Genomic DNA, 144,179 nt, shown 5'->3' on the forward strand with positions numbered 1-144,179 from the left:
CAGGTCTGAAATTCGTTAACTCGTCAGTAAAAGGAGGTTATAATGCCTAGCTCACCTTTTACCAATCAGACAATATGAGACAAGTTGCCTAATTTTTCAAAGCCTCTGTTTTGTCATCAGTAAAATGGGCTGACATCTGTGTTTTCTTACAAGACTTTTCCAATAAGTAAATGTAGTAATTTAAGGGAAGGTGCTTGGCAGAATAAAAATTAGTGAACATATTCCAAAGTCAAGGGGATCTTGAATCAGCAATGAAACACAGAAGTTCTCATTTTTAACTCTACTGTGTCCTAAATTTGGGATCTATCAAATTGCTTCATTTTTCTGGACCTTAACACAAAGAGTTGGGGATAGATGGTCCTTACATTTCCTGTAGCTCAAATATTTTATGATTTAGGGATACTTGTCAGTCCACTTGGGGGGTTATCTGAGAAGTTCCTGACAGCCTGGAAAGAATGCAAGATTCAACTGTAAAATCTAAATTCAATTTCCTTTCCAGCTTCTTCGTAACTATATGACCATGGGAAATTTACACAATCTCTCAGAGCCTGAGCTTTCTCTTCTGTAAAATGGATCTTAAGTATCATATGTTTCATTAGACATAAAGAGCTAAATAAATATAAACTACTTATTGCCATCTTGGCTGAATGGCAATCTGAATCAACCCCCACAGCTTATCAACCTTCCTCATGATCTTCAAAATAAAAATAAATAAAAACAAATAAAAACAAATAAAAAAAGCAAACCAGCCTCTGACAAAGGGTAAGTGGAATATACTTGCCTGGTGCTCCAACAAACCTAAAAGATGGAGCCACTGTTATAGACTGGATGTTTCTGATCCCCCAAATCCCTATATTGAAATTCTAACCCCCAATGTGATGGTATCAAGAGCTGGGGCTTCTGAGAAGTAAGCAGTGTAGATAAGGTCATGGTGAGATTCATGCCCTTGTAAGAAGAGGAAGACTCACGAGCTCCCTCTCTCTGCTAGGGGAGGACACAGGGAGAGGGTAGCCATCTACAAGCCAGGGAGGAGGGCCCTCACCAAAAAGTGAACCTACTTGCACCCTAACTTGGAATTCCCAGCCTCTAGAACAGTGTTTCCCAAACTTCTCTCATGATGAGAATCACCTGGTGGAGTTGTTAAAACACAGATTCCTGAATCCCAACTAAGAAGTGCTAAACTAGAATTTTTGGGAACATATAGGTAAAATTGCATACCTAACTTAGTGCTCTGTATATAACATCTGTCTTAGAGCACTAGTTAAGTATATAACTCTGTATATAACATCTGTCTTAGAGCACTAGTTAAGTATACAATTTTACCTATATGTTCCCAAAAATTCTAGTTTAGCACTTCTTAGTTGGGATTCAGGAATCTGTGTTTTAACAACTCCACCAGGTGATTCTCATCATGAGAGAAGTTTGGGAAACACTGCTCTAGAACTATGAGAATCACGTGTGTTATTTAAGGCACCTGGTCTATGGTGTTTTGTTACAGCTGCCTGAGCTGACTGACAGCCACTGTGGGCCATGGCAGACACCCTTCTCAACCACAGCCTGTCAGCTACAGAAATGCTTTGCTTACAAGGAGTTTCACCTGATCTCTTATATTTAAGTATCCACACCCATCTTCTCTCACCTTTCATTTGATAAGGTACGAACCTCCCTCTAATAAATGGGCCCTTTCAAATACTTCATAAACTCCATCTTTCCCCAAAGCCTAATGCTGCCCAGAAAGGTGACTCTCTCTCTCCATCCTCTGGAGTTCCCTGTTGCCTGGTGGATGGACCTAAGAAATCATTCAGCACCTGGCTCCCTCACACACCCAGCATGGGAGTAGGCTGAAGCACAGGCTGCCAGATCAGAAGAACCAAGCACAGAGCCTCCTTACACAGCCAGTGAGCCACCAACACTCATTGAATTAATGAATTAAAGACTGGCTATCCCTCACTTCCTATTCGACCTTGAACTGTTCATTGATTTTTCATAATTAGAGTTTGCTCATTTGTAAAAAATAAAATAAAATAAGGTGTTAATATCTACTATATAATTTTTCTGATTGAATGGACTAGAACAGCAATTATCAACTGGTGAATCCAAGACTTTAAAATATGCAAATACTGACTCCTTAGTCAAGAGCACTTACCTCTCTTCCATTAGATTGTCAAATTAAAAAAAAAAAAAAAAAAACTTGCAATAGCCAACACAATAATAGCTGCCTGGTGTGAGTGAATCAAAATTATGCCTAATTTTTGTGAGGCTAGCAAAAAATACATATTTTTGGTGTGCCACAATTTTCGTAATGAGTGTGTGTGTGCGCCATGAGATGAAAAAAGGTTGAAAACAGCTGGGCTAGAGTATATCAACTATAGCACGTTGTCTGGGACATATTAAATGTTTAGTAACTGATAATTAGGAATATCAGTGAAGCACATTATACCCCAGCCACGTTGAAAAGTTTGACATTTCTCAAGCCGGCCTCATCCTCTCAGTCTGTTATTATCCATTCCTCCCTTGGCAGTGCTGGGAGAGCGTTATGCCTTCTCCACCTGTCACACCTTACTTTGTCTGAAAGCTAATTGGGCACATAGTTTCACTTCTCAGTTAAACTAGCAGGCCCCTTGAACAAGGCCTGTGTCCACTTCCTCTCTGTATCTCACTTGGTCTAGCATAGTGCCTGGCCCAAAGCCAAACTTGGTGTACATGTTTGAATAAATGGAGGAATGGATGAGCATAGATGACATCTGCTGAGGGCTGGTGTCCATTTCAGCAAATGTCCTTAATGAACTGTCCTGTGGGCCTGACTTGGAAGGAGATAGAAACTCTGGGACCCCTCCTCCCCCCACACTAAGGGCATGTATACGGCACCGTGTCTGCGGCAAATTGCAAAGCAAAAGAAATGCCATGGAGGAAATCAAAGTATCCTTTCTACAAAGGAAGATGGGGGGGGGGGGGGAGAGAAAAGCCTGGGCAGCTGAAAAACAGGGTCACATGGTACAAATTCCATTTCATTAATATCTCTTTGGTTGTTGTGCTCTTGGTAAGGTGTAAACTGTGATCTAGTTAATGCAAACTGTGGGCCACAGTTGCAAAATTCTGAGAGGGCTCATTCATATCATCCCCCCCCCCCCCCAACAAACCCCTCCACCAAGGAGGTTAAACTCATCACACCTAGCAGCTTCTGCAGGCTACCCATATACCTGCTTTTCTTCTTCATAATACTTGTTAAGAATTCATAAGCACACAAAGGCTTCCCTTGCAGCTCTGAAAAAGGGTTTCTTACCCAAGCCATGTTTGGAGGCGCCCTGGGAAATGCAGCACTGTCCTTCACTGCTCTCAGAGGTGACTGCCCTCAAAAGGTAGGCATGAAAAAGAAGCTGATTGGCTGGGGCTGCAGCAGCAGCTCCGACCCAACCTGTGACTGGGAGGAGCATCACGGCTCCTCCTCCTGGAATGACCCGCCTCCTCCAATCAACTTCCGGTAAGCACCCAAGAACAACTCATGTTAGCAACGTTCCCAGCCAGCTTATTTGTTACTTGACTGGAAAGCGAAATCCTTCCTCTCTCCTCCTATGGTCCAAATAACCCTTCAACCACGAAGTTTTTTCTGCTTCCTTATTGGCTTCTTACTTTGAGGCAGTCCCTTGCAAAGCATACCTCATCTCCAAAGAACACCTGAGCTCTGCTCCACAGCCGTGCAAGCCTAAGCAGGCCCTTGAATTCCCAGGAGCCTAGGCTGGTTCTCACAGTGACCACAGAAAGGCATGAGAGGGAAAAACCGTCAAAGGCCACCTGAGACAGAGACATAGAGTGGCCACAGGGTTCTTCTACCATATTCTTGCGGAAATAAATGAAGACCACCCAAGTGAGAGCAAGCAAAGGCTAAATGATATAGTAAGGGAGACACTGGTTAGATCTAAGGCAGATAGACGGGGAGGAAAGCACTGTAGTGGGGAAAGGGAGGGTTTCAGGTCTGTCCTGATTGGAGGCTGTTGGCATGGGGAAGCTGTGGTAGGCTCACTAGAAGAGGGGAACCCCATGTGAGTGGTTAGGGGTGCAGATATAACTTTCCCTGGTTGGTCCTACTTTGGAAGTGGGAGTGAACATTAGGAAAACTGTCAGTTATTCATCAAGTCCTGGCCTTTTGGGGCCACTTGTTAGCGAGGTTATGGCTTGGCTTCCCAGACCGTGGTCTGACTTCCAGATTACCACAAAGAGTAGGCTTCCTGTGTTGATTGCTGCAGGTTGCAGGTCAGTCTGTTTTTATGTAGAGTCTGGCCATGGTCCAATTGCATTCACTCTCTCATTTTGTTGACAAAACAAGTCACAATATTGGTTCATATTCAAGGCTTAGAAAATCGACTATACATTGTTATGGGAGAAGCTACAAAGCCATATTGAAAAGGATGTGGATACAAGAGCATCATAAACTGAGCTCATTAAGGCAGTCAGCTTACAACAAGAGTCTAGGATGTGCTGAAGCTGGTTTGGCTCAGCGGTAGAGCGTCGGTCTGCGGACTGAAAGGTCCCAGGTTTGATTCCGGGCAAGGGCATGTACATTGGTTGCGGGCACATCCCCAGTAGGGGATGTGCAAGAGGCAGCTGGTCGATGTTTCTCTCTCATCAACGTTTCTAGCTCTCTATCTCTCTCCCTTCCTCTCTGTAAAAAATCAATAATATATATATATTAAAAAAAAAGAGTCTAGGATGTGCGGAGGGATGGACATGAATTATGAAAAAAGGGAGGTGTCATGGATAACTCCAAGTACTTTTGCTCTAAGTACCTAGAAAAATAGAGTCCTAAAATACAAAGGCAGGCGATAGACAACATTTCCATTTTGTATTTACTAGTAATACCTGCAAGACTATTAGACACCTAAGTGGTGATATCAACTGAATATCCAAGTCCGGAGCGAGTCTTAGTCAGTTTGGGGTGCTATACTATAGTGCCTTAGACTGGATGGCTTATCCTATATTAAATTGTCCCCTCAGGAGTTCGACCACCCAGGAATTCAACTGCCCACTATGATGTGCACTGACCATCAGGGGCAGCACAGAATAAAGGAAGGCCCCAGCTGATAGCCAACAGCCAGGAGAAGAAAGGCCCCAATTGGCCCTGAACACCAACCAGGCCTGGGAACCCTTCCTGTGAATGATTTCATGCACTGGGTCTCTAATAAATAACAAGAATTTATGCATTGAAATACTGGAAACTGAAAATTTGAGATCAAGGTGCTAGCAAGATCAGGTTCTGGTGAGAGCCCTCTTCCCTGTTTGCAGACTTCTCATTATATCCTCATGTGGCAGAAAGAGAGCAAGAGAATTTCCTGGGGTCCCATTTATAAGAGCATTAATACCATTAATAAGGGATCCACCTTCATTGACTTAATCACTTCCCAAGGCCCCATCTCCTAATACCATCACATTCCAAGTTGGGGTTTCACATGAATTGGGGGGGGGGGGGGGGGAAGGAGGGCAGGACAAAAGTATTTAGTCTGATGCAGGAAGTAAAATAATTTATAGGCCTTGAAAATTAGGGAGATGCAGTGAAGCAGGCTAAGATGTGACCAGTACATCAGTGGGGATCCAAAAGAGGGTGGCATCCCATAAACAAAGGGACCATGATCATGTAAGAAGGGCATGATTGATAGGACCAATTTGTGTCAAATGCAGAACAAGAGGAGGGCAGTGAGTGACCATTGGCTATGACAACATGGGGATCAATAATGACTTTGACATTGGTGACCTCCTAAGACTGTTTCTAGACTGTCTTTTTCTTCCTCTTTACTCCCATTAGCTAGGAGGCCAATAGCCCCTTTCTCCTGGAAGATGGCAATTGACTTAGAACTGGCCTTGCAGATCCATCTTTGCCTTCCTCCCAACCACTGCCCACACCAAAGCACAGCTAATCCTAGCTGCTGCCGCCACCCCACTTAGATCCCTGTGATAGCTTCACATTTCTCATGGAACAAAGCCTAAGCCCTTAGTATCTGCTGTCTGTCTCTTCAACCCTCTCACTCCACCATAATGGCCTTCTCTTACTTCCTGGGGTGCTCTTCTCCCTGCCACTAAAATGTCTTTTCATATGTCATTCCTTCTCCCTGTACCATTCTGCCTCCTCAACCCCAACACATGAGCTGTGTGTGTGCATGTATGTCACAGCATCCTTCCTCACGTTTAAAAGGGAAGCAGCACATGAAGATCTGGATTCAGTTATGTCCCCTACATGTCCATTTCCTCATTCCTCACATATCCTAAATTAAAGATAATAGTTCTTGCAGAACTTTTCAGCATTATTGTTGCATCATTGTTCAGTTTAATATCCACCTCCCTGTACATCTATTGGCTCCTTGAAGGCTGCCTTATCCCCTGACTCAAAACAGAGGCTAATTAATATTTTTAAATAAATAAATGAACGTTGGATGAGCTCTATGTGATACATTATTGTTCCCTTTTACAGATGAGGAAATTAATACTTAGCAAGGTCAAGATTTTGTTCGGGATTGTAACCCAGTTCTGCCAGACTGCCAAATCCTAGCTTCTTCCACCCTAACTTTTCATTTGTGTGTGTGTGTGTGTGTGTGTGTGTGTGGTGTTCACCCCTACCTGGAGTTTCTTAAGGGAAGGGTTTACATTTTATTCCCCTCTTAGTTAAAAACTATCCCTGCATTGTTAGTACTATAGTGTCCAGAAATATTGATTAAACTTAGTTGTAGAGAAGTGAATTTCAGAGATTTGAGGTGAACTGAGCAAACATACAAGCCTTGTAAAAATATGTTTAGGTTTATCTTAGGAACTTCATATTTGGTTTATAATGGCAACTTCTGCCTCCTCCTTCTCCTTCTCTTCTTCCTCCTCCTCCTCCTCCTTCTCCCTTTATCACTACGGTTTCTTCAGGGAAATATTAATTTGCATCCACACTTATAGCCAGTTGCTTCTGGCAGATGTTACCTCCTGCCTTTTCTTGCTCACCTTAAGCACTCTTTGTGTGTGTCTCGTAGAGAGGAGTCAGTCCATTACAAAGCAATAGAAATTGTGTGAATACTTTCAGCTCAAGAGTTGGTGTACTTCGGGGAAGCAGGGCTCTCAAGCTCCTGCAGACGGCAGACCACTTTGGCAAAACAGAGGATGCCCACGAACCACCCTCATTCCCATGGGGGGCAGCCCCAAATGAAACCACACCCCAGGAAATGAAAGGCTAACCCTGCCTCTGATGGGCTGCAGATGAGACAATGTCTGCTTTTATTAAATAACATAAACAAATGACTTAATACCAGAAACCAAACCATAGACTTCATAATGAAATAATCAAGCACTAATGCCACAGCCCACAGAGCACCTGGTTCTCCAACTGTGGATTACCAGGTGGTCCCCAAAAAGACTTCAAGAATAATTAAGGTGCTCCTGATAATGATAGAAACAATAAAGAATAATGTAACAATTCTTTGAATATGGCTGTAAAATGTATAAAGAAGCTCACATTTGCTCTCTTAGATCTCACTGAGGAAGGGCAAACAGGAAATGATAACCATTCTAGTACAGGGGAGGGCTCAGAAGAGTTGGGTTGTAGGCCCAATGCTTCATGGTCAAGAAGTGACAAAGCCAGGACCACAAACTCTAAATGCCACTAAATCATTGACATACACCTAAAGTCATCTTGCTGCTTTGGGACTGTGGTAGACTGATTTATTGTTCCCAGTGTTCTACCTGCTGTCTGTTATAGAATTATGCATCTGAATCCTTTACCATATCACTTTTTTCCCTTTCACTATATGTGGGCTATAATTGCCAGTTTTCTTGGTGTCTGGCTGGCCACATACTATAACTTGCTTTGGCCAATGAAATGTTAATGAACATGGAAGCAGAGGGCTCTCTTGAACTCCTATCATTCCCAAGAATCTGGTGGAAAGTATTTGAAAAGACATTTGGAATAGACTGAATTCAACCTGTATGGATAGCCAAACCCAGACCAATTCGTCCAGGTCTACCTAAGATCAGACAACTTGCAGACCCATAAAGGGGAAAAAAATAAATGCTTATTGTTTTAAGCCAATAAATTTGGGAGTTGTTTGTTATGAAGCATTATCCAAGCAAAAACTAAATAATACAGGGACTATGTGTCATTTTCTGAGAGGAAATTGGCTGAAAAGTGAAGGAACAGTCACAAAGAGCAGAGTAATGACCACAGACTTTGCCATCAAAACTCCAAGAATGAGGATTCAAATCCCAATTCAGGAATTTCTTAGCTGTGTGACTTGAGAAAATTATCTGACAGTCTGAGCCTTTTTTTCTTAATCTGCTAATTGATATATGAATATCTAGTTTACAGAGTAGCCTAATAGATAAAATGAGACATATTATGTAAAAAACAAAAAACAGAACAATTATGGTAACCATAATTGCCCACAATTGTTACTTTCCTTCTCAGATCTGAGTAAAACTTCTGCTTTTTTTCTGTTTTTCTTTTTTCACAACATATGCTAGATTGTGGGCAATTTGAGGTTAGCAAAGATGTCTTTAGTTCAACATGCTACTTTTTGACACTAGGATTTAATCAGCATTTGGCTAGGGGGTAAGAGGGAGAGAAAGATAATGGAAAGAAAGGAAGAAATAAAGAAAGAAAAAAGGGATTCACTTGCACCTAATGTTCAGCATTCATAAGTTGGTATTAATACTTAACAGCCCAATTATAAATTATGTCTCCCACAGATCAAAGGCCTTTTGTACTTCTGTGACTGTAAAACAGATATTCAAGAAGATACTGCAATTTGCAAGTTTAAGTTCAAAAAGTAAAATTACCAGCCTCATCCACCAAACCAGTTCTCTGTCCCCTAAACTCAGCATGCTTTTCTGCCCAAGGTCTCTGATGCCATCTCCCAGGTCAGTTGTCAGAAAACTGTGGCTCACGAGCCACATGAGGCTCTTTGGCCCCTTGAGTGTGGTTCTTCCACAAAATACCAAGGCCTGGGCGAGTCTATTTTGAAGAAGTGGCATTAGAAGAAGTTTAAGTTTAAAAAATTTAGCTCTCAAAAGAAATTTCAATTGATGTACTGTTGATATTTGGCTCTGTTGACTAATGAGTTTGCTAACCACTGTCCTAGGTCAACAGAAAAGCAAAGCTCTAGGCTCTGTATAGAGAAAACTATTCCAGGAGTCCAGGTCAGAATCCGCCTACTGTCTGTTATGTCCAAAGTAAAAGAAGGTGACTGAAGAAGCAATGTCCAGCTGGAGTAAAAACAAACCAAAGTTAGGAGGATGCCCAATTCAACCAATTCATAGGAGGGGTGATAATAATGACAATGACTGCCTTTTTAAAAATCTGTTCTTTGCATTGGCAATATGCTAAGTGCTTCAGTAGGGTGCCTATGAGTTTGTTCACTACACGGTACTTAGCACATGTAAATGGCATGCAGAGCTCAGTGTACAGACTCATTCATAGCCTCTATACATTAATGTATGTTCTCTACATGCTTTACCTCATTTCATTCCTGAAACAAGCCTCTAAGGGTAGATTTTGTTGCCCTCTTTTACCCAGGTCTGGATACTATCAATGAAGTTAAATATCATACCCATGTCTACATTATTACTAAGGAAAGGAGCCAGGATTCAAATGTGGGTCTGCCTTGCTTCCTGCTTTTCCTACCATTCCACTGTGTTTCTCCTTAATTTATTGATTGTTAGTGATGTGTTTTAGAGCAAAGAGGAAGCTTTTACAGTTTGCAGTATTCCACCAGGACTTGAGCAATTTTCCCGGAATGAAATGGGAGCTTCTAGAAGATAGAGCTCTTTGAGGCCAAGGCGACACCATTTAATAAACTGCTGGATTAGCCCCTGAAATGGAACAGACAATAAGAATGCTGTGAAAAAATCAGTGTGAACAGGCTTCATATCCTCCTGAAGGGTCAGCCTCCTCATGAAGAGTAGTCAGACAGGGACACCCTGGTCAATTGTTAACTCAGTTTCTGATAAGAATTGATTTCCCACCATGACAGTGTCAGAAATCATCACTTCAGCTTTAATGATCAACCCATATTCATTCGGCCCCTTCATCTTATCATGAAGCTTTACTTGGATTTGAACACAAATATAATAATTAACAAGGAAGCCAAGTAAAAAGCCAGCCAGTTATTTATTGACCATGGGAAGCAAGTTTTTTTCATAAAGTGATCTCAAAGGAAGTTATAAAGGTAAGGCTACAATCTGGAAAGAGAGTGAACAGAGTCAAAACCTACCCAATTTAGCAATCTCCAGCCTCCATCACCACCTTATTCTTAGAGGCAATTTGTCCTAGGAAGAAAAACAGACTTTGGAATCTGGGATGCCTGACCTTTAATCTCACTTCTCTTTAAATTAGAATGATGATGTCTATCTCTGTTAGTTTAAGGATTTATGCAAAATTACTCATAAAGGGCCCACCACATTGTATATGGTTCATAATGGACATTCCATAAAAGTCATTTTGCTTTCCTCTGACCTCAGGTGTTTGTGAGTAGTTGGCCCTGGAAACCTGCTCTTAGAATCTCAATTTACATAAATCCGTCAACACTTGATTGTAAGTGATTTGAAGGTAGTTCCTTTGGGTTATATCCAACACAAAATGTACCCCCTCTGTAATAGACACTCAGTATTTGTTTAACTAAGTCATTATTTAATTAGTTGACAAGAATATATGGAGTGATTAGGGGAGAACATGTTAAATTTAATTGAGTTAGTTGTTTTTTAATATATATTTTATTGATTTTGTACAGAGAGGAAGGGAGAGCGATAGAGAGAAACATAGATGAGAGAGAGTCATCGATCAGCCGCCTCCTGCACACCCCCCACTGGGGATATGCCCACAACCAAGGCACATGCCCTTGACTGGAATCGAACCCAGGTCCCTTCAGTCCCCAAGCCGACGCTCTATCCATTGAGCCAAACTGGTCTCGGCAATTGAGTTAGTTTTAAATCTTAATATTAAAGAGATAAAATTATAAGGTAGGATTCAGAGGTCATCTGAAAAAGAGAAGACGAAAGAACATTGGGCTTTCCCAATGTTCCACTATTTGGGAAGATGATGTCTAATTCCTCTTCTCAGGAACCATATTATTGGTCATTTAAGCCAGTGCTAGGAAAGGCTAATATGATGAAGATGCTTATCAATTCCTTCTCTGCTTTCCCTAGAGGCAGGACTACTTACTACTGTCTGACATCATCTTCACCTGGCAACAGTCATTAATTGGACTATGGAAGGATACCAACCCAAGGATCAGAGAAAGTCTGGGTTAACCAGCTACAGAATCCATATTATAACATCAAATAGACTCAAAAGTTAAGCCTCCCATTTTGGGATTGTCAATATTAGGGCCACATGTGCTAAGAAACAAACAGAAAAGGCTAGCTTTTGACAGTGGTGGTGGGGTAGGAGAAGAGAATAAGTCAAATGTGCAAGGAAACAGAGATGGGTGTCCATTAATTTCTAAAGACAAGGAGAGCAAAGGAATTGTTGGCTAGTTTTTGGAAGCCTTATAGTTCTTTACAATAGTTATAGATATTTGGAGGCCAGGTTAATGTTGATTTAAATGGCATGTTATAAGCCTTCCCAAAAACTAGGTAAAAAATTTCAGATTCCTAACTTGGAAGGATAGACTTCTGCAGAGCAAAAATAAGAGTTTTATTCATCAGTATTGCATTCAAACACCCATCTGCACAGTAATCAGGATTTATGCCTAGGTACAGAAGGTAATTTCATTTTCAGATCCCCTCTGTCACCCAATATGCATATTTCTTGCTTGAAAATCCACAATTATCAAACAAAAGGCATTATGGCTTACAACATTTCATAAAAAATGAAATAATTCCAGGAAAAGGGTTACAGAGAAATAATACCAGTTAAAACCAATAATGCCAGATTTTAGTGTAAATGCACCCACTTTGTTACCCCTAAAGTTACTGAAGGAAAAAGAGGCTTTTGAGGAAGATAAATGGGAATTCAAATAAAAAAAAACTCTGTTACTTCACAAATGTGTCCTACTTGGTGATGCAAGAGTTTGAATATATTGTTTCTTCTCTGGAGCTTACAATTGCACAGGGAGTGGGAGCCAACTGAGACACTAGAGAGAAAGCAATGCTCAGTGTCAACCACACCCAAGGGAGGCATCTGATTCCCATGGTTGTCAGGACTTGGAAGAGAGCTAACATGCAAGTCAGAGACAGAAAGAGGAAGAGAAACCAACAGGCAACTGTAGGTAGAAAAAGGATTGCTTGTTTGACAGGTCTCTGATAAATTGCATCAGTAGCCCCAATTCTCAGCCCCACCCTACCTCCATATACTTTGGTGGTGTCCACTGTAGGTGAGGGCACTTCCCATCTCTTGACTTTGGGCTCAGTCTTGTGATTTGCTTTAATCAAGGGATTGAGAAGGAAAGATGTTGTGCTGATATTGAATTTAGGCTTTACGTGGTCTTGTGTGCTTCCACTTGCTCTCCTGCTTCTCTGTCATTGCCATGCTAAAAACATACCTGGGCTAGCTGGAGCAGGAGGAGAGAGATGCATGGAGAAGATCCACCAGCAGCCAAGTCCAGCCCAGACCAACCAACTCACAGACTGTGAGAAACAATGAATTGTTATTGTTTAGGATTCACTTGTTTCATACAATGTCTAACTGATATAGTCTTAACTTCAAAGTGTTTTTTGTATAATACAATCAGAGGTACAGCCCTGGCTGATTTGGCTCAGTGGTTAAAGCATTGGCTCAGTGGACTAAAGAGTCCTGGATTCAGTTCTCATCAAGGGCATGCACCTTTGTTGCAGGCTCAATTTCTGAGTCTCGTCAGGGTACTCGCGGGAGGCAACCAATAATGTATCAAGCTCACATCAATGTTTTTCTCTGTGTGTCTCTACCCTCCTTTCCACTCTCTCTAAAAATCAATTGAAAAAGTATTTTTGGGTGAAAATTAACAACACAAAAATCAGAAATACAATAAGACCCTCCAACAATACAAAAATAAAACAGAAGCAGAAAATTAAAGAGAGATGAAAAGAGAAAGACATGGGTGATTAGCAGACCTCTGAATTTTTTCTTCAGGGTCAAATATTCTAGCCATTGCAATACAGAAGGAAAAAGGAGTTTGGAACCCCAGGTATTTCCAATGTTCCAGAGAATATTCAACTGAAGTGTGGGTGCAATGGAACGACAACAGTCCTTGGAATAAAAACATGGGTTCTCAAGTGCTATGTAAATGTTCTGAGCTCTTTTTTTTTCTCACCAGTTAAAAGAAGAAAATGATACTCTCCTTTTTGTAGTGTAGATATGGGGATTAGAAACAATAGTGTAATAGATGAAAATAGCACTTGGAAGCTAAGCAATAAATGATAGGTACTAGTATTAGTAATATACTAGTTAAGTATTAGCATACTCTATCTTTTCCCCAAAATCTGGTTGATTTCTCTCCCTACACACCACTATTCCCAGATCCTTTGATTTATTCCTGATCTGGTGAACACCCCAATCTGATTCTTCTCATCCTGCCTCTGACAATGACTAGAATGATGATAATATGAACGTACCTGAAATTGTAAAAATAATGACAGTTAACATTTATGGAGATACCAGGAAGGAAGCAAAGCTTTTTATTTACATTACATCTTTTTCTCCACATATTGGCCCCACAGCTTTATCAGCATCTCCATTTACAGATAAGAACACTGAGAATCAGAGACACTAATTACCTTTTCCAAGATTACTGCCATGAAAGGATTAAAGCCCAGGGTTTGATGATACCACTCCACAGCTACCCCCTGCACCTCCCAGACCCTCAGAATGTTTTCATGCCTTGTTGGGTTCATGACTGAGTACCCTCTGTTTCTATCTGAGTTACCAATTTCTCAATGACACATGGATTGGGGTAGATGCTCTTGACCCCTAAGCTGAGAGCCCAGTGACAGTTTCAACACTGCTAAAGGGGACTGACAGGAAGATCCTACACTCTTTTCTTAGGGAAGTCAATGAAGAACAATACCCACCTTCCATTGGTTATTCCTTCCGACAGAACCAGCCTACAGAGGGGTACTCTGGAGCTGTGCACAGACCTAGACTCTCTGCTCTCAGGCACATCTCTCCTTTCTTCAATTAGTCAGATGGCAGTTCAGCAACTCCATCAGTGCTTTCCAGGAGGTCACACTTTGGGAAGACTAACAATAAATTAAAATTTCATTTTAGACCCTTAATGGCCCAATCAATAATTTAGGGAGCAAAGAAAACATTTTTCTGGGAAAGCATTAGCTTAATACTGAAAAGTAGATGCTCATCTTTTGGAAATGACACAATTTTAACAAGGGTTGGGTAGAGAGAGCAGAGGCGGACAAGTGCCTTTCATAAGTTCCTACTCTTTCTTCTCTCTCGCTCTTGCTCTCAATGCTCCCCTTTTTCTCTCCTTATTCCTTTTTTCTCCTCTTTCCTCTATCCTGTCTAGTCTTCCCTTTTCTTCTCTCCTGCTACTGCTATTACTATTTCATATTTCTTCATTCTTCTCAATATTGTGCTTGTTGGTATAATAATTCATTAATATTCTAAGAAATCTGTAGCTATGAAATTTTTTTTCTTGGAAACAGTTCAATACCATTACCCACTAATGTTGCTAAATTCCATTTTGAAGTATTAGTCACATTTAAAATCCAAGATCCGTCTTAAGGAAATTGCTATGACTCAAATCAAAATTTTATTTTTTCCAATGTGCTTAGCTGAGTAAAAATATTTAATTTTTAAAAATGTGAAAACAGACCAAAATTCTGAGAGTTTCAAAGCTGTATTTGAGAATTCACATGATGGTTCATAACACATCCAACTTGTTAAACCTTTGAACTGATTTCCAAGAAAGTACTTCAAAATGCATCTCTCTCTCTCTCTCTCTCTCTCTCTCTCTCTCTCTCTCTCTCTCTCTCTCTCTCTCTCTCTCTCTCATCCTTGATCGCAGGCTCACTAAAACATGCTCAAAAAATTCATTTGGTTCTGGAATAACCAGCACTTCAAACAAAGTAACCTGACAAAGAGTGTTTCCTCAGAAGTTGTTCAACTGGGCTGATTTTTAGTGCAAAGCACACAGCCCAGGGATTCAAATGCCCTGCACTTTTCCAGCTATTCAATGATGAGTCACCCAAGCAATGGGAAATAAAGACAGAAATTAAGCTGGTGAAAGAAAGTGCACACTGTGGTGGTCCCTGATAAGAACATAGGGGGGCAGGGCAGAGGATGCACTACTATTAAAGGAGAGGTCATTTCCCCTCTCTCCCTAGAGAAATAAGGCATTTGGGCAGATCGGTGATGTGAGCTACAGGAGTCCCCACATCCCATCAGCACCATGGCCAACCCCTGCAAATCCCTCTAAAGCCTGTGGAGCAGATTAGAGTTGTCACAGGAGAAAATCCCTAACTGGAACCCTAGGACTAGGTGATCTTTAAAACCTTTTTCAGATTTGCAAAAGTCTTTAAAACTAGAATATTTGCTCAGGTTTACCTGGCAAAAATAAAGGTGGGAACCCAGGAACCTGATTTCTAGATCAGTTTGTGTTTATTGACATGCCTCTCCAGGTCCTACCCCCAATCCTTCTGCTCCATGTGGCATCACCATGAGGAGGAACCAGGCACACGCTCCTCTGTCCCCTGCAGGCACTGCCTTAGGAGACAGTCCCATTGATGTGCCATCCACTTCTACCCAAATTCCTTAGAGTTCAGTCAGTTCCCTAGACCAGTGTTTCCCAACCTTCTCTCATGATGAGAATCACCTGGTGGAGTTGTTAAAACACAGATTCCTGAATCCCAACTAAGAAGTGCTAAACTAGAATTTTTGGGAACATATAGGTAAAATTGTATACTTAACTAGTGCTCTAAGACAGATGTTATATACAGAGCACTAAGTTAGGTATGCAATTTTGTATACTTAACTAGTGCTCTAAGACAGATGTTATATACAGAGCACTAAGTTAGGTATGCAATTTTACCTATATGTTCCCAAAAATTCTAGTTTAGCACTTCTTAGTTGGGATTCAGGAATCTGTGGTTTAACAACTCCACCAGGTGATTCTCATCAAGAGAGAAGGTTGGGAAACACTGCCCTAGACAGTGGCTCTCCAACTTTAGCTGCATCAGAATCACCTGGATGCCCAGGAAAACACAAATTGTTCTGCTCCTACCCCCAGAGTTTCAGATTCAGTAGGTCTAGGTGGGCCTAAGAACATGCATTTCTGACAAGTGCTGTGAGATAATTCTCCAAGAGTCTCTTGCACTTCTTCACACCTTGCAAACATAGGCACTGGCATCCTTTATTCTGAACTACTTTTCAAGGATGTTTGTACAGTGAAGAACTTTAAAAAATAGAGAGATAGTATGAGGCAGGCTTGTTTTACTATCCTGCATAACAAAGATGCTGCTCTCTCCAGGCAAAGTTCAGACAGACTTACTGCCCATTATAAAACATGAGGATCCCTCAACCTCATAATTGCTTTTTCCTAGAATGCAAAGACTGATGGAAGCACCTTATATATTACATATTTTAATTTATTTGTAAGGTTTTATCTATACCTTCTTTCTACTACATTCATTGAGTTCTAGGACTCATAGTGTCTTTACTCTTCTTTTGATCCCAGGACTTAATAAATATTTAGGGTGCTCAATAAACATTTGTTGAACGAATGAATAGATGCAGAAGAAACAAGTGAACATTTACCCAATTAGGTTAGCACAACTTTAATTCCATTTTATAAATATTAAAACAGAGATTGAGAAAGTTGGAGTGATTTGGCCAAAATCACAGAGCTAAGAAATTGCAAAGTTGGGATTTGAACTTAAGCCTTTTGACTCTGCCACCTAAACTTGTCACACTTTATTTAGACCTCAAATGGCCCTGCCCCCAACTTATCCCCTCATTTAATTCTCCAGAACTGCTCTGATTCCAACATTATTACTTTTTTCCCAAAATCAAATTGTCTCCTATGGACAAAGAATGCAACTGCTGAGGAGGTTAAAGGAAGTTGATATAAATGCTATTCATGACCCCCATTGTAGGTTCCAAAAATAATCTTAAGCACTTTAAGAATTGGTGGCTTAATCTCTAGAAACTATTCACTTAAACAGAAACTGTAGAGGGCCATCTGAGAAGGCACATGGACAACTTTTAAACTGTCAGCTGAGCCTGAGGCGCTGGGCTTACATCCTCCCAAGAGGGCTGGGGGTATTATTCAGTTTCTGACTTACCTTTGTCCAGGTGTCAGCAGGGGCGGGTCTAGATATTTAAGTCCAATAATGCTAGGGCCTAGTTAAGAATGCAAATAAGCTCCTTTGACCCTATAAAATAAACCTGCTGCGTGGCTTGGGTGCTCGCTGCCTCTCCATCAGAGAAGATGGCACCCACCTGGCACCCAATCTAGTTCTGCCTCTTGGTCTCTTTCTTTCTTTTATTTCTTAATCCCCAGTTCCTCCACTCAGGAACCTGTCCTTCTGCCTTTCCATGTGGGATGCAGAAAAAGGAGAAGCTACACTTATTTCCAACATATAAGTATCAAAAGCCAGTATCCTTCACTTAGGATCATACCTAGTTTCTCCTTAAGGATAATGCTTTGAAAAGTGACTATCCTCTTGTCTGACAACTCTATCAGGATGCCAGCTAGCAAGAAACCTCCTGCACCCACATCCCTTGCCAAGACAGCTCAGAGCTTAGTGGAAAAACAAAGAAAGAGCTATACCTCCCACAGCAGCATTGGGACCCACGTAATTCAGATTCACAACCAGTGCAGAATCATTAAGAGAACACTGTACTGTTTACAGTTCTCAGCATATGGGACATTCTTCTTTGTTCATTATATTCAATTAGAAGCTTGAATGAAGGTTTCCATTAAGCAAACACTGATCTCTTTTCCCATGTTTATTGTGGAACAGAAGCCAGCAGGACTCTTTAATTTCCTTCCAAGTTTTGTATATGAGTTGCATTGTTGAGAATGGAGTTTGGTAATATAACTGTTCTCGCTCTGTGAGTTTGGGCCCCGTGGTCAAAGAGAATATATAACTCAACCAAAACTATAATTTTCAATGTAATTTCTCTTAGAGTTTGGAGATACATTTGTAGAGTTTTGTGAAAATCAAAATACACTTTCTGTACGTTGGCTTTATAAATGATCGAAATGTGTGGTGTGTAGAACCTCGCTTTGGAAAATCAAGAAATCTGGATTCCTGTCTCAGTTCCACTTACAAACTGGAGGACATAGGGGAAGGAAGCTATTTAGCTTTTCTGAGATGAAGTTTTTCTCATGAGTGAGAAATGGATTTATAATAGCGGTGCTAACTCCCTCCTAAAATATCATCAATATCAAATAAGAGGACATAAATAAAAATGCTGGTAATGTTTAGTATGTAGCAACAACAGTCACATAAGCAAGTCTCACCGAAGGTAATCTTCAAAGACACACCTAATTTATAATTTGACGCTCCAGAAACGCTTCATTACAATAGTCTGAGGTCTCGTTGGAACATTTAATCCATCAACAAAGAGCATAACAGGGACAGTTTCTATTTAATCATGCGAGAAATAATTGTCATAGGAAGGTTACACTGGAAACATCCGCTCTTGGGGTGGGGGGAGGGGCGTACTGTGCTTCAGTTTTTAAATTCACAGCAATGGATTCTTCCCTCTTGTGTGGCATTTCACAATGTTTCTGCCCTGGGAAAGGGGCGGGGCAGGGGCTGCCGAGAGAGGGACAAATTGGAAAGGTCTCATTTCTTTTCAATTACAATAGCCAGACTCCAAGGACATTATTCACAATGGGCAGTACACGGAGACACTCCCCCCAGAAACACTTTAATTATGGACTGCTGGCGTGTGTCCAAGAGGGAGCTGGCCATGGGAGGCTGGGAGGTTGGAGCAAGGCTTTCAACCAGCCAGAGTCAAAAAAAGGGAATACCCGAGTTGCGGGGGGGAAGGAGGGAGAGACACAAAGTAATTACCATCATCAAGAGCAATTGCCACCAGGCTGGAGTTGGGCTCCGTGGTTCACAAACAGGCAATTCCTTTGTGCTGACCCCCTGGCACAGAAGCTCCGGAGGAAGAAAGCAGGGGATAACCTTTTCCTTCTTAATCATCAACATTTAGCAGGGTAAATGTCACCTGCCGTCTGACTTTTCATTAACAGCATCAAATCCTGGGATGCAGTCCTGCACTTAGAGATGAACTTTAAAAAAAATGATTCCCTCTCCTCCTTTCCTTTTTTTGTTTTAATCATTTCATTTACACACGCACATACACACACACACACACACACACGTGTGCACACACATCCACCCTCCCCAGGGGGATTGCTGGAGGTGGCAAGCCAGCGACCTCCTCATCAGCCCTTCCTTAAGGTAGGGCTTATTGGGAGAAAATCAGGTAACTATACTAACGAGGAGACTCAACTGAACTATCATTGGGAGATTTTAAAATAGCTTATCAGAGATTGAACGTGAAGGAAAGACCCTGAGGATTGTCATTTAAGAAGCCGCAGGTTAAGCTGAGGGGGAAAGATTTTCTCGGGCTCATTAGGACTTGAAATCACAAGCGTTTAAGGATCTAAGACGCGCACCGAGGGAACAAGCCTGCCTTTGGTTCTGCCCGAGAGGGATTAGCTGGAATTAACAAGAGCGCCACTAGGGATTTCTCTCCAGCTCAACTCAAATGACAGTCACCCTGACACCCAAATCTTAGTGAACAGCTAACCTGGTTTTGCCACCCTGCGCATCTGCCACAGAGGTGTCTGTATGCCTGGCATTTTCTCTTCGCAGAGCAGAATGTCACCAGGAGATTATTGAGATGAAAACACATCCCCCCTGCACCTGTCACAAAATCCTGTCGTGGTGAGAAAAAATTACCTGGTGGTGCCTGGTTCTGCAGATGTCTCCGTTTTATTCCCCAGCCTGCCAGTCACTTCTTTGTAGCTCCAGGAGCAAGTTCCCCTAGGCAGGGCTAATGGGTGGGGGTAGAAAGCCATCAGTCAACTATTAGCTTCAGCACGCGTGTCAGCAAGCTGATTCCGTCTGAGTTGACAGTCACACAGTTGAAAACAAGGCCCAGGTCCAATCTTAGGTGGTCCTTATGTGAACCCAGGGGAAAGCTTTACTATTACTAGGCACACTCCTCAGTAGATGATGGTATGAAAGAGAAAAGGGGTTCTCCGCCAACTAGTATGCTGAGGGGAATGAATGGCCCTGATTAAACAAAATGTCAAGCCTTGCTTTCAGTTTTGCAGAGTTGTAGATTTGGCATTGGGGTTTGCCCTTAGGAAACCTGGATTCGAATCCCAGCTCCACCACCAACTGCATGACTCTGGCCCAGTCTCCCAAGCTCTGGAACTCCGTCTCTCAATAATGGAGGTAATTGAGGACCCACCTCTTAGGATGAGGGTAGGCACCAGCCTACGTGTATTTCAAACACACCGGAGGATACTCAGACAAAGGTATTTCAGCAAATGGACACTCAAAGCAAGATTACCCTGATGGCAGTTTATTAAATAACAATAATGCTTAAGTAAAATCGGGGAATGGAATCTTCTTTTTATCATCAGTCAATCCTCTATGCAAAATGAACCAAACTACATAGTGGAGAAAATGCATTTTTTGATTCATTAAATATCCCCAATAGTTGGGCTGCAGTTTACTCTAAGTCAGTGGTTGGCAAACCGAGGCTCGCAAGCTCCACGGGTCTCTTTTGGCTCCTTGAGTATGGCTCTTCCACAGAATACCACGTGCGGGCACGCACCTACAGTGCGATGGAAACTTCATGGCCCATGCGCAGAAGCCGGTTTTCGGCTCTCAAAAGAAATTTCAATATATTTTTGATTTTTTTTACACAGAGGAAGGGAGAGGGATAAAGAGTCAGAAACATTGATGGGAGAAATTTCAATTATTGAATTGTTGATATTTGACTCTGTTGACTAATGAGTTTGTGGACCACTGCTCTAGGTATCCCTATTAGAGAGTAGAGTATATCTAATCTGTATTCTCAGCAGAAAGCAACTGGCTATCGTCATAAATCAATCAATCAATCAATCAATACATAAATAAATAAATAAATAAATAAATAAATAAATAAATAAATATTAAAACTTTATCGAGGGAGCACAGAATTGAAGAGGCTTAAGAAGCCAAACTTCAGATGTGGTAGGTGAGTGACAAAGATTCTCTCCTTGATCACACTTTTATAAGCTTCCTCTGAGCTCATCACCAACAAGGCCTGGACCTTGGTTCCTGGCTTAGTCCAGTTTTGGCAAAAATCCTACATGGTCAGTTTGTGAGAATCCCCCACCTTGACATCCGGTCACCCTTGACTTCAAGTTCCTCACCCTTCATCTTGGATGTAGGGGTCTTTGGCCTGCCGCTAGCCAGAATCCTGTCAGGTCAGTTTTATCTCCTCCACTTGATCCCCATAAACTCCTGGGAGCAGGAAGTGTTTCTATGCCCATGCTACAGATGAGGAAACTGGGGCTCAGGAAAGCACAGGGCCTTTCTCAAGCATTAGGCACCTTCTCAGTGGTGAGACTCATGCCTGGCTTGATCTTTTCATGCCATTCAGCTGGCTCTCTTGTAAATTGGGAATCCTGCTAGGCCAGTTTAGCAAAAAAAAAAAAAAAAAAAAAAAAAATCCCTATCCTTAATGTCCCCTCCTATTAATATTCCCCAGCTGTCCTTCAGAGTTGAGTCCTATGTCTCTCCCCTACTGCAGTAGTCATGACCCCTAAACAATAATCTTGAATAAAGTCTTCCTCATCCTTTTAACAAGTATCTGGACAGTTTTTCTTTAACACGTGAAGGAAGAAAGCTTCACAGGATCAAGAACACAAACACCTTTTCTTCAAAATCATCGATACTGCCACCTGAGTACCACCATGACATCCTGGATGTCTCCCAGGTTCTCCTGGTCTTTACGACACTCGCTCCCAATTCCATGTACTGGATGGAAGCATCAGCTTGTCTTGGACTAGGTTACCTGCCCAAGCACCATGTCCCAGGTGATGAAAGAAGGGCCAATATTCCTTCTAGGTTCCATGGGCAGAGATAAATGGGTGGGGTACTTCCAAAAATAGAAAGGAGGATTAGATTCTGAGCAGCAGAAATATCAATTCTCGCCGAAACCGGTTTGGCTCAGTGGTAGAGCGTCGGTCTGTGGACTGAAAGTCCCAGGTTCGATTCCGGTCAGGGGCATGTACGTTGGTTGCGGGCACATCACCGGTAGCGGGTGTGCAAGAGGCAGCTGGTCGATGTTTCTCTCTCATCGACGTTTCTAGCTCTCTATCTCTCTCCCTTCCTCTCTGTAAAAAATCAATAAAATATATTATATATATATTCTCTACTGTGACTAGCTAATGGGTGCAGGCCATGTGTGGGATACATTTTATATCTCCTTTCATTTGATCCTCATAACCACCTGGGAAGATGAGGTGTTATCACGCCCATACTAAAACTCTCCAGGGAGGGCACAGAACTCTTTTAGGCTGGCATCACCCTCGGGTCAAACCAATCTCCGCTGGTGCTTGGCAAATAGGAATCATACATATTCATGAAGGACACTGGGTCTCAGGTAAATGCGGGGCCTTTCTCAAGGATTATGCATCTTCTAAGCGGTGAGATCCTGTCTGGCTTGATCTTTACATCCCCTTGTAAATTGGGTTAACCATAGGGCCCAGATCTGAACGGAATAGCTGATCAGAAAAGAGACATGTGAACCTATGCCAGAGGAAAAAAGAGTGATGAGAAATAAAACCGGGTCTCCTTTTTCCTCTGTGAATACAAGGCAGGGTGCCTCCTCTGCTTCTGTGTGCCCCACACAGAGCAAAAGCATTGTGGGCATGCATGCTCTGGTGGCTCATTGCCCACAGCTACAGAAGCTGCACCCTGCCCTTGAGTGAGGAGGCTGTGCCTTATGAGCTCTGTGCTGTTGAACCTCAGGGCCCTGGAAATGCTCGAGCTCCCTGCACCATGAATATTCATGATTCCTATTTGCCAAGCACCAATGGAGATCGGTTTGACCTGAGGGAGATGCCAATCTAAAAGGGCTCTGCCCCCTCCCTGGAGAGTTTTCTTCCCTGCCAGCTGATGACATTAAAAAACAATCATGGAAATCACTGATTGTGAACTTTATTTCTTAACATTTTAACCATTTTTACTCACGTGGGGCTAGACAATTAAAGCTTGAATTTCACATCTAAAAATCTTTCATACCCCATTGTAAAAAAAAAAAAAAAAAAAAAAAAAAAAAAAAAATGTTTCCTCAACCTTCTGGGCTGGGTAAAATAGTAAAGTATAAAGATTAAAAATAAAAGCCGGGCTAGAATCTTTGTGTGGCTGCCTATTAACTGAGCATCTCAGAGAAAATTACTTAACCTCGGTGGGCCTCATTTTCTCCATCTGTAAAATGGGAATAGTGAAGGTATTGGCTTCATTGGGGCTATTGTGAGAATTTTGCACACTACCTGCCCTCAAATAAGCAGTAAATAAAGGAGAGTTATTCTCATTTTTATTTTACAAATGAGAACTTGGGGAAATTAAGTAGCTTGCCAAGATCATAAATAGAAACAAAGGATGAAACCTGGTCTTTTGATTCCTAACACAGGACATTTTCCATCATATCTTATATTACCTACCTAACTTCCTTTAGATTTTACACACACACACACACACACACACAACCTTGCTGATTCATGTTTATTTTTGCATCTATTATGATTATTACTATTTTTATGTTTTTATCGATTTGAGAGAGAAAAGGGGGGGAATAGAGAGAAACATTGATTGGCTATCTCCATGTGCCCTGACTGAGAATTGAACCAGAAGACCTCTTGGTTCATGGATCCACACTCAACCATTGTGCCACCCTGGCTGGGTTCCATTATGATTATTAAAGACTAGAGGCCCAGTGCACCAAATTCATGCACTTGGGGTGAGGAGGGGTCCCTCAGCCTGGCCTGCACCCTCTGGAAGTGCAGGAACCCTCGGGGGATGTCCATCTTAGGCCTGTTCCACACAGTTTGCTCTCACAGGGAGTGGGCCTAAGATGTCAGCCAAAATTTTTAGCACTGCCACAGAGGCTTTCGGCTGGGCAGCACTCCCACTGTGGGAGTGCACTGACCACCACAGGGGCAGCACCTGTGTTGAGCGTCTGCCCCCTGATGGTCAGTGCACGTCATAGTGACCGGTTGTTCTGCCGTTCCATCTATTGGGTCGGCAACTAAGTAATTGCGGGTTTCACACATATATGGCTTCAGTTGAATTTTTAGGTTTGCAGACGTAGTACAAATGTAAAACACATTTTGTTATTTGATAGTTGGCTATTCAGCTGTTAATCAGTAAAAAAAGTTTTTTGATCTGTTTTGTAGTTTTCGTTTGGCGTTCGTTAAAAAATGGAAAATCAAAAGGAACATTTTCGTCATATTTTGCTTTTTTATTTCCTCAAAGGGAAAAACGCATCACAAGCTCATAAAAAGTTATGTGCTGTTTATGGTGACGAAGCCTTAAAAGAACGGCAGTGTCAAAATTGGTTTGCCAAATTTCGTTCTGGTGATTTTTCACTCAAAGATGAAAAACGCTCTGGTCGTCCAGTTGAAGTTGATGACGCCCTAATCAAAGCAATAATCAATTCAGACTGTCACAGTACAACACGTGAGATTGCAGAGAAGCTTCATGTATCACATACATGCATTGAAAATCACTTAAAACAACTTGGCTATGTTTTAAAACTCGATACATGGGTTCCTCACGAAATTAAAGAATCACAGTTAACGCAACGCATTAGCAGCTGCTATTTGCTAAAGAAACGTAATGAAAATGATCCATTTTTAAAACGACTGATAACTGGCGATGAAAAATGGGTTGTTTACAACAATATCAAGCGGAAAAGATCGTGGAGCAGGCCAGGTGAACCAACTCAAACAACATCAAAAGCTGATATTCATCAAAAGAAGGTTTTGTTATCAGTTTGGTGGGATTACAAAGGAATTGTCTACTTTGAACTCTTACCACCCAACCGAACGATCAATTCTGATGTCTACATTGAACAACTAATGAAATTAAACAATGCAGTTGAAGAAAAGCGGCCCGAATTGACAAATCGAAAAGGTGTTGTATTCCATCATGACAATGCAAGGCCACACACATCTTTGGTCACTCGGCAAAAATTAATGGAGCTTGGTTGGGATGTTTTGCCACATCCACCATATAGTCCTGACCTTGCACCATCTGATTACTTTTTGTTTCGATCTTTACAAAACTCCTTGAATGGTAAAAATTTCAATAATGATGATGATGCCAAATCGTACCTGATTCAGTTTTTTGCTAATAAAAACCAGAAGTTTTTGAACGTGGGATTATGATGCTGCCTGAAAGATGGCAAAAGGTCATTGATCAAAATGGGCAATACATTACAGAATAAAGTTATTTAGTTCCATGAAAAAATTGTCTTTGATTTTCTTTAAAAAATCCGCAATTACTTAGCTGCCGACCCAATATTTGCCTATTAGCCTTTTATTATATATGATAATAAGAAATTCTTCTTTGGGCCCAACGGAATTACAACCACTGGACAGACGTAGGTGTGTCTTCCATTGAGAGCCACCTTAGCTGGGCACATCTCCAGCATCTCTCCGTTTCCATAGTGCTCTATTAATAACATGTTTCCCCAGGTCTGCATTCAAGAATTTCTATTTTTGAGTGGCCTTATTAATGCAGTCTTAACATTTACCCCCTGGGCAAAGTAGTACTTCCTTGCCTGAGGGGTGCTGTCACTCAATATAGGATTCTTTATCCAAGTACAAAATATCACTGTGATCCAGAGATTCATGAAAACAACTTAGGGGAGGAAGCTCAGAGAAAAGATACAAATGCAACACCTGAAAAATGGAAGGTGCTTACATTGTCCTGTAGGAAAAAAGTCCAATTACCAACAAAGGCCAAAAGATGGGCAATTTCCAAGGTGCATCAGAAAGAGTTTAGAAATAAAGGAATGAGCTATTATTCTCCCTTTGTATGCCACACCAGAATCCAGCCACATCTGGTGTGAGCTGTGAGAAAACTAGGTAACTTTATTAAATTGTCAAAATTATTAGATCATCGATTTTAATTTCTTATTTTTAATATATATGAGGAAAATAAATTCATAATGTGACTTTACTTTCCCTCTAGAAGGCAGCAGTGATGCCCACCCATGCAGGACCAGAGCTCAGATACAGAGGGCTCAGCTCCACCTCCTGATGTTTCCTTTTGAGGCTGAATAACATCGTGGAAAGAGCATGAGCCTTGAGGTCAGGCGGACCTAGACTTCATTCCTGACTCAGCCATTTAGTAGCTGCCATGGGTTGTTTTTTCTGTCAGAGCCTCTGTTTTACCATTTGGGAACTGGAGGTAATTATGCCTCTCTCATAGGATTGCATAGATTAAATGAGCAGTGACCAACTTTGAATCCATAAATGTTAATTTTATTCCAAATATTAGAACTTATAGCAGATGTATTCTGTATCTATAAAGTACATTATCTTTTTCCAAAACCCTTTAATTATTTTACTTTATGATCACAACCCCAGGGGTAAAGTAAATATGAGTGAGCCTACTTCATATGGGTTCACTATGACAGAGAGGTTATAGAGAAAAGCCCATGGTCACAATGCAGCTGGTGACAAAGCTGAACTAGATTCACATCCTTCAAAGCCCTGTCCATTATCCTGTCTGCACCCTATATGCCTTCCTGGTGTTGAACTTGAATACAATTCCACCCAGATAAATTTCCTGGGTACTCAGATCCCACTTGTTTTCTCTTCCATTTTCTTTCTCTCATTCACAACAACTTGATTCTTCCTTGTTTATCTATTACCTCCTCTTCATTATTTATTTAGAGGGAAATGATTAATATGTGTTAATTTGAATCTCTATTTCCACTCAAAATATCTCCCATCTCATGATTCCTTCCAAGAAATGCTTCAAGTATTATAAATATGTGAAACTAGACCACCATATGTTAAAAGGTGTTCATCACTATCTTGGCATAGGTCTGCTCTTGAAGATTTATTTCAAGCTGGAAAATTTTAGGTGTTAAAATAACTTTGATAAAGCTAATTAGTAAACACATATATCTAGTATTTTAATTGCTTTTGATTTCACCAGAATAGTAATTAAATTAAATAATTTTGCTCAAAACTAAAGTAAAATTTTTTATGGTAAAGAAATATTTTAAAGGTAATTTTAGAATCATATGGGCTATTGGCAAAATTATACATTATATGTGAACTATGGCACCTTACAAAGCTGAACAAGACGTCCCACTGGTCACAACTAAAAGTAATAACGAGATGACATAATGATAACACTATTTAACTTATAGATTACTGAAGGTTTCTTCTTTGTGAAGTGCAGTACTAAGCAATTTACAATACACTATTCTTTCAAAAGGGCACCATAGAAAATAAATATTTAAAATTCACAATAGCAGTATTCTTGTGCCCATTTTAAATAGAAAAAACTGAGTCACAGGGATCTTAAGTTATTGGTTAGGGTGAGGGTCTCACATCAAATAATTGGTAAAACAGGGAACTGACACCTATGTCTATCTATTTTAAAAAGCACATACTCTTAACTAAATTTATTCAATAATTCCATCCACATATACTTATTGAGACTTCCGAAGGGCTGGTGACTTTGAAGATTCTGGAGATACAGGAGTAAACAAGAAAGGTAAAACCTCTGCCCTCCTTCAACTTCCTTGCTAGAGCAAATGGAAAATCAATACATGAACGAATGAACCGGATCATTGCAGGTGATGACAAGTGCTATAAAGAACAGACTGGTGGGCCAAAGGGAGAAGGGCAGCTGACAAACCCATGCAGAGCTCTTGAGGGAGGTGACATTGGAACCAGGTCCTGAACCACAAGAAGCCTTCTGACAGGAGGGGCCTGCAGGAGGGGCCCAACCCAGGAGACCTGCTGGGAGGGCAGAGGAACAGAATGACAGCCAGGGCAGCTGCAGGGCAGCGTGAGGAGAGAGTGGGAAGGGCTGAGGTTGGAGACGGGCAGCACTGATATGTTGTCATCATATCATCAGGTAAACAGTAAAACGGGTATGTAACATCCCTGTATCTTAATGCTCACACTGCCAAGAGGTGTTTACATCAATCACCTCCTAAAAGAAAGAATTAGCCTGAGTATCCATATAATGATTACTTTATATATATATGAAAAATTCCACTTCAACATTATACATTAGTTTTGGGTTATTAGATATAGGGGGATTAAAAATTTAAAGTATCTCTTTGCTTCCCCCCACACACACAACTCTAATGAGATATAGTTGACATATAATATTGTATAACTTTAAAGTATACAAGGTGTTGATTTGGTGCACTTATATATTACAACATAATTGCCATGGTAGTGGTAACACAATACTGATGCCTCATTATTTATTTTTCAAGTTCTTTTAGTGAAAGTCCACAAACCGAGGGCACAAATTTGCACTGTTTGTTTTTGTCTTTGTCATTTCCAAGCACACGATAAAAGCATTCGCTGGGCCTTAAAAATCATTCACTCTTTAAAGTATATTAATAGGTGGATTTGAGTGTTGTCACTAAATTGTGCAACTGTCACCACTGCCAAGCATGGTAGGCAGAGTAAGAAGTTTGGATTTTGCTCTCAGGGTAATGAGAGGCCCCTGGAGGATATGAAACTGAATGTTTTACAGTCTCCTCCTGACCACATGTTCTTTCCTTCCCCTCCAAGCTCCACCCCTCACAGGCTGAGGGAGCCAACCAGTGACCAAATGATTCATTTCCCACTGGCCTGGCTGGCACTTCTCTCTCATAGTCTGCCTGTCGATTATATAAGACTGTATTCAGTTCTCATTTACATGGTGGTCCTTCCCACCTATGGGCCTTCACACATGCTGGTCACTCTGTATGGAGCACCATTCTACCTCCTACCTCTTTAGTTCCAGTAGGCAAGTTGTACCCTCTACAATTCTGGCCGAATGCCATCTCTGTCCTGATACTCTGAGGTCCAATTATTCCATTCTGCACTTTGAGATTTTTTTAAATTCTCACCAGAGGATAGTTTTTTTTTTCCCCGTTGATTTTTTTTAAGAGAGAAGGGAAGAGAAAGAGAAGAAACATCTACATGAGAGAGTTACATTGATTGATTGCCTCCCCTACATGTCCCAAATGGGAATCAAGCCTGCAATTAAGGTACATGCCCTTAACAGGGGAGTCAAACCCGAGACCCTTTGGTCCACAGGCAGATGCTCTAACCACTGAGAAAAACTGGCCAGGGCAGCACGCTGAGGTTTTCCATTTTAATTGTGTTCATTTTTATTATAAAAGTTTTCTAACCTCGTGAAAAATTAATGGAAAATGAAATAACAGAAACCTCCTCCTACTCTAATGCAAACACTGCTTTCTTTAAATTAAAGTGAAGTTAATATTTTTGCAGAGGACTATTTCCCAATGCATTGTTAGAGGAGAGAGCCCCAGGAGAGGAAATATTGTGCCAACACATAAATACAAATAGTTTCCCAAAGTGCAAGATATTTACTGGTACACTACAGCCTTCAGGGGATAAGCAACTCTGCTCCTGCCTCTTCTCAGTCTTTTAAAATGCTTTATTTATTTGTGAGATGTCATGCACATATCATTAAAACGTGCTTTTTTACAGTGTACAGTCAGTGGTTTTTAGTATTTTCACAAAGTATGCAACTGTTGTTTCATAAGCTGGCCCCCATGTATAGGTACTTGGAAAACAAGGACAGACCAAAGGAAGAGGCAGGCCACTAGGTTTAGTGGATGGCAGGTTACTAAACAAGGGAACCTACCACTGGGCTAGTAAATCTCTGTGCCCGCCCACAGAATCTCAACATTTATCTCTGGGGCTGAGGCTGGGTACAGTCACATATACTATCCAGGAGATTTCAGCGACACATGGTTCTCTCAAGACTGTGTCTTTGAAATCGCTCTCAGCATGGGAACAGTGGCAGGATGTATACTCCAAGGACGGGGAAGGTGGTGAGGAGACTCCAATTGCCCGGGTCCAGCTCACAGGTCAACAACTCTCAGGTCACACACTCTCCCTGACCTCCTCCCACAGCAGCCATCATGCTATGTAATCCCAGGACACTTTCATCATGTCAAAAGGAAACCTAGTGCCCATCAGCAATCTCTCCCTATTCCCATCTCACCCCAGCTCCTGGCAACCACTAATCTCTTTTATGTTTCTAGGGATTTGCATTTTCTGGACACTTCATATCAGTGGGATCATATACCACATGGCCTGTGTGTCTGACTTTTTCCACAGGGAAGAGAGTTTTCAAGGTTTGCCCATGCTCTGGCACAAACCAGCACGTCATCTTTTCATGGTGAATAACATCCTATTGCATGGAAAGGCCACAATGTACTTTTCTTTCCACCAGTTGATAGGAGTTTGGCTTGTTTCCACTTTTTGGCTACTATGAAAAATGCAGCTAGGTACAAATCCTTGTGTGAATATATTGTTTTATGTCTCTTAGATATATATCTAAGAATGGAATTGCTGGATCATAGGGTAACTCTATGTTTAACTTTTTAAGAAACTGACAAACTTTTCTAAAATGGCTGGACCATTTTATATCTTCACAAGCGATACGAAAAGATTCAAATTTCTCCACATTCTCACTGACCCTTGCCATTGTCCATTATTGTTATTGTAGCCATTGTAGTAGGTGTGAAGTGGTATCTTATTATTTCGGTTGGCTTCTTCTTAATGATTAATGATACAGAGCATCATTTTATGTACTTATGCTTAGTGCTTATATTACCAAGTTTTAATAATTTGTGTTTATGTCTGTCTCTCCCCCAGACTGTGAATCCCATAGAGTAGATACATCTCCAGAACCAAAAATAAATGAATGAATGAATGAATGAATGAATGAGTGATTTAGTGAATAAGTGAACAGACTAAAAAAAGGACATAAGACTTGAGGAATTATAAAAGGCTATATTGCATATAATAATAATAATAATAATAATTTATAAAGGAAAAATAAAGAAAACAAAAATAGGTAATATAATGGTAGACAAAGGAGGGAAAGCTGTTAGCATTGGATCATCTAAACATGTAACATTTTGACTGAGATTTCAATGAGCAGTAGGAGATAGCTAAGAAGAGAACTGAGGGGAAGAGCATTCCAAGTAGAGGGAACAGCTGATGAAAATGCTTAACACATAACAAGCAACATGAATGATGAACAGAGATGAAATCCAAAAAGTAAAAAACATCTAATCAAACACACCTTGGTCAATGTTCATAGAGGTTCACATCTGCGGTGATCATCTGGAATGCTCACAATGTTTTGGTTCTCTCTTTTAGTGAAATGTGACATGATACTGTTTTCTACCCAGCTGAACGCTAGTAAGGCTATATTGCTTGCTCAGAACAATAAAAGCTGCGAAGCCAAAGAAATAAGTTACTTCCCAGAAAAATGGGTCACAGAAGCTTGAAGCGCCAGCAGCCTTGGATTCATTGTCTATTTGCCTTGCCTCTACGATTATGGAAGCCTAGGATAAAATAGAGCCTCCATCAGCCTAGATCCTTAGTGCCTATGACAACAGGGGCTCCTGTACAGACTATATTAACGTGCTCAGGCTGCCATAACATAAAATACCACAGACTGAGAAACTGAAACAATAAATATGTATTTTTCATCATTCCAGAGGCTGCAAAGTCTAAGATCAAAGTGATTCAGTTCCTGGTGAGGACTCTTCCTTCCTTTATAGGTGACTGCTTTCACACCATGTCCTCACAAGGTCAGGGGAAAGAAAGTAAGCTATCTGATATCTCTTCCTGTAAGACCACTACTCTCATCCTGGGACCCCATACTCAGGACGTTTTCTACACCTCATTACCTGTCTAAGCTCCCATCTCCAAACTCCATCACTTTGGGGTTAGGGCTTCAATATATGAACTTCAAGGGAACACAATTCAGTCTACAATACAGACTCCCAATGGATATGCAACATGCAAAAAAATAAATAAACATTTTTTGTCATCCCACAAGATTAAACCATCTTGACTAATGTGCTATTTTATTCTTTGAAAAAACTTCAGTAACATTTAATCGGGGCATGACCTGATATAATTTATGCTTTTGAGTATGTGTGCACTGTTTGAAAGGGCAAGGAATGGCAGCAGAGGGAAAGAGAACTGTTCAAAGCGTAGTTGCAGGCATTCAGAGCTAACAGTGGCTTAAACTATAACAGCACAAGGAGAAATAAATATGCATACATCATTATAACTTCCAATAGATGAATGTGGGAAGTAAGAAAAGTCAGTTACTATCTGTGTCCATACACTTCTACCAGTTCAGAGCTGAAGAGAGGATCAATAAAGCTTATTAACACATCACACTCTCAGGGTTCAGTCAAGCTCCCATCCTCCTCATCCTCCTCTCCCCTCTCCCTCCACCATCATCACTGCCACTTGAGGGCTAACATCAATAATTACATTTACTTCTTCAAATCGTACTATTGTCTCATTCTTGGGGCGGGGAGGGGGAAAAAGGGGCGCCAGGGTAGGACAGCCTGAGTCACCCACCACAAAACTTGGCTCATTGCATCTTTTTCCCTGGGCTGGCTCACAAATTCAATTTCTGTTCACCTCTCCTCAACCATGTGCCGTGCCTATGGCTAAGAATAAATGATGCACTAGGCACAATGAAACAGCTCGACAGGGAAGAAAAATCAAATGGGAGTTGCTCACAGTGCTCTTGAGGCAGCCCTCTCACTTGTAATTACCCTTGACAGCCAGGAATTTGTGGGAAGAGGAGACGTTTGGATTATGTTGTTTCAGTAGGCCTGTGATGGCTTCCCTTCAGCGGAGAGAATTGGATGTCCCTTCTTTTGATAACAACCACAAACAGTTCCTTGGGAGAACAATCCATTTTTCCTGTAAACACTGTTCAGTTTAGAATTGTGTTTGCCTAATTGTGTGCTGTAGCGGCAAGGTGGAAAATGATATCCTTGCTTTTGCCATAAAAGATCCAGTGATTTAGAGCAAATTTAGGGCAACAGGACTGTAATTGTGGACTGCAGGCAGCGACCTCCTACTGGATGGGAGTAGGCAAGAGAAATATTTCCTCCACAAAATATTTCGGAGTTCAGTGCCTTGCTGATAAGAGCATATTATTTCTGGAAGCATTTTTAGGAGCTGATGCCCAGGAATCTAACGTAGCTTTTACACTGCATATGCATTAGAAGAAAGCGTGCTTGTCACTTGTAATCAGTTTAGGCGGCCTCAGCAGAGTAAAGACAGGAGTTGGGTATTTGAACGGAGAAAGTGGGAGAGAGACAGTCCCCTTCAGCAATGTCTCTCTCCTGCCCATGCCATCATCACACAGTTACATGAGCTTTTAAGTGCCCAGATATCAACTTGGGAGGGAGAAGAGAAAGAAGTGAATCTATGACGGGAAATGAGAAGTCCTGGATGAGAATTAAACTGAGTAGTTTATAAAAAAAAAAAAAGGGGGGGGTGGAAAATGGGAGATATCTGTAATACTATCAACAATAAAATATATATATATTTCAAAATGAAGGGGGTAAAAAAGGCTGAGAAAAGACTAGAACCGATAGTTAAAATTGCCTCCTTTTTCTAACAGTGGAAAGGGAACTCATGAACAAGATGTAGACATTTATGGGCAATAAAGAAAGCAAATTTCTTTCGCATTACAGAATAATGCTCCCCTCCCAAATACACATCTTTGGATCCCAGAACCTGTGAATCTTACATGGCAAAGAGAAATTAAGGCTGCAGATAGAATTAAGGTTGACAATCAACTGGCCTGAAAATACAGAAATTACCCTGAATGATCCAGGTGGGCCAGTGTGATCACAAGTGGAAGAGCCATGGAATGAGGAAACCAAGGTTTACAGTGTTTCATTTGGCCAAGGACACACAGGGAATGGCAAATCCAGGATTTTTTTTTTTTTTTTTACCCACCTGGAATCTCTCTGCTGTCAGCTCTCAAATAAAACCTGGATTTTCTTGTATTCTCTCTCTTTCAGTGACACCTTGTTTTAAGTCCTTATACCCAAAGCGGAGTGCAATTTTCCTAGCAGATGACTCCGTGGTCTTTGACCAAATATGCAGTGGAGATTCTTATTTCCAAATAAATACCAAAAGAGGAGTAGTCTATCTACATTAAGAGAAGCAGAGGGGAAAAGGAAAAGGGGTAACCGCCTAGGGTACCGCCTCTACCTGGAGCAGAATGGAGGGCAGCAGGCCATTCTGTTTCCTCCAGAGCATGTGCATCCTTCTCTGCTAAAGCAACGGGAGCTATTCCCGTGCTAACAGATCCACTGATTGTGAATACAATGCATGGCAACGTCTGTGGTTTGCACATTGTTGAACTAAACAGGCTCTAAGGCATTGGAGCAGAGGCCAACCAACCAGTATCCATGGCAACGTCGTGTTTAGTTTCAACCGACAGTTGTGGAGAGTATTCAGTCAGATTCTTAGATTTGTCTAAATGGCACGTGATAAATACTTCCCATACCCAACATGTTTGTCTTTGCTCAGAAACAAATGAAAGGGAGACCTGTGCATGTGTTTGGGGGGAAGGATGGGGGAAGAAATCACTACAAAAGGACTAACTTCAGGAAAGTTAAAACTGAAAAAGAATGGAGGAAATTGTAATAGGTAGGCATATAGAAGTGAATGTATGTCCTCGGGGAGTGCGGGGAGCAAAATAAATATACCTGGCCCTAATTTTATCATCAAAAACTGACTTTTAAAAAGTCACAGAATCTAGTTGTGTTTATAAATTAAAAGTCCGCCATTGCGTGTCTAAACAGGCATTATGGTAGGCCCTTTGCAAACAACATCTCTAATCCTCACACACATCCTACAAGAAAGCTCTTATTATCTGGGTTTACACTGAAGGAAATTTAAACTTACTGTTATAGATTGCATCTGTGAGAGGTATAAATTTAGGGCTACCTAATTTGATTTAAAAGTCCCTGCCTTTTCCAATGCTTCACATTCTGAAGGGGCCAATGAATATTAATTTTTAAGAATAATCTCATTCCTGCTCTAGCTGGTTTGATCAATGTTTAGAGCGTCTGCCTCAAACTGAAGGGTCTCGAGTTCAGTTCTGGTCAAGGGTACATACCTTGGTTGCATGCAACCAATCCATGTGTCTCACATTGATGTTTCTCTCTTTCTATCTCTCCTCCTCCTCCCCCCCCCCCCCACCTCCTGCTCAAATAAAAGCAAAAACAAAAAGCAATGGGGGGAAAATATCCTCAACCGAGGATTAAAAATGTAATTTTTAAAAAATCTCATTTTTGTTTGTATAAAAGCTTCAGTAATAAGAGATTATTCTGGAAAGTAACAAATTTCAAATTCAAATCTGAGAATTTTATCACTGCAATAAACATAGTCTTTTCAAACACTAAACAATCCAATATTTCACTGGAAAATAATTAAATGTGTGAACATTCTTTATTTGCATGTGATTTACATATGTTTATTCTAGGTCAACAAGGGGTAGAAACTGGGAGGTGAGATGCAGTCAGCAAGATGCTGGAAACATGAGAATGTGGGTACCCACACTGTCCGGAGCCAAAAATTGGAGAGAAGCTACCTCTCTTCACAAACATATCTAAAACTGACCTTCCCCTCACCTTTTGGAGCTTGCTAGCATCTCCAAAAAGAATTCCTGAGTTGCCTTTGTGTCAATCAAAACATCTCAAATGCCTGCAAGTTTAAATATGATACCAACTCTAACTCCAGAAGAGAAGACTTTGTATTAAGATGAAATGAAAGCATAAGCAGCCAGCTCTATAATATGAATGGGTTAAGCAAGTAGGATAAGAAAGCAAACAGATTCCTTGAGGTATAATTCTCATATACTGCACATTTAAAGTATACAACTTGCTAAGTTTTGACCCATGTATTTATCTGTAAAACCGTCACCACAATCAAAATAATGAACATACTTAACTTATCTGCCCCCTAATATTCTCATGCCTCTTTGAAATCCTTCCCTCCACTCTTTCCCTGCCTACCTACCACCACCCCAGATAGCCACTGATCCTCTCTCTATTCCCACGAGATAGTTTGCATCTCCCAGAATTGAAGGTGTACTTCTAAATTCCCCTGGGGCCAAGTTAAACCACAGGAACAATACAAAGAGTCACCAGAGCTCCTCCACATAGGAGTCCCTCTGAGCCCCATGTTGAAAGTCTCTTTTGAATTTGTACCCTCAGCCTGTCTTCCTTGGTTATGGATGATGTTTGACAACTTCATTCCACACAGCTACCCCTGTCTGGTCTGTAGCAGCATCTGGTCTTTACCACATCTCATTGTTCCCTCTAACCTGCCTGTCTGCCAAAAGAGGATGCCAAAGAGGGTGCCATCATGCCTCCTGGCCACCCCTCGCCCAGAAAGTGGGGCTGACTCTACTAAATGCCCTAGAATAACAAGCTATGGCTTGTGGAAAAACAAACATTCTCAGTCCTGTGTGAGCTCAGAAATCCCTCAGTCTATTGCTTCCCAGTGGTTCTTTCCCTAGCCTGCCATACATGTATCTAGTCGTACTTAGTCAAAGATGAGAGAGATACCAGCAGTCTGTTTCAAACAGCAAAGAAACGACCCTAGGCTTGTGTGCCCTAGAATGTGAGAGATCAGTGTCAACAAATGAAACCAAATTTACATTTCCTCAGCTCAGACCCAGGTATGATTTCCTCTCAGTCATTTAAAACCCATAAGGAGGCATAAGTTAAACAACTGAAAATAAAACAAACTTAAAAATCTAAAACACGAGACTTGAGGATCACTCCATCTTTGTTTTGTAGCAACAAATCTCTTTTCATCTAAAACAGTTTTCTGCAAATCGTCACCTGTGGAAGCCAGGCAGAGTTCTTTGGAACCCCAGAGCTTTGAAGAGCCCAGTTTGAAAACACTGCCTTGCCCTATTGCCTTGTTTTAGAATGAGGAACTCGGGACCAAGGAGAGAAAAAACAATGCCGTCATGGGATCACACAGCCAGGTGGTAAGAAAGCCAAGGATTAGAATCAACTTCCTCCTAACCTCCAGCTCAGCACACCTGCCTCACCCTGCTGAATGAGGCCCTAATCTGAACTCAAACATTTGTGATAACCAGGTTCCTGTCCAATCCAGAGCAGGTGTCCATAGACTGTGGGAGGCTTATATCCTTCTGACAACCCTCAATTGGTTATTTTATCTCCAAGTTGCTTGACGCACATAGAGCAATATATTCTCCAGCTGAGAAAATGAACCCACTCCACCCGGGAGAGAGGAAAAATCTCAAAAGCTACAACGCCCAGATGCTAGTTCAAAGCCAAACATGTTTATTGAATGTGAATGTGGACAATGGAATAGAGAATGTGGACAAAATTTATGACCTTCTCAAGTCTATTGAAAAATAAGCAACGTGTGAATACGCCCTGGCGGCGTAGGAGTTGACTTCCAAGAAATGGAAGAAAATTGAACTCTTGAATCTGACCCAAATGTTGTTTTTTTTTCAAAGTGTTAGAAAAATGCAAGTTCAACTTAGTCCAAGCAATTGACTTCAGGTCTGATTTCTAAAGACCTAGAAATCTCGCACATCAAATGGCTCTTTTAAAATTTCACAAAGACACGAAGCTGAATTCAATTTTCCCCTGAAGAACATATGGCCTTTCAAAAAGGCAAGGGAGGAGGTGGTGGGCAAAATATGTTTTCAGTTTTAACAAAAATGTTTTATGACAGAACAAAATAAAACAAAAAATTATGGCTGGATTTGCCCCGGTCCGTAATAATAACCGCTTTTCCTGTCACTGACCTAATGCTATTAAGTTTTTCTGATTATTTTATATGAAATAATCATTTCTTGTACTAATAGTACTTGAGAGGCTGCAGGAAATGGGCTGGTGTTACAAGGCAGGCCTCAAAAAAAAGCAGCAAATCATCTGAAATAAAACCTATTTCCAGATAAAAGACAGAGACTATTATAGATTAAACACTAAGATATCAATTCTAAACCTTAACTGAGAATTTTGGTTTAACTAAGAAGGGAGAGGAGGAAAAGAGAAGGGAGAGGTAGAAGAAGATAAGCGGGGGGAAGGGGAAGAAATTCTAAAAATAATAAACCAAATCAATGCATTATTGAGTGAGAATAATGGCCCTGTAGACTGGTATCAGAAAGATTCAGTTTGGTTATAGAATTCATAGTTTCTCCCAAAGTATGATGGCATTTTTTTTTTTTTTACTAGAGAGAATTTACCAGAATACAAAGTGATCTGCAGTTAACCATAATTTTTCAAGCATATATTTATAATAGAGGCCAGGTGCACAAAATTTGGCACAGTGGTGTGTGTCCCTCAGCCCAGCCTGCACCCTCTCCAGATTCCTTGAGGGATGTCCAACTGCCCATTTAGGCCCCATCCACGTAGGATCGGGCCTAAATGGGCAATAGGATATCCCTCTAACAACCCAGCACTGCTGGCTCCCAACTGCTCGCCTGCCTGCCTCCCTGATTGTCCCTAACCATTTCTGCCTGCCAGCCTCATCACCCCCTAACTAATCCCTGCCAGCCTGTTTGCCCCTAACTTCCCTCCCTTACAGGCCTGGTCCCCTCCCAACTGCTCTCCCCTACAGGCCTGGGTCCCCCCCACCTCAACTGCCCTTCCCTGCAGGCCTGGTCGCCCCCAACTTCCCTCCTCTGCTGTCCTGGTCACCTCTAACTGCCCTCCCTTGCAGGCTTGATCACCCCCAACTGCCCTCCCTTGCAGGCCTGGTCCCTCCCAACTGCTCTCCCCTGCTGGCCATCTTGTGCCTGTCATCTTGTGCCCACATGGGGGCAGCCACCTTTGACCACATGGGGACAGCCATCTTGTATGTTGGAGTGACAATTTGCATATTACTCTTTTATTAGATAGGATACCAAAGAGTTGTAAAAAATAAGTCTTCCTATCTCTGCCATAGCCTCAGCAAACATTTAGCCCAATATCCCCTCCATGTTTTGGAGAGATGGATTCCATGGACTTAGATTAGGATCTTGCCCCCAGGTGGCAACAAGGGGGATATGCACATGGATGAAACTTGGAGGTGATCAAGTGAGTGAATATTGGGGAAGAAGGAAGGAGGAAGTCCTTCCAACTGGACTGGGATAAAGGGGCTGAGACCAGGGCTGCCCATTATGAAAAGGGCCTGTAATGTTTGCCATGATCCAGTCCCTATCTAACTCTCCAGGCCACTCATCCCAGCAGTACACTCCTACAGTCCCCGCCCTCCCCTGAGGAATTTTCTCTGGCAGACCCCTCTGGCTCCCTGAATGTACAGTGCTCTTCTGGGCATCCAACTTGGGATATGTTCCCTCTCCTTGTTCTTTTCTCCCAGACCTTCAGTTCTTTGTTTGAAGACATCAACTCTAGTGCTATCCTTGCCAAAATGAATTAGTCCACCCTAATACTAACAAAAATGCTAGCCAATGTTTACTATTAAAATTGCATGGCACAACATACTATTCTAATAAGTTTATTTAACTTACAATAACAAACCTGTTAATTACAGTCATGATAATTACAGTGATGATTCTCATTTCATAGTCAAGGAAAGAATGATAAGGCAACTTGATTAATGAAGAGAAAGGCTGAGTGAGTCTTAGCATGATATGAATTCGATCCTCCAAGTGAGTTCAGTAGTAGTCATTCCAACATTATGACACCCTTCCTTTGTTACTTCTCCACTTGCTAAAGTCTGAACATCTGTGTTTCCCCTAAAGCTCATATGTTGAATCTTAATCACGAAGGAGATGATACTAAGAGGTCAGGTTTTGGGGAGGTGATTAGGTTGTGACAAATCCATCATGATTGGGATTAGTGTCCTTATTAAAGAAAGGACCTAAAAAAAACTCCCTTGCCACTACCACCCAGTGAGCACATAGCAAGAAGACAGTCATCTGGGAAGAAAGATATTGCCAGACACGGAATCTTTTGATGCCATGAACTTGGACTTTCCAGCCTCCAGAAACCATAAGTATGCACTTGTTGTTTACTAACCACCCAGTTAGTGGTATCTTGTATTAGCAGCCTAAACAGACTAAGACACCATCATCAAATATCTCAATAAACTGTAAAGGTATCAGATGTGTTGATCAGAGCTTTTAGTCAAAGATAACTGAATACACTTCAGTTAGTTTAAGTATAAAGTAACTTAATCAAAGATATGATGTGTTCATACAATCTCTGTGAGACCCAAATTACCAGATTGATTCCACATAATCCAGGGTAGATGCAGCTAGGTAACATGCATCTAGACAAAGCCTTCAAGCCCACCATGGGACCGCGCTGGAGAAACCACCACTGCTCTCCTATGTCTATCACATCCTGGACTGGATGCTGGAAATACACCCCAGCTGCCTCGACACCTCCCACCACACTTGTCAGAAATGTTGGTCTCTCTGGGGCATTCTGCCCTTCCCTATGCTTATTTTTCCCCTCCATATATGGGAGCCTTTTCACTGTCAAATCTGATTGGTCATGTGTCTACATGCAAACTACAAAGTAGCTGAAGCAAAGTCATTTTGGCTCCCTAGGCTCTGCAATACAGGAGAGCAGTTTCCAAGTGGACTAGAATGAGATTTTTTAAATTAAATTTATCAGGGTGACATTGGTTAATAAAATTATATAGGTTTCAAGTGTACAATTCTATGATATATCATCTGTATGTTGTGTTGTGTGTTTTGAGGTGACAAACATACAACTTTTGTTCTTTAGTAGTTAGAAGGAAATATGGATAAAAATTGAGAAGGCCTGAAACAGAGGCTTAACTGACTTCTAAGGCAGCAAAGGGGGTAATAGAGAAGAATTTCCACCAAATAGGAGAGGGGGCTTAAAGATGGTGCCATTCAAAAGATACCCCCCTAACCACTCCCTGCCAGCCAGATTGATGCCTAACTGCTTCCCTGCCCTCCTCTGACAGCCTGGTCACCCCTAACTGCCCTGCCCTGCCAGACTGGTCACCGCCAACTGCCCTCCCCTATAAGCCTGGTCCCCCTAACAAGGCCATTCTCCTGGCTGACGGTGGTGTCCTAGGAGACAAGAGGATGGATCAACTTGAAGACAGGTTAGAATGACAGTAGCCAGTTCTAGACAGTATACCTACTCTGTTTAATGTATGTCCACTTTTACACTGGACAGCCCTGCTTATCTCTCCACAAACTATTTCCAGCCATTCATACACAAGCTGAGGCAAACTTAGAAATGGAAAATCCAATCAGAGATTTAAGGTAAGCGAAGAAATAATCAGCTGTAGGCTGGAAAGGAAATGCTTTGGGAAACAGAAACCCACACTACCGTTTATAATATTCTTGACGTCAATGGCATGAAGAACAGCTAAAATTCACAATACTCAGGAAACTGTCCTAAAAATATGCTGTCTATTTGGTGACCTTGGAGAAACATGAAACACTTTGACATTGATAGGTACATGATTAAAACAAGTTTTTGACAAGTTGGTATTTTAACACACTGGTCATTTGGAGAATTGATGTTTGCCCAATTGTTCTTAGGAAATGGTTATTAGCCCATTTGACCTAGAACCTTTAGCCCCAATGTTTCCTCCTCAGAGAGGACTCTCCAGGTTGATGGAGCTCTAATGACCCCCTCCAGCCGCCAGCAACCACATCACTGATACATTTATTTCACAGTACTTATCTGAAATTACTTTGTCCATCTACTGGTTTGGGGGTATATTGGCACCAGAAAGTAAATTCCATAAAAATCATGACAATGTCTTACTCCATCACTGTACCCCAACTATCTAGAACAGTTCCCAATACATAGTTGGTGCTTAATAAAGGTTGTGCCCTAACAATAAGTAGTAATGCCTACATTAAAGAGTTGTTAGGAAGGTTAAATTGATCAGTCTCTGTCAAACACTTTGATGATTACTGCATATAATAAAACCTCAATAAATACTATTATCACGTTGAAACAATGTTCATATTCTTCATATATCACATTAGTAATGAATATTCTTTCTAAAGAGTTTTGCTTAGTTTACCTGGATCCTAAATCTGGATGTCAGTCGAAGGACCAATGGTGTTTCCTCCGCAGCTCCATGTGGTCCACAGCCTGGTCTTTGCAACATTAATGTTTAATGTAGTGTAATAATATACGTTTGCATCTGCCACAGATTAATAATTAACATGTGATATTTAATACAAACCAGAACTCAAATCCTTAGTGCATCTTCAAAAATGTTGCCATCTGGCTCCCAAGTCCTGGGGAATATTGTGCAGCAAGAAACCAGAAGTGGGAGGCTTGCGATCCAAGGGATTTCTCTGCTTCTCTGCCCCCTCCCAACAGCGAGTAATTAATAAAGGTTTAAGACGTCAGGAGCAGATGGAGCTGGCCCCCTAGATGCCTTTGCAAACTTATAATTAAAGACTTATCTGTGTGTTTGTCCACCGAACGTGGCGATCCTGGCGTATTGCACTGGAAGGAAATACAGAGATCGCCTGGACACAGCCTCATTGCGCAGATGAAGGAAGAGAGCAATAAAGTGACTCAATCAAAGACACACAGACTATTTTTTTAAGAGTTGGCTCTAGAACTCAGGTTATTTCTATCATAATATAATTTCTAGTTTGCCCGAGTTTCTGCTTGGATATGTATGCCTGGGTTTTCAGAAACAGAATTTATGAGGTTTTTAGTTTTTTTTAAAGAATTTACTCCTTATCTTCTCAGAGAATAATTGTCGCATCTCCCTTGTGTTCTGCCTTTTGGTTTCCTGGGGGACTTGGGAGGAGGGGGCTTATATATTGGATTTTTTGTTTGTTTGTTTATTTGGGCATGCCATTATTCAAACCCAAAGAGAACAGGGAATAGGAAAGATACCTCCATGCACACAGTGTTAGCTCCTTCCCAGAGGTTTATTAAATGTTGGTGGATTTAAACCAAATAATTTCTATATCAGTTAGAATTTAAGAGCTTAATGGGGAATAACATTGAAATTATTACCTAAGATGGGAAGACTTAGGTTTTAATTAAGCCTTCCATTCACACAAGTGAAGAAGACAGGATATTGTGTTAGCTAAAAGCACTGCTTGCTTCTAAATTAGCCCAAGTTGAGTCTAAATTCCTGCTCCACCATGAGTATCAGAGGAAGTCACTAGAGTTTTGAGAAGTGACCTGTTTTCAGACAACAACTGGCAGCTGTGAAGTGAAAGAATCAGACAAACAGTTGGGAGGCAAGGAAACAGGTAAAGGGACCATGACAACTGGCTGGCGAGAGATGATAAGTGATCACATCATTCTTTTCTGTTAGCTAGAATCACCAAATACTGGAAATGACTGGTGTGCCAAATCAGTCCTAGGTTGAAATACATACATATATACATATATAACATACACACATGCATACACGTATACATATATACATGCATATGTAGGAAAGCAGGAGACCAATGGGTAGAAGAAGGAAGGAAGGAAGGAAGGAAGGAAGGAAGGAAGGAAGGAAGGAAGGAAGGAAGGAAGAGAGGGAGGGAGTATCTTTTTTTTTTCCAATCACCCTCAGTATATTTTGCTCAATAGATTTTGTAAATCTCAAAGTGGCTCACTACTGGCAGCAGAAGCATCACCTGACAGACAAATTCTTGGGTCTTACACAAGGTCAATTAAATCAGAATCTCTTGCTGATAGTGGAACCCAGCAACCTGTGTTAAGTAACAAGCCATCTAAGAAATTCTGATTCACACTTATATTTGAAAACGGGGGTGTGTGTCTGTGTGTGAGTGTATGTGTGCATCCTATAAGTATAAGGTACATATAAAATTCTGGTTCAGTTTGAATAGTAAACAAATTATGTCTGTATAACATACAAAATAATTTGCAAAATAAACAGAATATTATTCAATATTTAAATACACTGTTAACTTGTTTTAATATTTTCACTCCACTTTCTAGGTAATAAACTCTATGTATAATAATGGCTAAATCTAAATGAATCCTAGATGATGGCAGAATTGCTGAAAATTGACATTTCAATATTTTAAATCTGTGTAAATCCTCTCTCTGTCACATTTTGTAGATTGCTTGCATCCTATGTAGGAGTAAACTTATTACAAATTCAAACTACATAAGAACTTTATGGAAACTTTCATATGTAATATAAATTTATCTGAATAATAAATGCATACTTGTATATTTACTAGAGGTCCGATGCATGAAATTCATGCACGGGGGAGGGTGTTCTCTCAGCCCAGCCTGCACCCTTTCTAATCTGGGACCCCTTGGGAGACATCCCTCTCACAATCCTGGACTGCTGGCTCCTAATCACTCACCTGCCTGCCTGCCTGATCACCCCTAACTGCCCCCCTGCCAGCCTGATCACCCCTCACTGCCTCTGCATGCCAGCCTGATCACCCCTAACTGCCCCTGTTGGTTAGGTTGCCCCCAGCTGCCCCCTCCCTGCCGGCCTGGTCACCCCCAACTGCCCCCCCTCCCCGTGCCAGCCTCGTCACTCCATGCAGCCTGCTGTTCAGTCATTTGGTCATCCCTCACTAACACCCCTACTGGCCTGGTCGCCCCATGCAGCCTGCTTGTTCAGTTGTTTGGTCGTCCCTCACTAAACCCCCTGCCGGCCTGGTCACCCCATATAGCCTGCTTGTTCAGTCACTTGGTCATCCCTCATTAACCCCCTTGCTGGCCTTGTTGTAGGCAGCCATCTTGTGAGGGCATGAGGGTCAATTTGCATATTACTTCTTTATTATCTTATATAATAAAAGCCTAATATGCAAATTGCTTGCTAAGACATGCGCTGACCACCAGGGGGTGGCACAGAACATGATGGGTGTTGGCAATGTAGTGCTGGCAGCAGGTAGCAGTGGAGGTGCTGCCGGCCCCGATGGGCCCCAGTGAGAGTGGGACCACTGTGGCGGGATGATGGAGCCGGCGAGCAGGCAGCACCAGGCCAATGCAGGTGCAAGCGGGGCCCAATCACTTAGAAATTGTTCCACAGATGGCAACCAGTGGGGGGCAGGGCATTGTCCGGCTCCCAGGAGGTGAAGGAGCTGGGCAGGAGCAATGACTCAGGTGGAGGGGGCAATGTGGGAGCCTGGGGGCCCAGGTGCTGGCCAGGGCCCAGAGGTCAGCTGAGATCTGCCCTTCCATGCCAGATATTCACATTTCAATTGCCAGCAAGGCCTAGGGACTGCACCCATGTACGAATTTCATGCACTGGGCCTCTAGTATAGGATAATTAGGTAATATATAACAAATTTTCAAAGTAGCTGTTCCTTATGATGTATTTTGTGCAACAGATCAACAATGATTTTATAAGTGTAGGAGCCTTGGTTACAGCAACATTTATTCCTTATGCCCAGGACATACCTTTTGATTTTTTTCTACCATGGCTCATGTGTTTTTCCTGCCCTGAAATGTCCTTCACATTTTCTTTATAGATTTGTGGATCCAATTCTAATAGAGGAGGAGATATTGCCATATAACAATTAATTCTCCACATATCAGCTGAGTTTCCTATAATGCAACTCAATTCTGACTTTATTCACCCATAAATAGCATCAGGTCTCACAGGATAAGAGTTCAGTCTTTAAGGATATACTACTATACACACACACTTCAATCACCAATGATAACTGACCAACATCAGAGATTCCCATGACCCTCCCTCTTCAGGTTCAATTAATTTGCTGGAGCAACTCACAGAACTCAGGGAAACGTTTCACTTACTAGATCCCTGTTTTTACTGTGGAAGGATAGAGGTCAGGAACAGTCCAATGGAAGAGATGTGGCAAGGTGTGCGGGAAGAGGCAGACCTTCCATGTCCTCTCCAGGTACACCACTCCTCCAGCACCCCCACCTGTTCGCCAACACACTCTCTGGATACTGTCCTTTTGGGTTTTTTGAAGGCTTCATTACTGAAGATTGATTAATTAAATCATTGGCCATTGGCAACTGACTCCATTTCCAACCCTTCTCCCCTCCCTTGAGGTCAGGGGGTGGGACTCAAGGTTCCAACTTTCTGTTGGAGCAGGTCATTGAGAGGATACGCCTGCCAGTTGACCTGCAATCAGGCTCTTCACCTCCTCCCCTGTCCTTGGACTTGTATGTTCCCCCCACCATTCCCACACTAGGGTTCAACCTTCAGAAAGTAAGGAATTACAGAGACCTTCTGGACAGAATACTGACTGAATCCAGTTAAGACCTCTATATAAACGTTTAAGATTCTGGCAAGTAGATATGGAGATCTTTAATAAGCAAGCCTTGTTTTGGCCACACAAAACAAGGCTTGCTTATTAAAACTGCTACCTACCCTTGCCTTCAATGTATGGGGAGCCAGTTTCAGATTTCATGAGAGGAATTTCCAAAGTTGTAAGCCAACACCTTCTAGTCACAGTATTGTTTTTCCTAGCAGTTTCTAGCCTTATGCCCCCAAACCACCTCATTAACATAACAAAAGACAGCTTCACACCTCATCACTTAGGAAATTCCAAGGGTTTTAGGAGCTTTGTGTCTGAAATGAAGAATAAGATATACACTAGGGGCCCAGTGAACAAATTTGTACACCTTGAAAGGAACTGTGGGCCATGAGGCTGTGGTGGGCAGAGGGTGGGTCTCCACACCTCCTCCTGGTTTCTCCAGCCACAGCTAACAATTCCCTGTCAGCCTACATCTCCACTCCTGCCTCCACTGGTCCCACACGCTGATGGCACCGGCATCTCTTGTACCTGCTGATGGTGCAGAGTGATTGGGTATGAACAGGGCCATTGCCAGCATCGAGTGTGAGAGGCAGCTGCCAGCCCTGATCGCCCCTCAGGGGCAGGGGGGTGGGGGGTGGAGAAGCCCTGAGGGGCAGTCAGAGCTGTCAGCCACCTCTCACACCTGCTGATGGTGCCGAGTGATCAGGGCTGGCACCAGGCACCAGCAGTTGGTGCAAGTGCCAGGCAGAACTGCGGAACACAGGAGCAAAGAATTTTTAGTAACCTCCAGAGGTTCACCCCAATGACAGCAACCAGCACCCCACCTTGGTCTGGCACCCCCACTTACCTGCTCCACCATCCCACCGCAGCTAACGCCTGCCATGTTCCACAAGCACTCCTTGGTGGTCAGTGCACATCATAGCAACCTGCTGTTCCATTGTTTGGTTTTTCTGCTGTTCGGTCTATTTGCATGTTAGGGTTTTATATATACAGACATTTCTTATTATATGTCATAATATGGCACACTCCTTCCCAACATCTATCTGTCTGCCCTGGGAAAGCTTTTCATGACCACCTATTTGAAAATCCAAATACTAGACCTAACTTTCCTAAGCCCATCAGCTACTGGAAGTGGAGGTTCTTAAGCAAACCATATCTTAGCCCTCTAAGATCCATAAGGAGAGAGTTGAGCTACGGGGGGGGGGGGGGAATTTTTATGCTCTAGGACAGATGAGAGGGTGAGTGTCTGTTCTGAGGGAAAGAGCCTATAGGATAAATTCTGGAAAGAGCCTAGCCTGGAAGATCTAAGGATCTTTGGGCAAAGAAGCTGGCTGTACCATATGCATTTACCTTGGGGACCAGATGTTCCGTCTCATTCTTTTGCCCTGAAGGAGCCAGACCACTTGGATATAGGTTCATATCTGATCCTGAAACTGGGTGAGAAAGATTTGTAGCTCTTGCACATGAAGAACAAGAGAAGAGATAAACTTCTTCCTGACATATTGACATGATTCCTTATACTACATCTAAAACCAGTCTCTCAGGATAATGGGGCTCCTGCCATATAACGTATCCCAGCAACTGTACCTCAGGCCCAAATAGCAGGTGATGGAAATATATGATTCCCAAAAATCCAGAGATGAGGAATGAACAGAATCTATCCAAATAGAACAGCTGGAAGAACAAAAGTATTCTAAGGGTGCATTTGAGGATACTTTAGACTCTACTGCAGTGGGATCTGGTTTGTTTCCTTGTTTTGTCTGGTTCTGTTTCTTTTTGGACAGAGTTGAGGCAATCAAACTTGTCAGTTCCTGGTATATTGTCATTATTAGTGCTTGATTCACTCCTCTCTTATATTTGATCAGCATTTATTTCTGTTTACAAAGCTCACTCCTTTCTCCTCCTATCCACATAAGCAACCATTCTAACATGCCAGTGAGATTTTGGCAAAAGTTCACCCTCCCTCACCTCAAAAAAAGGCTGTAAGTGTCAGTGTGGCCAGTGTCTTCCATCCTCCAGGTAAAATCCTCATCTGAGATTCAAATCACTTGAGTAGGAGTTTTGGGATGATAAGTGGTATTGAAGGGCACAGTTCTGTTTGAAAGCTGTGGGTTTAATAGGACATTATTAAACCATTTAATCTCTCCTGCAGAGACATTTCCTGCTGTCCCCTCAGGGAGCTTTCCCTGCAGGAGGTCCTGGAGTCAGCCCGTGGCCAAGTTGGTGGCAGTTCAAGAAGTTCATCCTGCTCTAATTTCAACTCAGCGGCAAAAGCACTCACAGCAGGAAATTCAAATTTGAAAATCTCAAGGAAAAATACACACTGCCTCTCCTTTCCCGCCACCCAGGATATTAAACCCAGATGACCATGGGAAAGACAAATTGCAGAAATAAGCGCTGCAACTCTAAGTCACCAGGTCATTTCCAGTGACAAATGGACCCATTGTATTTCTAGGGAATACACTACCCTCCCTAAAGAAAAGAGAAGCTTGCCCTTGGAAGCTACTTCATCAAGACAACAATAGCATTATCAGACGAAACCTATGGTTTTGCAGACATTAAATCTCAGCATTGTGCATGCAGTGGTGTTGGTTCAGAAGCCGACAGTGTTAGGTCGCTCCAGCACCTTGCTGCTCAGATCCCAGGAAGACCTTCGCATTATATCTCCTCTCTCTGGCACTCACAATACATCTGCCAACTTCTGCTCTCCTGCCACCTGCAAGAGGCCAGGGATCAAACAGGGGCAGAGCTTTGGAGGCAGAGAAACCTGGGCTCAAACCCCAGCCCAGCCCAACTCAGCCCTCACTCTCTGTGTGACCTTGGGGAAGTGAATATTCCTTTCTAGGCATCCATTTCCACATTTTAGAATTAGGGAAAACAATACCCATGGGGAACATTCAGCAGTTTGACTCTAGCCAGATTGTTGGGCTAAAGTCCTGCAGGGGTTTTTTTTGTTGTTTTTTTTAATCTCTACTACTACTTAGGAGTCCAGGTGCTGCTGTGTTTCTTTAAGATCAGCAGAGAAGCCAGCATTTCCTCTACTGTTGGAAAAGCTAGCTGCTGCTTTATTTAAGGACCAGATGATGCCGTTGGCTTGCATTTGAGGGCCCTGTTGAATGGGAACTGTTTAGATTTAAACATCAGAATTGCATTCAGCACAGCCGATGGTAACAAAATGAGTGTTTGAAACCGAGACCATTTCTGGGAATAATGGTTTCATGTGCTCATCTCAGGTTACTCCAAGGCAAACACTGATCAGTAGAGCTGACCAGAATTGAATCCACTATTTAAATACAGGCCATGCAAACTCCTTCTTTCTCCTCTTACCTCACCCTTGTTTTGCTCCCATTCTCCCTCTTCCTCTCCTCCCATTGAAATGTAAATGCACCCAAGTTAAATGCATGTAGAGTTGTATGATGCAATTCTGCTCCACCTACCTTGTGTCATGGTATTAAATGTGATAAAATATATAAAGAAGTATCCCAGGGCCTGGTGCTTTCCGGGATAGTAGCTGATATTTAAGACTAAGGCGTGCTTGGCTCTGTCAACCTCCACTTCCTCCTCACCAACAGTGACTCATATATTTCAAGACCTGAATTTATTTTACGTGGCTTCCTCCCAGAACTTCATTGCTTGATAACCTTCATTCCTGTTCTGCTGAAAGACTGGAAATGTATACATAGTCACCTCACATTCTTGCAGTTTAGAAAAAGATATGCCGAACCAAATTAATATGCACTAGAGTGTCACAGTATAGAAAAAAACAAGAGAGAAAAAGAACTTCCCGGAAGTCAATATGAGATAATGAGAGAAGACAAATGAGAATCATATGTACCTGAGTTAAAAACGCCTCTCTGTAATTTTACCTTTGGCAGTTTACAGAATTTCCTTGAGCCTCAGTTTCTTCAAATATAAAACTTGATCTTCTCAGCAGTTACTAGACCAATGAGGTTTATGCTTTACTCAGCATCTTAGAGAGAGGAAAGCCAAGAAGTGATCTGTATTGCTCAGGGAGCAGAAGAGAAAACACATAGCACCCTAGATATTTCAACAAAGACAATTTAATATAGGGAATTGTTTAAACAGATTGGAGGATTAGAGGTGCAGAAAGGACACACTGAGAGCACAGAGGTAGCATGTGTAGGATTCGGGGAAAGAGGTCTAGAAATTCAGAACCTCCCAGCTCAGAGGAGGAGCCCATCAGCTGGGACTTAAACCTCTAAGGAGGTGCTGCCAGCCAGAATCCAGTCAGGAAGCCAAGAGGGATCCGGGAGGGGGTGGTGTCCTACTTGCACTGAGACCTCTGAGAGGGACCACTGAGGCTGCTTCTGGGATTGTTGAAAGAAGCCATGGACTGGAGCCTAAGTGCCTTTTGGGGACAATGCAAATTGGAAGGGACTGCAAAGAGTGAGAAGTGTGTCCCCTTTCCTCTTCCATGCTTCTTGTCTTCCTCTGGGTCCTCCAATAGTAGAACTATACTGGGACCCAGCTGGCAAAGGAGAACTGAAATTTGCAGAGTCCCAGCATAGCAGCAGGTAATTGAGCACAATCAGGGTGTGGAGCCAAAAGACAATAACTTAATAAGCAACAGCAGTACTCCTCCCAAACCACACAAGACAGCACATGCGAGCTATAGCATTGACTTTTAACCTCATATTCCAAACTAAATAACTAACCATTATTAAGCAATCCTACTTCTGGAAATTTATCCTAAGAATCCCAAAACACCAATCAGAAGGAATATGTGCACCCCTATATTCATAGCAGCATTATTTACAACTAGAGGCTCAGTGCACAAATTTGTGCACAAGTGAGGTCCCTCTGCCTGGTTGGCGACTGGGGCCAATCGGGCCATTTCACCCAGTCTCAATTGGGGCCAATTGGGGCTGGATGGCTGCAGGGGAGGGACCATAGGAGGTTGGCCAGCTGTGGGAGGTTGGCTGTGGGAACGCACTGATCATCAGGGGGCAGCTCCTGCATTAGCGTCATAGTACATGTCATAGCTACTTGGCCCAATGTCTAGTCATCCAGTCATAACAGTCACTTAGGCATTTATATATAGATAGTTAACTATGATCTGAAAATAGCCCAAGTGCTCATCAGTAGATGAGCGGATAAATAGCTGTGGAACATTTACACAATGAAATACTACTTGCCTGTATTACCCTTTGCAACAACATGGACAGACCTGGAGAGTATTATACTAAGTGAAATAAGCCCATCAGAGAAAGATAAATACCATATGATCTCACTAACATGTGGAATCTAATGAACAACATAAACTGACAAACAATATGGAACCAGAAGCATGGATACATGGGACAGACTGGCTGGTACCCAAGGGAAGAGAGTGGGGGTGACTAGAAAAAGAAGGTGAAGGAAATGGCTGAAGAACACATATGCATATTCCATGGACACAGACAACAATTTGGTAAAGGTCAAGGAAGGGGTTGGTGGGGGAGAATGGAGGTGGGCAAAGGTGGGGTGGGGGAGAGATTCCCGCAATAATGTCAACATTAAAATCTTTTTTAATTAAAAATAAACAATGGTGCTAAAAACATTGATGGTTTATTTCCTGAAAACACGGAATTGCAGTTAGTATAAATGTACTATACAAGACACAAAATTCCTTAGCACATCCTGGTGCCAAGGGGAATTATTTTTAAGATTTCCTTTTCACTGAGGGCGTGGCCCTCCAAGCTTCCCTGGACTAATACAGGAGTCTCAGTTCCACCTTTTTACATTTCACAGACTCAAGGCCTCCTAACCAGCACTTTAGTGGAAATTAAAATATGTCTATTGTGAGTTTGATTGCTTGGTCTTTGTAGGTCTTTTTCTCTGTCGATTCTCCCTTTTCACTGATATTTTGCAGTTTCCCTACAAATAAGAAAACAGTGTTAAACCCAGAATGAGTTCCCGGGACTGTCTTTATTTTATGAATTCTCACTTCGTGTCCAGTCCAGAGATGATTTTCTTAAGAGACTAAGATGTATCCCCCACTGCTCAGGTATCTATATGGAGGACTGTCCATGAGAAAGTGACATTCCTCCACCCCTTCACACTCCTCCCACCAGTTGGCTGGGGGACAGCCATTACTTCACAGCTTTTGATTGGAAGGAGCTAATTCATTATAAAAGCTTTAAACTCTGGGAATTCAGTCTCTTTCTCCTCTGTATTCTGAACTGGTGTGAGCCAGCAATTCTGTATGTGTCTACCAACCTCAATTTTCCATGGGATGGATCCAGACTTCAGTGTAGGGATAAGCTAGAGGTCGAGCAGGAAATGTTAGCAAATGTATTTGGCACTTAGTCGAATAGTTTGACCTCATCCTCCAACACAGCTTTTGTATCAGTGATAAAACTCACTTTTTACTTTTTAAAAATTGAGATATAATTCACATACCATAATATTCACCCCTTTATAGTGTACTATTTGGCTCTGGCCAGGTGGCCCAGTGGGTTGGAGCATTGTCCCATACATCAAAATGTTGTGGGTTCGATTTCCATCAGGGCACATGCCCAGGTTTCAGGTTTGATCCCTGGTTGGAGCCCATGGGAGAGGCAACCAATTGATGTCTCTCTCTCTCTCCTCAGGTGAGTGAGTACCTTATATAATAAAAAGCTAGTATGCAAATGACCGAATAGTGGAATGACTGGTCACTACGATGTGCACTGACCACCAGGGGGCAGACACTCAGTGCAAGAGCCAAGCTCACAGATGGCAGGAACAGTGGCAGTGGTGGGAGCCTCTCCTGCCTTCGTGGCAATGCCAAGTATGTCTGACTGATGGCTTAGTGGGCCTAAGCCATCAGTCAGAAATCCCCCCAAGGCTCCTGGACTGCTAGAGGGCACAGGTCAGACTGAGGGATACACACACACATAACCAATGCACGAATTTTGTGCACTGGGCCTCTAGTAAAAATCAAGTGTACTATTTGTTGGTTTTTAGCCACAAAGTTGTGCAACCACACTACTTAGTTCCAGAACATGTTCATTACGCCAAAAACAAACCTTAATATTATTAGCTGTCACACCTCACCCTACCCCACCCCAGCCCCTGGAAACCACTAATCTACTTTCCGTCTCTGTGGATTTGACTATTCTGGTCATTTATTTAAAATGAAATTATTAAAGATGTGGGCTTTCTTTCTCTGGCTTCTTCACTTCAATAAAGCTCACTTTACTCTCTATCTGTATTTTGAATTGCTCTCAACTGGTTTCAAATTCATTGGTATAAAGAAGTGTGTTATCTATGGAACCACAAAACCCCACATAATTTTTGACTTCTTAGTCAGTTTGTGATTATACCTTTAATTCCAAACATTTACTTATAAAGTCATGTGTTCTTATTTCTGCCTTGCTTTAATATTTTTTCAATTTTTAAATAAACACATTTTAGTATAACATACATTAAGAAAATAACATAAATTTTAAGTAAATATACCTTCATGAATGATTAGTACCTCATTATGAATAAAATGATATTATCATTTCAAAGTCCCTCAAATGTTCCTGCATACATACCCCTTGTACCCTTTCTCTCCCTCCTCTAAAATAACGCTATCCTTATTGCAACATCTAAAACCACAAGTCTTACCAGTTTTTAAACTTTATAAAATGGAAATTATATGGTACCATTTTATTCTCAGGTTCTTTGGCTCCTCTTGTCTGTAACACTCTATTGTTAATAGAAGGTACATTCATTTATTTGTTTTGAATGTCTGAAATACACTTACACAAAACTCTTTGTCATATTGGTTTCTGAAAAGCAATTTCATCTGGATTGATTCATGTTCTGATACTTTTAAATTGTATTCACTGCATTAATTTTTCATGAGTTTGAGAATTCTGTTTCCAAGCTTGTTTTGAGTGGATAGAATGTTTGAATACTATCTTTGTATATGTGTTGTTTTCATTTTTCACATCATATTTTTTCTTCTAGAAGTTTGTAGTTATTTCCACCCCTCATCCTGTCTTCAAGTCCAGGTCCAGGCCGGTTCCACTATGAGAATGACACGGTTTCAGGTACAAAGACAGCTGGCAGCTGGAACCTAGGTCCTACCCATGAGACGCTGTTTCTGTCCCTCCTGAATTCCTGCTCCCACCTCCACTTTCCAAACTCCTCCCCACTTCACAACCCACAGCTTTTGTTGTTTTTTAAATGTGTTGTTGTGGGGGGTTTTATTGATTTCAGAGAGAGGGAGGAAGAGAGAGAAAGAAATAGAAACATCAATGCTGAGCGAATCATTGATCGGCTACCTCCGGCATAAACCCTTCTAGTGACCAAGCTAGCAACTGCAACTCGGGCATGTTCCCTGACCAGGAATCAAACTGTGACCTCCTGGTTCATGGTTCGACACTCAACCACTGAGCCACACCAGCCAGGCAGCCCACAGTTTGTTGGTGATTTTTTAAGCCAATCTCCAATTATACATCATGAGGCATTGTTTATTCTCCTCTCCTTCCCAGAGGAGAGCCCGAGCAACGTTAGTCAATGGCATGGCTCTGCTGCCGTGTCCAGGAAGAACACATTTGCAGAAACTCAGCTCCCACATCCACTCTCTGCTTCAGAATAAAAAGCCTGGAAGGTCTGGGCTGCAGCTGTCACCAACACTGTGTTTTTACTGGCCTTGCATTTAGAACCTCCCACTAAGTCTTTTATATCCTTTTTCTACTTTTTAAAATCTGTTATTGTGCACTGGAACAACAACAACAAAAGGTATTTACACAGCATGAACTCGTTGCCCCATCTACAACAGATGTCTCAGCTATTTTCTTCAGCCCTTACAAGCTTGTTGAAGGCAGCAACACTCTCCAAAAAGGGTTCTCTGACATGATTCTCTAGCTGCTTCACCTGAGAGATACTGGCCTTCTCAGCCTTTATCTCTGTTGACCTTGGGGCATCTCATAATGGGCACATCCCCGGTCTGAGAAGCTCTCATCTCACCTGTTTCCCAACATCCTGTGTCTTCCTGATTCCTCCCTTCCTCTGTAACTGCTCCTTCTCTGGTTCATACTCTCGCTGAGCTCACACTCCCTAGATTTATGAATTCCCCCAAATAAATCTCTGACTCTGTCCCTCTTTTCCTCCTCTCTACACTCTTTCCTTAGGTGACGTACTGAACTTTCAGCAAGCAGTTCCACACTTGAGTAACTCCCAATTCTCTGCTCATGCTGCTGACATTCCTTCCTCGTTTCACTCTCCCATTTCCTGGTATTTTCTGGGCATCTCCAGCTTCTCCACTGATGGGTATTCCTCCCAACTCCCACTGTTGCCTCCACTGGATCCATTCTTCCTCTCAGAATCACCACTTTTCCAGGTATTGGGGTAAAAATGCTAAGGTAACTCTTACCTCTTTCTTTCCCTGCCCTCCAATCATGAGTCAATCATGAAATCCCATAGGTTTGACCCCTATCACTTCTCATGGTTACTCCAGCTACTTTTCTAGTCTAAACTCCAATCACCTTCCACCTGCACCATGGACTCAAGCTCATTTCCCTGACTCTAGTTCCCCTGCTCCTCAGTCCTCCTGACACCCAGCCCCATAGTCATCTTCCTATAGTATAGTTTGATCATGTCATTTCCTTGCTTGAAAACTGCCCGTGCCTCCTCAGTTCCTGCAGAGTAACACACAACATATATTGGCTGCCTTTCAAAAGACTCCGTGACCTGGCCAACATTCGCTTTACGTAGCCTTCAAACCAGACTTCCAACCAGTCTCCCTGCTAATCATGTCCTGTGGTGCAACCACACCTAATTTCTCCATGTCCCCTTTGTATACCCTCATTTTCTCACATTATATTTCTGACTAAAATGTCTTTCTTTCTCATCCTGCAAACTCAACCCTTACTACACTTCTTGGTGCCTCAGCTAAAAAGCCACTTTCTTCAATACTATTTTTATTCCATCAGCCAAAAGTAATCTACCCTACCTACAATCACACTGCCCTAGCACTCTATCACCAGTTCTATTAAGCTACCTGTCCCCGTCTGTCAACTAGTATATCTATAAACATGTAGCATAATTGCTATGAGACTATGAGAACAAAGCATATCTTCTCAACTCTGAGCCTTTCACAAAACCTGGCACAGTCCCTGAGTCACTGTAGGCATTTAATAACTGTTTCCCAGCTAAGTGGATTCATTCAAGACATGTCAGAAGAGGCTCATGCCTTGGGTTGGAGGCTGAATGAGTTAAAAATTCTTCTCCTCCCTGGGTCAATATTCTTCTGACTTTCCAATTATCTTCTGATTCTTTTGATTATGACAAATCAGAATATATTATCATAGAAACATGTGTGATTTTAATTAATAATAGACAAAGTTAATAGCATAACCAACAACCTTTGGGGAATGTGTAGGCATAGTTTATATCTCATCTTACATGACCAATAAGCTCAAGATTCTGAAAGGAAAGATTTAAAAACTAAAATAATAATAATAATAATAATAATAATAAGTTAACTTGCCTAGACAACATGGCTCAGTGGTTGAACATCAACCTATGAATCAGGAGGTCATGGTTCAGTTTCTGGTCAGGGCACATGCCCTGGTTGCAGGCTCGATCCCCAGTGGGGAGGCACGCAAGAGGCAGCCAACTAATGATTCTCTCTCATCATTGATGTTTCTATCTCTCTCCCCATCTCCCTTCCTCTCTAATATATATATATATATATATATATATATATATATATATATATATATATATATCATAGTCTCATAGCAATTATGCTACATGTTTATATATATATTAACACCTTAACTCTCCATCTGGCCACCAGTAGCTCAGTGAAGTGGCGATCTCACTCCATAGCTTAGACTCCAGGCATGTGGTTATCAAACTCCTTCATCATCAGCATTGAGAGGGTCACTGGCCCAGCATGAGGCATAGTCTTTGGTGGTGAAACAAGAATATTGAACCTAGGCTGAGATGTTTACACCTCTATCTCACAGGCAAGAGGAAAGGGACTTTTTCATAATAAAGTCAGCAGACACAGTTTGAAACTTTAACAGAAAATTCAGTCTAGTATCATGAATGGGTAGAATAGCAGGGATCCCTCCCTAGTATTCTAAGATGATGTAGAGCCAGATCAGGAATTGTAACCCCCACCCCCAAATTCGATTTACAGTTAATATCCTGACACTGTTTTCAGAGTGTAACCACACATTTCCAGTAAAGTCATAGCGAAAATTGTAAATTTGCCTCCATGCATAGTAAATGTTCCTGCATAATTAACTGAGACAGGCATTAATGTGACTAAATTCACAAAAATAATCCCAATTAGGGAGCTGTATTTTGAGAGATTCTTTTTTAACCCAAAAACCCACAGATTTCAGTTTCAACTCTGTTGTGACATCTAAGATTTCCTCTACAGTAAAGGCTCAAGATTTCCAAACACCATGGGCTTGAATGAAGAAGGAGCTTGAGGCACCTTGAAAGATGCTCACGGAGCACATTACCAAGATTTCCTCCAGCTCAAAGGAATATTTGGGCAATTGTATTCCTGGTGTGGTGCTCTTCTATCTCTGGGGAAGACGCAATCTCTATAAAATATTTGGTCAATTTGACAGTATTTAAAGTAACCACAGCCGAAGCCGGTTTGGCTCAGCAGATAGAGCATTGGCCTACACACTGAAAGGTCCCAGGTTCGACTCTAGTAAAGGACATGTACCTTGGTTGCGGGCACATCCCCAGTAGGGGGTGTGCAAGAGGCAGTTGATAGATGTTTCTCTCTCATCGATGTTTCTAACTCTCTATCCTGCTCCCTTCCTCCTTGTAAAAAATCAATTAAATAAATAAATAACCACACACATTCAGAAGTCATTATATATAGTTAATATGTAATTTTTTCTACCACCATTACTAACTCTTTAACCTCCCAGGCCTAAACTCTTATCACACTAAAGTGAAGGGCATTTCAATGCCTATATATTAGTCTCATATATGAATCCTACATCTTATTCTTTGTCTTCTATTTCTCTCCCTCATGGCTTGGTTTTAAGAGCTATTAAGTTATATTTAGCAAAAGACAGACATATCTATTTAGTTTCACACATCACACATAACATCTAGGAAAGTGCTCTGTTTGAGGCATTATTTTTATTTTCTCAAGTCGGTATTTATCCCAGCAGATAATAGCAGTGCCTACTAAAACGTTTCTTCTGGAGCTGTACTCTTGGGTTCTGTCTGGGAGATTATAACTCTATTGAACTCTTCACACAATGGTACCAGGAAGCTAAGAAGATGACAGGGGATATGTGAAGGGCCAGTATACACACCACAGCCTGCGAGGATAAAAAGTCTCATTTTGTGCTTATTCTTCCCACCATTCAAATACCAACTCTCTTACTATAGTTCTTAAACTCTTCAAAAATAATTTAATTCCAAGGAAAGTTCTTCAAGATTCCCAAATTTACTTTTGCCTTGTTTCTAAAATAGTTGATGGATCATGAAATTTGACTTCTATTAATACCACTTATTGATACTACTAATAGTAGTAATCTTTTTTTTAAATATATTTTACAGAGAGGAAGGGAGAGAAATAGAGAGCTAGAAACATTGATGAGAGAGAAACATCGACCAGCTGCCTCTTGCACACCCCCTACCGAGGATGTGCCCACTACCAATGTACATGCCCTTGACCGGAATCGAACCTGGGACCTTTCAGTCTGCAGACCGACCCTCTATCACTGAGCCAAACCAGTTTCGGCAAATAGTAGTAATCTTTTGGGTTGAATGCTATTTTGAAAAATCCAATTTATATTACCATAAGCAACCCAAAAGAGAATTCACTGGCTCCCATGGCTAAGAGGTGTAATTTTTATTAACTTGCAAGATTAAAGGAAGAGCTGTAAGAATGAAGGCCTCCCTGACTTGGGGCTGCAAAAACTCTCTTGGTCTCCTTGATCTCTGCTGGCCTCTACTTTTTGGCTCATTCTCTCCCATACCTGGATTTCCATCCTATAACTAAGGAATATGGACATTGACCCCTCTAGAACCATATCAGAGCAGTTGAGCAACACGAATGAGAAGAAGTAGTCTAATTCCACTGAGATTCATATGTTGATCCATAGAAAGAACCTGATTAGCCCTACCTCACTCAAATGCATACCACTTATAGGGGGAACCAATTGGATAGATCTGGCCAAAGGGCAAAAGTATGTTACCAAAAGCAAAGAGATAAGCAGGCTCTTATAAAAATATTTTAAAATATAATATAATAACTTCCAAGGCCCATTAAAAAATGATATTTTTAAGGTCACACCAGGAGACCCACAAATAAACAAATGTGTTTTGCTTGTCTTTTAAAAGTTGTTAGTATCAACATTTTAAAAAACCTGAGCATCCCTTCCAAAAATCCTTATTTCTAGGTTTGCTTCAAAAAAAGGCAAGATCTAATCGCATTCCCAAATGTTAATAAACACAGTAAGTGGAGGATGACCTTTTCACTGGAACACCCCCTTCCTCATTCACACTGACCTCCCTCATTCACTTCCGTCCCTGGCCGAGCCCTACAGGCATTTGAGAGCCTGACCCCGGACTGATACCCCTTCGGCTTTATGGGCGCTGTTGCTTTTAATCTTCTCAGCAACACTTTGACTGTGCCCCTGAGGAAGCTAAACTCAGAGAGTTTTCATAACATGCCCACAGTCACATGGAAGAGCTGAGACTTGTACTTCACAGTTCAAATCCACAGTTTTAAGGTAGAACTTCTCAACTTTACTTTTAAGCAGTGAAACACTTCTGGTCAAATAACAACTTGGGTGTATCAGGTCAGAGTCTCACAAGGCTTGGAGCAACCCCCCCCCCTCACTTTTTTATCCCATAACCACCCCTCCTCTCACCCCACCCTACCCCCTTCCATTGACTCCTAAGACATTGTTACAGAGCAAAGTGAGAAACCTTCTTGTCACAATGTCATTAACATGATAGGTATTAACTATCTAGTACTCTGGGAACTCAACCCTTCAGGAGAGTGAAAGAAATATACTTATAAGACATAATATATTATGAATAATAATATATAATTATACAAAATAGAATTATTCTATATATTTTAATATTAACATATGCAGTTTTAAATGATGTTTGCAATCCTATATAATAAAAGGGTAATATGCAAATTGACCCTAACACCAGAACAACTGGGAATGACCAGACATTATGATGTGCACTGACCACCAGGGGGCAGACACTCAATGCAGGAGCTGCCCCCTGGTGTTCAGTACGCTTCCACAGGGGGAGCACTGCTCAGCCGGAAGCCAGCTTGTGACTAGCCAGCGCAGTGGTGGTGGCAGGAGCCTCTCCTGCCTCCCAGGCAGCGCTAAGGATGTCAGAGAGCAGGCCTAAGCTGGCAGGTGGACATCCCCCAAGGGGTCCCAGACTGCCTCCCCCACCCCAAGTGCACGAATTTTCATGCACCAGGCCTCTAGTGTAAAATAATATACTTCCATGGATATAAGTGTAGTATTATATGAAAACCTTAGAAAGGGGTCACAGAGATGCAAAGTTGACAACAAGCTATTCAAACAGGGCACCTTTGGAACTAGTTAAATGTGGCAAAGAAAATAATGCATTCCTCATCTCACTGCATACTAACTGAGGCTTATGTGGGCTTCTGCCTTCAGTTTCCATGGTACCGCATGGTTTTCCTCCCCTTTTGTTGAGATGGAAGATGCAAGGTTAAGGTTAAAGAGAATGGAATCTGATCAAGGATTGTCAAATTCAGGACCAGTAGACGCACATTAAGGCATAAAGTATAAGTGGTACATACATTGAAATTGACATCTAGTGTAAGAACACAAACAGCTACCTGGGGACTTGGTAGGATGGAACTCTTGGCAAGGGTGCACTTGTGGAAACATAAAGTCTGCAAAACATAGATGCATTATAATGAAGGCTGGAGTCACATGGGCTAGCAGAGGCTACCAGTTTCCTGCCATCACCATTGGCTCAGGATAAAAATGTAAACTGCTTAACCATGGCTGTCAAGGCCAATCTCCTTTCACACCTGCCTGTCTCTCTGGCCTTGTCTCTGTCTTTTTTCCCCGGACTCCCCCACTCCACCATTTGCAAATGGGTAACCCTCCCTGGTCAATCTGGAATGCCCTCCCTGCCTCCTGTTCTCGTCCTTGCCTTCCCAGTGGGAATCCCTTCTCATCACTTCCCCAAGGAATCCCCGATCAGGCCCTCCTCGGTGACGTTTTCTCTGAGCCCCGTGGATGTTCAAAAAATAGAGGCGTTGCTTTCAGGTGCAGGAGTTAGAAAAGTATGAGTTGCAGAGGTGCCATTTCAAAATGGGGTTTATTTGATGGGCACGCTTTTGAAAGGCTAAAGTAAAGGAAGGGAAAAATATATACATCCGAAACCGAAACATCATGTGCAAAGGCCCAGAGGTGAGAAATGTGCTGTTTATTTGGGGAACAGCAAGTGGCCCTGCTTGGTTTTACCAGTGGGTACACACAGAAGACAGCCGTGCTTAGGGAGAGCACTAGCTGTTTGACCAATGACCTGCAGTTAAAAATCATTAACCAAGAAGCTTCTACCTGCAGGATCTTCTGCTAGATCAGTAGTTGTCAAGTCAAAGATACAGTCCCTATCCTTAAAGGAACTCAAGTCTGCCAGGTGAAACAGACATGCAATAGGTGTCTCAATATGTGTGCAGCAAACGTGATACAGAAATGCATAACATGCTCTAGGGGCCCAGGATAATGATAACACTTTTGTTTACCAGATGCATTAGGCACTTTGTACACATTTTTTCACTTAAGATGCATCGCATCTCTTGAAGGTAGGTCATTTTATCTCCAAGTTAAATGATGAGAAAACTGAGATCCAGAGAGTTTGCTTAAACTGGACCCCGTCCAAGGTCACACAGATAACATAGTAGCGTTCTTTCCACTACATCATGCGAAAGGAAGTTTACTTAACTAGGTGGACAATGAGGTGTCACTGAAGGGCTGTGAGCAGAGAAATGGCATATTTGGAGCTCTGCCTTCCGAGGATTAATGTGGTAGTGATGTAACGGAGGGGAGGACAGCAGAGGCAGAATTAGAAAGCTATCGCAGGTCCAGGCTTTAAATGATGATGCTCAGAAGTGGCTGCTTTGAAAAAAAGAAAAAGAAAAGTTTTCAAGTGATGCTTGTTGTGTGTGGTAGTCATTAGTGCTGTTCGCCAAATATTCTGTTTCTCCCCTTCTGGGTATATGATAGGACGGCACTCCCTTGCCCCGTAGAGTTAGGTGTGGTCATGGCTTTGGCCCATGAAATGTGAGTAGAGGTGACAGGATTCATCACATTGTCTGTTTTTCTTCCCGCCACAGCAATGACAGCTGACCCAGAGAGCACTGGCCTATCTGCCTGGGGACCGGAGTGAGAATGATGTAGAACAGTGTCCACTCTGGTCCACAACGAATGAAGTAAAACTTGTTTCTTTGAAGCCACTAGGATTTAGGGCTTGTTTGTTACCGCAGCATAACCCAGCTTACCCCGATTGATAGCACATCTCTTCCTGAGACTCGTCTACCTGCAGAACCTTCATGTAGGAGTCCTTCCAAGCACTGCTTCTTAAGACCTCATGTGCACTCTGCTACCTGGAGATATAGTTAAAATATAGGTTCCAGTGCAATAGATCTGGGTGATACTACATTTCTGACAGTCTCCCAAGCTCGGATGGCGTGGATGCTGCTGGTTGCCACTGACAGCATTGCGGGAGTCTAAAACTGCACTGTCCACAATTATAGCAAAGAGCTACAGGTGGCTATTTCCATGTCGATTAACTGAAATGAAGTAAAAGGTAAAATCTAGCTCCAGGGTCTTACCAGCCACATTTCATGTGCTCTCAAGCCACATGAGGCCAGTGGCTCTGGGTTTAATAGGCAAGAGCTGTTCAAACATTTGCATCATCACAAAACATGTCAGTGGGCAGTGCTGTTCTAGAATCTCCAGACACATAATGTGACAGTTAGCCCTGCAGCCTAAGGGAGGGCAGAGGGCTTTGAGTCCCAGGACAAGAAGCTGAGACGGATGTGAAATGTGACATTCGAGCTGAGGACAGGACAAATCCCTGGCCGTCCTGATCATTTTCTTTCCCTAGTGGATCCCTTTGAGAGATCCCATTCCAGGGAGCCTTCTCTCTCTTGGCTCTGATCTTGTCTGTCCAATTCGGCTAATTTATTTACTTCCCCCAGAAAACACATGACACCACGTGTAACACTTGTTTTTTATCTCCTTTCCCCAAGAAATCAATAGCACTCAGGGAGAGCGTGCCTCAAAGCACTGCCAAAGGAGCTCTAGGATTACACAGGATGGCGGGCGCGTGGCTAAGATTGGATGCTAGCTGCTGCCTGCTGCCAGGGATGCGGTACCTGCTGGTGCCCATGAACTCCTCTCCTTTCTTTTCCCTTCACTGGTAATTCAGACAAGAGAGAGCCTCCTGCTCATCTCATCCTCTCTCTCCTGCCTCAATTCACCCTGAAAATAGTAGATCTTGGTGGCTTTTTAATTTTCTTATTTTATTGATTTTTTTTTACAGAGGGGAGGGGAGAGTTAGAGAGATAGAGAGGTAGAAACATCAATGAGAGAGAAACATCAATCAGCTGCCTCTGCATAACCCCCACTGGGAATGTGCCCCCGACCAGAATCGAACCTGGGACCTTTCAGTCCGCAGGCCGATGCTCTATCCCCTGAGCCAAACCAGTTTCGGCAGATATCATTTTTTAAATGCAGGACTTGGACATAGATTATTACCCTGAGATCCATGAACACAATGGAATGGTATGGAAAGGCTTGGAGTATGTTACATGATCCCCAATGCCCCCCCCCCCACCACCACCACCGCCCAGAGTAACAGGGAAGTGAGTAAGTAACAGGTTAGTTGGCTCCAGATTCTAAGGGACCCAGCAGAGCAGAGATTAGAGAAGGAGCAAAAAGAACCTAAAAGGAACAAAAGGATCAGAATAGAAAAAGGGAAGAACAGACGGAAGAGAGAGACCTGCTGGAGAAACCACCAAAAACCAGGAGAAATCAAGCACGTGTCATCTAGGATAACAACCCAGAACATATGTCCCACTAAACATTGACTTTCCACCCTTCCCCTGTTACCAAGGCCTCAGTCACATTCCCAGGGAAGAATCCTAAATGGGTAAGTCCCCCAGCCTGGCAGCAAAGAAGATCATTACCCGCCACTCTCTTGCTCATTCCAAGAAACATGAGGCAGACCCCCAAATGGCCACCACCATCAGGACAAGTTCTTTGAAGTCTGTGCTCTGTCTTTAACCATTGAGTATTTACTCTGTAATCCCGCCATGCTCCTTTAAATATAAAGCTCATCATCTTTACCATAGACCTTCAAATACCCAGAAGGTCAGGTCACACTTAACCTGTGGATTCAGCTGCTTCCTGTCACACCAGTGCCAGCTCCCAGATCTGTGACTGTGTGAGAAGCAGGAGGGACTTTGCTATTCCTTGGGCACGCTGTGTATGTCTCCCATGTGCATGGCCCTTGCCAGATGCTCATGCTACAGTGATATAGGAAACCTGTGTTAAAGGAAGTCACAGTCTAGAAGGGACCGATGACTAGTCATAATTCTGTGCATGGAGATGCCACAGCGGAGAAAAAAACAGAGTGCAGGAGACCAGCCAAGGGCAATAAGAACGATTGAAGGGGTGCCGAGACAGTCTAGACAATTCTTCCCAGAGGTGTGACTGCCTTTAAAGGAGGAACAAGAGAACTCCTTGGGTTTCCCTGCATCCCAGGACCCCATCAGAAGAGCGAGGCCTCGGTGGATGTGCAGGTAGAGATCTGTGCCCTAGGTCCACCTCCTCTGCTAACCCATGCTGGTCCCTGCCTGGGCAGGTGGTTCTCTGGGTTGTTATGTCAGCCCCCCACACACCCTCACAACATGAAGGGGGGTACAGAAGGGTAACTGAAGAACAAACAGAACCATCTGCGACCACACATCTTTCCTTGGAGGGTGAATATAAGTTCGGTCAACTGGAAACACAAAATGGGCCCTTGAGCAAGACTCTGGGAAATTTAGGATGGATCAATGAAAAAAATCCATATCCCTCCAGTGTGCTGGTCAGCAAACTTCTCCTATTAAAGGCTAGACAGTAAATAGCAGACCCAGTCTATGTCACAACTACTCAACTCTGCTCTTGCAGCAGGAAAGTGGTCCTTAAAAACCCTCTACACATAGGCATGATCGTGTTCCAGTAAAACTTTATGAATGGGCATTGAAATTTCAATTTTATCTAATTTTCCCTTCTGAGAAATGCTATTTTTTTTTTCTTTTGACTTCCCCTACCCACCATTTAAAAATGTAAAAACTGTTCTTAGCTTGAGGGCTGTACCAACGCAGGCCATTGGCCCGCCCCTGCTATCTTAGCAAAGCGCTGCTCTCCATGCATGGTGGCCAGTGGGGTTGAAGAACACCCCACCATCAGGGGCCGCATTATGCATGAGTCCACATGGCCACCAGGCCCTGAGGACTAAACACTTCTTGAGGCTATGGAGATGGATCTGAGCGCACAAAAGATTCCTTTCATACTGAGAAACCTTTTCAATTTGTTGGATAGATACCGCAGGAAGTCTGGTTGCCAGGAGGTAAAGGTTTTTGTGTTTTTATTGTTTGCAACAAACAAAGAGGAGAAGGAATTGAATGATTTCACCCAGTAAAGAACAGAGCACAGGCAGCAGCCTCTCCACAATAAGACAAAGGTCAGGGTCAGAGCAGGCTGGACCTGCCGGGGCTCCTGTGCCCCGGGCTAAGGTGAACAAGTGCTGCCTCCCACGGTGAACTCCCACACTGCCTCCCACGGCTGGGATTTGCGGGATGCATGGGTTTGTCTTCCTGTGAATAAGACACAGTCTCCTGGCAGCACACGCTACAGATACACATCAATTCCAGGAAATGTTATCGCTGAACACTGCCTGCGTCATGAGCCATGAGCGGGGCCAGCTGCTCAGGAGTGGAATTGTCTATGTGTTGAAGAGTTCTCGGCAATGTAAAGTGCTGTTGAGCTCCTTGGAGACCCAAATTGAATCAATCTCTCTCTCTCTCTCTCTCTCTCTCTCTCTCTCTCTCTCTCTCTCTCTCTCTCTTCCCCCAACTTTAGGGAGCAATTTAGGTAGCAATCTGGGTATTTGTTAAGAGAGCCTAGGAAGAGAACTGATCATTAAGTACTTCCTGCAAACCCTCTTCCTGCCCCTGTGCCTATTGTCTCATACGCATAATAAACCTTTAGAAATTCAATTCCACCTCATTCTAATTCACTTAATATTTACCAAGTCCCCTTTAGTGTCCTACACTGAGCTAGTTGTTGGGAATAGGCAACAGACAAGACAGATCTGTCTTGGACTAGTTGGCTAGCAGTGAAAACAGACATTCCAATGGCAATTCATGTCTGATAGATATTACGGGAATAGACACCCACTGCTTTGAATGCCTCTGGAAAGGAAATCAACCTCCTCCTGGATGAAGGAAGGCCTCTCCCTTGGAAAAGGATCCAAAGCTGATGGCTAGCTGAAGAGGAAGAGGTTTCCCAAAGAGGGAGTAAAGTGTGTGAAGAAGCCAGAGTAGAGAGAATGTGGTGCAATCACAGAAGAGAACTACTACACTCCAAAAGGCTGGGAAGAAGCAAGGGCAGGGACTGTGTCTTTGTTCAACTACGCTCCTAGCACAGGGCTTGACACAAGTGTTCAGTGACTGTCAGCAGCAATTTTCAGAACTGACCTCTCCCTTTTTTCTACCTTCTATTGTTACACCCAGATTTCATGATCCCTAAGGACCACCAGGGAGCCAAGTCCGATGCAATAGCAGAAAGCCTGTTCCATGCCCGCATGGGCTCTGTCCCACTCACACCTACATCGGCGTGGTGGAAGAGCGCGAGCTTCAACAGATCAAGGGGTTTTATAGGGGTGGTGATGTCACTCCTTTGGCTGACCCTGATTGGTTGGGTGAGGGCTAGGGTCCAGTTACAAAATGGAGGATAGCTCCGCCCTGCCCCACAGTACAAAATGGAGTCAGAAGTTAGCCCTGCACCACCCTGCCCTCTCACTATAGACAATGTATTTTGTACACAGATCAATTATTTGTTTACAGTACATTTTCCCATTTAACCTGTTAAGCACCCAGTCAGTCACCAGTAACTGACACTATACTTTCCGTTCAGGCTGAGCACTTAATGTGTTAAACCGGAAGTGGATCTTACTTATTTTGCATTCTTAGTGCCTAATAAAATATGTGGGCTCAATAGTGAAAGTAGCTAAAAGAAGATAAGAAGAAAGAGGAAGGCAAAGAAAACAAACTAGAAATTGAGGTAAACATTATTGTGGTTGATTAATTTCTTCCCTTGGCAACCAAAAGGGTGGCAGAAATATGACCTTCTGGGCATGGGAGGTTGAAGAGCCAATCTCTTTTCCACCGTTTGACCTCTTGTTTCTCTACTTTTTAAGTGCCTACTTATAGAAATCTGCGATTGCTGCAGTAATATATAGTATGACTAACCACCCAAAATAGTGAGCTTTATTTCTTGCTACAGGTTTTAGTCCAATTGCAAATTGTGGGCCTAGCTAAACTTGTGGGACCCAAGTTCCAGCCTATGGTTTGGAGTCAGGTTTCCTCCACACTGTTTGCTCAGTTTTACCCAGCTCTTATACTCTTGTGAGCCCCATGAAAACTCTCCCTATTTGAACTGGTAACATATTCACAACTGGTTAAAAGTCAGTCAACTAACCATTTCTAGATCAGGTTCTCTCAGTCAAAATGTTCAATCCATCATCCTATGGCAAAAGAGAGAAATATAATTGATTTTTCAAAATAGACAATATTTGCATCTTATTTTATACTGAAAGGAAATGGCCAGTGGAGAGGGAAGTGTTAATGAGTCAGGAAAGAAACTAATTAATTGATGAAGAAAGAGCCTGGAAAGGCAAGAGGGGAGAGGATCAAGGGCATAGGTGGAGGGATTGACCTTAAACAGGAGGAAGGGGAAGAAGCAAGAAATCACTTCCTTTCAAACAAGAGGGAAACATTGAAGATAAGAATTGGTAGAGAAAAAGGAGGCATGGTGGTGAGGAATATTTTCATAAGGACTCTGTGTACATTTCATCATCAGAAAGAGAGGGGGGGGGTGAAAGGGGAGAGAGAGAGAGAGAGAGAGAGAGAGAGAGAGAGAGAGAGAAAGGTAGAAAGAGGACCTGGGGAAGGAACTATAAAGATGGAAAAACTTCCCTGGAAACAGGAAAAAGCACTGATGAAACATACATAAGAGAAGTGTGTGTCAGCATAGTTAGTCCCAGATAAAGAAGGAAATCAAGAGTTTATTGGGTCATCACCTCTGCCAATATGTGATTTTTCTACAAAAGTTTCTGCCACTAGGATATAACAGCAGAAAAATCTAGTTATTGTTTAGATCTAAGATTGTGTGTCTGCTGAGCAAGCCAAGGAACCCAAAGAGTGGAAGATGCTGAAAGAGAGTGGTCAAATTGATGAGCCTTGGGGTACAAGTGGAATAGAGAGAAACGTGAGATCTGCAGAGAAATAAAAGACAAGTCAAATCACTCGGGACTATCAGCTAAGTCTCATATCCAACCCACATCTTATTAACAGAAATCAATAAATCTATTCTTAGATGTCTTATCATTTTCTGCCTGTTCTGTGAAAGTCTCACAACCAGGCTCACTTCTATCTGTCCTGGAACCCTCAAATCTATCCTTTACAAAGACACCAAATCATCCAGTATTTGAATGAATGCATGCATGCATGAATGAATGAATGAATGATAGATAATAAATTGATGATGAGAGTCTGAACTAGAACAGTAATAGTAATTACTAAATAGCAAACTGAAGTATAAAAGGAACTCCTATAGCAACTACTAGATGCTTCATAGTAGTGATGGATAGAAGAGTTGAACTAGAGAAGTTGTTTAGATATTTAAGGGAGCATCCTAAGAACAACAGACAGTGAATAAAGAGCTTGAAGTAGGAAAGTGACATGATCGTATTTATATTTTAGAAAGATATTTTTATATTAAGCAACCTCAGGGATGTACAGGATATGCCTTTCCATTTGGTCAGCCCTGGTTTCAAATATTGGTTCTATGATTTGCACTCAGGATGTACTTGGGGAAGTTGCATAATCTTTCTATATCTCAGTTATTTCATCCATGGAATGAGAATCTATATATAAAGGCCTAAGCAACCGTTCAACCAGTAGCTATGATGTGCACTGACCACCAGGGGCAGACGCTCAACACACAGGCATGGAAACATGGAACAGACTAATGAATCTCAAAGAGAAGGAGGGAGGGGGGAGAGAAGAAAGAGATGAACCAAAGATTTTAAATGCATACTAGAGACCCGGTGCATGGATTTGTACACCAGAGGGGTCCCTCAGCCTAGCCTGTAGGGACTGGGCTGAAACCAGCAGTCTGACATTCCCTGAGGGATCCTGGATTACAAGAGGGCACAGGCAAGGCTGAGGGACCCTACCAGTGCACGAATTCATGCACTAGGCCTCTAGTAATCTACACTGATAAAAGAGTAACATGCTAATTGGCTGTACCTTTCTGACATTCACCAGCCAATCAGAAGTGAGTATGCAAATTAGCCCAGCAAAGCTGGCAAGCTAATTTGCATACATGGGCACCTAGTGGCCAGGGGCGGGGCAATGATGCAGGCATTCCACACCACACAAGCTGCTCTGGGCCTCTGGGCAGCGTGGAAAGGTGGAAAGGCAGCTCTGGGCTGGAGCAAAAAGGCAGTTCCACCCAGAGTGAAGGTGGTGCTGGCAGCAAGGGGAAGGAAGGCCCATTCTTGCATGAATCTTCATGCATTGGGCCTCTAGTAATAATAATAATAATATCCTTGCAAGGTTTCTGGGAAAGTTAAATGAGTTAGTGCATGTAAATTACTTGGAATATTGATAAAATTAAAGTAAGTGCTTAGCTATTTTTTTCAAACCTACTAATAAGAATTTTGGGTTTTGCATATAAATAAAATTTACTCTTAAAATTTTTATAGATATTTTTGCTACTAAAAATAGTATATTTTCCCTGTTTCTCTGTCTGGTTGCTTATAACTAGGCCAATAAAACAAATTAATGTTATATTTTTATCTTATATTCATGCAAAATTCTGTTATTATTATAAAATATTGTTAGTAGGTCCCTAGAGTTTTGTAGATAAATGAAATAAACATCAGCAAATGAAGACAGCTTTATTTACTTTTTGCCTACTTCTAAATTACTTAATTCCTTTTCTCTTATAATGCTTTTTCTATAGAATTTTGAAAAATATTAGGTAGAAAGGATAAAAGGCGATAAATGGTGATAGAAAGAGACTTTCCTTGGGATAGTGAGCAAACAGTATAATATATGGATGATGTATTATAGATTTATACACCTGAAACCTATATAATTTTATTAACCAATGTCACCCCAATAAATTCAATAAAAATTTTAAAAAGATAATGAAGAAAATAATTTTAATAAAATAATAAAATTTACCTAAAATATATTAAATAAGAATGGAGAGAGCTTTCACTCCTAGTCATAAATAGTATAGACACCAGATTCATTGTCATGTTTTAAAGCACTACAAAATTAGGAAAAAAAATTCTGAAATAGCTGTTTCAGTAAATAGAGAATAAATAATACAGGACTATAATCTTTGAAAGAAGGAACAGAGAGGAAGAAAGCCCTGTGACAAATAGGATGCATTTCAAAGACGAACTAACAACTCAACTGTATGATACTAAAGAGTACATCTGTACATATTCTAGAAACCTACTCTATGATGATAGACAGCACATCAGTGGTTATTTTAAACTGGACATGAGAAGGTGAGAGTTGACTGGAAAAAACAAGGGGACTTTTTGGGGTGACGGAAATACTTTATATCTTGATTGTGGTAATAGTTACAAGAATGTACATATTTGTCAAAACTCATCAATCTGTGCACTTCAAATGGATGCAATTATTTTCATGTAAATTACCCCTCAGTAAAGTGTCATATTTGAAAACATGAGAAAGGTAAAAATAAGCATCCCTTTCCAGTAATTTATTTTTCATAAGTAATGGTTCATGTTTCCTAGATTTTCATTTTCTTGTCATAGGGCTATAGCTTAAATTGGGTGCCCTTGAAACAGACCTTGAAATGAATATTTGTGTGAAGGAGTTCCACTGGAAAGTACATGCAGGAAAGCACCTGTAAGAAGGTAGGGGAGGTGTGATTGAGCAAATGGAAAATTGAACTGTGAAGCAACATTGGCCATGGCTATTCTACTAGGAGCTAAGGCTCTTCAGAGCTGTCTAAAAATGAGAGAAGAGGGCAAGGATTTTATATTTCTGTATCAACCAGCTTTGAGATGTGAGCTGTCCCCAAAACATAATGGACCATATACACTGAATGGTAACCTAGGCAAGACAGCCCCCTTGGCAAAAAGCAATTCCAGTAGAGAGAGAGAAGCTGTGAGCACTCAGCCACAAATGCTCACACAATGAGGAAATGAGTCTTCCTGTCCCAATACCTGGGAAACATACCACAGTGCCCACTAGAGGTTGTGTGTAGTATTCTCTAATTGCTCTTTCATCTTTGCTCATGTCTACTTCCTCTTCAATATTTAATTTATTTTTTCTCAATTATATTTACAGTGGGTGTATCTACTTTTAGTGGGCTTTTTAGCAATCAGCTTTTGGATTGATTAATTATTTCTATTATGTCTATGTTTATTTTATTCCATTTTAATCTGGATTAATTCCCTCTTTATTTTCTGTTTTGCTTATTTTTATTTTACTAATTTATTAAAGTAAGTGTTATTTTTTTCTTTTTCTTTACTGATAAAGACATGATGGAGATGCTTATTGATTCTCAAATTTTCTCTATGTATTATTCTATGTCTTATTGGTTTGGGTACTACATTTTGTGGGGATTTTCTGCAGCTTATAATTTGTCTTTTAAAATTCATTTTGTTTCAAGTTTATTGGAGTTTTCTATAGTTTCCAAAAAGATAAAATTTTTGTCAACTTTTAATTACTTATTTTAATTTTTATTGATTTAGGAGGAAAATAAAAAACTGTTTTAACCAAAATTTTAAAATAAATAAAATAATTATAATGAGAATATATCTTATAAAATTATTTTTTTAATTTTGAATGTTTAATTTATAATCAAGTAAGTGATTGATTTTTATAAATATTTGATGGATAAATAAAAATAAGTATATTTCCTTCCTAAATTGTTGCACATACATAATATCCCTTGTTTTAGTCAATGCATTTAACCTTGAAATCATGTATGTCATAAAATAATGCCTGCTGTCTGTTTGCATTTGCCTTTTAGCTTTTGTATTTTTTTACCCACCTTAATTTTTTATCTTTATCATTTTTAAGTACAGATATAAATATAGTATAGATATACAGATATAAACATAGAAATAAATATAGTTTTTAAGGCATATACTAGTTTTATATTTTAACACAACTGAAAATCTTTGTCCTTTAAAGGGGAAAACTAAGAGTGCCCATATTCTGTATGACTTGATTTCTTCTTTTCATGATAATTTTGATTCCTTATTTTACTTTACTATTTTTTTCATTTTCTTTTGTGTTGGCTGTTTAGATCAAATTGATATTCTATTTTTTACCTTGTTAATTTGTAAGTTCTATTATTTGCATGCCATGGTGACCACCTTCTTTTTCCTTGTTCTCATAATCACAAAATTATTTATTCCTTTGAGAAAACAAAATACTAACTATTTCCTCAACCAAGGTCTTTTATCCCCTCCCTTTGCTCCACCCAAATTAGCATTTTATCTCCTCCTTTTCTCCACCCCAGGATCTAGATTATTGCTTTTAATTCTAGATAATTATTTGATTTTTCCTTACAATAAATCAATATGTATTTCCTCTTTTAAGACCCATTTTTTGTCATTTATATTACATATCCCCGATGTGTAAAATAACCTTCAATCTAATTTTCAAAAAGAAAGAGGAATTGAGGCTGATTCTGTACCCTTATTCCTCTTTTCCTCCTCTTCCCTTGTTTTAAAATATTGGTTATTATCTTAATGTTTCACCCTAGAACCTAGGGATCCCTTTCAGTGTTCATTTGTTTCTTTGTTCCTCTTCTGAAGTGTCAACCCAAGTCTCATAAATCTATCTTTAAGTCTCTTATTTCCTCACTCAAGGCCTGATGCATGAAATTCGTGCAAGAGTAGGCCTTCCTTCCCCTAGCTGCCTGCAGGCACCCGGGACCAGGGCTTCCCTCACAGAGCCAGCTTTGTGCATAAAGTCATCAGGAAGGATGACCGGTCTAATTAGCATATTATGCCTTTATTATTATAGATTTCCCACTTGTTTTGCTTTTCAAGTTGGGACTATAGAAGGGAGTAGTGAGAAGATAGAAAATTAAAGGGATGAGATAGTTTCTATGGGATATCCTAACACATGAGATCTTTTCTTAACCTCCCTGCCCCCAATATTACACCCTGTATTATCTGAGGTACAGGAAACAGATTAGCTAGGTTAAGCCATCACTCTGCTCCTTGAAACTGATTGTAGGTTACTCATTTGCACCCTTTGGTAGAAGAGCTTATAACTACACCATACTTCAGTTGTGCTCAGTCCATGGAAGGACAGTGTCAGGAATGCTTCCTGCCCTGAATCAACTCGTTACGAACTTTTCCTTTTCTTGTGCAGAGAAGTGATCCAGAAAAGATTACAGGCCACCAGATGACTCTCCCTACCATGAATAATCATGAGAAATAGTCCTTTGATCTCCATTTCACCAGGGACAACAAAGAACAGCTAGCCTGAGACACAAAGGGCTCTAGTATGTAGGTTCTACTACTGATAGTGATAACTGTTACCATTCAGTGATCTACCATGTGTTCTACCACGTGCCAGTGATCCTCCATGCCCTGCCAAATTTAACCCTCCTAGAGCCGTGCAGGGTAAGTGAGGATCAGAAACATAAAGTAACACATCCAGGGCCTCACAGCACCTAAGTGCTGGAGCTGGAATTCACCCCACGGACTGTTAGACTCCAGTGCCCCCTTCTTTCCAGATGACCCTACTGATGCTGTCACAGAATGAACAGCATAAACAAACACTCCACATAAATCAGATATCATAAAAATGAATCCAAGATGTGGGCATAAATAGCAACTGCTTATAACTCTTGCCACACATATTTAAGATTTCTCCTTTCTGCTAAGAAAAGTCCTGTTCCAAAGGTGGAACCAAATAATGGAAGCTATGGTGTTTTGAATCAGGCCTCCCCCGCCCCCCAAAAATGGAAGCCCCACAAACCCAAAAATAATCCTTTCCTAGAATATTGAGGAGACTATTGCAGAAATTTCAAGAGAGGGAGAGAAAACAGCAAGGTATGGGAACACTTTCACTAGAGAGAAGCCACCATGTTGCCTCCAGCTGGCTGGCACAGGTCTCTGCAGTTAGAGTGACCCCACAGGAAAAAACATTGCTCCCTCAGCCCAAGTGTTTGGACTGTCACTGCATTACCCTAACACACACAGTGAGTGTGGAGGGCGATTGGGACTGGACAGTTAGATGTAGGCTTGAATCCAGACTATGATGCCATGCACTGTGTTTCTTAACCTATCCGAGTCTCAAGTTCTCCCTCAGATAAACATGGATGAAAAGGCCACCCAAAGAGTTGGAAAAGAAAATAAACGAACATTTATAAAAGTACTTAGCACATAGCAGGTGTTTAATAAATTAGTGATCACCCTCCCTTTTAGCACACAACATTTGAAAATATTATTTTCAAAGTCAGTCTCTTCTTCCAAAAACTAGCCCTGGAGCATTCTGCAGTTGGGGCCAAGAGACAGGGTGAGGGAGATTCTATAGTTAACAAAGGTTGGGGGTGGAAATATGCTTTTCCCTTCTTTAAATTCACAGTTAACATTATTGTTTTCAAAGCTCTGAGAATTCCCACTATATGAAGAAAAGTTCCCTAAATTCATTTGGTCACTAAAATTTTTTTATAATTTTGTAACACCAAGTTCCATCCAGAGAACACATTTGGAGAAAAACAATATTTTTAAAGGAGATTTTAATTCTTTTATACAAATGCCACCAAGTGTCAGAAAGAAATCCATTTTCTCATTATATTTATATTACTTTTATCTGAGGCACCTAAAAATACCCAGAGATAAATTGCCAGCTATTGAGACAGTCAGGCAGATCTGATCCTCATATTATAGCATCGCCGCTGCCAAGAGACATGCTCTGATCCAGGAAAGATTGAAAGCAACAATCAGAAGCTAGGGGGGAAAATCAGTGTCAAGCATTTCTTAGACTGAGAAAGACAGTGACATACACATCATCCTCTCAGGAGACAAGGACAGGCAAAGCCTCTTGTCCTCCAGAGCCCAGTGTGTTCCCCTATGAGAGCACAGCAGAGCATGCTCCGACCGAGCTTGAAAGCCAATACTGGAATTTAAGCTCTGTAGGTTTCAACTCCTGTCCTTAGTTAGAAAATAGGGCTAACATTATGTTGAGTAGAAAAGATCTTGTATGCAAAGCACGATAGTATAGTCAATGTCTAATTTAACTAAAACATGTGGAAAATCGATGTGCATGCCAATTTAGAACCTCAAGGGCCTTAGAATTTACCTATTCCAACCCTCTAATTTTACAGATGATGAAACCAAAGCCCAGAGAATGGAGTGGTTTGTCCAGGATCACACAGTTCATTAGTGACAGAGCTAAGACTTAAACTTGGGTTTCCTGACTTTTAATATAGAGATCTCCCCACTGTACTTCAGAGATCAGATTCATCTTCACTTTATGTTTAACATCACAGGAGCACAAAATTAAGCTGAATATAGCAATGGATCTCATGAGTAAATATGAATCCTCTTATCTAATATATTCAGGGGGAAAGGAAATTCTGGTTAATCAAAGAATCTGCCTCACGGAAATTAAAAAATTCTCTTCACAAAAAGGTCAGGGAGCTGTGATATACACCACACATAGATTAATGACTTTCAAATCATGCGAAAGCAATACAGTTCACCTTTGAAACCAGGCTGGACATAATTTCCTCTGTCTTTGATGACTTTGGATTCTCACATTGCCTTAAGGCACCCACGATGAATATCAATCATCAGCATACCGAGGGCATACACTCAGAGTCCCACTCTGAGATTGCACTGCCTTTGCAGGACTGGTTAATAGAGCTCTAGGTTAATGGAAATCCAGGTAGCAGAGAGGTTGCTGGGTACAGATTTATGACCAATTTCCAGGAACTCAGTAATTTAGGAGATTTCGCACCTTTTTTTTTTTTAATTTGCGATAGTCTATTGCTCAATATTTTACCAATTTCAAAATTGAAAGTCAGCGTCGTAAAACAGAAAAACAGTGTAGATAGTTCACAGAGCCTCAAGATGTGAATGAAATTTGCAAGGCAACAATTTGCATGTCATGCCTTAAAAGATAAGGAAGGAGAGATAGGTGAACTGACATACCAAATTAGAGACAGAAAAGTAACTTGAACCTGAGAATCCCAACTCCCTGAGCAGAGCTCTTTGCTGCCATGGGATGCAGAATCTTACATTAATTTTTTACTTTCCATCCAGTAGAGTCCCAGGGACACTACTGGAAATTAAGGGGAGAGAGTTTGAGAGAAGACAAATCTGGGTTACAGCCACCATGGAAAGCAAGAAGCAGCGTCTGCTCCAAAGAATGAAAACTCCCCAACTTAGTAACAACTAACCTGCCCCTAAACCTACGGAACTCGCCCCACGCATGCCCAGGAAGTTCTAACAGCACATGGGGGGTGGAGCCAAAAGCTCCCTCTGACTGGACACTGGCCAGCTTCCAAATGCCTGCTACGATCCCACCTGGGTGAACCCTGAATTCTTTCACACTAAATAAGTGCAATAAGGAATGTACTATCTTCTCCTAATCTGATTTGCTTTCTGCATTCTCCATCTCAGTTGGTGGTAAAATCAGCAACCCATTACCCAAACCAGAAACCTAGAATTCAACTGTAACTCTTGCCTCTCTCAGAATTGCTTTTTTAAAAATTCAGTCACAACTGCCACAGCCATAGTTCAGATTTCTACCATTCCTCACAGGGTGCTATCTGCACCATCGTGGGCCTGGCCTCCATGCAGAACCATTTGCAATGAAGACAGAAGAGTTTTCTGACAAGCTTGCCCTGAGCAAACAATCAGACAGGGCTGGTGGGCAGATGCATCATTTCTTCCATATTGAATGTATGGTTTTTTTTTTCCTTTAGATATGAACTCTCTGGATCACAAGAATGTTACAGCAACTACAAGGACTTACATTCATACAATGCACAAGCATGCCTGCATTTTGGCTTCAAACCAATTCTAGGAAGGTCATCAGAGCCAGTGTTAGCCCCATTTTATAGACAGGAAACTCGTAGCAAGTGTTAAGCACTCCAAAGTCCAAAGTATACATTAAAGGAGAGGCTCAAATCCTGCTATTCTGACTCTTGGTCCTCTACACCATGCTGCCTCAAAATGCTTTTATTCAAAATAAAAATCAAGCCCAGCCAGCGTGGCTCAATGGTTGAGCATCAACCTATGAACCAGGAGGTCACAGTCCAATTCCCGGTCAGGGCATATGCCCTGGACAATTAATGATTCTCATCATTGATGTTTCTCTTTCTCTCTCCCTCTCCCTTCCTCTGTGAAATGAATAAAAATATTTTTTTTAAAAATCAAAGCATTCTTATTCCTGAATTAACACCTTGACTGTGCTTTCCTGGTGCTCAGGAGAGTCCTACACTTCTGGGCATTTGCTCACGAGCCACCTTACCATCCTGAGGCTGGCTGTCCTTCCTCCTCCTCAGGAGGGACGAACACAGCTTCCTTTAGGACCCAGTAACCCACGCTGTCCTGACACAGCTTGAGAGCTGCCTGACCCTCTCCTCACTCCTGGTTGCTTAGGAGCAAGAGAGCAAATTGGTATCTAAACAGTCTCCTTAGATGAAAGGCATAATTCATACAACAGGTCAAATCCTACCTAACAAATGTCACAGAACAGAAATCCTCGGTGATGAGAAGATTCTGAGGCTTCAGCCATGGATCCTTTATAAAATAGCAGCCTTAATATGACCAAATTCCAAATATGTTCAGGGAGTGTGTGCATGCATGTGTGTGTGAACACACACACACACACACACACACACACACACTCCTATTATTTTAAGTTATGTTGTGCTCTGTTTTCTCTAGGGTTTTCCACATCTTAACTCATTAATCCCCATAACATGCCTATAAGAAAATCTTAATATCTCTGTTTATAACTGAGGAAATTGAGACTTAAAGAGCTGTTCACTTGGTGGTTATGAAGACATTAATCTATTCCACCAAATCCCAGCATAGACCCTGTCTACTCCATGTAAGTTACTTCATCTCTCTTGCCTCAGTTTCTTCCTTTGTGAACTGGAGCTAAGAATGATAACTTTCACCACAAGGCTCTGCTATTTTTAGGACACCCCATCTCTGCTTCAGGCAGTGGATAGAGAGTCTGTGGAGAAAACACAAGAGCTCTTATTCACCTTGACCCAGAAAAAACTCACTTCACTCACATCCCCACTCCATTGCCAGAACTAGTTGTAGACCCACTCCCACAAGCAAGAGCGCTAGAAATAGGGTCTAGCAGTGTGCCACGGGAGAGGAAACTCCACAGTGAGTCCCAGAGGAGTTTCCACATAGGCACCCCGCTGTAATTTCCACATAGCCTCACTGTGAGGACTAAATAAGATAGCATGTGGAAACTTCCTAGCATATTATAAGCATGCAGTAAATATTAATCATAGCTATTCTTGATAGAACCAAGAGTAGAACTTGGATTTTATGATGCCTCCTCTAGTGTTTACATCTTAACCATATAGTATGTTACTTCTTTGGATTTATTGTACAGTCCTTGCCTTCTAAGAAATTGATAAACTGCAGGGGAATGCTTAATGTTACCATAATTAAATCAATTTATAACAGTTCAAGTAATAAATATTTACCTATTTAGTTAATTAGTAGGTAGTTACTAAATATCTAGAATGGGCCAAATACCTTTAGTATTTAGTAAATCAGTGTTTTGTGGTAATATTTTTCTTTATTTCTATTGTAGACTTGATATGATATAAGTGCCAGAATTTTTGGAGCAAATACACAGCATATCCCAGTTGAGAGGGGTGTGGGTATCTGAGAATTGGTGCTATCTGTACACCATTTGCCCAACATGTTGCCTGGAAAGCAAGCCTGACTAGCCAACCTCCTGTCATGGCAGAAATAAAATTAAGAACATCGTGCACGTCATTAACATCTCAATCCCGCCAAAACCGGTTTGGCTCAGTGGATAGAGCATCAACCTGTGAACTGAAAGGTCCTGGGTTCAATTCCAGTCAAGGGCATGTACCTTGGTTGCGGGCACACCCCCAGTGGGGGGCGTGCAAGAGGCAGCTGATCAATGACTCTCTCACTGATGTTTATAACTCTCTCTCTCTTCCTCTCTGTAAAAAAAATCAATAAAATACATTTTTAAAAAAAACAAAAACAAAAAAAAAATCTCAATCCCTATGTTCCTTTACAAGGGCAAAACATCAGGCAGAAGGCATTCATTGATAAGATATGGTTCTAAATTATTAGGCAATCTTGCCAAGACTGGTTTGGCTCAGTGGATAGAGCATTGGTCTGCGGACTGAAGGGTCAAAGGTTCGATTCCAGTCAAGGCCATGTACCTTAGTTGCGGGCACATCCCCAGCAGGGAGAGTACAGGAAGAGGCTGATCTATGTTTCTCTCTCATCGATGTTTCTAACTCTCTATCTTTTTCCCTTCCTCTCTGTAAAAAAAAATCAATAAAAAATATATTTTTTAAATAAATTATTGGACAATCCTAAATGATGAGAATATCTGACAGTGCTGGACCTATTTCCCTTCTTGTCACTATCCTCCTGCTTTCCTCTGAACTATGCCCTCTCTGCTGATTTCTACAACATTCAACCCAGGCATCTCTTAAGCCACTAGGTCATTCTGTTGCATGGAGCACCATAGCTGAGCTTAAGGAAGACAAGGAGGAAAGAAATTATATGGCAAAGAGGGTGGTTCCCAAAGTGTTTATTTCTGCTTGTTAATGAGTAATGATGTCAAACGTTCAATCGTTCTGAACATTTATTACACAACCACTGTGTGCATAGCAAGTTCAAGAAGACATGACTCCTACCCACCAGCAGTCATCTTGCTTAAAATACAGCCTTAATTTTTCTATGTACCTTCTCAAGATTAAAGTGGAAATACAAAAGAAACCTTTCAAACCTTCTACCAATGTGATTGTCCCTGTCAGAAGTGGCTTTTTTCCCTAAAAAGCTCCCTCTCACAGCCATTGACAAGTTCAAGATGGCCAACAGGAAGGAGTTCCTGCAGGATTCCATCTATTGATCTCTATCTTCTCTCATCCTACTAGCTCCATCCTGATGCCTCTAGACTTGGTCCTACTTCCTAGAAAGCACCATGTAATCAGAAATGTCTTACCATCCATGAATCTTAAACATAACTATTAAAAATAATATAACTATTAAACATAACTATTAAACATAACTATTAAAAATAATTGTATCGCACCAGCCAGCATTGTTCAGTGGTTAGAGTGTTGGCCTGCACACTAGAGGATCTCGGGTTCAATTCTTGGTTAAGAGCACGTACCTGGGTGGCAAGTTCAATCTCCAGCCCCTGTGTGGGAGGCAACCAATCAATGTGATTCTCTCTCACATCAATGTTTCTCTCACTCTCTCCTCTCTTTATTTCCCTTTCACCCATCCCTTCTACCCTCTGGTAAAAATCCATGGAAAAAATATTCTTTGGTGAGGATTAATAAAATATGATAATAATTTTATCTATGAATCTCTTAATATCATATTATATATTACCGCTGCTACACATACGACACTGGGAAAACTCTCAGGTGACTTTTAAAGTAATCTCACCCTGTAAGGTAGAACTCTCCCTTGTCCATGTAAAAATCCTAGCAAACCCAGCGAAGCTGTGGGTGTCTTACCTGGCACTAAGCTGGCCTGCCCAGAGCATTGTACTGCAGCTGCTGTTGAGTGCAATTCGACCTGTGCCTCGGGCCCATTAGACCATGTTTTGATCAACATCAAGGTCGTTTGGCATCTGCTTCCAGGTCACACTTTACCTTGTTCCCTCACCTCTCCCAGGAAACCCTGATGGTGGCACCTGGCTGCTGGCTGCAGGCTGAGTCTGCCACTCTGGCATGAGTGTATTCCCCTGGCACAGAGGTACACTGTGCACATCCACGTACCTATTGTCTGGAGCTCTCCTCTTTCATCTGTGATGGCCATGAGAATGCACTTCACAAGAGCACTCAGCTTGCAGAGTGTAATTGACAGGGATCTCGCTGAAACTCTCAGCAGGGCTTGTGTGAGGCCCTGCCTTGTCTGGGCTGCCCTGGCCAGGGACTGAGTGCGGTACCATCAGGGATAGTAGGACAGGCCCATCTCTGAGAGATACAGGATTCCTCCCACGGTTAGCCTGGGCTCCAGGACCCCCTGATGGCTTTTACTAACCTTCCTTCCACTGCACAGCTTACATCACTAACCCCTTCTCTCTTCACATGGGGTCATATTTGCACAGCGGTCTGATGGCCTTTCCAGACTTCTCTGGCTCCCTCATTAATTTCTCTCACTGGGGTGCTTCTCCTAATAAAATCCTTACATATTTAATCTCATGTTGATGTCTGCTTTTCTTTTTTTTTTTAAATATATTTTATTGGTTTTTTTACAGAGAGGAAGGGAGAGAGATAGAGAGCCAGAAACGTCGATAAGAGAGAAACATCGACCAGCCGCCTCCTGCACATCCCCTACCGGGGATGTGTCCGCAACCAATGTACATGGCCTTGACCGGAATCGAACCTGGGACCTTTCAGTCTGCAGACAGACACTCTACCACTGAGCCAAACCGGTTTCGGCTGATGTCTGCTTCTTAAAGGACCTGAACTTACACAGTTCCTCTCTGCTTTCTTGGTTTAGTAGGAGAACTTGCTCAGCTGTGAGTCTCTTATTTTGTCACTGGTTTAGTGAAGGAGCTAGACAATAAAGAAATTAAATTTATTCTTTCTCTCTGCTGCAAAACGGCAAAGCTGCCTCGTGAATCCATTTTCCCCCTGCATATAATCTTGGGTAGGTTTTATAGCAGTTAGAATTAGGTTTTATTAGGAAAAATGGAAACCCTGAAAGTATTGGTAAGTGGCTTAAATAAGATAGAAGTTAATTTCTATCATTAAAAAAGCCTCAGGCTGAAATGTCCAGGACGGTATTGCAACTTCATGTTCCTCAGGAACTCGGGGTATTTTTAGTCCACTGTTCCCCCAAACCTAAAATGTGACATTCCTCCCCTGTATTCGTGGCCCAAAATGACCGCTGGAGACCAGCTAACATCTCTGTAAATATAATATCTTTTTAGACCAGGTAAAATAACCATGATTGATATGCTAAGACTCTAATGAAAAAAGCAGAGCATGGAAGAGCAGATATAATGTAAGCAGAGAGATGGAAACTCTAAGAAAGACTCAAATGGAAATGCCAGACATTATAGCCACCATAACAGAAATGAAGATTAGCATTTACCAACTTTCTTTTTGGCTAGGAGAAGCCTGAGTTTTTACTGATAGGATGTGAGAAGAACTGATGTGTGCAACTGTGAAGGAGCACGCCCTCTATGGTAGTCATTAGGACTGTTCCCTTACATTTACTGTGGGGTTCTACTGCCTGACTCTGATGTAAAACGTGGCTCTGTGATCATTTCTGATTAATAGGTGAGGACAAAGTCATTTAACTTCTGATATAAGACTTTCCAGCTGCCCCTTCTTTTGCTACAGTCCTTACCTATGCTTCAGATGATACATGTTCATCAGCTGGTATTCCTGAGTGTGAGAAACATGAAACAAAACTCCTAGTAACCCATAAAAAAAAACACATCACACAAACAAAAATAAGCCACTAACGTTTTCCAACCTATTCCAACCAATACTTCCTTTCCTTCTCCTCTCCATATTCACCCTAGCTGATATGCAGACTGCTGCTGAGCCAACTTGAATCCTTGAACAACATCCTAGTGATACAAGAGCAACAAAATGGAAAGAACCTGGGTCACTGAAGAATTCATAGAGCAAAGCCATATTATCTTATCTGTGAAAGAGATATAAACCTCCATTTTTGTTTTAAACCTTCTATTTAATTATAGGTGAACCTATATCCTAATTAATAAAGTAGGCCACACATCCTCTGGCTGGTTGCTTGGTCTTCGGTCACAAACAAACCTGAAAGATCCATTTGCTATCATAACATTATACATTTGGAGTTCTGTGCTTTACCTAAGCATTTATAAACAGATTTGGATACACCATTGCACTAATGGTTAGATATTATCAAGTGTTAAATGAAAATACTAAATACTACCACCTATGTGTAGGTAACCACGGGGAGAAGTTTGAGCCCAGGCCTACCTTGGCTTTTGTTTAAAACTCAATTTTAACTTGAGTTTATGAGTGTAAATATAACTTGAAAAGAGTGCCATCACTAAGATATTGCCAAGAATACGGAAGTCAAAATAGTGGCCAGCAGGGAACTCGGTGTTTATAATGGGAACTGCCCCAAGTGAGGTTAAAAAGCAAAACAGGCACATGATATAAAGTCTTTGTTAAAATAGTCAGTGTGTAATCTGTTGTGATTACAATACCTGAAATTAAGAAACATCCTATTTCTCAATTCAACATGTACCAAATAGAGTCATGTAAACAATATATATCCCCTAACTCTTTGTATGGTTGTATCACTTATGATGTAATCTGCAAGATGGTAAATTTTCAAGAACAGAAACTATAACTCAAACTGAATTAAATTTTGAAAGGAAGCTAACTTGCTCTGACTGGAAAACTAAATATGGCTTTAGGAAATGCTTCACCAAACTGCTAACACAATTACCAAAATCTGGTTCCTCCAGGTCCGATTTCTGGGTTCACTTTTAGATGTTGGCTTCGATCTCTAAGGCACCTCAATACCTCTCTTCTCATCTCAAGATGGTTGCCTTCTTTATCTACATCAAGGAAGAATATGCTACCCAACCACTCAACAAAAGTCTGGAACCCAAGTGTAACTGAACTAGCTGAAGGCATGTGTCCATCCCTGAGCAGAAAAGGCGAGGGCTGTGCCACATGATTAATCTTTTCTGGGGTGGAGTCAGCAGCCTCTGAAACATGAGGAAGAGATAGATAGCTGCAGCTAGGTGCATTCATGCTATTTGAGTTGTAACAAATAGCGTGAAAACCTTGCCCACATTTAATTCTCTTTTTTTTTCCCACCTGTCAACTAAAAGGAGAAGACTCTTGAAATTTAGAGGAGATCAGAGCCAAGAAGGTGGAAGCAGTAGATATCTCTGAATGAGAAAGTGGAAGCCAAACACACCCATATGAGACCATGACATGGATAAGAAAGACCTTCATAATGTTTAGGCATTGCAACAGTAAGCATTACTTTAAGTAACACAATACTACAAAGAATAGTGGAGTGATGTCTCCAACAGTAGGGCAAATAGATGCTGGACAGACCAAAATAAGCAATATGCACTGCAGCAATGGTTTTCAAAATTTGGATTGTCTTTAAATAAAATGGAAGCAATTACGCTGCCAGAGACATCTCAGTCTACGTACATTTTCTTTTATAGAAGAGGAGCACTGTAATGACTTAGCCACAAACCAAATAAACAAAGCAGCAATTGCCTCTTGTACTATAATAAGCCTTTGCAAACATGCCCTGCATTTGCACATGGCTTCCTTAATAAATGGATGCTATTTTCTTATGTTCACCAGCAGTCATGTCAAATAAGAGATGCAATTTAAATTTTCTCTGCCTCTCAGGGAACCACTCTTCAATAGAACTAGCATTTTCTAAAAATGTATTTTTTTCTAAAACCTCTTCCTCTTCGTTGTTAATGTGCAAGCAGAAAGCAGACAGAAGAAAGCAAAACCCAAGAGGCATAGAGAAGGCAATAGAGAAGAAGCTGTGAACCAGCTCCAAAGTCAGTGACAGAGGCGAAGGACAGTGACTGGTTGAAGCCCAAGCCAATTAGCTCCTATCTTCAATGGAATAGGCCCAGAGTATAGTGAGATCGGTACCAAGTTTAAAGCATAAGCAGGTGTTCAAAAAAAAAAAAAATCAGGAGTTGGCATGCCAGATGACAGACAAGTACATGCTTTGCCTGGAGAGCTCTTTCCTCTTAAATGGATATATTCAACTCATCATGCAGATCTCTGCTGAAATATCATAGCCTTGGGACCGCTTCTGATGAAAATTCCTTCCTCACCCCCATGTAGTTATGCCTCCCCTTATAATTACCTTAATAACCTTCCCTCTTCTTCCATAGCTGTTCCCATTACTGTAATTACAGAGTTATCTGTGTAATTATTTAAGGTCTCTCTTCCACCTAGAGTGAGACTACTATGCAGCAACGACTATGCTGCCTCGTTCACCTGTATATTTCCAGGTCCTGGCACAGTGCTTGGCACATAGCAGAAATGCATTCATTCCAATGGCATTCTGGTAGATGGTGGGGCTGGCATCAAGGACCAAGTGCCTAAGTATGTTTTAGCCTGACATTTTCCTTTTGGCCAATTTTGAACAAAGGGGAAAAAAAGCTTTAGAAACCAATGATAGATTGTCTCTTAAATTATCTACGAAATCATCTGCTTTGTAAAACACTTGGAAAGATTATAGGAATTTTTCTTTGGACTCTTTTTCTTGGAGACAAATGCTATCACATCACTACATACAGACTAATATCTCTAAAATTATACCCCTCACTTCTTCCCCTGAAGGAAAACTATGGCCCAGCCCATGAACTTTAGATCAATCTCTATTCCATCAGTCATATTTTGTCACTTTCCTGCTAAATATTCCCAAGTCCCTTCCCCTCTTTGAGAAAGCCCTATTTTTCTCATTTTTCTATAATGGTCTGAATGTACAACTCAGATTTTAAAAATGGGGAAAAGATCATATGGGTAAACTGTCTAGCTCTGGGTCTGCAACACGGTACCAATGTCCTATTATCTTCCCTTTCTTTTCATGGCACTCCCTGTCCTAAAGTCCTCTTTGCCATTCAATCCTACTACAGCCTCCCTTCTACATGTCTCCTTATTCAAGTCCACTTCAAACTCAGAGCAGAAAGGCTTTAATCATCTAACTCAAAGACCTCAATGATTGACAGGGTTTTAATTTTTAAGCTGTTTATTGAGATTTCTATAATCTTATTTAATACAACAACCCTATGTGATGGGCACTGTTTATTAATTACTCATTGTCGATGAGAACCCTGAGGCTCGTAAAGGATAAGTAACTTGTCTCATGTGACATGGCTTGCAAATGCTGGGCCTGGAATTCGAAGTCAGTTCTGCCTGCCTCCAAAGCCACTCTTTCCACAGCTCCATACTGTCTTTCCACTTTTTGCTGTTACTATCCTTGTTCCACTCAAAGAGTGAAATCTGGCCATGGAAAATTGTCTGGTTAGTTGCCAAATCTAGACCAAAATTGTGTTACTACGTGTGACTGGCACAGCCAATATTTACTGTAACAGACACCTTAGCAGATGGCTTTGACCTCAGCTACTGTCATCATGATGCATTTGTAGTGACAGACAGAAGCAGAGTGGGGGAGAGGAGAGAGTATTTGAATAATGGAAACAATCTTAAAGGTATCCGTCAACCTGGAAAAAATTCGTTATCCCCAACTAAAATCGCAACCACTTCAAAAGGTATATTTTTCAGCTGAGGTCATTTGGAGGCTTAAGAAAGAGTCACTGTTCTTTAACTAGTTTAACTTAATTCTGTAATAACAATTGGATACGGAAATAGCAACGACCATTTAAATGTGGTTGCTATACTCAGATTATGATCAATTTAGAAAACCTAGAATAATTTACATTCAAATATTATTGTCCAGTAGCCTAGACCTGTTCACAGTGAAAATATTAACTCAGATGCAAGGAAGATTCCAGACCAGAGGGTCAACATGAGATTCTAAAGGGGTTCAAGTGAGTTAGAGACCCAAAACCAGGGACTCCAGAGATGAGAACACTCTAATAAGGCCAGAAGAAATACTACCTTTCTAGTTAAGATATTCAATGCACTACAGTATGGTAAAAGTTTGATCATTTAATGCCATACTTCAATACTCCCCTACATGAGATTGTGTGTGTGTGTGTGTGTGTGTGTGTGTGTGTGTGTGTGTATCTGTGTGTATGAGTTCATACTTCCACTGAATATTAATAACAGCACAAGTTCATTCTTCTACAATTTGGGCTACATCCTCAAACATTAAATCCTTTAAGTGCCTTGGCAAAGTCTTGAGTTGGATGACCCTCATCAAGTATTTTTAAATGTAGCTGTACCAAGTCTAGGTGACAGTAACTTTCCTAATAATCACTTTTTTGTATTCAGATACAAATGCCATCAAATGCCTTCACTGTTCTGGCCAGTGTGCTCAGTGGTTGGATCATCATCCCATATACCCAAATGTCACATACCTAGATTGCAGGTTAAATCCCCTTTTGAGGTATGTGTGGGAGGCAGCCAATTAATGTTTCACTCTCACATCAATGTTTCTCTTTCTCTCTCCCTCCCTCTCATTAAAAACAAACAAACAAACAAAAAGCTCACTAACAGCCATTTTCCTTGGCAATCTACCTTACTTCCTCTTTACTCAAGATGCATTTTTAAGGTCTATTCTATGTTAGGATTTGAGATACCTTCAAGGGACTCACAAGTAGAGAAGATCAGACATGGAGAGAAGTTGAACTACTAGTAAAATGTTGTTGTTCCCAGGATAAAAATTGGTGCAGGACACAGTGACAGCATCAAAGAGGAAGTGTTTGAATCTATGTGGGCAACAATGGCTCTCAAAATAGTTTAAAAGATTGTGAAACATGAGCTAAATCTAGAAAGAGAAGTGAGCACTGCTGCTTTACTACAGAGAGCGAGCCAGCGAGATTGAACCTGTTCACAGTGAAAATATTTTTTATAGAATTTTTTAATACTAACATCCATGGCAGTGGTGGTATCCTATCACCAGAATCTTGGGCCCACATTCAGAGCTCTGAGGAGGCCAGTTCCCTAAAACACATGCAGGAGTCCTTTCTTCTATATGTACAACCCAGTTTCCTGCCATCTGTAAGAAATTCTGACCCACTGATGATTTTGAAGGTGATGACTAGACAGAACATCTCTAAATCATGAATACAAACCTTGAAGTAAGTTTAGCACCAGAAATTGGTAGTAGCCACAAGAGTCATGACAAGCAAGGGGAGTAGTCCTATGAGTTTGACAAAGGCATGGGTGGGGTGGAAACCACAACAATAGTAATAGCTGAAATTGACTGAATGCTTATTGTGTGTTATGAATGCTTTTATATTTTATATGCGTCAACTAATTTAATCCTCAATTTCATGTATAAGAATTATCCCCATTTGATAGATAAGAAAGTCAGGGCAGAGATAGGGGTTCAGTAGCTTGCCCAACATAACAGAGCTAATGAAGAGGGCACCTAAGCAGGAGACAAACGCAGGAGGTCTCAATGCCAAGTTCATGCTGAGAATCTCTTTGCTAGAAGGCTGCAAAACCAACAGTGCTGTCTAATGAGTTTGCTAGGAGTCAGATTGCAAGAGGATTAGCAAACTTGACCCTGGAGCACAAGTCACTAGGTCTATGCTGGGCAGAGCTAGAAGTCAGGGCCTGCTGCTGATGCAAAGCCAGAAAAGGCAGCATATTTCACTAGGGTTCGATGTCTTTTCTCTGAAGCCCTAAATCAATGATGACAATAGTTTCCCTGCAATTATTACAATAGAAGTCCCTTTCACCTAACCAATTAAAAAGATGCATAGAATGTTCTAGAAATAGTTCCCTCCTAATTAACACTTCCACGACGTTCAGAGCCCAGAATTTTCTATTGCAAGTCTGTTTGCATGATCTTCATATTAATTCTTCCAAAATTACATTTTATCAGAAAGAGTATCATCATTTAACTTCCCTGCGTCAATATTAACAATGGAATTTGTATGTTTATTGGGTGAAAATTGGGTCCTGACAATCAAGCAGTCAATTGCGGGGCCCACGAGCTCATTCATCAAGGCTTCTCAATTGCTTTTTTAATTTCTTCTGTTGACATTGACCCTGCATGAGGTTACCGTATATATAAAAATCTTTATGAATATAATTTATGACTTAATTTTAACAAGTATTAGATTGATGTTATCACAGAGTCCATGACCTGAGGTGGTGAAGATTTCCTATCAGGTAGCATCAAGATTCATTTAAATTTCTCATTTTGTAATTCCTGTTCTGTTTCCCTCACAGTACAAAGGGTCAAATATAAATGAAATGAGAGAAAGTGTCTCTCACATTAACTGTTATTGATTCCTTGGAGCAGAAATGTAGATATTTCCAAAGCAATTGGAGTGTTGGAAAAACAAACACCCTAAAGAAAAAGAATGTTTTTATGTGACCCTACAACAATAATGCTATAAATGAGATGTTTTCCAATGTATGCAGTATGTTCTACATTACAGTATTCCAAAGTTTATATTTTTAAATGAAAAACAAACATATAGAGTGTCCCAGAAAAATGTATACAAGCACTTTGAGTAATTATAAAGGCAGTGTTTATTAAAATGCATTCCATTTTCAAAATTGAGCTATCAGCTGTTAAAGTGTGTATACATTTTTGGAAGAAACTCTGTATATTTTTACTGGAAAGGTCTTAAAAATGTGTTCATTCAAGGATTTCAAGCTGACCACCTACAGGATACTATTTGGTCTATACAGAGTTCTAAAAAGAGGAAAATGTTAGTATTAACAAAATACTAAAATGAATATTAGGATTAACAAAAAGGGCTCAATTTCTAACTTATTTTGAAAACTTAAAAGATGGCAATACCATGCCCATACCTCCCCATAGCAATAATGGCCCCTCTGGGAATAGTCTGTGCTCTCTCTTGTTGTCACAATCCCACCACTCATCTCTGTCTTATACTGAATATGCTTCACTCTCTCATATTACTAGCCTGATCCCTGCAGGCTTTGATGTTGTCAACCCCTACTGTTGTTCAACTACCTAGGTTTACAGATAAAAACACAGAGAACCAGAGTGATTAAATAACATGTCCACACATCTAGGACAAGGACTAGGTCCCAGCCTCCTAACCTATGCCACACTACCTATTTTCTTAGCTTAAATTTTGCTCTTAACTATACCTATTGGACATATGGATACATATTATTTAATACGTCATTGAGTGTGATGAATAGTTAAATATTATTGAGCCTCTGGTCTTGCCAAAGACATTTTTAATAATGATAACCTAATTTACTGATCCAAACAGAATGCTTTACCACCTACAGATCTGTCATCAAGAAATACTAGCTGTGAGGATTGCTCAGAATCACATGTGATGCTGTGTTGTAGTGATTTCTGTTGGATGCCTGCAGTAGTGATTTGACAGTACTCTAATCACGAGTGCTGGTGAGCCTGAAAACTGAACATGGTTTTAGAAGAGGCTAATAATAAAAAAGACTACAAAACATTCCTGTGTTAAGCAGACAAGATAGCCCAATGATCCACATCTCCGGGTATTCATGCCCTTAAGTAACCATCTTCTTTTCGAGTGAGGACTGCACTCAGTGACTCACTACTAATGAATAGACCATGGCAGGAGTAACGATATGTCACTTGCAAAGATTAGATTATAATAGACTGTGGCTTTTTTCATGAGGGGTTCTTGCTTGCTTGCTCTTGGATTGCTTGCCCTGGGACAAGTCAACTGCTGTGTTGTGAAGCAGCCCTGTGAAGAGAGCCATCTTGTGAGAGACAGGCTGGCCAACAACCACACAACTGAGCTGAAAGCAGAGCCCCCTCCCAGTCTATACTCTATATGAGACCATAACCCCATTCAACAGATGAACTGCAACCTCATGAGAAATTTTGAGCTATAAGAATCCAAATAACCATCCCCAGCTTTCTGGCCCCTACAAAGTATGAAATATTAAGTGGTTGCTCTTTTAAGCCATAAGTTTTGGGATCATTTGTTACACAGCAATAATCAAACAAACAGAGATCAAGATTCCTGGTTTACCCATGTGTGGTGAGCTACTTAAATGTTTACCACATATTGCCAAAAATGTATATATAATAGTATGTGCATGTGTGTATATACATAAACACATATGTGTATGTGTATATATATGTATATACCAGAAATGTGGACTCATACTGATTAAAAATATACACATATGCCCTGGCCGGTTTTGATCAGTGATTAGACAGTCTGTGGAGGCTGAAGTGTCACAGGTTTGATTCCTGGTCAAACACACGTTATTCGGTTGCAGGTTCAATCCCTAACCTAGTCGAGGTGCGTGAAGGCGGCAACCAATCAATGTGCTCTCAAGTCTATGTTTCTCTCTCTCCCCTTCTACAATATCTCTCTCCCATTCTCTCTCTTAAAAAAAAAAATACACACATATGAGTAAAACAGAATTGTGTTCAAATCCTGACTCAGTCATTTATTAGCTAGATGACCTTGGAAAGATATTCAGCCTTCATTTCCTCATCTGCAAATTAATGTTAGCAATCTCACTGCACTTTCTAAAGGATTCTACTTTAATACTTAATCATACTATTGCAGTTACTGGTTGCAGTCCACTCTGAGGTCAGATCCAGCTCCAGTTGAAGGTCATCCACGTATTCTAACTCACCTCGGCTTTGTGGTGTGCTCTACACACACACCCTAGATTAGGCTCACCTTTCCCGGGAAGCTCTATGAGCATCAGACTGACCCACCTGTGAAATGGTGTTTATAGACGCCTTCCCTGTAAAGAGATATGTGATATGTGTCCAAATGCCAGGTTCTTTTCAGGGTACAGTGAGTAGTTGAACCTTTGGTCATGAGGCTTTCATATTCTTCAACATAAGTAGAAGAGACCTGTCTGAATAAACTTATTTTTAGCTGAAGTTCAAGATTTCTAAGCTATAATTCTACAGATTATGACTTTTTTCTTCATTCTCATAATTAACATCTTTGGCTTGCTCACTCCCTAAAGGGAAAATAAATTTTCACAGAGCAGCTTGCTCAAGATTATTTATGGATGTAAAAATGTGCCATTCAAGGTCGGCAATAGCTCAGTCCAACAGTGTTTGTGTAGGAGGTTGTAGTTGTTTTTCTGTGTTATCAAACCCCAAAAAAGTAAGTCTGAGCAATTATTCATAATTTGAAGAAAATTATTTAGAACCTGTTTAAATTTGCTCCTTTATTTAACAAAATTTTATTGAGCATGCTTCCTTTGGGAATTGAACAAACACAAAGATAAATGAGATGCCACACTTAAAGTAGATTATAATCTGATGGCAGAGAGATGTTTAAAGAAATAATGATAATACAATTCATGACAAAGAGGTTCAACGCTAATGTAATAGAGGAACATGGGCTATTGAAAGCAGGAAGGAGACAGTGCTAGTGGAGACAGTGGAATAATTCTAGGAAGAGAGAGAATTTGAGTTAAGCCTTGAGAGGTGAACTGGAACATAGTGATGGGTGGAGAAACGAAGAGATTGACAGCCTTCCAGGTCTAATCATACAAACAAAGTCAAGAACGTATGGAAGACTTTTTAAACACCTCAAGAATATTGAACTTAAGGTTTATGAATATTATAGTGGAAGATGAGGATGGAATGGAAAGATGAGCCCAGATCAGGAAAATTATCCAGACATGAAGAAACAAAGGCATAAGCCAGGGCAGGAGCAGTTAAAATGAAAAGGAAGGTCAACAGATTCAAGGATGACAGTCAACTTCGAAAAGAACTGTCACAATTAGAAATCTGATTGAATGCATTTATTATTTTATTTTTGGTTTTTGGTTTTGTGTGAAGCAAAAAGGTAAAATATAGGAGAGGCAATAAAAGATAAGAAAATAACCCTGACTTAGTTGCTTGGAGTGTTGTTGTTCCTTACACCAAAAGGTTGCTGGTTCAATTTCTAGTCAGGGCATATACCTATATAGTGGGTTCAGTCCCCTGACAGGAGGCAACTGATAGCTCGTGCTCTCTCTCTCTCCCTCCCTCTCCCTCTCCCTACCTTTCTCCCTCTCCCTCTCTCCCTTTCCTTTCTTCTAAAAATCAATAAAAATGTATCCTCAGATCAGGATATAAAAGAGACATGAAAATAATGAGACAATAAAAAAGAAGGAATTTAGCAAAAAAAAAGATTAATAGTGGAAGACATAAAAAGGATAATTGAGGAAATATTCCATATGAGGAGTCAGTGGGACATTCAAGGTTTAAGACAGTGGAAAGTTTAAAGCTAATGAGGGCATGAAAAGGAAGTAATTAAGGGAATTGCTTTAAATACTAAATGCCACATAGTACAAGGGAAAGTCCAATCCAGATCTTGTACAAATCCTCAGGAAGCTTAGCATTCAACTCAGTCTTGAAATACATCGTTCTTTTTAAATTACAACAAAAACAAGTGAACTTGTTCTTCAAACGCCAGATAGTATTTTAAGCTTGCTTTGGTCTCTGTTGCAACAATTTAATATGCAACAGCAGTGATAGATAATGCACAAGCAAATGGGCATGGCTATGTTCCAATAAAACTTTATTTAAAAACACAGGTGTCCAGCTTGCAAGCTATCATTTACCAACTCCTGCAGCAAATTCTTTATGATTCCACTTTCTTCAGTAAAGATCACATCATGTTTACTAATAATGTAAACCATAGTAAGAAGAAGAAGAAGAAGAAGAAGAAGAAGAAGAAGAAGGAGGAGGAGGAGGAGGAGGAGGAGGAGGAGGAGGAGGAGGAGGAGGAGAAGGAGAATAGCTACCACTGATACGGTGCTTACTATGTGTCAGACACTTTCTAAACATTTAATTTAATATAAACTATAATAGCTTACTTGACATAAAACTGTGAGGTGCAGATTACTGCCTCCTTTTAAGGATCATAGAGATTAATTTGAGGATCATAGAGATTAATTTGCCCAAAGTCACTGATAAATGATGGAACGAGATAGGGCTTTTCCTTTGGCAGTTCACTAGACTAGCTATTCTGAAAAATCCCTCCTACTGAAAACTATCTATATGCTATATCAATTACAACCAATAGGGTTGAAAAGGCCATTTCTGAGCTCAACAGAAAGCAATAGAAATCCCCAGAGACCAAAACTATTAGCCTCATATTGTAAAGGGAGTGGGAAGAAAATACAAATGGCCGAGACTTCTCGGCTGGCAGAAGGGGAAACCAAGGGAAACCAGGACTGAAGGTCACATGGAGAAGGAACCTTCCATATAATAAACCTGAGGCCTGCATAGTGCAGGGCGTGTAGATTGGGCTCCATTCTCAGTCAAAGATCAGATCAGAAATATAGATCAGAAAACAAAATATCCATCGCCTGTCAGATAGTGGGGGAGGGGCACCTGTCTCATTCTGATAAATGTCTCCTTTAGCTCTGGGGGGCTGAAATCTATTTTGTCTGGTATTGATAAGGCCACACTCACTTTCTTATGCTTGCACTTTTCGTGCTCTATCTTTTTTAATCCTTTTAAATACATCTCTCTTTGTGCATTTATAAATTGCTAGAACTAATGACCAAAAGACAAGCAGATATAATTCAAAAATAGAGATGAACTTTTAAAAGCTGAATGATATAGCCAAAAAGAAGACTTTCTGGGAGTAAGATCTCAGGGCTGGCTCTAGGAGCTGAGAGTCATTCTTGACTGACAGTTGGCAGACAATGGAACTCAGTCCTACACCCACAAGGAAATGAATCCTGCCAGCCCCTCTCAAGAAGAGAATCTTAGCCTCAGATCAGTACTGCAGCCTAGTGAGACTCTAAGTACAGAATCGAGTTGCACTGTTGCCAGACTTCTGACCTACACAACTCTGAGATAATAAATAGGTGTTGTTTTAAGCTGCTAAATTTGCCATTATCTGTTACACAGCAACAGAAAATGTTTATAAATATATAACTGTACTTGCTGAATCAATTATGACTAATTTGAGAAAGAGTCCTCCTAACATAGTGGATGTAAATTGTCTAACCATCTTCCAACTCTGAGATTCTGTAATTTCAATAACAACCTTCTCTGATAATATATCATGTCAGCTGCTTATTTAAAAATAACCTCTTGAACTGAACTGATGACATGCTTTTTCATATCTGTGAGATGTTTCTTTCTATAAACTGTTTAAAATAAAATCCAGAAAAGATATATCAGAAAAAAATCATTAAGCACCTTAAAATATATATATGTAAATGTAATATACTTAACATTGAGAGGACTGACCCAGTCAGATATCAGGACATAACATAAAGCCTTTAATCAAATCAGGATGACATTAGTATGGAAATAGAGACTAATCCTAGGATATATAAATGTTTAGCATATGACAAATACAGTAGCTCAATTCAATGGAGATAATATATCCTGTCTAAAAGATAAAATTGGCTAAGAAGACAAAAATCATTGCAAGAATGTCTAGGAAACTACTACTAATGAGAACTAAAGAAAGCCTTTTAATCAAGATTGGGAAGCAACAAGATACTTTTAAAATTAAAAAAAAGACAGAGGTATTTGTCTATACAAAGGTCTTTTTAAAATATGTATATGGCAAAAGATAATACAAACAACCAATTGACAAATGATTGGGAAATTTATAACACAGGTAAGTAATAGCTATCATAGAGGGTTGGGCAAAAGTAGGTTTACAGTTGTGAGTACATAAAACACAAAGTTTATTCTTATCATTTATTTATTATTATATTACTTGTCTTTTTACTATTGTTATTATTATTGTATTATATACATACTCATGAATTATATTTTAGGTGATGACAGCTGGTGAGTTAATCTATTTTTGTCCACTCCTGCATATTAATATTTCCTGTAAACTGATAAGAAAAAGAAAATTCAATACAAAAACAGGCAATGGACTTAAATAGACATTTCATTAAAAATAAAATTCAAATGACCCCGCAAATATTAGAAAATATTCAAATTTTCTAATAACTAAGAAAATGTAAATTAAATTCAGCTTATTTTCTCATAAAGGAGACAAAAATTGAAAATATTTTGGGACAGCACAGATGGACCTGGAAAATATTATGTTAAGTGAAATAAGCCAAACTGAGAAAGGCAAAATCACATGATCCCACTTATTTGTGGAATCTAACGAACAAAATAAAACCCTAAACATGGAGGCATGGAACAGACTGACATACCTCTAAGGGGAGATAAGAGGACAAGAAAAGTTAAACCAAAGAGCTTATATACTTACATGCATAGCCCATGGATACGGGAAATAGGGTAGTAAAGACCTGGGGAGTGGGTAGGGGTTGGGAGAAGGACAGTTAAAAGGGGGATATAATGGGAGATATCTGTAATATTATCAACAATAAAAAAAATTGAAAATAGCTATAATACTTATTTTTGGTGGTAATATGAGGGAAATTGTACTTAAATTGGTGCTACTTGAAATATCCCTGTGTTTTGGAAAGCAAGCTGGCAACATCTATTAAGATTAAAAATTTACATTTTCTATGCCCAGAAACCCCACTCCTGGAATTGCATAACAACCACAATTGCATAACAATGTGTGTAAAAGGATGCTTCCCACAGTTTTGTTTGTGGTGACAAAACCTGAAAGCAACGCAAAGCACTCATTAACAAGAGAATATCTGAATAAACTATGATGCATTGACATCATGGAATATTTTGCAGCTATCAAAAAGAATGAAATAGAGCTCAGAGCCCTTCCAGCTATTAAGGATTGAGAGAATTTTTATGAACTAATACAGTGGTCAGCAAACTCATTAGTCAACAGAGCCAAATATCAATAGTACAACGATGGAAATTTCTTTTGAGAGCCAAATTTTTTAAACTTAAACTTTTTCTAATGCCACTTGTTCAAAATAGACTCGCCTAGGCCGTGGTATTTTATGGAAGAGCCACACTCAAGGGGCCAAAGAGCTGCATGTGGCTCGCAAGCCGCAATTTGCTGATCACAGAACTAATATAATATTAGTGTGACTGGAGTGAATTATGTGATAGAGCAATGAGGCTGGAGAAGTATGTTCCAGGGAGACAACATGGGCCCCCTACCCTATGCTAATGTGTTTGAAGGCTCTACCAAACTATATGGTAAAAAGAATAATAAGGAAAGGTAAGCCCTGCAGAAATCTATGCTATTTCAATTAACCCAAGGCAACTGTGATGTCCCTATCTTACCTTCCCATTTGTTTCTTGTGTCTTCCTCACTTCCTTTTAGATTTTTTTTCCTCACCCAAGAATATTTCCCATTGAATATTTCCCTTCAAGAAACATCGATGTGAGAGAAACATATCCACTGGTTGCCTCCTGGGCCGAGAAGGAGCCTGCAACCAAGGTATGTGCCCTTGACCTGAATAGAACCTGGGACCCTTCGGTCCTCAGGCCAGTGCTTTATCCACTGAGCCAAACCAGCTGGAGTTCCTTTTAGGTTTTCTAAAGAGTGGGATCCAATAGTTAGAAAAAACGAATACAGAAGAGCTGAGGGACAACTGGTATTGCAGCTAAGTGATTATCGTGCTGAGATTCCCTACAATAAAATGCCACCCAATCAGGGTCTGGAAGAAACTGTTTTCCAAATATGCTACACTGTTCTTTTGGTAATTTGATTGTGGTGACAGGTCAGTCAGGCTGTAATTGGTTTTAATTGGCCTCCCTACTGCTATAATATTCTTTACCTACATGCAAACTGTCAAAAAGCAGAGAGAAGGGAGGGCAAAGGAAAGGGAGGGAGGGAGGAGGGAGGCTGGTTCATTTTCCACCTTCTTGAAATGCCACATAAATTGTTTTCAACCTGTCTCACAAGCAAATGGCCCACTTTCCAGTGTAAATGAGGGGAAATATGTCATCACGGCAGCTCTTAGAAAGAAATGGCTGATCCCTTCAGCAGCGGACAATGAACTCAATTCCATCTTTTGTAGAACAATGTGTTGTTTCCAGAGCCCAGGGAGGAGAAAAAAAATCTCTACATCCCCTCCGTAGTTCCCTCGGGTAAAATGTGGTTTGAGGGGGCTGCCAGAAACAAGGAAAATTTCATAAAATCAGGCAAATATTTTTAAAGACAAAAAATGTTGGTATTGTTAAGCATATAGGCACTGTGTCTTTATAGATATCCTATATTCCACAAGACAGGAGTAGTAGGACAATTTTTGACTGGCATTAAAATAATTATGTTCATGTTTAAATTGCATTAAAAATATAGTATTGTTTTTTATTCAAGACTGTCCTATCATTTCAGGAACTCCTACCTCTGAGAAGCTGCTGACATCCCCAGAAGTCTCCTAGGAAACTGACCTCTAAGGATGCTTCATTTTTTAAATGATGGGAGAGATTGTTGAAGATCACCCCAGGACCAGTCTGCTCCAGGGTGCACAGCTCTGTCTTCTTTCTTCCCATAAAGCACAGGTCATAGCTCATGCAGCCCAACAACAGAGGGCAAGTAGAGATATTCATAAACACTCCGGTTCCCCACTCCCTCTTGCCTTCCAGTAGAGATAAGACAACAGTTGTGAATGCATGGAGTTGGAAGCCATTGCTATTCCCTCACCCCTATCCCTCATCCTGAGAGCCCCTATCTGAGCAAACTGGCACACCTAGACCCTCATCCCCAACATAACTATTGGTTTTCAGAGATAAAAGAGACATGTATCCATTTAGTCCAGTGGTCCATTAGATAGTGAAGCTAAACTTTCATTTATGAACCTCCAGAGGTATTGAATAATTCCAAAGGTCTTCCTTTATGTGTGATGGAAGTGTGCCACTCAATACTTATTGCAAAGCTGTTGCACACATGTTTATTCAACACAAAGCTTATCAACCCCTTGACCTCCTCATCTATGTCCACTAATTCCAGTTCCATTACTTGGTATAATATAGTAAATGACTAACCCTTCCTTAATATGACAGCCTTGCGCATTATGCGCCTCCCCCAATACTCCAACAAAAACAAAGTCTTTCTTCTCAACGAACATCCCCAATTTCCTTGAAAATTTTCTCTTCATCAATGGCTTCAAATTGCTTGACCATTTTTTATACTCTCCTGTTAATATTTATCAAGGTTATGTGTGTTATTGTTCACTTGTGGCCTCCAAAGCTGACTATAATATTTCAGAAAATGGACTGAGCAGCCCAAGGTAGAGTAGAACCTTCTGATTTACTGTGAATGTCAGCTCTCCAATATTGCTACCAATGGCCACATTACCTTTGTAGGAACTATGTAACATTGAAGGGTTTTTGTTTAGTTAAAATACATAAGATATATTTAATGTGACCTGCAGTATTGTTATCAATAATAATACTACTTGATCAAATTTTCTTACCTGTATGGTTGCTCACATTTCACCAATCTGTTCTCAATACTCACCACTCTGTGATATATAAAAAATACTAAGCCATTTGGGAAGATCAGAAGATCAAGGCTCAAATTGTTAATGATCTTGCCCAAGTTGGTTCATCCAAACAGAAGCTCAGCCAAAACTAAAACCAGGACTCCTGACTCCCAGTCCAATGCTTTTGTACTTTGGTTATTATGTTTTCCCTCCAAAAGACAAACCTTTTAACAAGCCAATGTGTTTTCATATGACTTTTTAAACTGAGTATCCCCTACTTTTCCTTTTTCCAGGCATGAAAGCAAATGTTACAGCATTACAGAGTTTATCTGGTCATAAGAGTCAATTATCACTATGGTCTTCATACCACTTTAGAAAATTCTTGAACAACATGGATCAACTTACATCCCATACTCATTGGTCACAGGGGGAAAAAAGAAATTCCTCCAAGTTGTTGCTTCCTTTGCAGTTGGAAGAATGGTGACAGCTCTCTGCTTATAAGTTAGACAGTTTGAGGAAAAAAATTAGTCTCTGTGCCTTTTGCCTTGTCTTTTCCTCAGCAGGCTCCTGCTGCTCTCTGCTCAGCATAACAGACCATTAAACATGCTGGGGCTGATGTAATGACTCATGTAGCATGTTCGCTCCTTCCCATCACAATAATCACTAGTTTCTGTAATATTCTGTTTGTTAAAACTAAGCAATAATGTAAGTCCTCATAACAGGAATCCTCAATTAAAGGGAATTTGTTTCCCCTGCATCTCAGCACAAAGAATCAAATGACAGTGAGACAAGCTAGTAGACATTTTAAAGACACAAGGACAAAATACTTCCAGTTACTGATATGGATCAGAACATAGTGAATTGTGAGCAAGCCAGGAAAGACAAAAATCCCAAATCCTGAGTTTACCATTAAAGATGTGACCCATTGTCTACTAAGCTCATTCACTAATTCATTAAATCACACAAGCGGAGTCAGGAGACAGATACTGAGTTGAGAGTGGGATGCCAAGATGATAAAGAGACAGTCCCAGCTCTCAGGAAGCTCCCACTCTGGTGGTGAGGAAAAACACATGCATACCACATACACACATAAACAACACACACAAAAAAATTGTATTAGCCAGGACTCTGATTATAAGGGAAGCTAACACAAACTGACTTAAATGAAAAAGAGAAGTGGTTATGTCATTGGAAGTATCCAGTTGCTTTAGGCACCTCTGAATGCAAATATTCAAATAATCCACAGAATTCTGTCTCCATCAAAAACCCTGCTTTCACCCGGCAAGCATGGCTCAGTCGTTGAGCATCAATCTATAAACCAGGAGGTCATGGTTCTATTCCAGATCAGGGTACATGTCTGGATTGTGGGCTCAATCCCCATAAGGAGGCAGCAGATCAATGATTCTCTCTCATCATTGATGTTTCTCTCTCTCTCTCTCTCTCCTTCTCCATCTCCCTACCTCTCTGAAATCAATAAAAATATATTTTTAAAAACAACAACACTCTGCTTTCTTCCATGTTGGTTTCTTTACTGTCAATTTCTACACTTTTGGTGGCAAAATTCCCTCCAGCCAATCAGGCTTATAGTCTACTGGTCTGACAAAATCAGTGGAAAGGTCTTTTCCAATAATTCTAGCAAAAGCACTGGTCTTGACTCTTCAGGCTTGTGATATGCATCCTTTTTTAAACCAACCACTGGTCAGGGAGGATCAGTTACCCCTGTCTCCTCACCAAGCAGGAAGGGTGGTCAGCTCCATTTAACCACATAAACTGAGAACATGAACTTAAAAACCAAGGTGTGCCTACCAAACAAAAGAGAAATGGAAGCTGGCCGGATAAAAACTGCAGGCGCCTTCTATAATTACATATACACTGATGTGCAATAAACTATTACAGGTTAGAGAAACATACAGAACAGGGAAGGACACGGAGGAGGGGAGGAGCTAATTCTATCTATAGAAGGGAAACCATGAAACATCCTGGCCTGCTTGGAGGAATGTAGAGAATCCCTCCACTTCACCTCCCCCCATCTCTGCTGGCCCTGGATCCTCACAGGTTTGCCTACCTTTACCAGGAGGCCTCTGCCTGCTCCAGGTCTTGAGCTGACACTCAGAGTAACATGATCTGTATCAAAGGGCTCCTCTCACTCAGCCAGGGTGGGCTATACTCCTGGAAGATGTGAGAAAACATGGAGCAGAGAACAGCCATTCCATCTGAGGTCTCTCCTAGACCAACCTGTCTCCAATCAACCTGTTAACTGACCAATAACATATGAATCAGGTCCAACTGAGACCAGCAAAAGAATGGCCCAGCTGAACCCAACCCATAGAATTGTGAACTAAAAGAAGAGTTGTCACTTAAACCACTAAATGTTAGGATGGTTTAGTACGAAGCAAAAGCTAACTGATATACCTAATAATTGAATAATCTTGACACTGTGCTCTGTAAAAAATTTAAAAAAAATAAAAAATAATAATAAAAAAAGTCAAAGGAAATTCAGATCTCTAGGTTTCTATAGTTAATGTTCTTTTAGGCCACAATATTATTTCCTATAATGTTTTTAAAATGAAATCCAAAGGTTCATATCACAGATTCCCTTTCGAGTAGTGGCAAATGCACCTGAATCTTGGTTTTTAATTAGTGACAGCTTCTGAAATTATCTTGGAATCTCCCAAAGGTGTTTGCTTTGATCACACACCATTATCCCTCCATGAACCAATATGCTTCCCTTTGTCAAAACAAACATGGGCTCCCACGATCATAAATGCACTAGGTAAGTGCAGTACCATTTTTAAGAGGCTTCAGACCCTCACAGACGATTCTGATCCAGGGAACCTTAAAATTAATAAACTGTGAAAGCTGTATCTTCAGTCCTTGTCGGATAAAAATGAACATTAATACCCTGCTGATGAGTCATTAACATATGTCAACAGTACGAAACAAAACAACACAGTTGCTTTCATTCGGAGAGGCCCTGTTAATTAAGTTGTTAGTGCAAGTCAGAATGCTGAAACTCAGGTTTATGAGGAGTCACAAACCTGATTAGCTTATTTAATAATAATATTTCCATCAGCTATAGGGCATATTTTTTTAAACAATAACTAAAATAGTAAAGCGGAGTTTTATAGGGAAGAGAGAGAAAATATCAGCTCAGAAAGTCATCCCAGACATGTCTGCCTTCCTGGTACACGCTGTGAAAACATAATTCCCAGCTCATTAGGGAGGCAAAGGTAGGAGTGGAGAGAAATGTTAATTAGGCAGCAGCTCGGTTAGCTAAATTCAGAAGGGGCACTATCGCATGGACTAATGGAATAAGCCATAAAATTTTAAACTCCAGGAAGGCAAGTGGCTTTTAAAGAAGCAAGCCAGTCCCCTTTCTCCAAAAGCCACAAACTGGAAACTGGGAACTGGATATCTGAGCAGTATGGCACACTTGCCTCTGGAGAAATTGATAACCAGTGAGTGAAATTTGCAGAAATGAAGAGTTAAAGTTAGCTCTTACAGCAATGTTCTTATTATAATATACAACTAATGCTGAAGTAGAAGAGGATAGAATAAACAAAACTGGGAATTCAGCTTAAGACACCAGAAAGTTAACTATAAGGTATTCATTCATAGGCCTTAAAGCAATTGTTTTCCTTCATCCTAAGCAGCACCATTTACCCATTCTACTGGTGACTGGCATGTGGGTGGTTTCCATTTTACAAGCAATGCTGCTGTGAACTAGCTTGTATATGTCTCTTGATGCACAGGTGCAAGAGTGTGGTTCTCATTTTTTTTTTTAACCTGGGGAATTTTTACTAGATATCGATGCCCTGGCCCCATCACAGACCAACTAAATGATTGATTCAGAATATAGGGTGGCAAGGTGGAGGTGAAATGAGGGTTGTATACATGTGTGGGAAGGTGAGGTGTCAAACATATTTTCAAACATCCTATATAATAAAAGTATAATATGCAAATTGACTGAATGGCAGAATGACCAATTGGTGTGGGTGGGGTAGGCTACTCACTGGCTGACTCTGCCCTCTGATCAGCCCATCCACAGAGGGAGGCAAACAGCCGCTGAGGGCTCCTGCACAGACTGGGCTGAGGGATCTGCCCCTAGTGCACAAATTTTTGTGCACCAGGCCTCTAGTTTAATATATAAATATTCAAATTTTACCAACTGTCCAAATTTTACCAAAATATTTGACACCTGTTTTATTTTCCAGTTGAGGACCCAGTTAAGATCTACTCCTTGCATTTAATTGCATGCCTCTGCTAACCTTTTAAATTTAGGACAGTCTCTACCTTTTCTCATGATGTTGACTTTTTAAAGACTCCAGACCAATTGTCTTATAGAACATCCCACATTTAAGACTATTTTCTTATAAGGACATTTATCTATTTCCTGTAAGCTGGAAGTTAGGTATAGAGACTTGATTAGATTCCATTTACACTTTTTTAGTAAGAACACTTGTAGGTGATGCATCACATCAGAAGACTCTTAATGCCAGGGTGCTGCCAGTGTTACTGGTACTAAGATTAGTCACTTGGGTAAGGAAGAAATTGCTCTATCTCTGCAAGATAAGTTTTTCTTAATTGAAATAAAGATGAATGGCCTCTACAATTCTAAGTGATGAGAATGGCTCTCAAACTTGTCTCCCATGTCAGTGGGAAAAAAATCGGGCATTTGGAGTATTTCAGAAAATGTGAGGAAGCAATGATTGTCTTTAAGTACTTTCTTTCTTCATCTAAGAGCTTGAATGTGGAAATTAGCTATAGAATTTACTAAGTATCTGCTCTGTTTGGGACCCATTATACTTTATCTCATTTAATCCTCACACCATCATAAGGTCATAATTACTCTTAAAAATTTTTAAAGGGAATCTGAGGCCCTGAGAGATTAAATCACAGTCACAAAATAGTGCAAAGCTAGCATTCAACTCAAGTTCATGTGATTCCAAAGCCTCTTCTCACAATGCTGTCTTTCCCCTCCTAACCCACAGCTCCTTTCCCAGAGGCCTGAAACCCTCAATGAGAGACGCCAATCTAGCTGTCACTCCTACTTGGTTGGAATCAGTCTCCCACCACTTTCTTAGCCCTTCTGACACTGTTCTCACCCTGGATTAAGCCAGTGGAAAAAACTGCCAATATCCTCCAGGTAGTTAGGAACCAGTGCTGCACTGACCATTATGGGATGTCTAAAATATCACTGAATGACCATTGAGCGTTGGAAGTCATAAGCAAGGTAGACAGAAGGGAGGCTATAAAGACATATGCCAAAGAATCACTTCAAAAAAGCAAACTTGTTGTGCTTTTTTAGGAAAAAGCCAAATTCTGCTAACCCAAAAGGCACGTTGGCCTTTGTTCAGAGCGGTCACCAGTCATCTCGGCAGCAGCAGTCATCAGGAATTCTTGAACATCATGGCACCAACCCCCTGATGGTATCATAACTGAGTTTTCTTGTTCCCCAGTCTTGTCCCAAAAGGAAGCTGACTGGTCACACCATGGCTGCAGAGCTCACGTGGGTGGACAATGTGATCCAGTGAAATGAGCCTGAGCTTCAGGGACAGGCCTGGGCTTCAACCCTGGTTCTACCATTCTGCAACTGTATTATTTCGACCAAGTTACTTAGCTTCAGCTTTGACATCTTTAAAATAGGATCCTGATGTTCCCATAAAAGAATTGTCTGAAGGATGGTAGGAAATAACACATAAAGCTCCTGACACATATGTTTATTAAATAAGCTGAAACTAGTTTGGCTCAGTGGATAGAGCATCAGCCTGCAGACTGAAGGGTCCCAAGTTCGATTCTGGTCAAGGGCATGTACCTTGATTGTGGGCAAAGGCAAAATAATCATGCTATAACAGTGTTATAAACTATGAGCACACAGTGGAAGGAGGCGTACATTGTCTAGGAAGATAATAAAAGATTTACCAGAAGTGACATTTGAGTGAATGTTAATGAATGAGTGGCTGATATCAGGTTTCTCTCAAGGAGAAAACTATCTTTGATTATAAAAGTATTCTGATAAAGTTTGCCTAGTGAGCAAGCATTGGAAAGAGGCATTAAGAGAATACCAATCTTCTCTGCCTTGGAAACAAAAAGAAATTTAAGTGGTAGTGAAAAGCAGAGAAGAGAGATCAGAGCTACACAACTGATAACTGGACCTTGTGGAGTGAACCAATATGTTAGACTTGCCAAAGGACTCAAAATCAGACATGAATAACAGCCTATCTTGATTTGTTTGCATTGCTATCAAGACCCCAAGGGGGGCAGAATTGTGCTTCCCGAGGACCATAAAAGCAGAGTTGTAGTCAATTGGATCTAAATATCAAAGGGCAGAGTGAAATCCCTGATCACAGACTGAGAGAGAAATAACACAAAAGGAGGGTAATTCCACACATGGGAATATGGTGGTAATGCGGAGCCAAAGAAGGTGAGGCTTGGGAGTGGCAAGAGCACAAAAGAAAAAGAGAATGTAGGACACACCCACCCCACACACCTTTAACTGCTCATTCCTGAGAGTAATTCATTTTGTGAAAACAAGAATTCCACCTCTGGGAGTCAGACCAGAATCAGCCTAGGATGCTGTTTCTGTAATTCCATCTCTGTGCTCATAGGACTCATACAGAGTTCCTCATGCCCATATATTCTCTTCAGGAGCAGGGAAGAGGGCTCACAGATCTTTATATTGCCAATACCTAGCACAAAGCACGTGGTGGGCATTGCACAAATACTTAGTGAGTGAATGTTTGACCTCATGGTTTCCATTTCTGAAGATATAATTGTCATTTAAATGTCATAGTTTTTTATTTCAATCCATAATAATGGGCTTTTCATTTATTAAATTCTCACGATATGCCAGGAATCTTACTAGATGCTTTAAGCACATTATTTCTTTTAATTTTTTCATTTTCTTGTTGTGCATCATTCCTGGAGGTACTGTAATACCTGGTCGGTGTGTGGAATAGACAGAGCAAGCTCCTATTCTCTTTCCCTGCTCCAAAGATACATTTAATATAATGTCCTCGGATAGAGGACGAATCAGATATTAAACGGATAAGAACAGATACTGCGCTTGATCTTACCCAAAAGGCTGAGAAGTGATTCACATTATTTCTTATTATCCTACTAGTGGCCCGGTGCACAAAATTCATGCACGGAGGTGGGGGGGAGATGGTATTCCCTCAGCCCAGCCTGCACCCTCTCCAATCAGGGACCCCTTGCGGGGGATCCCTATGGAATTGGGCCTAAACTGGCAGCCAGACATCCCTCTCTCAACCTGGGACTGCTGGCTCCTAACCACTCACCTGCCTGCCTGCCTGATCACCCCAAACTGCCTCTGTCTGCCTGCCTGATTGCCCCTAACCCCTTTGCCTGCCTAATCACCCCTAACCTCTCTACCTGCCTGCCTGATCACCTCTAACTTTCCTCCCCTGCTGGCCTAGTTGCCCCCAAATGCCCTCCTCTGCCGGCCTGATCTCGCCCAGTCTCTCTCTCTTTTGTTTTTCTCAGCAGTTCTCCATGCCTCCCTGCCTCCCTGTATACCTCTTCCTCTTTCCCAGCTGGGAGAGGATGGGGCCAATGGGGGCTGCTTCACCTTCTACCCACCCTCCCTTCCATTCAGGCTTCTTCAGGCCCAGTCTGTTTTGTTTCCTTATTCTGAGAGAGGCTCCAAGAGCGAGATGAGAGGGAGGGAAAGAAAGGGAGAAAAGGCTGTGAGCTGGTGGGCACTGTCTGTGTCTGTGCGTGTATGTGGTTGTGAGTGAGTGTGAGTGCCAGCCCTGACTTCCCCATCTCCTCTGCCACAAGTCCCCACCCACCAGAGCCTGCTTCACACGCAGCCTGGGCATTAGGTCAAGTCTCTGGTCATTACAGATGTGATGGACCCAGAGTTTTTTTATATTCAGACTAGAGATCCAGTGTGCGATTGAATCATGCGAGGAGGTGCCCTGCCTCCCGCCGTGCAAGGATGCACCCCAAACGCCGCCACAGGAGTCAGGCAGGACCAGCACCATAAGAGTCAGGCCTGACTGGCACCACAGGTGGCCAGGACCTGCACCTAACTTCTGCCCCAGGCCCTCCAGCCACCCTGCCTGTGTCTGCTGCAGGCCGCTAGAGCCACTGAGCTGGCTCGGGCAGGCCACCCTATCTCTGTCTCCATCTCTGCTCCAGGCCTCACCTGCACACAACGTCCTCCTGTTTGATTGTGACCTGTTCCAGTGTCCCAGGCTAATTTGATATTACTTTTTGATATATATAGATATAATGAAAGCCTAATATGCAAATTGTCCCCTCGGGAGTTCAACCACTCGCTATGATGTGTGCTGACCACCAGGGAGCAGCGCAAAACATAGAAGGTATCAGTGACACAGCACTGGCAGCAGGCAGCAGTGGAGGGCCCTGAAGAGAGTGGAACCACAATGGGATGGTGGAGCAGGTGAGTGGGCAGCGCCAGGCCAAGGTGGGTGCAAGTGGGGGCCCAAGCACCCTACAGACAGTGACCAGTAGCAGCAGGGGTGGGAGGACAGCCCAGATTGACCACCCCACAGGTGGGATGGTGAAGTAGGTGAGGGGGCGGCGCCAGGCCATGGCAGGGCTGTGGGGCTGCTAGGCTGGGAGCATGAGCTGGGGCACGATCCCCACAGGCCACTCCAAGGGATTCCATCTGTGCATGAATTTGTGCATCAGGCCTCTATTTTTAGGATAAGAGCCATTTTTATAGAACCTACAACAGTACCGGGTATATAGGAAATACTCAAAAAGTGGTTCTTGAATAAATATATGAAGGAAAGAAGGGAGAATCGGAGGCTCGGAGAGATGAAGGGACCTGCCGAAGGTCCTCTGGTTGTTAATGGAAAAGTAAAACAAATGTCCACAGATTCACTGCTAATCTAGAATTCTTCACAGTTTAATATTAAGACTGAATGACCTTGAAGGTTACTTTCTGCTTGTGGTTCACTGAATAATGGTTTCCCAAGGATGTCAACTTCTGAATTCTGGTTTCTATGACCATGTTACTTTATAAGGTGAAAGGATATTTGCAGATGTGATGAGAAGTTATCCTGGATTATTCAGATAGGCCCAATTAAAAAACACACAAATGTTCTTATAAGTGGGAGTCAGAATAAGATTTGACTATAGAAAAGGAGTGTCAAGGTGATAGGGCATGAGAAAACCTCAACTGGACATTGCTGGCTTTGAAGATGGAGGTATAGGCAGCCTCGTGGAAACTGTAAGGAAACACACTCTTCAAGTCTCCTGCCAAAACCTTGCACTTAACCCAACAGAACTGACTTTGTACTTCTCAGCCCCAGAAATTTGAGATAATAAATTTGTGTTGTTTTAAGCTACTAAATTTGTCGTCACTTGTTATCATAGCAATAAGATGCTAATAAATTGCTCTAATAGACTGAATAGGTCATTAATGTAAAACAATGACTCTTTATACCACCGACTTCTTTGACCTATATTTATTGTTCAAATAATAATATATACTGGCCTCTTCTTTAAGAACCTTTAAGGCTCACCTTTGAGAAGATATCCTTTCGTTTGCCAGTTTCTATTATTGCTAGCGAAATAATTCTCATGCTGATACTTCCTTTATATGTAATTTGATTTTTCTCTCTGGTTATTTTTCAGATCTTTTTTCCCCTGGTGTTCCACAATTTCATTATAAAAAACTGAGTCTAATTTAATCTGATTGGGATATTTTATATTTCCTGAATCTGAGAATTTGTGTCTGTTGAGTCTAAAAATTCCCCAGCCACTCTCCCTTTTGACATCTTTTCAGATCTCTCTACCTTGAATTATTATTAGACAGTTATATTCTATCATTTTCGTAATGGTCTCAGGAAAAGAGAACTACAGGCAATCCAGAAAAGCCCCTACAAGACTTAGAGATCCTATGTTCCCAAGCCCAATCTCTAAACTAGAGAATAATGGTATCCACTACTAATGAAGTACTAATGGGACGGTCAAGAATTTGTCAATTTTTCAGTAGTTAGGGCTACATTTTTCAGTTAAATTAAATGAAAGGGTCACCATTTAGTAATTCTCTACAAAACGTTTTTAGGATAAAAACAGTGTTGAATTCATTTTTTGTGCAATATTACATATAGATTAAAGAACATATACAAAATAAACATTAATGAAGTATAATTATAAAAATAATCAGGGTATCTACAATCCTGCTTAAAAAACGGAATGCTATCAGTAGTTCCAAATATGTTTACTTCCTCAATCTAAGTCTTAGAGAAATATTCATTCCTATAATATCCTTACCAAAAATAATTACCTCATTTTGTTTATAATTCCCTTTTGGAAAAGTGTGCATCCTCAAACAATATATTGTTCAGCTTTCTCCTGTTTATCTGTAAATGGAACCATTCTGTTTGCACTCTTTATTGTCTTGCCTGTCTTGCAAAATATTGAGTCTGAATTTCATCAGATTTATGTATATATGCAGTTCATTTGTTTCACTGTTTTTTACTATTCCATTGACTATTCCCATTTACTATTCCTATGTCTGTTCCACTTACTATTTACTATTTATGGACTCGTATATAATGTGTATACCTTTACTTTTACAAATAATACTTTACACATAGTCGTGTACCTACCTCCTGGAGAAGTGAAAGAGTTTCTTGAGGTTTATAATTAAGAGTGGAATTGCTGAGTCCTAGGAAATTTATTTTAGTTATCTACTGTTGTAGGATGTTGTTACCACAAAATGTAGCAACATAGAAAGACATGTTTATTATCTCACAGTTTCTTGGTTCAGAAATCCCAATGCAGCTTAGCCAGATCCTCAGCATCAAGGGTCTTTGACCAAGCTGCAATCAGGATGTGAGCCAGGCTTGGGGTCTCGTTGGACTGTTAATTGGGGAGAAGCTGCTTCCAAGTTCATGCAGTTTTTGGTGGCATTCAATTCTATGTGAGCTCCTGGACCAGCAGCTTCACTTCCTTACTTGCTTTCTACCCATAGCTGCTTGTTATTTGGACTTGGGCACTGAGTGACTGAGAATGTGGCAGCTTGTATCATCAAAGCCAGCAAGATAGAGCATCTGCTAGCAACATGGAAGTCAGAATTTTATGTGATCTATTCACAGGAGGGACATTCCATCACTTGTGCCATAGTCTACTGAAGCATGTCACAGACCTGCTTCAGGAGAGAACTTACATGGTGTAAACTCCAGGAGGTGGAGATCCTTGGGAATCATCATAGAGTCCATTTACCCCATGTGTTTTAAATCATACAACATAATCCCAAATTGTTTTCCTAAGTGGTTGTATCAATTTATATCCCCACCTACAAGAATTGAAAGTGCTTGGTCTTTTACATCCTCATCAATATCTGTTACTGGCACACAGTTTTTTATTGCCTCTGTTAGATACAAAATATGTCATTTAGTTGTGATTTTAACTTGCATTTCTCTGATTATTGGTGAGGTTTAACATCTCACATATTTCACAGTCATTCTTGTGTCCTATTCTGTGAAATTACACTCGAGTCTCTTGCTCTTTTTTCCTATTGTCTTGCCTTTACTCATAGAATTTTAGGAGTTATTTTATCATTTATTCACCTGGAATCTAATACCTTACCTATTTTATGTGTTAAAATAGACTTTCCCAATTTGTGGCTTTAGTTTTAATCAGGGAAGTTTATTATTTTTAATGAAACTAAAATATATAACTCTATTCACGAGAGACTCTTATTAACAGATTCAGTTACAAGATGCATGAAAACTTTGCTAAATATATTTGTTATTGAGGCAGATGGTGTCATGAGCACAGTAACTATCCATTCATCTAGATTTTCTAAGTTCTCCTGTCTGTGACAAGAGAGCAAAATTCCTGGAGCATTTTATCTCTACTCTCTGGCAAAGCATCGAAACAGGAATGAAGAGACCTGGGTCCAAACTCCAGTTCTGATAGAAATTAGCTGAGATTTTAGAGAAGTCACTTACACTCCCAGGTTTCCAATTTCTTTCATTGTAAAAATAAAAAAAATTGGGTTATAGAGTCCCAAAGTTCTTTCCAGCTCTAAAATTCTGTCAAAAATGCCTTCATAGGGAGACCCACTGCCCTTATCAAAAATCTAAATACAAATCTTCCATTTGAACAGAGGTGCTGTATCTCCTATAAAACACAGGTGACATGTGTAGACACTTAATCACTCAATGTCATGATGTAATTCCAGAAAAAAAAAACAATTTCCCTGAATATGAAATATAAGTCCCAGATATGTACAAGTTAACAATAGTTATCAATCTAAGGTTGGTAAAAACTGCTTACTCCCTATAAAATGCAAGGCTCTATAGCATAAGTATAATAAGAAAAATTTAGGAAAATTACTACCTGCTTGCAAAAAAATGATGCTTAATAAATATTGGTAAGTATATATAAATGTCCATAATGCAATTTACAAGTATAAAACCAAAATCATAGTATTCCCTTGACATTTGAGAATTTGAAGTTTAGTTTTAACTATTTAAAAGCAAATTTGAAAGCCTGTGTGCTCTAATTTGCCAAGAAATTTGTATTGGGGAATTATCCAGAACTCAGATATTGAACCTCTTTCACAGAATTACTTAAGCCAAACTGGCATTCTGGAAGCTTGTTTTAACAGATGTCACTTGCCAGTATAATATAGCACATGTTATATTTTCAATAAAAGTTAATTATCAAATTAAATAAAATAAATTTATTTATATGTATTTTAATTACTCCCTAAATTAAAAAAAAAAAAGGATGGTATTTTCAAATTATATTCTAGCATCAGTGTGAATTTCCTCTTGCTTTTCCTGGAATCTAAAATGAAGCTGCCTGTTTCACAGCGAACATCTTTGGGGAAATAATAAGATTTACAGTGTATTCATTTGTAATGTTGCATAGTTAATAATAATAATGGCTGGCATTTATGGAGTAATTATTACATTCTGAGCACATATAAAGGCACAGGCTCGGTAGCCAACCTGCCTGGGCTTCAATCCCTTTTCTATCTCTTAGTAACTACATTTATTATTATCATTATTATTTCCCACAATAATCACATGAGGGATTTATTATTATAAAACTCATCTATAGATAAGAAGCTGAAGATTAAACATTGTCCCCAAATCAGAGGGATAGTCAATGGTAAAGCTGGTGTTGAACTCCAGCTTTACCATTGACTATCAGAGTGGTCAGGAAAGACTTCTCTAAGGAGATGAGATCTGAGTGATCTGAGATGATCTGGAGAAAGAGCTTTCAAGACAAAATGGAAGGAAAGTTCAAAGTCTTTCAGGAGGAAACCAATTTAAATTAAGGAAACTACAAGAAAGCAAATAAACTTGGAGGATAATAAACAAAAGAGAGAGTAGCATCAGAGGGCATGATGAGTGATTTGGTCATAAATGATTGGATGGAAGGATGGATGGATGGATGGATGGATGGATGGATGGAAAATAACTGAGCTGAGAACTCAGCCCAATGTAAGGTTATTTATATATTGAAGTATTTATTGAATTTCTATTATGTACCTGTAATAATTCTAGGAACAGGGGATACAAGAGTTAACAAAAAAATTTTAAAGACAAAAATCTCTACCCTAATGGAACTTTACCTTAGGGAGGAACAGATAATAAATAAATGTATTAAGTAAAGGATATGTCAAGTTAAAAAAAAATAAAACATGAAAGAAGGATGGGAAGGGCAAAAGATGTAGTTTTAAGTAGGGCAGTTGGGAAAGGACTTTGAAAAGATGATTGCTCAGCAAGATTTGAAGGTCATGCAGAGCAGACACATCAGGATAGAAGAGAGTCTAAGAAGTGAGAGAGCAAGTGCACAGGCCTTGTATAGGAGTATGCCTGGCACGTTTGAGTAGCTGCAAAGACACCAATCAGGCCAGAGCAGGTGAGTGAGGTTAGGGCAATGGGCAAGATTCTATAAGTAAAAATTAGGAGTAAATACCTATGAACTCTGGCTTTTACTCTGAGCAAAATGAAAAACCATCTAAGGGTTTTGAACAAAAATACAGGATTTTACATAGTTTAACAGGATCACTCTAACTTCCATATTGAGATATTCCTGAAGCAAATCAAGGATAGAACAGGAAGACCAGTTAGGAAGCTAGACATTCATCTAAAATGAAAGGCCAAATTGAAATATTGACTATATTGCCCATAGAAACTTTGCTGCATATGATGTCTAGCTTTGGTGGTACTACTGAACAATGTCTTTGGAGGAACTAGGGTAGGGAGCTTGAATTGGATTGCTCATGGCAACTTAGAACTACGAGAAGGCATATCCATGAGACAATCTAGTGAGCATAACCCTGGGCAATAGCAACATCCTCTGGCAGGATCAGTCATTGCTCCATGTCACTTCTTCCTACATTTTGGTCTCTGGTTTCTCTGTTTCCCCAGGCTCTGGTCCATGGCTCCTTCCTGCTTCAAATCACAGCACCTTCTAGTGATTTCCAAGTAATTAAATCTGGCTGCCATTCAGGATCCCACCTTGCAAATGATGAAGTAAACATCACTCCCTTGATGCTTTCTAGGACACACTCCACTTTCTCCTCTGTCCTTCTGGCCTTGATCCAGACATACCAATAGAAAGAAATCTCTCAACTTCCAAACAATGCATTTAAACTAAATTTTAAGACATAGCATAAATATCAACTTGGTTGACTGAACAATAAGAAAACTTCTTGAGATGATAATCCCAGCTTCTGCCCCACCCCTCCCTTACCAACCCTCTCCCATATTACCTGGAGGCATAGCCGGGTTACAACATATTGCTCATCTTCTCAACAGAACTGCCTGCAACACAAAATAAATCCTCTGCTCATATGGTTGAAAAGCTGGATGACTAATTGCAAAAAAGACTAGTAATTTACTGATAGAAATTGAGGTCATGTAAGCAAAATGTAAATACTTTGCTCCTGGATATCGAATAAGTTTGATATGAGTCAAAGCCTTTATCTTATTCCACCCTGTTGTTTTTGTATAATCACTATTTTTCCATCATTTCTTCTTATGTTAACTGGATATTGACTGCTTATGCTACACATAACACAGCACTTTTTACACTTATATTAATTTATCTTCATGATATTCTATTTGAGAGGAAAAACAATCCAATCAAAAAGACAGGATTCACAAACAACCCACTGAATGGGAGAACATACTTGCCAATAATACATCTGATAAGGGGTTAACATCCAAAACTTATGAAGAACTCATACAACTCAACACCAAATAAAGCAGACAATCCAATGTTTAAAAATGGGCAAAGGACAGAAATAGACACTTCTCCAAAGAAGACATACAGATGGCCAATAGACATATGAAAAGATGCTCAGTGATGCTAATCATCAGAAAAATGCACATTAAAGTTACAATGATATATCTTCTAACATCTGTCAGAATGGCTATCATCAATAAATCAACAAACAACACGTCGGAGAGGATGTAGAGAAAAGGGAACCCTATGCACTATTGGTGGGAATGCAGATTGGTGCAGCCACTGTGGAAAGCAGTATGGAGTTACCTCAAAACATTAAAACGGGACTGCCTTATGATCCAGCAATTCTACTTCTGGGAATATATCCAAAGAAACCCAAAACACTCATCTGAAAGAATATATGAGCGCCTATGTTCATCGCAGTGATTTTTATAATAGCCAGCTGTGGAAACAATCAAGTGCCTATCAATAGACAATGGATAAAAAGCTGTGGTACATATATACAATGCAATATTGCTCGGCCATAAAAAATAAGGAAATTTACCATTTGCATCAGAGAAAGATAAATACCATGTGACCACACTTATATGTGGAATTTAAAGAACAATATAAATTAACAAACAAAGCAGAAATAGATTCCTAGATATAGAGAACAAACTGATGGTTGCCAGAGGGAAGAGGGGTGGGAGATTGGGTGAAAAAAGGTGAAGGGATTGAAAAATACAGATTAGTAGTTATAAAATAGTCATGAGGATGTAAAGTACAGCATAGGGAATAGAGTCATTAATATTATCAATATTAACTATGAATGGTGCCAGTGGGGTGCTTAGAATATTGGGGGGAACACTTTGTAAAGTATATGATTGTCTAATTAACATGCTATACACCTGAAACTATACAAAATAATATTGAATGAAAACTATAATTTATAAAAAAATTTTAAGACCAGGATTCAAAGTCAGAAGGGATAAAGTCCCTTGGGCCAGTCACCTCTCTGCCCTCATCTGACTCTGAAAAACCAGGTAACACCTGCTCCGCACACTCCCCAGAGGTGTTTTGAAGTCCTGTGAGATATGAAGATCATATTGATGTGAACATGAAAATTACAAACCTCCACATAAATGGCTAGTTATTATGGAAGAGGACGTATCGATATTTTCTAATCGAAGAACTGCAAACAATAAATCATTGCATAAAATCAACTAGGTACATAAAATATTTCTCTTTATTTATTCTGGGGTAAATACTTTCTGATTCTGTTCAATTTTTAAATCTAGTAATTCCCCCACCATTGGGATAAGTGATAAATAGAAAGGAAAAGGAAAAGATGCTTGGTGGTCATGGATATTTTACCTAAGGATGTGGCATTTAGCTAAGCTGTGAAAGAAGTAGTTATTAGTGGGCTATGGAAGTATGTGGGAGAAACAGGAAGCATGGGGTACTTTTACCCCAAGCTAAGTAAATCCAAGTGGGCTGGAGAGCAAGAGGGCCAATGCAGGAGAGGAGACTGGAGAGGCAATAGGGGGCTAGATGATGCAGGGACTGATAGGACATGCTAAGGATTTGGGAATTTCTCCCAATATCAATGGAGGACCTGCCCATCCTGCCAGAGGAGTCTTCCTGAAGCATTGCCCATCCTGCCATTTCTCTGTGTCGGCTCATCTAGTAATTACACCTTCAGAACAAACTCTTTCCCTCAGCCATGTGGTCAAGTGCTTCACGATCAGGGATGAACCCATCATTTCAGGCATTTCTCTCTCTCTCTCTCTCTCTCTCTCTCTCTCTCTCTCTCTCTCTCTCTCTATATATATATATATATATATATATATATATATATATATATATATATATATATATTTTTTTGTCCCCTTACTCTAGCCAAGTCCATATGTCCTATGCTGTGAACCCTACCACACAAAGTGTCCGTTTTCACAACTGGCTCACACCATTTCCTCGGCCTGAAATGTCCTCCTCTTTCTTTCTGCCCTTCTCTGCCTTTCTGACAAAAACCTACCCATATTTTGTGGGCTGGTTCTAAGGCCAAGGTCTCCAAGAGGCCTTCACAAATTCTCCCTGACATGCAGGGCTCTGAATATGCCTACAGCTCAGTCCCTGCCTTAGGGTGCTCACCATGGTGATTTGGATAGTTTTCTTCTCTCCTGTACTGTATTCATAAGGTGTATGACACATGACCCACACCCAAATCATCTCTGTGTTCCATGTGCCTAGTCCATAACAGAGGTGAATGGATGGTAAATGAGGGCATGCTAAGCAAAAACAAATATTAACCTCACTGCTGAACCCAGATTGCACTTTTAGCTCTTAATATGATAGTTATTGATATTATCTCTATAAAAGTAAAATAGCATTTTTTTATTTGCAGCTAATTTTCAAAGTGTCGTGTACTTAGTGTTTCACACAATTTTGCTATCACACAAAATATCACCTCAATATGGTAGCAATCTAGCAAGTCCTTCTACAAACAAGGAAATATATTTCCTAAGTGGAAGAAAGGAGTTGTTTTCAATTGTTCTGAGTGAGTTATTCAAAGAAATATAAAGTAAAAATAATCAATGATACATAAATTACATAAAATCTGCCTTTACTGGTAAGCATTTGTTTTTCTCCTTGCCACTGAGATAGCTCGCCATTTACCATTAGTTTTGTGTGTGTGTCTTTTTTTAATAGTCAGGTAGGTTCATCTTTTAAGTCTTAATGTGCACATTCATTAAAGGCTCACGTCTAGTTAAAACAATAATTGCTTTTTCTTGGTTTCATATATTAGTTGGAACAAATAAGCCTAAGGTAACTGCCTAGTTTGGGCTACATTCTATAAGATTCCAGACTTTCCCAGAAACTTGAGCAACATAGCTTGCTGACATAGACACTAGGCAAAGACCAAGCAATTAGTAAATAGCAAATCCAATTCCATAAACAATGCCATCCCTGGATGACAATTTCACTTTCCTGTCGCTTCTGCTAGTCTCTTTTCATTTTAACCTTAACAATGGACTAAACTGATTAAAACAGACTTTTAAAAATGTAATGGTTTTGGACAAGTTTGCTTCCCCACCCAGCTAAATTCCTACCTAAATGAGAAAATAAGTGAAATGACACATAATTCTACATGTTCCCTGGCATCCCATTTTAAAAGGGTATGTCACAAATTCCAAAGATGACTTGAATTAAAAACAAAGCCATGGTTAAAGATAAGAGGGAAATACTATAAGGAAGAACAATATCACTGAGAAAAAACTGGTGTTTGCATACACAAATAACAGTATTTTATATTTCACCTTTTTATTCAAGAAACCGGTATTGATTTCTTGCTATGACCACATATGCCAAAGCGGTGAGAAGGCCAAGGTAAACAGACATGGAGGGCACCTCCTGGAGAGGAAGCCACGGAAAGCAACAGTCAGAGCATGCGTAGAAAGACTGAGCCTTCAGGGAGGTGGGTTAGAGGCTGTGTCACAGGGAATCAGGGTCCCAGCTGGAGGGAGTGGGGGAAGATTTTCCAGGAAAAGGGAACATCTGGGTGGAGACTCGAAGTGTGAGTGGAACAAGACAGAAAAGTGGACTTCACGAGGATTGCTTAAAACCGTGCTTTGTGCTCACAAGGTGAAAAACGAGTAGAATAGTTTCACGAACTTCGTTCAAAAATCAGCATGCAACTTTATAGTCCAACACACAGTCTCTATAGGAAACCTTTTAAACAATGGGAATAATTACAATATTACTGCATCCTTTTAGTATCTGTCCAGCACCATACATACCTAGCATTTTATATGCAGTGCTTCATTTAACCCTCTCACTGATCCTACAAAATAAGCAATATCGTTATCCTCACTCTGTCCAGGAGAAAACAAAATCCCTTCAAGAAAAGGGTTAAGTAACTTGCTTAAGAACCTGCAGCTAATTAGTGGGAGAGCTAGAATTCAAACCCTCATCTGACAGCAAAATGCCGCTTATGCTCTAAGCAAATGGATGCATAACAATACACAGAGATAATGTTCATGTTTTAATGTGTTGCATCGTGGATGGGGGAGCTGTTTCTGAGAACTCTGTAACATACATGCTGCAAAGGAACCTGCAGATAATTCTCAGGCAGAATATCCTTCATGTGTTAGACACTGATCAAATTATTGATACTAATTTAAGATATTGCTATTAGAATCCTCTCTGCTTTCATCGCAGGCTTTTTCCATAACTAGCCAACACCATAACAAAACTGGCCCCAGCATTCTGGACAAACCTGTAGGGGTTATAGCCAGGCCAAAATGTGGGCGCACCGACTTACTTCCTTAATTACTGAACAAAGTGCAAGTGGTAACCAGGGGAAAATAAAATGCCTCCCTTTATTAACTAGACAAGTACAATAGCAAAATGATGGTCTCTAAGCCATGTTTACCTTGCAGTAACTCCTGAGCAAATTTACTCCCACTAGACAGGAATGGATAATTGCACTCAAGGTAAGATGATAATATTTTTTAGAGTAAATTAAAAATCCCAATAATTAAAGATTGCCTATGAAATGAAGCTAAGGCTAATTAGACATGGTAAATGATAAGAGAAATTCATATTATGTTATCTAACCAAGGCGAAGATTTTTTTATGTGATTCTCAGTTATAGAATGGGCTGTTTTTATTTAATAAGCTCAGTGAATATGATCCTCACTATAATAACTTTGCCTTCTCTACCCGTTCATTACTAGTAGACACAGACCTTGACAAAAAAAAAAAAAAAAACACCACATCATTCTCTTAACTTGGTTTATACCCCAGTGATTGTTATTTGGCAATTCAGCCAAACCGGAGGATAGGGGAATGGCACGGGGTTTCTTCAGATTTGCTAGCAGCCAATGTTTGTGAGTCCTCTTTTGCCCTGCACACACCATCACCACCCGTACTTGCACCCCATGTTTGAGAAATTGCAAAACTGAAGAGATAATTAATTTATAGAGCTTTCCAATAAAATCAGCCCAGTTCAAGAGCCATCTCTCTTCTATTTTCTCTATTCATTCTTGTTGCATTTATGTTCCATACTGGAATTTAGAGGCAGATGCACGTGACATCACAAAGACTGTCTGTTTTTGTTCTTCCTGGTGCAGGCTTCTTTCAATTCCAAGGATGCAGGGAGCACAAGCAATCAAAAATTAACCCACTGGGGCCCACAGACATTTGCACTGCAGAGGTTACCCACAGTTCAAACGCCTGTGTTTTTGTGCAGTTTAACCATACAAAAACCACATTTTAAAAACTTACATTCAGTGCATATTTTTAAATATAGGAAAGGAAACACATCAGTAGGTCTTAGAACTAGAGGCTTAATGAGATTTCAGAAAGCATCAATGATTATGGTGCCGAGAAATTAAAAAAAATTAATCTAGTTATGGATACACGATTAAATGTATAAACCCACACACATGTGCATGCTCACACACACACACACACACACACACACACACACACATAAACACATACACACAGTCAGATGCTTTGGAAATGTTATTATTTTTGATAAGCTTGTATCTGTGCATTACCTCTCTTGCCAAAGACATAACAGAATTCTTTGCCTTTTTTTTCTTTTTCTTAAAAGGGTAAAGGCCATTTAACCAAACTGCTGGACAGAATCTCTTGCTAATGAACAAGAATCAGGCAGAATGTTAAAATAGTATTATTTGCTTTCAATGCATTTCAGCCCCAAATGGACTAAACAGTGGTGTCAGCAAGTGAAGTGAAGATAAGGGGCAGACTAAGAATACATCATGTGGAAAAAATTGCATTAGGCTAAGGGAACAATATTCTTCAAATTCAGCTGAGGCTGGGATATTAGGAAATAAAATTTAGACAAGGAGAAGGAGAAGATGAGCGTAGGTCCTGCTGAAACACTGCTCTGGCATTGTCCAACTTGAACGGGTATTTAAATATGAGAAATTTATAACCTGCTGAATATACATATATATATATATGCATATATGTAAATACACAAATATATGAATGTATATAAAACGATTGCCCCTGGGGGTTCATTGTTTTTCAGGAAAGATAAGAATTACCTTTGCAAAACAACATAATCATATCTTCTGTCCAACACCAGGTTAAGTGATATTCATGCAGCGTCCAGCATGCAGAACAGCAGGCATGCATTAGGGCAGAATTGCTGAAATTAACCTTCCTCTGCTTCTTTGGATTTTAAGAGGCCAAGATCAAAGACCAAGCCCCATCCAACCCATTAAAATCAAAACAGAAATTGTTGGGGGCTGGGAAGGATCTCCATGGAAAATTACCTCCTCCCTTTTAGTACCAAGCTCTGTAGCAAAGAACTTCACTTTCTTTAGCTCCTTGTTAATACGCTACCTATAATTCCACCGAGAAGCCGGTTTGAATGTGTGTGTGTGTGTGTGGGGGGGGGGGTGTTTATGAAGAAAAATAAAAAAAGAAAAAGCTAGAGTTTTAAGTGGGACTTCCTGAGCTCAAAGATAAGCCTGCTCAGTGTATATGTAGCATTTGTAAATGTAGGAGCGACCCTGAGACATGGCTATCTTTGCAGAGACCTATCGCTGTGCTTATTTATTCCTGTGCATTATCCTGTAATGGCCCCACAGAGATGATCTTCTTTCAGTACCATCTGCGCCCAGGAAAAACAAGAACATACAGTACACCTGTTATGAGCTTCCCCGCATTCTAAGCCTTTTCTCCTGGCAAAACGGAAAATCATGGAAGCAAGGAACAGGAATCACCAGCTGATGGGGAAAGGCAGGTCTGATTCTGCCATATTTTACTCACGTTCCTAACGGGTCCTGAGACTGGGGAAGTGAACCATGTGGCCCCTTGAGTGATCTACAGGGCATGTCAGTGCTTAACACCAAAAGCGTGGCCAGCTGGCTATGCAAATACCACCTTGGGCTTTGCATTGCACTGCTATAATTCCTTCCAGAAACATTCTCTGGCATGAATATTGGTGATCAAGACAGAGATCACAAAACTTGCTTGACATCAGTATTTGTGAAGTACATCTAAATTAATCCAATAAGCCGAAACCGGTTTGGCTGAATGGATAGAGCTTCGGCTTGGGGACTGAAGGGTCCCGGGTTCGATTCCGGTCAAGGGCATGTACCTTGGTTGCGGGCACATCCTCAGTAGGGGGTGTGCAAGAGGCAGCTGATCGATGACTCTCTCTCATCGATGTTTCTAAACTCTCTATCTCTCTCCCTTCCTCTCTGTACAAAATCAATAAAATATATTTTAAAAAATAAAAAATTAAATTAATCCAATAAATATTCATTGAGTCCCTCCTGGGGGGCAGGGCATTACCCTAGCCACTGAAGAAGACAGTCTTCACACCTTCACACCGGGACAGAAGTCCGCAGGCTCCTGCACTTGCTTCTCTGCGCTTTGCACTCATCAGCTTCTCCCTGCTCCGCTAAGGATGACCCACAACAGTGCTGACTGCAAACCAGCTTTCTAAGAGTTTCTGGGAGACAGATATTTCTCTAAACACCCCCCAAAGGCTACTCCTGCCCATGTAGCTTCATGAAAACTACACTGATGAAAAATTATCTGTTCTATGCTGGGGCGGGAGGGCAATTGTCTGGGGCTACACATGTTCCATGTTCCGGTGTTTTTAACATTACTCTTTTACTGCAGGTTGTGTCCTTCCTTATCAATAAAGAACTCTTTATTGGCATCAGCTACATTGCTCCAGTGTTGTATTGAAGTTTATAAAGAATGAGCAAGATTTTGGTATTCAACCTTGGAAGCAACAAAGTTTTCATTTTCATGTAAATTTTAAATTTTCATTTAATAACTAAATTTTAATTCAAAATGTTCTAGAAAACCTACACTCTTCCAGGCACTGGTAGTTACATATCATCAGAGTTCCTCATGGGTCCTTAATCTTGTCTGAGGAACATAGTTCACCTAAAACAATTAGACAATAACTGTGATACCCAATTTATGCTATGACCATGAATCCTACATGAATAGACACAAGGGAGAGAGAATGAGTGGGCTGGAGAAATCAGGGAAGGCTTTGTGGATGAAGTGGGATTTGATATGGGCTTTTGGAAAGAAAGGACCTCTACAAGGAGAGAGAAAAAGGCAAGATAGTCCTGAGAGGTGATCACAGCAACCAGGAACAGTAGTAGGATAAACCAATACAATTCTATCAACAGGGGTAGAAAATGTCGCCAACCCTATGGAGCCATAGTGTTGTGTGAGTATAAGTATGGCAATGAGTGTGTATATCATTGCATGTTATAAAAGGTATGTCTGAATTTATATATATATATATATATATATATATATATATATATATATATATATATAGAGAGAGAGAGAGAGAGAGAGAGAGAGAGAGAGAGAGAGAGAGAGTAATGTATATTTATATGGGTGGGCAAACATAGGTTAACGGTTGTGAGAACACAGACTTTATCCTTGTATTACTACTAGTATTTATTAATTATTGTATTTTCCATATGAACAACTGTAAACTTACCTTTGCCCCACCCCTATATATGTATTACATCTGTGTGAAAGAGGGGTAAAAATAGATAGACAGAGACTATTTGAACTATTTATAATGCATTCTTATAGAATTGCTATATGGAATAATACCATCTCAAACTACCATACCATGCCTATGTACATTATAAAGAAATATCATTAAAATTCTCATTCCACAATTAGAATTATCTTGTAAAATGCTTATCTACCTTTTGAACAGATAGCCTCAGGAACAAATGGATGTAGTGTCTACTGATTAAGTGTGTTAATATTTCACATTCCCATTTTGAGAGAACTTTGAAGAGGAGACTAGAATGCTCTCATGTGCCGACATATCTGAATTAATTACCACCTCACAGGAAGCAAATCTAGGCATTGTTATAGACAGCCCAATAGAGATATTTGTTGAATGCATGGCAATGGTCAAAAAGTGCATAAATTAGACTATATTAAGAAGTGAGTAAAAATATGAAAAAATGCCATATAGCTGTAATATAAGTCAATGGGGCATCCTCACTTTTATGTATAATGCATGCAGCTCATGTCACTTTTCCTCCAAAGACAGATTCCTTTGGAGGTGATAGGAAATGCAAAGGTCACCAAAGACCTGTGTATGTGGCAGGAATAAGAAGAATGTCCCTGCGATATGAGATGGATATGGCTCTGCCCCTTTCATGCAGGGAGGAGAGAGGGACAGGACTACACACCCCAGCGCTCTCGAATTCACTCTAATGATGAGGAAATACGGTCACAGGGACGTGAAGTTATCCCAGAGGGAAACATGAGGTGGAAAAACCAACAAGATGCAAGCTCTGTGCACTTTTCATTTCAATCTGTCCAACTGCCTTTCTTCACTGAACATGGACTCAGAGCCCTTGAACCCCTCAGTGAGGGTCCCAGTAGGTCTGCTCTGTGAGGAAAAGGATAAGGTCATAGGGAGGTCACAATAAAAAATGCTGAGGTTATGTTCACTAATATCCTTTCTCATGTTTCCTGACTGAAAAGGGAACAGGTGCAAATAGTTCAAAGCCTGTTTTAACTGATCGAAGGCCCAGCACCTTAAAAGGATAGAGTAATAAAGAGAGCATACTCTGCACCCAATAAGCCAGGTTCAAAGTCCAACTTGGGCACATGTTAGCTGTGTTATCTTAGGCATGTTACCTAGCCGTTCTGTGTCTTCATTTCGTCCTCATTAAAATAAACATGGTACTGTAGACCCTATTTATAAGGTGGTTGTGAAGGCTTCCATACATAAGAGGGCTTTAGAGTTGTGCTTGGAAGGTAGTATTGGCCATCACTCACTAAATCATTGTTGATGGGCTTAAAACACAAACTTTATGGAGGGCTTGTACACGATGGGCACCATAAATCCCTACAACTGCAGATAAGAAAACAAAAACAGAGGAGGTAATTTTCCCAAAGTCCTACAGCTAGTACATGATGAATCCTAGATATGAACTCAGGTGGTCTGGCTCCAGAATCTGAGCATTATATTTCAACCACTTTCAATTATTGGGTTCCCTTTCCCTATCCTCAAAGCAAAGTTGATACTTCTCTTTTTTTGTTGTTTTTTTGTTTTGTTTTGTTTTGTTTTGTTTGTTTTTCTTTGCTTTGTTGCTTTAGTAGAGGTTGGGTGGGGGAAGGGCAGAGATAGTAGCTCTATATAGAAGCTCCTCAAGGGCAAGGCCCTCATGACTGCCTAAAACAGATCCTGACACATAGTAGGTGTTTGAAACGCATCTGTTAAATTTAAATGACGAACCAATGTATGCCCATAGAAGTGTATGAGACATGAGAATATTCATTATTATGGAGGACAAAATGTGTTTGTTGGGGAGGTATAAAAGTTAAAAACAGCTATTATTATTTCCCTGGGGGAAGCACTGAGTTACAGCACACTTAGGTGATGCTACAAAATGTGTATTGAATTTGCCTAAGACTTCGGTTTTTCTTAAATTGTGTGTTGATCTGGAATGTATCTGTAGATAGATCTAGAATGTGGTGGAAGTCTGTCCCTACTCTAAGTATCGCTTGGCTCTGCTCTGAAAAGGTAGACGCTTGGTTACCGTGGAGAATAGATCTGTGGGACCAAAAATGGAAGCAGAGTAAGAGAGAGTTGAACAAAAAATTGTGAGAGTGGCATCCAAAAGGAGGCCAGATGAAATTCAACAAGATTCCAAGTCTAAGAGGCATTTTTGGACTCATTCACACTCCATCCACCACCAGCATTTGTCCTTTCATCATTGCTGAGCACAGGGGCCAAGGCTCTCCCTACCTGGGGACAGCAGCTGGGCTGGTTGAGTTCTGCTCTGCGTGGCCACTGAGAATTTCTCCAATCAGAGCCAGTGTGTCACTGACCTGAGGAGAAATGCAACCTCCTTTGGCACCCCATTCTGCAGAGGGGCCTGCTGGGAAAACAAGCAACTGCTGGAATCGGGTGAAGAGACTTTCAGGCATCCGCCTAAACTCAACTTTTCACCAGCTTTCCTATTGCTCTCCTAATCTATCATTTGGCTTTTTTTTTTTTTTGTAATATGAATAAACACTTATGAGAATAGGGACAAACCAGCAATTACTGAGGCTCTACTATACGCAGACATTTTTACAAGCATCAGAACAACTCTGTGAAGAGGTCTTGTTATCCTATTTTTATCATTGAGTTCAGAGACATAAAATGTGCCGACAGTTACAAACTTAGAATTAACAAAATTAAATTCAAACACTGTCCAGAGAAATTCAAAGTTTTTTCCACTACTTTGTGTTGCCTCCAAGCATAGGCCATGTTTGCAGGCTTTATCAGTCATCTCAAAGCACTGATATTAGGGTTCCACATCAGCCAGTCTTTAGCACTGATATTAGTCAGGGTCCCACACAGATGGGATACTCACAACAAGATGATTTGAAAAGGGTTTATTTACAGAGGGGCTGTTAACAAAAGTGAGTTGAATGGTAACCATAAGTGTTAATGTAATAATCTGGAGCCAACCACGCAACTGAGCTGGTAGCACTCAGCAGCCCAAAGAGGAAGGAGAGGGTAGGATCACCACAATCTCTAGAGGAGGAGGTAATTTTAGGTCAGCCCCTGGCATTAACCCTCTCATGAAAGGCAATGACCTTGTCAGGGGTACATTCAGTCCAAAGAGACCTTGTTGGAAAGGTAAAAATATCCCAATAATATTCTTCTCTCGTCCTCCATCTCCTTCCAGGGGCCCATTGCTCCCAAATAAAACTCAAATGTAGCCCTGTTGATATAGCCCATATAAGTCAGCCTACTCAGAGAGTAGGGGAAAGAGAATAAAGAGGAAATCAGGAGGAATAAGAGGAAGATATCCACCACTGCACTGGTTTAAAAAAGAAAAGAAAAACAAGGCAAAATCATATGCCTTCTTACAATTTTCCCTAAAAGCAACTCAATTCACCAAGATCACTGGGAGTGCTGGTTTTCCAAACTCCTTGGAGAGCAATGTCAGGGTCTATGGAACACAGGATCTACTCAACTAGCGGGTGCTTTCTGGCATGTGTAAGGATAGGCTCCAAACCAAACTCACAATGGTCCACATGATCACCAGACCATGATAAGATGGGGTGAGACCACCATGACCCACATGATGACCAGGTCACATGAACCTGGGATGAGGAGGTGAAGGGTAGGGGGGAGAAAAGCACAATGGTGTGGATGCTGCCCAACAACTTCTCTCACTGACATACACACTCAGCCTCCACTCCGGGGTTGGTGGTCCAGCCAAGAAATAGCAATCTCAATCATATATGAAAAGTGATTATCCTAAGCAAGAAAGAAAACAGCCCTGAGACTACACTCCGAAATGTCAAGATAGATTCAAATTGTTAACCTTTCGACTTATGCATTTTAAAGAAAGTGTTTTTGTCAAGCCATTGAAATGCTGCCTGTTTGCTTGGCTGACAATGCATCCTAAAAATTCATGTCTTTGCTAAAAAAGCTTTTTCTCTTGTGATCTCAAGTCTAAAGCCCTTTTCCAAGCACCTCTTGTTCTTTCCTTTTAGAACTAAGAAAGACAGACTGTATAGTTAGCTATCTTTTGCTCCTTTGTTACCTTATTCTTTTGTTGGTCTCTGCAGTCACCAAGTTTTATGGAAGGCCTACTAAATATGACAATCACATTGTGATTTACAAAATTCTTTTATTTTCTCATGATTTATAGTCACATGAAGTTAGCTTGAAGAATATTAGTGCGCCCCCCCCCCCTTTTTTTTTTTTTCAGACAGGGGAACTGAGCCATCAAAAGAATTAACTTATTTATAATGACACTAGAGGCCCAATGCCCAAAGATTCGTGCAAGAATAGGCCTTCCTTCCCCTGGCTACCTGTTCCCAGGACCCAGGCCTTCACTATGGCCACCACCTTCTGCCTCTGCTCTGGCCCCGAGCTGCCTTCCACCTTTGCTCCAGCCCAGAGCTGCCTTCTGCCTTCGTGCACTGCACAGAAGCCACCATCTTTGTTGTGTCAATTTGCATATTCCCTCCTTATCGGCTGTGGATGCTGCCATCTTTGTCATGAAGTGATGGTCAATTTGCATATTCTGTCTTTATTATATGCAGAACAGCCCACTGTTGCCTTCAAGTCACAGAACAGCCCACTGTTGCCTTCAAGGCACAACATCTGCCAAGGGCCATGTGAATATTTATAAGATAATTTGTGGGACATATGAAATTATCAACTTAAAATTTAGCCTGCTATATATGGTCAAACACTTAATTAACTCACCACTAATGCCTTGACAGGGCCAGACCAAATGATTTCACAGGCCTTATACTGCCCAAGGGCCAGGCGTTCCCTACCCATGCACATGAAGCAGCTGGACCTTCCTTTCCAGCCCTGTCTCAGATCATCCATCCATCACTCACTGAGCTCTAGTCACATGAGCCTTCTCTCTACTCCTCAAACACACAAATTCATTCTGTCCAGCCATTCCATTTCCCCAGGACATTCTTCCTCCTATCTTCATTTTGCTGACTACTTAACTTCCAGGGCTTTATTCAAAGGACACCTCATCAGAGAGGCCTCCCACTGCCACTCAGTCCAAAGAGTCTTCCCTGACCCCATTATAATCACATAATTCTGCCTTTGCTTCTTCACAGCAGTCACCATTATCTAAATTTAACTTATACATGTATTTATTTATTTTTTGTTTATTATTTTTCTCATGCCTAGAATATAAGCTCTATGAGAGCAGGGATCTTCACTATCTAGTGCATTCCTGTGTCCCTACACCTAAAGCACATACTTATCACAGTTTCTAATTGCATATTTAGGTGATTTTTTTTAATGCCTATTTTCCCTTTTTTCCTGTAAGTTCTGTGAGAGAAAAAGTCATATTTTTTTGTTCACTGGTATGCAACACATATTGGGTACTTAGAAATGTTGTATTAAAGAAAAAAAGGAAGGAAGGAAGGAAGGAAGGAAGGAAGGAAGGAAGGAAGGAAGGAAGGGAGGGAGGGAGGGAGGGAGGGAGGGAGGGAGGGAGGGAGGGAGGAAAGAAGGAAGGGGCTTGATGGGGAACCTCAGGCCATTCCCCCTGCCCCAGCACTGGGCCAGGAGACCTGAGGCCGCATCCCCCACCAGACATGGCTTGACAGGGGTGGGACCAGCCGGGTCTGGATCTAGACCAATAGGGATGAAGCCCGCCAGGTCTGGGTCTCATGTGATTTCAAGGCACACATGGGTAGGTGAGGATTTGACTCTGGTTACCATGGCACACCTCAGACTCTGACAGGAGGAAGATTTTCATATACATTTTACTAATTTTCTTTCATCTCTAATGCTTCTATTATAGAGAAAGGGCAAATAGCAAAATTAAAATACTTCCTCTAATTAATTCCCTTTTAATGTGCACAAATTTCATGCACCGGGTCACTAGTGGCTAAATAAAGAGAAAAAAATATAAAAGATAACAAGATTTGTTCTCAATGGATATGCATGGGGTAGTACAGTGTTTCTCAAAATATAAAGTACATACAGATCAGCTACCTGGGGATCTTGTTAAAATACAGTTTCTGATTCAGAAGGTCTGGGGTCAGACCAAGATTCTGACAAGATGTCTAACAGGCTTCCAGGTGAAGTAGATGCTCTGGTGCTCAGACCAAACTCTAAAGAGCAAGAAGTTCTTATGATTACTAATAAGTACCTAGTTCGCATTTAGGAAGCACTTAATATTGTCAGCCGTTATATTAAGTGTTTAATCTCGAATCCTTGTCTACTATTGATAAATGTGGCCTGGAAAGCACTGGAAATGCAAATACCTTGCCCAGGCCAGAGACATCATAATAGCAGTATGCACCAGGCATGGGAATCAGAGAGATTTGGGTTATTAATTCCAAATTGACTCCTTATTCAGTGTATCACCCTGGAAAGTTATTTAATCTTTCTGTGCTTCACTTTTCTCAGTTTGGATTGCTAAGAGAAATAAATGAAATAGTGACTGTGATTACTTAATGCAAGGTCTCAAGGAAATAACAACTGTTACCAAACGGAGCTCAGGCTCCAAGGCTGTTTCCTTCCCACCACATTATGCAATGAGCACTGACTCCAGTAGGTAATATTCAATATTCCTCTCTCCCAACCAGGAGGCTCTGTAATCACAGAAGGAAGGTGTTTTATAAGATATTCATCTAGTAGGAGAAACACCCCCCAAAAAAATATGTACCCAGATTGGCCACAGAGAAGAAAAGGTATTTTTGAAGAAAGAAAGAGCATCAGACAAGATATACTGCCCAGAATCAGCCACACAGGTGCTTTTGGTGGTGAGGACCCAGCCTGGGTAGAACAAAGGGACCATGTGGCCCAGAAGAAGCCAGCAGTAGACATGGAAAGGAAGATCTGGAGTAGCTATTACTAAAGAGCCTCAAAGGCAAGTCTGCGAAGTTCAGCTTGCTTGCTTCTGTAGGTGGCCCAGACAGTCTTGTTGCAAGACAAATCTCTGCTTATTGAACAAATCCTGTTAAACTGTCTGAGCATCAACAGACTGCAGCTTTGAAACCCAGATTACAAATTGTAGCACTCACTGGGCATATCTTCAGAAAGAATTAATCTGTGAGCACAGTTTCCCGGTATGAACTATGTGATGCTGCAAATATAAGGACACTTCACCAGCCAGGAAAAGACTAGTTCATTAAACACACCGGGCCATTTCAGTTGCTCCTCTTCTGGTGCCTTCAACTTCCTGGGTTTTAATTACCCTCATGCCCATTTCATAGTGAAATCCATTCTTTCAGGTTGTCTACATTCAGCTTTGCATCCTTCGAGAATGAAGTAATTTATTGTCTGCTGTGGCATATAGGTACAGCCCTTATTTATTGCTCTTTGGCTAAAATACTTCCCACCCCACTCACGTTTCTTCAAGATTATTGAACTTCTACATTCTATCTTTTCATTTACTCGCATTTATATTTCTATGTCTTCAGTCCTTTACAAATTACATTGCCCCACCTGCTCTCCCTGGATGTGAATAGGCTGAACATGGAGAGAAAAAAAATCATTCTTTGTTGCTCTGGTTCATCCTTCAGTGAACATACCCCAAGCACACTTGCTCCTAAACTATTTCTGTTTGCCAACCAGCAGCCAGCCAGCAACCCACCCACCCACCTGATGGTTGGGGAAAGATGACAGAAGGGAGAGGAAAAGAAACTGGGGAGGGGGAGAGAGAGAATCCAATGACCAATATCCTGGCCCTGTTCCAACCTAGATAATTAGTCTGCCTCTATTTCAAACATTTTTCCCATTTGCAGCGTGTGTGTGTGTGTGTGTGTGTGTGTGTGTGTGTGTGTTTTAGTAGGGGGAAGGGAACTCCATGACAAATTACTATTTTCTGTGTTTATTCTCAGCCATTTAGAAATAACCTTAAAATTAAAAATATAATCCTGGGAAGAGAAGCAAATATCTCAAGGTTCTACCTCAAAAGAGTTCAGAGATAAGTAATAAGGCAGCATTGCTAAGGGTCTCAGGAAGCTTTTGAAATCTCAGAAAGCAGCCTTGAAAGGCACAGGAGAGGTAAAATAAACAACTCAACATCAGGAACAATGCAAGAAGGCAAGGACTGACTCACCCACGTTTGTCCTTGTCCTGTCCCTGTTCTGCTCTTCCCAAAACCATCTCTCCAGGTGACATCCAGGGCACAGATGGGACTTGGGAGGATAGAAATACAGTTTCTTGTAGCACGGCCAGCTCCCTCTCTTAGACAGATTGGCCTTTAGCCATTTGATAAAGATTGAAGATTTCCTTTGAGGGGAAGAGGAGAATTGTCTTAATACACAGCCAATCAGTTTAGAACAATTCCCTTCCCCCAGCGCCTCTGGTTATGCGGTGAACATACACCTAATGGCAGCAAAGCACCAACAGGTACCCTCAGGGGCTAAGGGGAAAGGCTTAAGTCCCCAACAAGCTGGAAATTTTAATTATGGGTGCTTTATTAAAATTCAAAGAAAATTTTGTGTTCTATGTACAACATTTACTTTACTATAAAAAATATTCACATTTTAAATTATTTATCAGTCAGTAAAATTGATTATCTGCTTATATCTGTAGCTGCCGCCTTTATCCTTTCCTCTCCGTACTTTGCAGCTCATTTCTGAGAGCCAAGAGGTACAAATGTTCCTGTTGGGGAAGGTCATCTTGTTCCTTGTCTGCCTCTCTCTTCGCCCCTTGTACATGTGAAGGGATAAAATTCTAGGACTGTGAATGATGTGTGGGGTTTTTTTTCTCTCTCTCTCTGTCTTCCTGTTGCCCAGTGACCCACTAGGTTTTGAGTTGGAGACTTCATCACCCTGCAGGGAGGGCAAATGCAGATAAAAGCCAAGAAGGCAAAGGAGTTCCTGAACAGATTTTTGGTTTGGTTTGGTTTGGTTTTAGTCCAAAGGTTAGAAAATAATCTTAAAATCTAAAGTTGTCTATGTTAAAGCTAGGCTTAAAAGAAAGGAAATTGAATTTGGTAAAATAAATAAATAAACAAACAAACAAACTAATGGCTTGAAGACTTAGATAAGAAAGCTATGTCATCTTAGAATAGGAAAGAATAAATTATATTGTACAAGCTTTTTTAACTCTCAACAAAAAGACATTAAATTTCAAAAAAAAAAAAAAAAAAAAAAAACAAGTGGAGGGAGAAAATTAGAAGTAATAAGACTTGATTGTTGGTAGTGGCTACCTAAGGGATCCTTCTGCCTACCTCCAGCCAAAGCACAAGGAAAGCTGGCAAAACTCCATGTCGGTTTAGGTGTTTCCTAAGCAAGGGTAATCTATAAGCCTCTTCTTAAACCATCACATTCCCCAGCATCAGCTATCTACTACCAACTCATCATAGAGTTGAAAGCCCATGCTTAGGCAAAACAAAACAAATTTAAACACACACACACACAAAACTTAAGTAGCTCCAATCCTCCTCACCTACAAAAGCCTCCAAGAGCCAAGAATAACATAGGACAGAGATGTCAGGACAACACAATTAGACATGTTCCATATTTGTAAATGTGTCTGATGTCCCCTGGCAGGCTGTCCATCAGTAATGCTGCTAATCCACAAAATGCACACACAGGAACTGGTGTAGCCCACGTAGGAGCGAGGTGGGTGGGAAATGAGCCAGAGTAAGGAACTGTCACGGTCATGAAAAATCAAGTATTGGAATTAGTGAAACTTTAAAAAAACAAGTTAAGGTTTAAGTAAATCAAGAATTCAATTAACTAAATCAATGATACCACAACAGAGCACTATGGAACATTTTGCCCGAAGTCTGACATCCATAGAACATCAAATATATTCAGTGTCCTGTTATGATATCAAAGGTCATTTTCACTCCACCCTTAGGGAGATTAGATTGAATTAGATAAAGTATTCTGAAACATTTCTATTTATTCTCATGAATGACTAGTTGTTATTTTGGAAAACATCTATCTAAATACTTTGATTTCTTCCTAAAAATTTTTTATATTAAAAAATAACCGTTTGTTCAGTAAACTTTTATTAAGCATCTATTATATGCTAAGCACTAAGTTAGGGTTGAGAATAATGGTGCTAGTATCCAGCACTGTGCTTGTTACACAGGAGACATTTGATATTTACTGAGTAATCACATAAAAGATGGATAAGATGCATCTCTAAGAAACTGGAGAGTTTCTAAATGTTTCCCATGCCCCCCAGGAAGGATTCAGAAGTGCCTGAGAATTGGTCACTTGACCTAGAGCGGTTATTCAGTGAACAAAAATGATGCAAAAATGGTCTGCAATAACCTAGAGGTTAGAGCAGTAGATTATTTAACAGATATGGTCTAGAAAGAGATTGCCAAAGAACAAATGTGCCAGCACAGAAATTAGACAGACCAAGGATGAGAAGTAAAGGACACACCTGGACCAAACAGGAGCCCTCCAGCACTGAAATGTACTTGAAGAGAATAAGAATAAGAGTAGGTGGAGGATTCTTGAAATGAGTAAGTTTTATCCAAAAGACACTAAAGAAAAGTTTACCAAGAGTTAGTAATATTTGGTTTTCTGCTCTTAAGGGACACAGGCTTAAAAGATATACTTAGGCCAAAACCGGTTTGGCTCAGTGGATAGAGCATCGGCCTGCGGACTGAAAGGTCCTGGGTTCGATTCCGGTCCAGGGCATGTACCTTAGTTGCGGGCACATCCCCAGTGCGGGATGTGCAAGAGGCAGCTGATCGATGTCTCTCTCTCATCGATGTTTCTAACTCTCTATCCCTCTCTCTTCCCCTCTGTAAAAAAATCAATGAAATAGCCGGGACTGGTTTGGCTCAATGGATAGAGCGTCGGCTTGGGGACTGAAGGGTCCCGGGTTCGATTCCAGTCAAGGGCATGTACCTTGGTTGCGGGAATATCCCCAGTAGGGGGTGTGCAAGAGGCAGCTGATCGATGACTCTCTCTCATCGATGTTTCTAACTCTCTATCTCTCTCCCTTCCTCTCTGTACAAAATCAATAAAATATATTTTTTTTAAAAATCAATGAAATTTTTTTTAAAAAAGATATACTTAGCTCAGTTAATAGAGAGACAAAGAAAATTTCATATTTGTACATTTTACCATAAAATTATCCACTACATATGGATGAAAGAACTAGAACATTCTTGGTACACACGATTGGAAATGAACAGAAAGGATTTCCAGCCCCAGGCAGTGTGGCTCCGGGAATGATCACTCCTGCCACGGAACCAGGCAATCTCTCTACATTCCAGGTTGTAAAAGACTTTTTAGTATATTGAGCACAATTTCAAATCTTAAAAAATAAATAGGAGTGTGTTTTTCTGGTGAGTAAACCTCACAATGCCAAGTATTAAATAAACTGTTCTCTCAACTGACAACATCATTTCATTTTGAACCTCATAGACCAATGTAGATGCAAAAGTTTTCACTCAGCTCGGTAGGGTATGTACTTAACAGCTGACATCTGTGACCACCATACCTGTGTGCTGGATGCTTTACATGGACACTGGCTAGTTCCATGCTTCTCTGACTTGCAGCGTCCCCTGGGAGTTTCCTGGGAATTCGAACTCTCTAGACACGCCATGACCTCCTGAATTGGAATCTGCATTCTTACAGGATTCCCTGGTGAATTGTATGCATTTTAAAGTATGAAAAAACATTGCTCTAGTAGACTCTAAGCATTAGATCAGGTAATTGTAGGATCACTTATAACCATAATTTATAACATAAAAAATAATAAAAATGGTATATTTTTAAATATATTTTATTGATTTTTTACAGAGAGGAAGGGAGAGAGATAGAGAGCTAGAAACATCGATGAGAGAGAAACATCGGCCAGCTGCCTCCTGCTCACCCCCTACTGGGGATGTGCCCGCAACCAATGTACATGCCCTTGACCGGAATCGAACCCAGGACCTTTCAGTCCGCAGACCAACACTCTCCTGCTGAGCCAAACCGGTTTTGGCAAAAATGGTATATTTTTAAATGTATTTTGCACTTGTCAGAACACTCTCCATTGAAAGTGGCAACTGAAATCTGCTTAAATTAAAAAGAGAAATGTTTTTGAAATTTCAGCTAGCCAAGGGTAAAATAAACTCAGCCATGCTTCAAAGATTAATGGAACCAGAGATAAAATGCCACCAGACCCTCCCCCCGATCTTTACTATTGCATTGATATGTCTGCTTCATCCTGACAAAGTACATAAAGCAAAGAACATAGTTACCAACAGATTTCAATCCCCAACCCACCTGTGGGAGTTGCACTCCAAGAGGATATAAATCCTTTTCTCTAGCTCTAGCCAAAAAAAAAAAAAAAAAAAAAAAAAAAAAAACCTAGGAAAATTCTCTAATTGGCTCAGTGTACATCAACTGTCCATCTTTGTATATCAACTGTGCTAAGGAGTCAATATGACATTAGGAGATTGGAGGTGCGGGGAACCTCCACAAAAAGATGGCAGCTCTTATTCAAAGTCCATAGTTGATGTGGAGCAAAGAGCACCTCTTAGATGAAAGTGTAGATTCTTCCAAATTAGAGTTTTAACTAATCAAGGTCTTAGTGGGAGAAATTCTAAAATTTCTAAACCTTCTCTCCCTGCTTTGATCAGACCAGCTATATCTTCTCAAATCTGTTCCTCTAGTTAAAATCAAATACCTTCCGCTCAGCAGGTGGGTTTTGACCTATGACCCAGGAGGTCATGATTCAATTCCCCAATCAGTGCATATGTCTGCATTGCAGCCTTGACCCCCAGGGGCATGCAGGAGGCAGCCGATCCATGATTCTCTCTCATCATTGATGTTTCCATCTCTCTCTCCCTTCATCTATGAAATCAATAAAAATATTTTTTATAAATTCTACATACCTTCTTCTTATCTGTTAGAATTAAATCTAGTCTCCAGACTCCAGCATTCCAAGGACTGGAACTTTCTGTGGATTGCATCCTCAAGCAAAGCAAAGGCTAGAGACTATCTTGCAGGCTACCCAGAGAGAACCTTCCTTGACAATATTTTCTGAGTGAATGACTTCATCACAGACCAGGGTCTGTTCCTAAGTTTTGCAGGTCAGGAAACTCAGGTCTCTCAGAAGATGACCAATCATCTACAGATTGTTTGTAACAAACATACAAGAAAGTAATGTGTAAACTAGAATAGCTGCCACTCATTTTTTGAACCAGACACTGAGCTAAGTAAGAGCTTTGTGGACATGAATTCCTTTAGTCTTTACAGCAATCAGAGGGAGTAAATGCAATATAGTTTATCTACACATAATACTATTCAGATCCACAAAGATTATGTAACTGCCCAAGACTGAACATCTGGTGACTTTTGAATGCTCATCTGACTCCAAAATCCTTGCTTTCAAGCTTTATTCTATATGTCTTCATTTTCAATAAGAATATATAATTATTAGTCAACTGTGTCTTGAGATAGCATGAAAAGTGAATTTGATCCCTGTGGAAAATACATTCTCATATTCTTTCACAATCTATTGGTTAAGCTTTTATCAGGTTTGGGGAGCCTGGGAGTCATTCTCTCTCTCTCTCTCTCTCTCTCTCTCTCTCTCTCTCTCTCTCTCTCTCTCTCTCTCTATATATATATATATATATATATATATATATATATAATTGATTTCAGAGAGGGAGAGATAGAAACATCAATGATGAGAGAACCATCATTCAGCTGCCTCCTGTACGCCCCCTACTGGGGACCAAACCCACAACCTGGGCATGTGTCCTTGACCAGAATCAAACCCGGGACCCTTCAGTACACAGGCTGAGATTCTATCCACTGAGCCAAACCTGCTAGGACGTCATTGTCTCCTTAGAGTGAATTTCATGGCTCTGTTCTCATCTGTTATGTTCTGATTTCATTAATCAAATACTCAACGTTCCAAGAATTGACTTCCCATCACTGCCTACCATCAAGTCATCTAGGAATAGATAAAAGAACATCTGCTGCCAAAATAACAACTAACATTTGTTGAACATTTATTATGTGTCAGGCATGTTGGCATATTCCATTCTTTTATTCCTGGCTTTATTTTTAACTTCATTTTATAAATCAGAAAACTGGCCAAGGATACCCAGTTAGCAAGAGTAGCAGCCAGTATTCTAAACATGGTAATCTAATTTTAGAACCTGTATTCTTTTTTTATTGTTTGAAGCATTACAAATAGTAGTACATATGTCTCATATTTTTCCCCCATTGACCTCCCTCCAGCCTCCCCTACCCTTCAGTACATGCCCTCACCTGCCCCATCCCCAGTGTCTTGTATCCATTGGTTATGCTTATATGCATGCATACAAGTCCTTCAGTTGATCTCTTACAGCCCCCCTCCACTTACCCTGCCTTCCCGCTGTAGTTTGACAGTCTGTTCAATGCTTCTTTGCCTCTTATCTATTTTCCCCATTCCTTTCCTTTAAAAAATCTTGCCTCTGCAGTCTAGAAATAAACATATAATAACAAAAAATGCTTGAGTCCCAATTTCAATGTCCAGCAGTTTTGAGTCCCCGTTTCAATGTCAAACAGTTCCTTATGTGTACATGTCAGCAATGATATCTGGATGGTGGGCACATGGTAGCAATGCAGGTCTTACCCTCTCTGGTTTGGTCTGAGGCAACCTGCAATGATGCACAGCTGCTGACTGCTACCTGTATTCTTGCAAGTCAGTGTACTAGAGTGGTTGGGAATGTGTTCTTTGAACTCAGGCTGCCTGAATTCTACATTCAGCACTGCTGCCTAGCAGCTGTGTGGCTGTGCACAAGTTGATTAACTTCTCTATGCCTTAGTTTCCGCATCTATGAAAGGGGAATAATAGCAATGCATTTGGTGAGCATTAAATGAGTCAGTGCACAGTGTTTGACCCAGCATCTGACACTAAATCGCCATTTGATAAATGGTAGTTCTTATTATTCCACCACAGGAGCTCTGCTCAGTCAGACTTCAAGGGCAGAAGAGATGGAAAAGATTGAAGAGTGGACCAGTCTTTCTGCATGTGGTGTGGTAGAATCACTTTGATTAGTCTTCTTTCAGAGCAGGTGGTCAAACCTTCTGTGGAGCTTTCAACACTAGCCTGAACTCCACTCAGTGTCTTCAGTTGTTGGGATCACCTAAGAATGCTACCACCGGAGCCCCTGCCTCCTCTTGTGTCTTCACTCTGCCATCCTTGACTGTCATCTTCATGGCTGCTTCGTGGTAACAGGATGGCTGTTCTCTCTCTGTCCTCTTGTCAACATTTAGGTAGGAAGAAGAAAGCAGAAGGCAAAAGAAGGCAGGAATGACATTTATATTTGGAAATGAGAAATTTTCCCAAATTTCCACTTCCAGGCAGACTTCTGCTTATATGTCAGCAATTTTATCCCCATTGGTCCACTCTCCAATCCCCCTCACAATCTTGGACAGCTGGCTCTTAATGAAGACAGCATCTCCTTGGAGCCACAATGGAATGAAGAAAGCACTGTTTATGTGACCCAGGTGAATTATTTATCATCACTGACCCTTACTTTTTACATCTCTAAAATGGGAATCAAATATATACCTACTTACAGTATTTTATATCAAGTGAAATCAATTAGAAAAAGTACTCATAAGCTATAAAGCACTGTATAAATCTAAGTAATTATATTTTTTACTTGACTACCCTAAGATAATGGGGCAGTGGCCAGAAGCAGTATCTTTTCTGCATGTGGTATGGCAGAATCATTTTGATTGGTCTTCTTTCAGAGCAGTTTGTCAAACCTTTTGTGGAGCTCTTTACACTAGCCTGAACTCCACTCAGTGTCTTCAGTTGTTGGGCTCAATACATGGATTTTTCATTCTGACCTTAGAATGTCCCTTTCACAGTCAAAGCTGAAAAGCCACAGGTTCCCAATGCAGAGACTTCAAAGTCTAAGTAATTTAGTCACTCAGTTTATTGAACGCTTTCTATAGGTCAAGCCCTTGCTTGTCACTGGAGATACAACAGTAAATCAGAAAGTGCTCTCTTTACCGACTCACAGCTTAGCCATGGAGATAGACATAAAGCAAATCATTACAATACAATGTGCCCGGAAGGGAAATCCTACCTAGGGAAGTGAAGAACTTGAGAGCAAGTAACATATGAGCTGTCTTGAAGAAGCTGATATAGGAGGCAAAGGAGAAGGAGCAGGCAGTTTTTTAAGCCTACCTACCTGAGATGGCACAAGTATAGTTAGCTGCAAGTTAAAGCCCTATTGCAACCACATGCCTCATTAGTCTGGTGTTTCAGAAGTGAAGAAAGGCACAGAGATAAAGATGAGGAGCTTTGGCTGGCAGAGACAAAGACAAACCTTCTACCCAACTGACTCAAGCCCATCCAGGGAGCAAAGACCAGTTTCCCTCCCCATCATTAAAAGATTGAGAGAGATTTGTGTTTGATATTTCCTTTCAGTATCTCAGTGTCTTTTTGGATGATTAAAAAAAATGTTCAGTCTTTCAGATTTTTCTCTCCCATCCCACACTCCAAGCTGACATATGGATGTTGGCAGGGTGGGGGGATGGAGGGGCGGGGTTGGGGTGGGGGTGGTATCAGGCTTATATGATCTAGTCAAGATATTTTTCCCAATTTTTTTTCAAATTTAAAAAAAATAACCTCTGATGACTTTAATATATATTAAATAAATCAGTATGTACAGTGCAAGAAGTTATATTTATAACAAAATAAATTAAAACTCTTCAAAGTTCTTTAAACCTCTTGCACCATGGTCAGGTGTTTGTTATTAAATTTTAAAGATAATGTTCCGGGGTAAAATATCTCTGCTGAAACAAATGCCTTTCCTCAGATATTCTTGTTCTTTTCACTTATGGGGAGAGTTTACCCAGGAAGGACCTTTATCTGAAAAGTAATGAGAGAAACAAAAGATGCAGGCATCCAACCACTTTTAGTGACTCTCTTAGATCTGGGGCCAGGACTTGGCCCCAGGATACCAAGGTGAACTAGATACAGACCCTGCACCTAAGGATCACAGCCTGAAATACTGAACAATCTAGGATTTCTGACCCATCTCTACACCTAAAAACCGTCCTGGATGTTCTATCCCAAAATCCATAGCTAGGCTTCCCAGTCACTACCTCTAGGCAACAATAAAAAGTACCAAATCTGAGATCAGAGAAGACTCCGATATCTGCTCACTCCATCTTACACTGAATCTTCCTGTTTCACCAGCACACCTGAGACTTTTCCCCAAAGACTAACCATTTGGCATGTGCTCTCTAGGCCACTTTCCACCAGACCCATTGACTCTCCTTGAGCCTCAGATAACTGGTCCTCCTGGCCCATCACTCAGCGCCATCTGGCTTTGTATAATCAGTGTTCTTCCACACGACACTGTGTTATTCTTTCTTTGGAATCATCCTGCCTTTTCAAACTCAGCCTCCCGTCTTTTCTGTGTCCACCCAACACAGAATGATGTAGATATCTGAAAATTCTCCATTAACTTGGTCTTTGTGGCTAACAAAACCAGATCATTTGATCCAGGAAACCAGCTCTGCAGCATCAGCTGTCCATTTGACCTTATGACTGAAATTTATTAAATAACCATCAAATCTTCACCGCCTAATGGGACTGATTACATGAGTGAGCAATTTCGCTTGAGGCTAAGAAGGATTTTAATAGATAGCATTTACATTTTTTATGTTCAGCAGTTTGAGGACAGTTATTCACATTTAAAAATTATTATTTGACTGGTACATGTAAATTCTCAATATATCCTTGTAGGGGGAAAGTGAATTCATGAATAATTGAAGGTAAGTTTGTATCTCTAAATTCAAATGCTCAAAATTATAGTAAAAGTGGGCACTTAGCTCATAAAAACTTGAAACAGGAGAGTGGCATTGTCAAATTGGTGTTTAAAAATCTGTCAATTTTATTGAACCTTTACTGCCTTCCTAGAAGCAATATATAATCAGATATAAATCCATAATTTATTGAATAGGCCAGGGAATTAACCATTCAAATTCAGCCCACCAGAAACTCCTATTTTTCTAAACTTAATATCAGAAACAAGAAAATATTATTTAGTTATATGAATATTATTCAGCCATAAGAAAAGGTATCCTGTCATTTGTCACAACATGGATGGAACTTGAGGACATTATTCTAAGTGAAATAATAACAACAGAGAAAGACAAATAGTGTATGACTTCACTTACATGAATAATCTAAAAAAAGCCAAACTTACAGAAACATATCAGAATGGTGATTACCAGTAGCCAGGGAGTAGGTAGACAAGGTAAATACAAACTTTCAATTATAAGATGAATAAGTTCTTGGGATCCAGTGACAGCATGGTGGTTATAGTTAAAATATTGTTTTATATACTTGAAAGTTGCTTAAAAAAAAAAAAGTAGGCCTTAGATTCCTCCACACACACACACACACAAAACAGAATGATGATTCTGTGATGTGATGCAGGTGCTAACTAACATTATGGGGTAATCATTTTGCAGTATATAATTATTTCAAATTAACATGTTGTGTACCTTGCCAGCTGGAGTGGCTCAGTTGCACCAAAAGGTTGCCAGTTTGATTCCTGGTCAGGGCACATACTTGGGTTGTTGGTTTGATCCTAAGTCAGGACACATATAAAAGGCAATCAATTAATTTCTCTCTTTCTCTCTCTCTCTCTCTCTCTCTCTCCCAGCCCCCCTTCCTCTCTCTAAGTGTGTCCTTGGGTAAATATTTAAAAAACACACATTTTTGCACTTAAAGTTATACAAATGTATCTGTCAATTATATCTCAATAAAGCTGGGGGGGGGTGGGGGAGAGTTATTGGTCCAGTGCAGGGTGGGGAACGTCTGGCCCATGGGCCTTATAAGTTCTGAAAAATCATTTGTCTGGCCCTCCCAAAGCATTAGGGGAGAGTTAATGAAATGTTTGACCAAACATAGCAAGCTAATTTTTAAGCTGATAATTTTATATAACCACAAATGATATTATAAATATCCAAATGGCCCTTGGCAGGAAAAAGGTTCCCTACCCCTGTAATGGATTCCTAGAATTACCTGAAGGAAACTGGCAAACCAGGTGAGCAAGGCAAGATTCAAGCTGCAAAGGACCCGAGTCTCTTGTACTAACTTCTCAAGGAAGAGGTCACCACATACTGAACCTCTAAATAACTGTCAGCAAAATCTTGAAAATCTTCCTCCTGCAAAAATGTAAGCAAGCCAGCAATTCTGATCATTTAAAAAAATGTTTAATCTTCTTAATGAATGTCTGAATCAGAGCTGAAAAACCTATTTTATATTTGAGTATGTTTCTGTTCATAAATGAACTTGCTTAATTGTGCTGAATATGTTTTACAGTGCCTTTTACTAAATTAAATATGTCCAAACAATCAAAAGTGCCATTCTTTTGCTATAAAATACTATAAATTTATACCAAAGTTTATGTAAAGGTTTAATCTTTTCAATTTATTAATAATCATACAATACATGACTATCTCATTCTTATAAATTATTCAAATAGTACAGATAAAGTGAGTCCCCATTCCCTACCTCCACCACCCAGTTTAGTTTGAATCTATTTGAGATTTTTCCTATTCAATCTCATATTATCTACTCATAGAAATTTTTTTTATTTGTAACATAAATGTTGTGGACATTTTTCTGCAACTTTGTCCCTTATGTCATATTTTTATGAATTTATTATAGAATCTCACTATTTCTGATTTCTACATAGTCAAATATTCTTCAATCCCATTGCATCTTCTGAATTTATATTCTTTTTTAAAACCTACCTGCTCTAATATACATATTTTCATTCATTTTGAATTAACCAACCTTATTTTCCATTTTCTCTCTAAAGAAACTTTCTAATAGAGATAATAGAGATGCCATCTTCTCTGAGTTTGTCTGAGTTCACCAATATCCTTTTTAAAAAGACAGAAACTCCAAGAGAAAATACATCCAAAAATTGATGGTATATGCTTTTCTAGATGATGGGTGGTATTTTTTTCTTATTTATTATATTTACTCTTTTTCAAATTTTCTCTAATAGTTAATACCTGTTTTAAGAACTTTCCATGCTTTATTTCATCTTATTCTCAAATCAAACACATGAAGTATACTATTATATTATGCCTAATCTACTCTAACAAAAGAGAAATATGCAAATTGACCATACCTCCACCTACCAACCAATAAGAGTGGGTATGCAAATTAACCCAACAAAGATGGTGGGTTAATTTGCATATGCAGGCACAGAGTGGCTGGGCGGGGCAGGATGCCTGCTCTGAGGGGGGGTGTGGTGGGCCGAGGGAGCTATAGGAGCCACGCAGAAGACTGCACTCAACTGCCAGAGTGAAGAGTGGACACTGAAGGCTCTGGCCAGAGGAAAGGCAGGAGGTGGCGGCCAGAGGAAAGGCAGGAGGTGGCAGCCAGAGCAAAGGCCTGGGTCCCAAGTCTAGAGGAAAAACTTTGCCAGCAGCTAGGGGAACAAATCTTCCTGCAATGAGCCTCTAGTAATATACATAAGTCTTAAAGAGATGAGATAACCTTTCTCAAATCCCATAGCTATGAAAGATTTGAGCACAGGTAGGCCAACTCCAAATCTTAGCCACTAAACCATACTACTAACTGTGTACATGTACTATTCTTATAATTTGAGTAAATAAAATAAGATCTAAATACCAACTTAAAGCAACTATATTTACTAAATAGAAGTCAGTAGCATTATCACTTGTGAGCTTATTCCTCCGTTGTGTTCTTTCTTACATACTCCAAAGGCAAGCTTACCTTCCTAGCCACACCAAACCTCTCCTCTCCCGCCTCAT

Source organism: Pipistrellus hanaki (genome assembly GCF_964339955.1).
Source record: "Pipistrellus hanaki genome assembly, chromosome: 1".
Classification (NCBI taxonomy): Eukaryota; Metazoa; Chordata; class Mammalia; order Chiroptera; family Vespertilionidae; genus Pipistrellus; species Pipistrellus hanaki.